Genomic DNA, 132,387 nt, shown 5'->3' with positions numbered 1-132,387 from the left:
CATAATAGCCAAAAAGTGGAAACAAACCAAATGTCCAACAACCCATGAATGGTTAAATAAAATGTGGCATATCCATACAATGCAATATTATTTGGCAAGAAAAAAAGGAATGAAGTACTGATACATGTTCCACCATAAGTGGACCTTGAAAACATTACATTCAGTGAAAAGAAGCCAATCACTAAAGACCACATATTGCATAAGTTCTTTATAGGAAATGTCCAGAAGAGGCAACTGTATGGAAACAAAGTAGATTAGTGATTGTCTGGGGCTAGGAAGCTGGAAGGCTGACTGGGAGGGGGTGACAGACAGCTAAAAATCATGGAGGATTTTTTTCTAAGGTAATGAAAATATTTCAAATTGATTGTGTGATAGATGCACAATTTTGTACTACAAGTTACTGAGTTATATACTTTACAAGGGTGAGTTGCAAGGTATGTGCACTAGGTCTCAATAAAACTGCTTATAAATAATTAATAATGAACAGGGTGGGGGGAAGGGCTGAGCCCCAGAAACTGGCTTGATTTGGATTCGGGAGGTCTGCCTGGATGTGCTGGTGACCTTGGGTAAAGCTCTTCCCTTCTCTGGGCCTTAGTTAGCCCAGCTGTCACAGGGGAGAGATGAGGGTAGCAGCAGGGAAGTCCTGAGACACCAATGACGTGGCCATGATGCTCACGACCACGTCGGTTCCTTGCCCAGCCTGTGGGATCCGGGGGTCACCTGGGGGCAAGTAAACTCGTAATAGTTCATCAAGATCTTTGCCCTCCTTTTCAAATGGCAGAAGAGGGAGTCCCCAGAGGTCCAGTGATTAAGACTCTGAGCTTCCATTGCATGAGGCACAGGTTTGACCTCTGGTGGGGGAACTAGGATCCTGCGTGTCACACAGCAGAGCCAAAAAAAAATAGGAAGAAAAATGGCAGAAGGGACATTTTTTCCAAACCTTGCTCTTGGCCACTGCTCCAGGACACCAGAGGTACAGGTAGACATCCCAGTTTCTCTTCAAGTGCTTCATGACTTCCCAACTCCACGTCTGTACTGTGCTTAGTCAACCAGTTGTGTCTGACTCTTTATAACCCCATGAACTGTAGCCCGCCAGTCTCCACGGTCCAGGGGATTCTCCAGGCAAGGATACTGGAGTGGGTTGCCATGCCCTCCTCCAGGAGCTCTTCCCAACCCAGGGATCCAACCCAGGTCTCCCAAATTGCAGGAGGTTTTTCTTTACCGTCTGAGCCACCAGGGAAACCCGACTCCATGTCAGCTCAATTCCAAACTCATCTGGAGTAGACAGACAGACAGACAGACAGACAGGAGAAATGCCAACCAGACCAGGTGAGACCGGGATCTGCCTTCACTTGGTGAGTGAGACCCAGAAACAGGCGTGGCTGGGCAGTGGCAGGTCAACGGTCTCAGAGCCAAGGCTGCACCCGGGGACTTTCCTCTTTCCGCTTGTCATGAAAAGACCTAAGTGCCGACTATGTGCTCAGCCTGAGGTACTCTCCGGAAAGGATGAGAGAGGCCCTGAGAAGGGTGGGCAGCCCCTCCCCGGGAGTCCCAGGCCTGTGTCCCATCTCCCCTCTCTCTCGCTGTGGGACTTTGAGGAAACCACTTTCCCTCTCCAGGGCTTTGTCACATTGAAACTCCCAGTTACTGCCCTGTTACCCCAGCAGGGATGTGATGATGATGGGAAGAGGCCTTATAAACTGTAAAGTGTTGTATCTATGGAAGCCAATAGGAACTCCGGTCACATCTGAGAAAGGCAAGATCAAGGTGCAATTTCTCTAACTAGTACCAGGGTCAGCAGGAAGGAATGGGGGTGGCCTGAACCAGGGTGTGGCTGTCTTGGAGTCATCTGGACAGATCTGAGATACACAGAGGAGACTCATTCATTCAATATCCTCTTTTTTGCCGCCACTGTGGGCCAGGTACTGAGTTAGGCACTGGGGACACAGTGGAGGTCCTGTCCTACAGAGCACTCATGCAGATTACCGGAGTGAAATGAGATGTGTCAGAAAAAAAGACTAGGGCTCAGGATAATGGGGCCACTGGCACAAGCATAAGAGCAAGGGTGCCAAGCACTCTTTTAAAGGCATTATACGGGGCTTTCCTGGTGGCTTAGTGGTAAAGAATCTGTCTGCCATTGCGGGAGACCCAAGTTCGATCCCTGATCCTGGAAGATTCCACTTGCTGCAGAGCAACCAAGCCCATGCGCAGCAACTGTTGAGCCTGTGCTCTGGAGCCTAGGGGGCCGCAACTACTGAGCCCATGAGCTGCAACTACTGAAGCCCGAGTGCCTGAGGCCATGCCCTGCAACAAGAGAAGTCACCGCAGTGAGAAGCCCATGTACTGCAACTAGAGAGTAACCCCCACTCTCTGCAACTAGAGAAAAGCCTGTGCAGCAATGAAGACCCAGCACAGCCAAAATAAATAAATACGTATTTTAAAAAGTAAATGCATCACATGCATTAACTTCCTGGGTCCTCTCAACACCCTGCCAGGATGGAGCTAGCCTTACCGTCCCCATTTTACCAGCAAGGAAACTGAGGCCCAGAGAGGTTATGTGACATATCCAAGGTCACACAGCTAGAAAACAAGGAAGCCAGGGTGCCCACCAGGCAGGCTGGGTCCACAGCAACTGCTCCTAACTTCCTACTGTGTTATCATCTGTCTTATGATGTGGACCTACAAAATGAGAGGGTCTTCTTCAACCAGGAGGGCAGGGAAGACCTTCTGAGAAGCAGATGTGGAAGCTGAGACCCTGGAGAGGAGGAGCCAGCCCAGGGAAGGGTTGGGGGCAGGTGGGTGCAGAGGCCATTTTCCAGAAAGCTGATGCTCTAGGTTCTGGGACCCTCACTTGTGTGGGGCCCTGTTCACACAAGGACCACAGGCAGCCGTGGAGTGTTCCAGGCAGGGAGGGGAGCCAGGTTGCTATCAGAAAGGATTTCAATGTAAACATTTCTGGGAAAGAGCCTCATAAAATGCTCAGAAGGAGGGAATCAGAAACTTGTGAGTCTCCAGCAATTTGTGATGATGTCTTTTCACATTCTTCATAAATTATCACTTCCGTACTCAATTTTATATTTGTAATTTTATCTTCTATGCTTTTTGTTAAAGATGATTCTCCCTCCGAATTAAAACTCAATGTACAATGTGATAGCACAACCTTCTCACCAGAATGGCTAAAATGCAAAGCAAAAGAGAAAAAATTGGAATTGTCAGTGGAGGGATGAACAAAAAAGTACTTGCCTATGTGACCGTGAGAGGAGTGTAAATAGATATGACCACTTGGGATAACTATTTGCCGTATCTTCTAAATCTACAATCATTTATCTTTATGAGGCAGTAATTCCTCTCATGGATGTTTACCCAACAGAAAATGAGTCCATATATTCTCTGAGAGACACGTGCAAGAATGTTCCTAGCAAACTTTTTTCCCCCTATGATATCCCAAAGCTGAAAGCAGCCTAAAAGTCCAACACTAGCGGAATGATTATATAAACTGGTGCTGTGTTGTGCTCAGTTGATCAGTCATGTCTGACTCTTTGTGACCTCATGGACTGTAGCCTGCCAGGTTCCTCTGTCTGTGGAATTTTCCAGGCAGGAATACTGGAGTGGGTTGCCATTTCCCCCTCCAGGGGGTCTTCCCAACCCGAGGCTTGAACCTGAAACTCTTGCATCTCTTGCATTGGCAGGCAATTCTTTACCACTCTGCCAAAAGGGAAGCCCCATATAAACTGGTATAGTCATTCAAAGTAATATTACAGGAATGAATGAGAAAAAATAAGCCACACCTATGTGCAACAATTTAGTTGAATCTCACAGGCACATTAAGGAAAGATGCCAGACACATGGTACACATGGAATGATTTTATTTGTGTGAAGTTCAACCCCAGGCAAAACTCGGCTATGATGTGAGAATGTGAGAAGTCAGATAAGGACTGCCAATAGGGAATGGTTGTAGCTGGAAGACTTCCCCGGTGGCTCAGTGATAAATAATCTGCCAGTCAAAGCAGGAGAAGGTGCATCAGGGAGGCATCTGGAGTGCTCGGGCTGGGTGATTCTTGAGCAGGGGGCCAGTTTACATAGGTTTGTTCAGTTCAGGGGAATGGACAGCAAGGAGATCAAGCCAGTCAATCCTGAAGAACATCAATCCTGAATATTCATTGGGAGGACTGGTGCTGAAGCTGAAGTCCCAATACTTTGGCCACCTGATGCGAAGAGCTGACTCACTGGAAAAGACCCTGATGCTGACAAGACTGAGGACAAGAGGAGAAAGCAGGCAACAGAGGATGAGATAGTTGAATGACATCACTGACTCAGTAGACATGAGTTTGAGCAAGCTCCAGGAGATGGTGAAGGACAGGGAAGCCTGGCATGCTGCAGTTCATGGGGTCACAAAGAGTCGGACATGACTTAGCAACTGAACAACAACCATCCAGCCATACACTTATGATGTAGGTCTTTTATGCATGTTGTGCTTTAACGAACAAACCCCTCCAAAGGTATAGCTTCAAGCCCCTCGAAACCTTCACTTGACTTTGAGACCAGAGAAGGATTTGGAATTTATTAAATATATTACCATGCAGTGGTTCCCACTGGAGGGTGGTGAGTAGCAGGTGATATGGTCTCCTTGATGCTTTAGGAAGCTCCCTCCAGCCACCCCAGGGAGAAAGTGGGGAGGCTTGAGGGAGGGCAGAGAAGTCTTCCTGGGCAGCAACTCAAGGGCAAGACAGGCTTGGAAGGTGGGGGGAGGGGTGGGTGGGAAGGATTGTTTGGGTTAGGACAGGGGCAGCCAGGGTGTGGGTCTGAAGAGGAGAGGAGGGCTGGCCTCCGACCAGTGAACTTCCCTGGCCCCTGCCCGGCCAGGCTCGAGCTGCAGCCCTGCCCAAGCCTGGCACCCCAGCCCCACCTGGAAGCCAGCTCTCTGTCAGCCAGCTCCTCCTTCACTCCTTCCCAGGCCTGGCCAGTTCTGCTCATGGAAACTCTGAGGGGCCCACAGCCAGCTCTTGGCAGCCACCCAGACACTCACAGAGCTGAAAATTTGTCTCTCCTCAGTCATGACTGTTTTTGTTTTTTTTTTAATCTTCCCTGTTTTACTGACCCAAACTCTTGTGAGACCTTTCTTGGGAAGGGGAGAAAACACTTTTCTTGGGAATAGTCTTTCATTTTCATTTCATGAGTAACTTAAAAAAAGAAAGAAAGAAAGAAAATCATGAGGAGGGCTTTCTTGGGAAGGGAAGAAAACCCTTAGGAATAGTGTTTCATTTTCATTTCATGAGTAACTAAAAAAAGAAAAAGCACGATGGAGCGAAAGATCCTAGTTGGTCTAAAATTGCCTCATTTTAAACTGCTTGATAAACCACAGGTCTCTGGCTTAAATGCACAGAGAAATGAGGTTCAGGGACCTTTGCCTTAACAGCAGAGGCAGACTTGAAGCTTGATGATGTACCTTGTCTCCTTGAGAAATCTTGTGGCCCTGGTGAAAGGGGTGGTACCAACCCATTTTATAGGCTTCCCGGGTGCCTCACTCGTAAAGAATCCACCTGCCAACGCAGGAGACATAAGAGACTTGGGTTCGATCCCTGGGTTGGGAGGATCCTGTAGAGTAGAAAATGGCAACCCATAGAAAAGTACTTATTTTTCCCTATCTTCACCAACAATTCAAATTATTTTCTCTTGCTTTGTGTTTTAGCCATGCTGGTGGCTGGAGGGAGCTTCCTAAAGCGTTAAGGAGATCATCAAGGAATATTCTTGGCTGAGAATTCCACGGACAGAAGAGCCTGGCGGGCCACAGTCCATGGGGTTGCAGAGAGTCAGGTATGACTGAGCAACTGGGCATATACACGGTGCTACCCATTTTACAGATGAGGAAAGTGAGGCCTGATGAGGTGAAGTAACTTGGGGCCAAGACCATTCACTCCATCAGAGGCAGAGACTGATTTTTAACAACAATTAACAGCTGCTGCATATTAGCATTAAGGGGTGCCAGATACTGTGTATGCATTCATCTATTCAGTCCCCGCAATGACCCAGAGGAGGCAACTGCACTTATTATCACCCCCCTTAAAAAAAAAACCTGTTTATTGAAGCCTTGTGTACATGTGCAGAAAAGTCCACAAATCATAAACTGAACCCACCCATGAAACCAGCACCCAGGTTAAAAAAAGGGAACAATTGATGCAACGCCAAAAGCATAAGTGGTGAAAGAGAAGATTGGTGTTTTGGACTTCAAAAACATTTAAAACTTCTGTGTTTCAAAGGATACCATGCAGAAGTGAAAAGACAACACACAGGATGGGGAATATATTTGAAATCATCTATCTGATAAGAGACTAGTATCCAGAATATATAAATAACTCTTACAACTCAATAATGAAAAGGAAAATAATCTAATTTTAAAAAAGGCAAAGGACTTGGAAAGACATTTCTCCAAAATAGATATACAGATGCTAATAAGAAAATGAAAAGATGTTCAACATCATTAGACATTAAGAAATGAAAATTAGAACCACAAAGATTCACCACTTCATAGTAACCAGATGACTATGCTCAGTAAACAGAAAATAACAAGTATGGGTAGGATGTGGAGAAGTTGGAACCCTCCTACATTGCTGCTGGAAACATAAAACGGTGCAGCTGTTTTGAAAGAACAGTTTGACAGTTCCTCAAAAGGTTAAACATAGAGTTACCATTTGATTCATTAATTTTACTCCTACAGGAGTTAGGAAAAAAAGTAAAAAAAACATATGTCCACACAAAAAGTTGAACATGAAAACTCATAGCAGCATTATTCATAGTAGCTTAAGAGTATAAACAACTGCCCACCCCACAACAAGTAGAAAAAACCTAAATGTCCGCCAACGCATGAGTGGGTAAATAAAATGTGGTACATCCATACAATGGAATATTATCCAGCAATAAAAAGGAATAAAGTACTGATACATCCCACAGCATGAATGAAATCTGGAAACACTATCCTAAATGAAAAGACCACATATACTATGTTTCTATTTTACATGACCTGTCCAGAACAGACAAACAGAAAATAGAATAGTAGTTGCCTAGGGTCAGGGATCAGAGAAGACAATGACACCGCACTCCAGTACTCTTGCCTGGAAAATCCCATGGGTGGAGGAGCCTGGTAAGTTGCAGTCCATGGGGTCGCGAAGAGTTGGGCATGACTGAGCAACTTCACTTTCACTTTTCACTTTCATGCATTGGAGAAGGAAATGGCAACCCACTCCAGTGTTCTTGCCTGGAGAATCCCAGGGACGGTGGAGCCTGGTGGGCTGCTGTCTATGGGGTCGCACAGAGTCGGACACGACTTAAGCGACGCAGCAGCAGCAGCAGCAGGGTCAGGGATGGGAGGGTGGAGGTGGGGTTGAGAGCATAGGGAATGACTGCAAACGAGTGTTTTCTCTGGGGGATGATGGACATTGTTCTAAAGTTATATTATGATGGCTGCCTAGCTCTTCAATACATGTAAAACCATTGATTTGTACACTATAGAGAGATAAACCTTATGGTATGTAAACTATATCTCAATAAAGCTGTTTAAAAATAAAAGCATACTCCATTCCTTTTTTCATACTCTTCCCTTACCTAGATTGTCCCTACCTTCTGCTAGTTCTCTGAATGCCCCCAAAACAGCCAGTTCTAAGGCCCAACTCAAATGCCATTGCAAAGGTCTCCTTGATCTATTTCCATTAGAAGTAATTTCTTTCTCCTCTGAACCCCCACGTTGATTCCCATCGTTCACTCAGGGATGATTTATAAGGCATCTATCATGTATCTGGCACTTATTACATTTCACAGGATTATTTAAGACCTGATTTCCTCTCTGTTAGTCTGCTGTGAGATTTTGGAGGGAGGAGATCACATCTTGTTCCCTTTTGTGTACTCAGAACCCAGCTATGTGACAGGCGCCCAAAAGGTATTCAAGGAAGGTATGTAGAATTCATTCTACATTTCCTTTTTCTTTCTTTAAACAAATATTTTACTTATTGGGCTTCCTTGGTGGCTCAGTGGTAAAGAATTTGCCTGCCAATGCAGGAGACAAGGGTTGGACCCCTGATCTGGGAGGATCCCAGATGCCCTGGAGCAACTAAGTCACAACTACTGAGCCTGTCCTCTAGAGCCTGAGAGCCACAGCTACTGAGCCCACCTGTCTAGAGCCTGTGCTCTGCAACAAGAGAAGCCACTGAAATGAGAAGCTGGTGTATCGCAACCAGAGAGCGGCCCCTGCTCCCTGCAGCTAGAGAAAAGCCAGTGCAGCGAGGAAGGCTCGGCACAGCCAAAAATAAATAAATTATATAGTATATTATTTTAAGTATATTTTTAAAATATATTATTTATTTATTAATATTAATAATATTTTATGTATTTTTTTTGGCTGTGCTGGGTCTTTGTTGCTATGTGCGGGCTTTCCCTGGTTGCAGTGAGCGGGGGCTAGTCTTGCTGGCAGTGTTTGGCCTTCTCAACTGCGCAGCTTCTGTGGTTGCAGAGCACAGGCTCTAGAGCATGGGCTCAGTAGTGCGGCACACAGGCTTAGTGGCCCCACAGCATGTGGGATCTTCCTGAACCAGGGATCGAACCCATGTCCCCTGCATTGGCAGGTGGATTCCTAACCACTGGACCACTAGGGAAGCCCTACATTTCATTTTTCTCACATCAGCCTTCTCCCAGCAGCTCAACAGCAGATTGAGGCATGGCTGTATCTTCCATAGGAACAGCCTAGCACTTAGTAGCTTTTTTTGTTGAGTAAACAGAAAATGATTAAATTATGAAGATGGCTTTAGTTTCCATCATAACTATCCAGTGAAAGGTTTTGAAAGGAAATGAGACTTGTCTCCAGGTGTGGAGGATGAAGAGGGATAGGTGAGGATTTGCAATCCAGATGGGGAACAAAAGAAGGAAGCAGTGGGATCCTGCAAATATCTGCATGGTACAGGAAACCATAGAAGGTACCCCAAAATCCCACGGATGCTTCTAAGGAAAAAGTGTGGAGGTAGCATATGCACGCTTGCTCAGTTGATCAATTGTGTCTGACTCTTTGAGACCGCGTAGACTGTAGCCCACTGGCTCTTAAATCCCTTAGCCCAGAAGTTCACATATCACTTGCATTCACATCTTTTGCTAGAACTGGTCACATGTTCTCTCCCATCTCTAAGGGTACTGGGAAGTGTAGTTTGCCTATGTTTCCAGAAAAGAGAGGAAAATCAGGTAGGAAAGAGCATTTATACTCTCTACTCAGAGAATTTAAACAAAACAATGAACAAACTTGACCTAATAGACACATATAATTCTGCATCCAATGCCTTATTTTCAAACACAAAAGACAATTTACAAAATTTGACTATAACTTGGGCTACAAAGCCAGTGTCACTAAATTTCAAATAACTAAAATAGAGCATATTATTTAACTAGTTATTTCTTATAACTAGGGTATAAATCAATAATAAGAGAGCAGTAGAAATTTCCATATTCTGAGAAATTAAAATACACTTCTAGGGACTTTGCTGGTGGTCCAGTGGTTAAGACTCCAAGCTTCCAATGCAGGGGGCATGGGGTCGATCCCTGGTCAGGGAACTAAGATCCCCCATGCTGTGTGGTGCAGCCAGTAAATTCATGGGGGAAAAACTTTTTTTAAATACACTTCTAAATAATGCATGAGTTGAAGAAGAACTGATAAAGAAAGCTAGAAAATATTTTAAATTATTTGATAATAAAGAAAATTCAAATCAAAATTCTTACAGTGTAGGTAAATTGTACATACAAGGGAAATTTATAGTCTTAGACACCTATGTCAGAAAAGACAAGAAGCTGAAAACTGATAAAAATAAACATTCACCCCAAGAAGTTATAAAAAGAATGTCAAGACAAATCCAATAAAAGTAGGAAGAATTAAATAATAAAGGCAAGAACAGAAAATAAAATAAGAAAGCAAAGATTAACCCAGAGCTAAAAGATGGTTCTTTGGAAATACAGCAAAATTGAAAAACCCCTGAATGAAGTTAGTCTAGAGAAAAACAGAACTGGCACCAAAAAAATAATATTAGGATAAAAAGTGGGACATCACTACAGATATTGCCAACATTAAAGGAAAAAATAGGGTACTCTGAACAACTCTGATCAATACATTTGAAAATTTAAATGAAATGGACTTAGAAAGGTACCTTATACCAACTTCAGCACAAGACAAAATAGAAACCCTAGAGAATTCTCTAACAATTAAGAGCCCTGAGAATCTCTTTCATTAAGAAAACTTCAAGTCATCACTGGCATATTCTATCCAACATTCAAGGAAGAAACAATTTTAGTTTTCTGGAGACAAGAAAAAGAGTAATATAATCCCTAATTCATTTTATGAGATTAACATAACCTACAGACCAAAACAGCACAAAGATAAAGCAAGAAAAGAAAGTTACAGGCCAATTTTATTTATAAATATAAATGAAAATATCCTTAATAAAGTTTTAGCCACAAAAATCACTATATAAAAGGATACTACAAAAGCAGGCTAATCCCAGAAACACAAAGTTGATTTAAAATAGAAAATCTATTCATACAAGTCAGCACATAAACTGATTAAAGGACAAAAACTACATTCAGAAAACTATTTGATAAAAAAATTAATATTTATTCATTATTTTAAAACTAAGAAGATGATAATCTACAACATTATGAACAAAAGGAAATTTCCATACTTTGATAAAGATTATGTCTGTGGCTACCATAATTAATGGTAAAATATTGCAAGCTTTTCCTCTTGAGATCAGGAAGTCAAGGATGCCTACTGCATCCATTTTATTCAACATTTCACTGGCAGTCTTATCCAGTGCAGTGAGATGGGAAAAAGAAATGAAAGATGTAAGATTTAGAAAAGAAATAAAAATCATCTCTCAAAGGTGCTACAGTTAATATGTATAGAGGAAGGCAAAATGTTCTACAACTATGTTATCTAAATTAACAAGAAAATGTAGCATTTTTATTGGACTCAAAATAAATATATTGCAAATATGTTTCCATATAACCCCCCACTGAATTATTGAAGAAAGCTACCACAGGGAAGATTTGCACTTGGAGGACAAGATCTTCTGAACATTCAGAGATAAACCTGTGGGAACGGTTTACTCCATGTGTGAGTGAGCTTCCTGTCAGTGAGGCTTCAAGCAGGCACAGGATGAGCTGCGTCCAAGGGGGCTGAAGGCTGGTTGGACCTCAGCTCTTCTCACACTTGGCCCCGGGAGGCAGCCTCTCTCCTCTCTTTTGGCTCCTGTCAAAATTAACTTAATGCTTCTGGCAACGTAGGTAAAATGAGCCAGGATTTACGGCTCCAGAATGCAATCGCTAATCTTATCGCTGTCCACTCCTCTTGCCTAGGCTCCCCTTTCAGAGAAAACCCACAACGGTATTTCTCTTGCCCTGCCTCCTACCTTCCATCCCCACCCCACCAGACTTATCTACCAAGTCCAAGTTCTCTGGCAAACAAAACAGCTTCTCCGAGGGGGATGGGTGTTGGTCTGGGGGTTTTCAACAAGCGAAAACTGGAGAAGGTTCACCCTGTTCAAAGCCTTCAAAGCCTCCCTGCTGCCTAAAGTCAGGGCTTTCTCCCCAGCAACTCGGACCCCTAGAGAAAGGCAAATCCTTCCTTGCAAACAGCACTCTATTTGGATTTACCGTGTCCAGCACTGCGCTTGGGCTTGACTTCACTGAATCCCCCCTGAGACCCCATGAGGTAGGATCTATTATTAGCTCCAGGTCACACAGTGAGAGCTGGGGACTGCGTTGGTCTCACTTCAGGCCACACAGTCTGAAACACCATGTTCATCTGGTTTGTTTTTGTTTGTTTTTGTTTTTGCCCCCAGATTATTGTCTTCCTTCCTTCCTTTTTTTTCTTTCTTTCTTGGAGTATGATTGCTTTACAACGTTGTGCTGGTTTCTGCTGTTCAACAAAGTGAACCAGCCGTAAATATACATATATTCCCTCCCTCCTGAACCGCCCTCCCACCCCGCATTCCACCTCTCTAGGTCATCACAGAGCCCTGAGCTGAGCTCCCTGGGCTACACGGCAGCCTCCCACAAGCTATCTATTTTATAACTGAGAGTTTATATGAGTCAGTGCTACTCTCCCAGTTTGTTCCACCCTCCCTTTCTACATCCACATGTCTGTTCAGCATCTCTATTCCTGCCCTGCAAATAGGTTCATCCGTACCATTTTTCCAGATCCCGTATACATGTGTTAATGTGCGATATTTGTTTTTCTTGGTTTGGTTCTGCAACTGTTTTCCATGTGAAGCTTGACATAGTGCTTTAAAGGCACAGCTGGGAACAGTAGAGCTGCCCTCATGCCTGGACTCCTGGACTCTCTCACCTTATTCCTCGGAGCAGCTCCCTCAACTGGTACTCAGCCACCAAACCCACCATCCTCACAGGAGGGGCCCAGGGGGCAGAGCACATATGGCTGCAGACTTTGGAGTCAGACCCGAGCTCTCTAGTTACCTGAGCTTAAGCCTTGGTCTTCTCCCCTGCAAAATGGGGCTAAGGCCTTCCTGCTTTTGTAGGGTTACAGTGAGGATTAAATGTGATAGCTCATGTAAGGGCTCATCACCCAGGAGGTGCTGCATACATACCGCCTGCAGTTATTGGCAGTCTCTGGGGTTTGGGGTAGCCTCTCAGCACCCCCTTCTGGCCTCCCTGGCGGCTCAGATGGTAAAGAATCAGCCATGTGGGAGATCTGGGTTCAGTCCCTGAGTTGGGACAATCCCCTGGAGAAGGGAATGGCAGCCCACTCCAGTATTCTTGCCTGGAGAATTTCATGGACAGAGGGGCCTGGGGGGCTACAGTCCACAGGGTTGCAAAGAGTCAGACAATATTGAGCAACTTTTACTTTCACCTTCTGGTCTTTCAACACCGTAAATCAAGGGCCATGATCTCTAGAAAACGCTGTGACCCAGGAGCTGAGGCAGCCCTGACCCCTGCCGGGGACTTGGCCACAGAGCCTCACTAGCTTTCCCTGCAGCTGTAGCATCCGGGCTGATGTAGGGAAGCACGGCTGTGATTAACTGTCAGTTTCCTGGATGCCCCCCATCTTCCCCATCCCTATCGGGGACCCCTGCCTCATAGGGGGGCTGAAGCCCAGCTGACAGCAGAACCACATGTTGGTTGAGCCCCTAGATAACTCTGTAATGAACTGTCCCTCAGGCTGGAGGCATTAACCTTGCTGCCTGGACCCTGGGGTTAACCCTTTCCCTTCCCAGCCCCAGGGAAGCTAAGAGCAGAGCATGTGTGAGAGAGGACTATATTGATTATCACTTGCTGCTGAACAAGTTACCCCCACATTTAGCAGCTGGAAATAAATAACTATTAACGTTCAGCTTCTGTGGTTCAGGAATCTGAATGTGGCATCACTGGGTGGTTCCAGGTCAAGAGATTTCACGAAGCCCGAATCAAGATGGCAGACAGGTCGAGGCTCGACTCTGGGAGGATTGGATTCCACCCTCACTCGTGTAGCTGTTGGCCAGCTTCCGAAGAGCTATGACTAAGTTCACTCACACGTGCCTGTCCACGGAACTGCCTCGTGTCAAGGCAGCTGGCGTCCTCCCATGCTGCCCCCTCCTCCTCTGTGTTAGAGGTGAAGAGGGAGAAAGAAAAGCATCCAAGATGGAAGGCACAGACCTTTAATAACCCAACCTCCTCACCCACCACTTGTGATGCTGTTACAGGAAGGGGGATCCCTTGCTGGGCTGAGAGTGGACTCTTGTCTAACACTCGGAAATGAATTGTCTGAGGAGACACAGGTGTTGACAGAGCAAGAGACTTTATTGGGAAGCGTTGCCTGGGTGGAGGGCAGGAGGGTAAGGAAACCCAGAAGGACTGCTCTGCCACGTGGCTTGCAGTGCTGGGTTTTATGGTGTTGGAATTACTTTCTGGGTTGTCTCTGGCCAATCACTCCGACTCAGGGTCCTTCTTGGTGGTGCACACATTGCCCAGCCAAGGTGAATTCCAGTGAGGATTCTGGGAGGTGGCGGGACACGTGGTGTCTCCTTTGGACCTTTCCTGAACGCTTCCGGTTGGTGGTGGCCTGTTAGTTCCATGTTCCTTACCAGTACCTCCTGTTGTAAAATGTAAAATAACTCACGCAAATAGTTACTGTGGTGCCTGGCCAGGGTGGGCAGTTTCAGTCAATGTGTTTCCCCTACCAGTGTTTCTTATTTCTTAGCTGTAAGTCAGTAAGTCCAGCCCACACTCAGGAGGGGAATTATATGAGGGTGGGAAAAGCAGGAAGCCGGGGATCACTGGGGACCATCTCACAGTGTGCCCCCCTCAGGGTGGCTGCGGCTGAGACACACAGGTAGACCTAAGGCTGACTCACCTTCAGATGAACCTGTGCAGAGCTGGGAGTTGGCCTCAACCCCTCATTCCTTCTCTCGCCAAATCCTGTTAATTCACAATCCTAAATCGTTTCCCAGTGTGACCACTCTGGACTGTCATGGCTCCGGCCAGGCCCCCATCATATCTCACCAGGATGTCATCACCCCATCACCATCTCCTCACTGGTCCCCCTGTATCTATTCTGCTCCCCTCTGCCCCCACCATCCTTCCCGCCATCACCTGTCCCTTCCGAATAGTAGTCAGGGGAGTCAAAATGCAGACTTGATGCTGTCTCCCTTTGCTGAGAATTCTTCAGAGGCTCTCCGTGACTTTCAGCATGAGTCTTCTCCACAGACAACAAGATTCTGCTGGGTCTGACTCGCCCTGAACCTCGACAGCCTCACCTCACAGCACTGCTGGCTTCCCTCGGTGCCTCCAACATGCCCTGTGCCCTCTTGATCCAGGTTTCCCACATGTTGTTTCTCTTACAGGAACACTTTTTTGTACCCTTCACCTAGTCAGACCCTCATTACCCTGGGGATATTGGCCCAAGAGTCACTTCCTTGAAGAAGCTGGCCCTGTCCAGCCCTGACTGAGTTCAAGTCCTCTGCTGAAAACTCATCCTCTAGTCATAGCATGTTGCCAGGCCCGCTGTGCCTTTATCTGATTGGTCGCTGTCTGTCCTTCCCCAAGACTCTAAGTGCCATGATGGCAGGGACTGAATCTGGTTTTGCTAGCTGCAACCATTGTGCCTGTCACCAGTGGGTGCTTAAGAAACATCTATTTAAGGGACTTCCCCGGCAGTTCAGTGGTTAAGAATCTGCACGTCCTTTGTAGGGGGGCGTGGGTTTGATCCCTTGGGGATCGAAGATTGGGGTTGGGGAACTAAGATCTCACATGCCACTTGGTGCAGCCAAAACATAAAAAAAGAAACAGAATTTAAAAAAAATTAAAGTCCTTGGGAAGATAAAACTACAATTTAAAAACAGAATTCATTAGAATCATAGAATTTTGGGGCTCAAAGGGGGCTCAGAAACCAGCCAGAGGAAATTAAGGCCCAGAGATGGGGAAGGGCTTTCTGGGCTGCAGAATGGGTGGAGACGAAGACAAGAAGACAGACCTCCGGATGACCCCCTCGCCTGCCACTTTCCATCTGCCATGAGCCCCACTAACTTCCTATCACCACCGAAACTTCACCAATGGGCCCTGACAAACACTAACAGATCACCTCCATCAGTCCTAAGACCTCGGCACAAGAACTCCAGAAGCTGCTGACAAAGCTTCCCTTCAGTTAAACTTTTCTTAGCTCTGCAACTACCAGTTCCAAAGATGCACAGCCAGTCTGAAAACAGCCATTTCCCCCCACATCAAGAACAAGCCCTGCCTTTGAAAACTCTCCCTTTGGGGCATTCTCCATTCCTCGCAAGTAGAGCCTTTGACCTTTTGATTTGGCCAGGACCTAAGAGGTTCTGGGCCAATTCCAAAAGGGAAACTGAGGCCAGAGAAGGGCAGAGACTTTCGCAAGGTCACTGAGGGAATCAGTGACAGGCTGGGGACCAGAACCCGGGCCTCTCCACTCTCTGGCCAGCGGACCCTGTGTCTCTACAGTAGGCTGCAAGGAGTTGGACTGGATTAACTTGAAGGTACTTACAGGCTCTGATCTGAGGCTAACAGATTCTTCTTTGAACAGAGATTCTTCCTCAGACCGTGCTCAGCTATGCAAATTTCCATCTCAGGTCTTCAGCCGAGAGTAACTTTCTAAGTTCTGAAATGAAAATGTGGCATTCCAAAACAAATCAGCCTTCCGAGAACAAACCAAACAACGTTCCAAAAAAAAAAAAGAAAAGAAAAAATTCCAAGCTGGTATTCAAATTAGTTGCCAACATTTAAAAACGAAAATATTTTTATATGCAAATCCAAGTTTCCACATTCTCATAGAAAAATCAGCCAATCTGATATCATACTGAACATCCCCTCCAGTGTGTGACACTTGGCTAAACTACCCAGCGGCTGTCACACACTCCGCCTGTCCACAGCTGGCCACATTGCCTGCTTCCTGTTGCCTTTCCAGGTCCTGAAGGCATTTGAGTTTGCAGCCCCTGTTCTTTTGGGGTTTGCAAATCCCCTCTGTAACAATTCCTCAGGTAAGGAGTCACATAGGCACTGTTTGATGCCAACAGGGACAAGGGGTGTGCTTCCAGTCTGTTCTGTGGCTGGCCAAGTAGATGGTGGTGGGGAGGGAGAGCTTGATTTAAACCGTGGCTTATCTGAATCCATTTGTAACAGGTCATGCTGTAATGTACTTCCAAATTCTAATGAGCTTTAATTACCTCTGAATCAGGACGGTCCATGCTTGTTTTGGTTGAGACAGATAAGAAATGACTCTTGGAAATGACTTCATAGACTTTTAGGCCACCAAAATGAAATCCACATGCCATCACATTCTGGCTAAGCTAGAGACCAGGTCGGGATGGCCTTTTTGAAGTTTTGAAGGAAATCCGTGCTGATATCAAAAGAGGGCTTGGAGGTCTGTCTTCGGGTTCTTGAGCAATGACAGTGCTCAGATAAATTGCCTTTCTATGACCCTGCCAGGAGCTGTCACCACCGCCTGCCCTGTGTTTCATAATCCATGGGTGTGGGGGGAGTGGGGGGTAGGGGTGAGGGAGGGTGCTTAGAACATTAGGCAGGAGGTGACCCAGAGAATCTGGGCAGATACGCTTACAGAGTTCTTGGCAAGCTTCAAACTTTGGAACTTTAAAAGCAATGGCTTTGTTCTTAGCACATTTATCAGTAGTCAAATCTCAAAACCAGCGGAAACATTAGAGTCCAGGACTATATCTCAAAGCCAACAGAAATATTAGAGTCCAGGACTATTCAATATGGGTGTGCCCTTGTATGTTTCAACTCATCTAACACTCTACCTTAATTGAGTAGCTTCCAACAGCACCCCACACAAGAAGGCTCAGCCAACCTTGGTGGGACATCTTCCTGATAATGAGTCAGAAGCTCTCCCTGTTGAAACCTCCAGCTCCTGTCCCCAGTTTTATCCTCAAAGTTAGAACCATGTTTATGCCCTTCTTCATCTATGTATATTGAGCATCACCATATTTACTCTCTCATCACCAGGCTACACTGTTCCAGGTCATCCTTCCTGGGAGACCTTGATAGAGAGACCTAGCTGCTCCCCTACACTTGGCCCATGTCCCTCTCCAGCATCTTTTCACAACAGCTATGACTTTAAGAGGACACAGCTCTTGCTCTATGATTTCTAGAGAAGAACAGCTGAGTCCAGCTGTACCACATTTTAGGTTGACATGCCCAGAATTTGCACAAAGTATTCCATATCGGTTAACAGTTTTTATTTACTTAACGAATACTCTTGTAGTTCAGCTTACTTTAGTAATATTCATTAAATCCCCATCACCCTAGGTGGTTCTAGTAGTAAAGAACCTGCCTGCCAATGCAAAGACCTAAGAGACGCGGGTCCAGTCCCTGGGTGGAGAAGATCCCCTGGAGAAGGAAATGGCAACTCACTCCAGTATTCTGTCTGGACAATACCACGGACAGAGGAGCGTGGTGGGCTACAGACCATGGAGTTGCAAAGAGTCGAGCATGACTGAAGTGACTTACAGCATAGCCATTATCATCCCCAGTGTACAGATGATGAAGCCGAGACACAGAAAAGTTAAGTCACTCAGCCCAGATGTCAGTTAAGTGGGGAGATTGGGATTCAAACTCAGATCCTTGGAGTTTGGAGCTGAAGCGCCTTAACCTCCCTGTGCTGCTTCTCCATGAAGTTTGTTCATGTTAAGCTCGGGAAGAAAGATCTCCAGGGAGGTCTGGAAATCTACATCGTCCTGATAAGGTCAGCCTCACCCTGAGATGTGAAGTGACTTGTCTAAAGTCACTCCATTCTGCAGTGATGGAGTTGGGACCTCAACTGGTTTCAAGTCCAGGGCTCAAACTGTGGAAAATTCTTCAAGAGATGGGAATATCAGATCACCTGACCTGCCTCCTGAGAAATCTGTATGCAGGTCAAGAAGCAGCAGTTGGAACTGGATATGGAACAACAGACTGGTTCCAAATTGGGAAAGGAGTACGTCAAGGCTGTATATTGTCACCCTGCTTATTTAACTTATATGCAGGGTACATCATGAGAAATGCTGGGCTGGATGAAGCCCAAGCTGGGATCAAGATTGCCAGGAGAAATATCAATAACCTCAGATGTGCAGATGACACCACCCTTATGGCAGAAAATGAAGAAGAACTAAAGGGCCTCTTGATGAAAGTGAAAGAGGAGAGTGAAAAAGTTGGTTTAAAACTCAACATTGAAAAAACGAAGATCATGGCATCTGGCCCCATCACTCCATGGCAAATAGATGGAGAAATGGTGGAAACAGTGGCTGACTTTATTTCCTTGGGCTTCAAAATCACTGCAGATGGTGACTGCAGCCATGAAATTAAAAGACGCTTGCTCCTTGAAAGAAAAGTTATGACCAACCTAGACAGCATATTAAAAAGCAGAGACATTACCAACAAAGGTCCACCTAGACAAAGCTATGGTTTTTCCAATAGTCATGTACGGATATGAGAGTTGGACTATAAGTTGAGCACCAAAGAATTGATACTTTTGAACTGTGGTGTTGGAGAAGACTCTTGAGAGTCCCTTGGACTGCAGGGAGATCCAACCAGTCCATCCTAAAGGAAATCAGTCCTGAATATTTGTTGGAAGGTCTGATGCTGAAGCTGAAGCTCAAATACTTTGGCCACCTGATATGAAGAGCTGACTCACTGGAAAAGACCCTGATGCTGGGAAAGATTGAAGGCAGGAGGAGAAGTGGACGACAGAGGATGAGATGGTTGGATGTCATCACCGCCTCAATGGACGTGAGTTTGAGTAAGCTCTGGGATTTGATGATGGACAGGGAAGACTGGCATGCTGCAGTCCATGGGGTCGCAAAGAGTCAGACACGGCTGAGCGACTGAACTGAACTGAACTGAGAGCAGGCTGAGTGGACTCATCAGATTTAATCTTACCTAGGAAAGTGAAATGCGTTCTAAACTGGCTTTGAGCCCACATGCATATATAACACACCACAATTAACCCAGTGGGTTCCTGGCCCAGGGAGAGGAGAACTACCCAGCCTAGGCTCCTGATAGTTTGAAAGTGCCCATGTTAGGACATACATGGAGACCTCATTCATCCATAGCCTGTTAATTCAGAAGTCATCATGGTCTCTGTTGGGTTGAAATGCACATTACATTAATCCAAAGATGGGCAAACTTTGGTAAAGGGTCAGATAGTAAGTATGTTGGGAAAGGCAGTCATCCAGAGCCTGGTGATTGTTTTGTTGTTGTTGTTGTTAAGGTGTACCAATCCTTTTTAAAAAATAATTAATTTTTGGCTGCACTGGGTCTTTGGTACTTTGCACAGGCTTTCTCTAGTTTCAGCAAGCAGGGGCTACTCCTTGTTGCGGTGCTTGGGGTTCTCATGACAGTGGCTTCTCATGGATACAGGCTCTAGGGTGCATGGGCTTCGGTCACATACAGGCTTTGATAATTGTGGCAAACTGGTTTAGCTGATCTGCGGCATGTGGACTCTTCCTGGATTGGGGATTGAAGCCATGTCTCCTGCACTGGCAGGCAGATTCTTATCCGCTGTGCCACCAGAAAGTCTCAGGCTGGTGATTCTTGCACAGTTGCACAAAAGTGTTCCTGGGACCTGAAACATTTCCTTACAGGAAGGTAAGGAGCTCTCACAGCCAGTGTTGGGCAAAGTACTTGTTTGCAAATATCTTTTCCCTGCGAACAGGCTTGATGTGTATGTCTTTGTTCTGCTTGAGTGGCCCCTGGCCAACCCCACCGCTTCTATCTTTTCCTGGGGAGAGGAAATGGGGTCCTCCCCCTGCAGCACGAGAGGGGAGCAGGCAGGCCGTCTTTCTGTGTCAGCTGCAGGACAGGACCTGCTGACCATGGGAACCAGTGTTCACTCTTAAAGCAGACCTTGCTCTCTTCTCTGTGAGTCAAGCATCATTCCATCTGGTGCCTGTGTGCGTCGTGTCTTGGTGACTCCAACCTGAAACCATACACTTTAAATTTCTTATTATTGGGAATTCCCTGGCAGTCCAGTGGTTAGGGCTGTCACTGCGAGGGCCTAGGTTCTATGCCTGATGGTACTGTGCTGTGCTTAGTCACTCAGTCATGTCTGACTCTTTATGACCCCATGGACTGCAGCCCGCCAGGCTCCTCTGTCCATGGGGATTCTCTGGGCAAGAATACTGGAGTGAGTTACCATGCCCTCCTCCAGGGGATCTTCCCAACAGAGGGATTGAATCTAAGTCTCCCACATTGCAGGCAGATTCTTTACTGACTGAGCCACATCCCTGGTTGGGGAACTAAAATCCCACAAGCCGTGAGGTGTGGTCAATAAAAAAAGAAGCAAATTTCTTAGTATCTGACTTTTAACTGAGGTATTTAGATGTTTAATGTGATTACTGATATGATCAGATTTTAGCATCAGTTCAGTTCAGTTCAGTTCAGTTGCTCAGTTGTGTCCGACTCTTTGTGATCCCATGAATCGCAGCATACCAGGCCTCCCTGTCCATCACCAACTCCCGGAGTTTACTCAAACTCATGTCCATCGAGTTGGTGATGCCATCCAGCCATCTCATCCTCTGTCGTCCCCTTCTCATCCTGCCCCCAATCCCTCCCAGCATCAGGGTCTTTTCCAACAAGTCAACTCTTCACATGAGGTGGCCAAAGTATTGGAGTTTCAGCTTCAGCGTCAGTCCTTCCAATGAACACCCAGGACTGATCTCCTTTAGGATGGACTGGTTGGATCTCCTTGCAGTCCAAGGGACTCTCAAGAGTCTTCTCCAACACCACAGTTCAAAAGCATCAATTTTTTGGCGCTCAGCTTTCTTCACAGTCCAACTCTCACATCCATACATGACCACTGGAAAAACCATAGCCTTGACCAGACGGACCTTTGTTGGCAAAGTAATGTCTCTGCTTTTTAATATGCTATCTAGGTTGGTCACAATTTTCCTTCCAAGGAGTAAACGTCTTTTAATTTCATGGCTGCACATGTCATCTTGCTATTTGTTTTCTACATGTCTCCTCTATTCTTTGCTCTATTTTTTCCTTTTTCTGCCTCCTTTTGGAATAATTGAATAATTTTTATGATTTCATTGCATCTCCTTTGCTTATTAGCTACATACAGTTCTTCATTATTTTCATGGTTGTTTTAGACTTTTTAGTGTATATGTTTATCTTATCACTTTTTACCCTCAAGTGTCATTATGTCACAAATACTGTGATCCTTTTAATTTCATTTCTCCTCCTTCTGACTTCATGCTATTGTTGTCATACATTTTGCTTTCTTGTATGTCATAAAATTCTAAGTAGATTATTATTTTTGTTTAAACAGCCAATTGTCTTTTAAGGACATTTAAATTATAAGAAAAATTATATACTCCCCCATGGAGTTATTTTCAGTGTTCTCCATTCCTTTGTGTAGATCCAGATTTGTATCTTGGTATCATTTTTCTTCAGTCTGAAAAACCTCCGTTAACAGTTCTTATTGTTCAGGTCTACTGGTGATGGATTATTTCGGCTTTTGTTGCTTTGAAAACATTTTCCTTTCGTCTTCATTTTTCTCTCTTTTTAAAAACAAAGTAAAATTGACTTACAATATTAAATCAGTTTCAGGGGTACAATATCGTGATTCAGTATTTTTATAACTACAAAGTGGTCATCATGAGAAGTCTAGTTACCACCAGTCACCATCAAAGTTTTTCCAAAATTATTGACTATATTCCCTGTGCTGTACATTACATGACTTACATTTATTTTGTAACTGGAAGTTTGTACCTCCTAATCTCCCTCACCTGTTTTATACACCACTCCTTCTGGCAAACACCAGTTTGACCTCTGTGTCTCTGAGTCTGTTTCTGCTTTGTGATGTTTGTTTTTTAGATAGCACATATAAGGAAAGTAATATGATATTTGTCTTTTCTGACTTATTTGACTTAGTATAATACCCTCTAGGTTCACCCATGTTGTCACAAATGGTAAGATTTCTTTTTTTTTTTAATAGCTTAGTAATATTTCATTATGTGTATATACCTCATCTTTATCCATTCATCTGTTGATGGCCACGTAAGTTGCTTCCATATCTTGGCTGTTGCAAATAATGCTACAGTGAACACAGAGGCACATAAATATTTTCGAATTAATGTTTTTATTTTCTTCAGAAAAATACCCAGAAGTGGAACTGCTGGATCATATGACAACTCTATTTTTACTTTTTTTGAGGATTCTCCATCCTGCTTTCCATAGTGGCTGTACTAATTTACACCCCTACCAGCACTGCTTGAGTGTCCCCACTTCTCCAGCTCCTCACCAACCCTTGTTATTTCTTGTATTTTTGGCAATAGCCATTCTGACAGGTATGATACTGTATCTCATTATTGCTTGATTTGCATTTTCCTGATGATTAGTGGCGTTGAGCATATTTTCATGTGTCTGTTGGTCATTTGTATGTCTTCTTTGGAAAAAAAAGGTATATTCAGGTATGTATGCCCATTAAAAAAAAAAGGGTTGTTCGTTCTATAAAACTCTTGGAGGAAAACATAGGCAGAATACTCAATGATATGAATCAAAGCAAGATCCTCTATGATCCACCTCCTAAAGTAATGAAAACAAAAACAAAAGTAAACAAGTGGAACCTAATTAAACTTAAAAGCTTTTACACAGCAAAGGAAACTATAAGCAAGGTGAATAGACAACCCTCAGAATGGGAGAAAATAATAGCAAATGAAACAACGGACAATGGATTAATTTCCAAAATATACAAGCAGCTCATACAACTCAATACCAGAAAAACAAACCCAATCAAAAAGTGGGAAAAGGCCTAAACAGACCTTTCTCCGAAGCAGACGGCTAACAAACACATGAAAAGATGCTCAACGTAGCTCATTATTAGAGAAACGCAAATCAAAGCTACAATGAGATATCACCTCACACTGGTCAGAATGGCCTCCATCAAAGTCTACAAACAATAAATGCTGGAGAGGGTGTGGAGAAAAGGGAACACTCTTGCACTGTTGGTGGGAATGTAAATTGATACAGCCACTATGGAAGACAGTATGGAGATTGCTTTAAAAACTAGGAATAAAAAAAAAAAAACAAAAAACTAGGAATAAAACCACCATATTACCCAGCAATCCCACTCCTAGGCATATACCCTGAGGAAACCAAAATTGAAAAAGACACATATATCCCATTGTTCATTGCAGCACTAATTTACAATAGCTAGAACATGGAAGCAACCTAGATGTCCATCAACAGATGAATGGATAAAGGAGTTGCGGTACATATACACAATGGAATATCACTCAGCCATAAAAAGAAATGCAGTCCGTTCTAATGAGCTGGATGAACCTAGAGCCTATTATACAGAGTGAACTAAGTCAGAAAGAGAAAGATATATATCGTATTCTAATGCATAGATATGGAATCTAGAAAAATGGTACTGAAGAATTTATTTGCAGAACAGCAATGGAGAAACAGACATAGAGAATAGACTTATGGACATGAGGAGAGCGGAGGAGAGAGTGAGATGTATGGGAAGAGTAACAGAGAAACTTACATTACCATGTGTAGAATAGATAGCCAATGGGAATTTGCTATATGTCTCAGGAAACTCAAACAGGGGCTCTGTGTCAACCCAGAGGGGTGGGTGGGGAGGGAGATGGGAGGGAAGTTCAAAAGGGAAGGGATATATGTATACCTGTGGCTGATTCATGTTGGTGTTTGACAGGAAACAACAAAATTCTGTAAAGCAATTATCCTTAGATAATTTCCTCATTGATTTCTTCAGCAAGCCATCATTTGCTTGCTTGTTTACATATTTAGGCTGCACCACACGGCATGCGGAACTTCCCCAACCAGGGATCAAACTAGTGCCCCCTACAGTGGGTAACCTACCTGAGGGTGTGGGTCCTGGCTACACTGCATCTTCACCCCTCCTACCATCTTGTTGTAGTTCTCTATGTCTTTAGTTGTAGAGGATCTGTTCTGCTAGCCTTCAAGTTGTTCTCATCGAGAGTTACTCTCTAAATAGTTGTAATTTTGGTATGTCTGTGGCGGGGAGCTGAATTCAGGGTCCACCTCTTCCACCATCTTGGCCACACTACCCATTTTTGAGGGACGTTTTTGCTAAATACAGATTTATGGACTTTCCCCCCGCTTCCAACACATTAAAGATGTCATGCCATTCCTTTCTGGCTTGCATAGCTTATGACAAGAGGTCTGCTGCTATTCTGATATTTGTTCCTCGGTGTATGTTTCTTTTGATTCATTCTCAGTGGTTTATCAATTTGACTATGATGTGTCTTAGGATGTAAGTTTTTTTTATATGTATCCTTTTTGAGGACTACTGAGTTTCTTGGGTCTGTGCCTTTTTTGTTTTCATCGTCTTTGGAGAATGGTCATTATTTTTGCAAGTATGTTTTCTTTTTCTCTCATTTCCTTCTGGTATGTATTTTTGATATTCGGTATTGTTTCACAGCCTATTCTGTTCATTCCTTTAAAAGTATTTTCTCTTTGTGCTTCATTTTGAATATCTATTTCTGGGCCTTCAATTTCACTGATATTTTCCTCTGTGTGATCCCTTGTGTCTGACTCTTTGTGACCCCCATGGACTGTAGCCCACCAGGCTCCATTATCCATGGAATTTTTGAGGCAAGAATACTGAAACAGGGTATCATTTCCTACTCCAGGGTATCTTTCCAACCCAGGAATCAAACCTGCATCTCCTGCGTTCCCTGCATTGGCAGGCGGATTCTTTACCACTAAGCCACCTGGGAAGCCCCCTTTCTTCTGTGAGGGTCTAATTTCTTCTGCTGTCAATTCAATCCTATTCAGCTTATTTTAAGATATTTCAGATGATATTTCATGTATCATCTCCAAAATATGACTTGGATTTTTAAAAAGTATATGCCCTATGCCTTTCCTCATTATGTTCATGCTTTCCTTTATATATCCTTATGTATTTATAATATCATCTGCTGAGTTCTTTGTCAGCTAATCCTATCATCTGTGTCATTCTGGATCTGTGGAATTATTTTTCTCCTGACTCTGATCATATGTTTCTACTGCTTTGCCTGGTGAATTTGTTTTGCACCAAACATAATAAATTTTACGTTGTTGAGTGTTGGGTTTTGTTGTATTTCTTTAAACATGCTGGACTTTGTTCTGCCAAGCAGTTAAGTTGCTTGCAGATCAGTCTGAGGATTAATATTGAGCTTGCTTTATGGCAGGCCAAAAGCAACCTTTGCCCTGGGATTACTTGAGCCCCACTTGAAAGGCATGACATTTTCAGGATTCTATCTAACACAGTGTGTTAGAATGTCTCTTCTCTGGCTGGCAGAAACTTCAACTATTCCCAGAACTATGGGAACCCTGGGAATTATTTGGCATGCAACTTTCTTTTTTCTTTCCCTGGTCGCATGGAGTTTTATCCCATGTCCTGATCAGAACTCACCTAGGGGTCCAGGAAACTGGGATTTTCTGAGCTCTATCTCTGTGCAGCTACCTTCTTTGTTACGTTGTTCAGTTTTTCAGTCACTCAGCTGTGTCTGACTCTTTGTGACCCCATGGACTACAGCACGCCAGGCTTTCCTGTCCTTCACCATCTCCCGGAGCTTGCTCAAATTCATGTCCATCGATTGAGTCGGTGATGCCATCCAGTCAGCTCATCCTCTGTCGTCCACTTCTCCTCCTGCCTTCAATCTTTCCCGACATCAGGGCCTTTTTCAATGAGTTGACTCTTTGCATCAGGTGGCCAAAGTATTGGAGCCTCAGCTTTAGCATCGTCCTTCCAATGAATTTCAGGGGTGATTTCTTTTAGGATGGACTGGTTGGATCTCCTTGCAGTCCAAGGGACTCTCAAGAGTCTTCTCCAACACCACAGTTTGAAAGCATCATTTCTTCAGCACTCAGCCTTCTTTATAGTCCAACTCACACATCCATATATGATTACTGGAAAAACCATAGCTTTGACTATACAGACCTTTGTCAGCAAAGTGATGTTTCTGCTTTTTACTATGCTGTCTAGGTTTGTCATAGCTTTTCTTCCAAGGAGCAAGGGTCTTTTAATTTTATGGTGACAGTCACCATCTATAGTGATTTTGGAGCCCAAGAAAATATCTCTGTTGTATGTCCATGTAAATTTTAGCTGCCTCGGCCTTCCTGTACCCCTACCTTTGTCTCTTCAATTCAGTGATACAATGGGTGTCAGTTTCCCCATTTCTGTGCTGAAGGTTGGAGGCATCCTACATGAGTAAGATTGGTGATCACCTCTTCCTGTGCATTTCCCGTCTCTCAGGGAATCACAGCCTGTGCTTCCTGATGTCCAATGTCTAAAAACATTTGTTTTATGTATTTCATCTGCTTTTCTAGTTGTTTATGGTGGAAGGCAAATCCCACAGCACTTAATCCTTCATGGGTGGAACTGAAAATCTCTATCCTAGTTGTTTTCACCATTGGTTTATACTTTAAAATATCACTTATCTAATAGATGGTGACTTCATTAAAAGTTGTTAGAGACAGTTTAAGAAAATAATATTGGGAGTTAGTTCATGAAAATTTTTTGAGTTTTACAATTCTATCAGGAAGTCAGGCTCTGTGAAGATTTTGTGAAAAGTTGAACTAGGCAAAGATCTTCAAGGTTAACTCAAATTGATCAAGACACAACACATTACTTAACTTTTACATTTGTTTTCTTAAAGTGTTCAAGATCTTGACAAGGATGCCAAAACCATTCAAGGGAAAAAAAATAATCTCTTTGGCAGATGGTACTGGGTGAGATAAATGGATATCCACATGCAGGAATGAAGCTGAATTCTCACCTCACACCATACACAAAAATTAACTAAAAAATGCAGCAATGACCTAAATATAAGAGCTGAAAGTATAAAATTCTAGAAGAAAACATCTGTCTCAATATCCTGATGATTTTGTTTCTGGAAAACCCTAATACAGCAGTTCTCATCCACTGCTGATGGAAATGTACATGGTGCCACCACTGTGGAAAATCATTTGGTGGTTCTTCAATTAGTTAAACAGAGTTGTCATATGACCTAGGATTTCCATTCCAAAGTATATATCTAAAAGAATTGAAAATAGGTGTTCAAACAAAAATTTGTAAAAGAATATTCATGGCAACACTACTGACAATAGCCAAAAGGTAAAAATCAACTCAGATGTTTGTTGACTGATAAATACTGGTGAATATGTGGCATATCTATACAATATATTATTCAACCATTAAAAAAAATAAAATTCTGATAAATGCTATAACATGAACGTTGAAAACACTACGCTGAATGGACGAAACCAGACACAAAGATCACACATTATATAATTCTATTTATAGTAAACGTCCAGAATAGGCAATGTCATAAAGACAAAAAAGCAAACTAGTGGTTGCCAGGGGCTTGGCACAGGGGCTTCCCTTGTGGCTCAGCTGGTAAAGAATCTGCCTGCAATGTTGGAGACCTGGGTTCAATCCCCGGGTTGGGAAGATCCCCTGGAGAAGGGAAAGGCTACCCACTCCAGTATTCTGGCCTGGAGAATTCCATGGATTGTATAGTCCATGGGGTCACAAAGAGTCTGACATGACTGAGTGACTTTCACTCACAGGGGCTTGGAATTAGCAGTGACTATTTAATGACTATCGGGTTTCCTTTTGAGGGGTGAAGATATTCTAAAGCTAAGCTGTGATGGTTACATAACATCATGAGTGTATTAAATACCAGTGAATCATACACCTTTAAAATGGCTAAAATGGTTAATTTATATCATGTGCATTTTATAATTAAAAAATGTGTTCAAGTACACAGAGAAGGGTAATTCTTGAAATTACTAATTAAGAAACAAATTAAAGATACGGAAGTGAACTTTTTAAGTTAAAAAAAAAAACGAAACAGTGAATGAAGAATTAGAGGTCGTAAAATAAATCATGTATGTAACCATAAGGAAATGGCAACCCACTCCAGTATTCTTGCCTGGAGAATCCCATGGACAGAGGAGCCTGGCGCGGGCCACATGTAGTCCGTGGGTCACAAAGAGTCAGACATGACTGAGTGACTAAACAACAACCGTTACAATCAACAGGTAGGCTTGTACAATCACAAAGCAACTTTACTTTTGTCTCCTACTCTCCCTTAAAGCCCAACTTGAGACTAGTGTATCCCTTAATTCTAGAAGAAAACTCAGGCCTCTGCAACTTCTCTTCAGTCACGTCCAACTCTTTGTGACCCCGTGGACTGCAGCATGCCAGGCTTTCCTGTCTTTCACTATTTCCTGGAGTTTGCGCCACTTCCTTAGCGCATCTTAATATCATCCTGTAGTCACATTTGGGGCTTTCCAGGTGACACAGTGGTAAAGAACCTGCCTGCCAATGCAGGAGACACAAGAGATATGGGTTTGATTTCCGGGTCGGGAAGATCCCCTGGAGAAGGAAATGACAACCCACTCCAGTATTCTTGCCTGGAAAATTCCATGGACAGAGGAGCCTGGTGGGCTACAGTTCATGGGGTTGTAAAGAGTCAGACACGACTGAGCATGCACACACACACACAGTCACACTTAAGGTGTATAACAGTCTCAGTTCAGAAATTTAAGTGTCCTATTCCGTTATAATCAAAACGGCTTATCACTTGAAGTTGAGGCTTCTCTGGGCCAGCTGCAGACTGGAAGCCAGCATTAGGGAAGCGAGGTCTTGTGTATTAAGGTTTCTGACCCTTCCAGGGACAGGGCTGAGGAAATGAAGGCAAAGCAAGAAATCCTGAGTTGAGGTGTTGTAGTAACTGGATACTGACCTGGCAGGAGTTTTAACTGTGTCTTTCTCCCGTGACTCTTCCAGCGCCCCTCAGGGCGGCTTCTCCCTCCCAGTCATGCCATCTTCAGGCCCAGAGATCCCTCAGCAGTGATGCCCACCCTGTGGCTCTGCTTGCTGCTCCTTTGTCCGCACTGTGAGCCAGAAGTTCACCTCCTGGAGGGAACCCTTGCCTCTGTTCAGGCTGAGATGACTGAGTGTCAGTTTCCTCGCACACAGCCCACATCCTGGCCTAGGGAGGCGTGCTCGCACCCCCTCTCCCCCCCAGCCCCATCCAGGCTCCAGCAGTGGAGGCCGTACTCACCTCTGTCATTTGCTCCATCATCGAAGCAGCCACACTGGTAGCTCATCCTTTAGATTTTTCCAGGCTGGGGTCTGTGTAGTCCACTGGATTGTCACCCTACAGGGGACGCACGTTAAGTTTCCACCCAGGCCCCCTTTCCTTGGCCTTGAGGTGAGGGGCAGCTGGCACCCACTACTCTCCCTGAGGAGACTCAAAACACACAAATAGCTCTCTCAAAGAAATCCCCACCAAGAACTCTCCTTCTTCACCGTGTCTAACTCTTCTTTTACACCTTCAGTGTGGGTGAGGGAGTTTAAGAGGGCTTCAGGTCTTTGACCATCTCCATTATAAATTCAGTGTATGGTATAGGTATGTGGTGTCTTCCAAAAGACATGTATTTTAACATCTTGTTACATGCACATTTAAATAACTACAACCATTATTGAATACAGTTAGCAGCTACTGTTGAGCCCCTAATTTGTCCCAGACATGGTACTAGGCCCTATTTTACAAACATCTCATTTAAAGTTGGAAGAACTGATGCTGAAGCTGAAGCTCCAATATTTTGGCCACCTGATGCAAAGAGCCAACTCATTAGAAAAGACCCTGATGCTGGGAAAGACTGAGGCAAAAGAAGGGGGCAGTGGAGGAGGAGACGGTTAGATAGCATTCCCAACTCAATGGACGTGAGTCTATTCAAGCTCCAGCAGAGAGTGAAGGATAGGGAAGCCTGGTGTGCTGCAATTCATGGGGTGTAAAAGATTCAGACACGACTCAGTGACTGAACATTTAAAGTTATTAAAAGTTTAAAGTCACTTAAGGTTATTAATAGTTATAATTACCTTGATTTATCAATTTCATGAGTTCCCAGAGATAACTGGCATTTAAAAATCTACAGAGTGAGGTATTATTAATAAGATTCTCAGTAGGAAGAAATATTTTGAAACCCTAGTTGCAGAACTGTAGATCTGGAAATGATGGCAAAGGTTATTCAACCTTACTCATTGCCCTTAAGAAGCAGCTGAGGTCCTGAGAGGCTGAGGGACATGCCCAAGGTCATCACAGTGACAGATCGGAAGGTGAGGACTGTCATTTGCTGCAGCTCTTGTTTGTGAAAAGTACTAGATACATTCTGATGCATACTGCTAATTTTAATATTTATCAAACCAGTGGTAGAAATGACTTCTTAATGCAAAATAACTATTCAGAGTCTTAAAAAATTGAACAACCTGGGCTTTCAACACGAGATAAAGCTGTGAAAATCCTAATCTACTGTACAGGAGAATAATGGATTCTTAATTGAATCTGTGCCTCAGAGTGGAAGAATGATTTTTAAATGGAAAATCTCAGAGGTGGTGATGAGAAATGAGTTTAGCTAGATGAATGATCTTAAGAGAAAGTAAGACAGCAAAGCCAGGCTGGAGAGTCGCTTTTTCTTAAAGATTTCAAATAAACCAAATACAGGCAGTTTGTGCCCAGACAGTGAACTACTGTGCTTACTCTCATCTTTCTAGTCTTCGTACTGTCTCATGGTCTCACCTTTATTGGCTACAGTACCCCAGGGTTTCATAGATATTTCTTAAAAAATACGTATATACGGCATAATGATGATATTATTACTCTATTTATCAAATACTGTTGGCAACCCAGGACATGCCATTCAGCATTCTCAGACTCTAGTCCTGCGTTCATTTCCTGGAACACAACAAATCATATGCTTCAGGGCTGGCAGGGTCTCTAGAAATAATTTCATCCAATACACTTCAAAGATGGGAAAACTGAGGCCCCAGAGAGGAAAGGACCTTGCCAGGAAGGTCACACAGTTAATGGCTCTCATCACAAAAGTAAAGCAGTTTGACAGATTCATGAACTCTTGGGTAGTTCCACCCCCAGCTCTGAGGACCTCGGAGTCACATTTTGTAGCCTGAAGTGCTAATTAAACCTGAGGAATTATGGACTTACTATTTATAGGTAGGAGTGAAGACATTAACTAGGCCATGAAACCTGGGGACACAGAAGGAGATTGTCTCCTGAGATTCACATATTACATTCAGCCTTTATATTTTAAGGAAGAACTTGGTTAATGCCATAGTCTCAACTTTCCAACTCTGATCTTCATCTTGAGTTGCTACATATGTAGCCTTGAAGGACCATGACTGCAGCAGTTTTTTGCACAGTGAAATAAACAGATACTTCTGATAAATGCTGCTCTCTCCCATAACAAAGGTTAAAACCATCCTTCTAAACGTATCAGTTGCTTCAAAGGACTGTATTTCAAAACATTTTTCAATATTTTGAATTTTAACCAGTAATAGTCAATATGCTCTCATTAATCTAAAAGTGAAAAGGACCCCACAAGAAAAACTTTTTTTATCTCCCATGTTTCTTTTTACTGTTCAGAGTGGCTTTCACTGTACTGTCAACATCAAATCTCTCTTAGGAGGCCTGGTGATGTGAACAAAAGCACTGAAATCAAACAACTTCCAAGTTTTAATCTGTCAGAGACTGTGTGGTACTAGGGAAAAAGTCATGTGACCTCTCTCCATCAGTCCCATTTCTGTATAATGAGGATAAAACTCTGGAGGTACCTCTCCTGGATACTGTGTGGATTGGCTAATTAAAGCTAACTGACCCCTTGGAAAGAACCAAAAAATTCTATGTAAGAGCTGAGTATTCATGGGCCACCAACAGTCACAAAAACTCCTAAGAGGCAGGATTCTGTGCAGACAGCACAATCTCTATTGGTGATCACTAATTACCCACTGATTACAAAGAAAGCTTTGGTGGTTCCTTAAGAGGGAAGGGAAAATAAACACTGTACAATGTCATTCAACAACACCATCTTTATTCAAAAATATATATCTATGAGACATTTCAGAATATACTGCTACCGCCAATGGCAGCCTATACTTCTAAATAAAGTCCTAAATTAATATACAAATTTAAGTTTTAAAAATATTCTTTAAGGAAAAAAAAACAAAGGAAGATTGAAGACTTTCTGAGGAACATGACCTAAAGGAAAGGTCTTGGAGGCCGATGGATGTCCTAAGTGTAGGAAAACACAAAACAACTCCCCACCCCCACCCCACCTGGTCACCTCATATGCACAAGGAGAAAGGGTCATTTAAATTAAACAAATGAAGTAAAAAGTACACTTGGGGAGGATGTGGGAGAATTGAGAGTTAAAAAACAAAAGCATTTCATTGGGAAAAAAAAAAACACAGGACTAACCTCCTCATAGGAAGTCCACTAGTAACAGGTGTTAAGAGGCCAACACATTCATTTACATAATTGCTACAGTTTCATTTCTTGCTCTTGCTGTAATAATTACACACCAATCTCTAGTCAAAGACTCAATCAGATAAAACACAGCAGTGGGCAAAATCCATTATGTTATACAACATTTTCATCTAGCTGATGAAAGCAAATACCTTCTACACCTTTTTGGTTGGTTTGTGGCTGGTAAGACTCTGCTTCCTTGGTGGAAGAAAGCAGAGTGCGTCCATGACGGATCTGTTTAGAAGCAAGCTCGCCTGCAAACCACAGCAGCACACCACAAGGGGAGGGGGCTTATATGCAGATACAGCGAAGGCTGGAATTTATTTTGCAATTGTGATAAAGTCATTTACTGCCCTAGGGCCTCTGGGAGAACACTTTACAGACAGACCCATTAATTTAATAATGACAGGACGACAGGCAGTGTCGATATGCAACCAACACACAGTCCGTATTCAATCTGAAAAACAGCTTAAATGCTACGAGGTTCTACACAGAGTTAAACTGCATACCTGCTGTGACTTTTCCTTGTTTTCACTTCATGGCAGGCAGGAGAGCTTCTTGAAGGGAAGCCTGTTACACTTCTAAAAACAGACATCATCATGCTCTAACACATTGAACACAAAGAATCACATGTAATTGGCTTTTTTGGTAATCCTGAAAAGAGCAACTCAAAATGATGGAGATTCTGAAGCCCCCTCCAAGGAATTCCTTTTATAGCTTTTGGATTTCAGCCTCTGGGCTCTAATCCCTATTACACTATTAGGGCAAATTGTTTTCTGCCCTTTCCAATGTCAAAAATCAGCCTGCCAAGTGAGAATGATTTACAGACAGCAGGCCTAGCCTTTACTAAAAGTAAGATAAAAATCCTAACTACATCATACAGTCATAATGTCAGCTGGCATGATAATGGAATTAAGACCCCCCAATTACTATCCCTCACTTTCCCCCTTCCCGAGGTGGGTTATTCAGTGACACCTGACACAAAGCACTCCTCCTAGGGGCACAAGGACATGTGCAGTGGTGTGAACCGAAGGACAGACAAGCATGCAGAGTGTCGGGTCTGCAGGGGAGAGTTTCAAGTTTAGTCACCATGCTGTGGACACGTGCCCACGCAGTGAATTAATTGGTAGTGTGTGCCCTATTCCCCCAAAGAAGGGGGGCAAAGCGACAGCAGAACCCGGACTCCCAGAAATTTCTGCCTTCAGTTTCAGGGGCCCACTGTGCCATTTCTAATAACTGCCTTCAAGCCTTCACAATGTGGGGCAAGGATCATGTTTCTAGAAACGTGCTCCTGAACAGAGGGTGGGGCCCTTGACCAGAGCAGCCTGGGAAGGTTGACAGGAACCTTGAGCAAATACCTTATTTCTGACTCAGGCTTGTGATCCCCGTGAGTCTGTCCTGGAACTGTGGCTTGATGTCCCAGATCAGCTTTGAATCTTTACTGCTAGATTCTCTAGTCTGCTCACAGAACACACGCACCTAACCTCTGACAACACATTGCCAGAAGTCACAACAAGGAAGAATCTGAGATTTGGCAAACTCTTTATGGCGAAGACGCTCAAAACAGTTGTGCCTCCAACCTCTGGGGTGGATGGCAGCCAGGGAAGCCAACGATTCCAGACCTGAGTCCCTTGGCAGAAGCCTGCCCTGAACTTGAACAAGCCCAGCTCGAAAAGGAGCAACTGCTTTCATGACACAGTGCTGTCATGAGGGACAAGATTCTTCTACACATGATTTTCATAACTTCTTAGGTGTACAGAGAGGGCTAAAAAGGGAATACCAACAGGGGCATGGAGACACGAACTGAGTTTGCATTCTTTCCAAGTATACATTGAAACTGGATTCCATTTGCCACTGTTCTCAATTGTGCTCGACAGAGGAGAGGCCGGAGAGGGAGGAGAATCAGAGTCTGTGGTTCTTTCTTGAGGATGGGGGCCGACTGAACGAGGGACAGAACCAGGGGCTTCCAGGTTATTTCCAACCATGACGTGCCCGCTTCTTTCTGCTGGTACAGATGGGAATCTGGGGCATGCCACCTGCCCTAGTCAGTTGAAAACAGGTCACCAGCAGAGGGCAGGGGGGCCAAGCCCCCTGTGACGTTGGGCAGCAGCGAGAGGTCTGGCAAGCTCTGAATATGGGACTTGAGTTCCTTGCGGACCTGGGTTACCCGAGCAAGCTTCTGTTTATATTCCTGAGGAGACAAAGAGTTACGTTAAGGACAAAGAGAAAACAAGCTTCTGTTTATATTCCTGAGGAGAATACAGTTACGTTAAGGAGATGATATAGATACTCTCAGCCTCCTGGTCTACGTGCTCCTGATCAGACAGCCCCTCACACATTCAGCTAAACTACCAGGCTCAGGTTTTCAAATGCTCAACAGCAAGACTTTACACAAAAAACGAAAGCTCTAAAGTTCGATACTGGCAATAGTGAATTAAATGGTACTTAACTGAGTGCTTGAGATCTGGAACTAAAAAGTGATGTTTGGTATTTGTAGTGTCTTTGGTGCTTATCTATTTCAAAATACTTTGTAAGATAAAATAATGCTTGAGCTTTACAATTATTTTGAGGGCTCCACCTAGACATGACTAGGAAAACCACTCTAGAGCTAACTGTATTTTCTGTGTTAAACTTAGATTAACCCAGAGTTAGCATCTTCATAGACAAGGACTAAGAAGCTCAAAATTCCCACCGCTACCACCTGGGTCAGGACTTCCTTGTTCCACACGTAGGCACTGCAGCAAGGCCCTGCTGAGGCCTTCTAGCAGTCACCCCTAAACATGCCCCTGGACTTATCTTTCAGAAGCCCAGCTTTCATCAAGTCCCTCCTCTGATAAAGGGAAGCAGGGTACCACACTATCTCCATGACTGATCTGAGTGCAAGGTCTTCTAAAATTAGCTCCTGCCCACATGCTGCACAGGCCAGAGCCTGCACTGGCCGTTTGTTCAGGACCCCCTAAGCCTGAAGGGCTCTCCTTCTTCTCCTGGGCTTGGCAAGGTCCTGACTCCACTCCTTCGCCAACTGCTGAGTCCCGCCTCTCTAGGAAAATCTTTCCTCCTCATCCAATGCACTGGCCCCCATCTCCACCGGCCTTCCTGGGCACTGCACCCCTAACGGACTGCTCTTAGGTGCTCTCTCCACATGTCAGAGTTCTACGTTCCTCTAAAATACGACTCCCTTGATGATAGGAACTGAATATACTATTTTCTTTCCTCAGCTCCCAGCTAAAAGGTCTTGGCTAACAACTCTAGGCCAGAGGACATCTGTGGTTTATGGCTTCTTTGGGGCTTGACTTTTTTCTTTTTTCACCCTCTTCGGTGTTTCTGCAAAGACAAGGAGGTTCCCGAGACTGGCTCTTGCTGCCTAAAGCCTCTCCTACAGGAACATAACAGAGCACTGGGCTGAGACACAAAGCCCTGGGCTTAGTTCTGGCTCCGACTCCCAAGTTCCGGTGTGACTGTGGTGTTCCCACCTTTCCTCCATCCTTCTTCATCTGAAAATGAAGGAAGTGGAGCATCCATAAGGTTTTTCTTCATGTTCTAGATTCCTTCATGCCAGACACTTTCCACATACTTAGAGAGGCAAAAGGTTTGAACAAGAGTGATAAGATAGGAAATAGGTTAAAAGAAGAACACTTAGCTGAAGTTGTAAAGACAAATTCCAAGCAAGGAGTGGGAGAGGGAAATAGGGAAATGAGCAGGGAGGCTCTGCCCCCATGCGACTGCTGGCTGTCGGCCTTCCCCCTGAAGTGAGAGCTGCTCATACTAGCCCTCAAACAGAGACAAGGGACCAGTAAAGAAAGGAAGCTCTGCTGACATCCCCTTCCTTTCCTCTGTAGACTTAACACAACTAAAATAATGACTTCTGTAAATTATTCCTAGTGACTCCAACAAACCAGTAAGCATCAGAAGGCAAGGACCAGACCCAACTGCCTCCTCAGCATCCACCATGCCCAGCACTGCCCTGCCAACAGGAAGTGTCTGCACAGCTGCCCAGTGAATTAACAATATATAAAAGGTGGGTTATGAACCAGTAATTACCTTTCATTCTTGAAGCAAACAATTGATTTCAAATCTGAGGCTCTATTAATAAAACGTCAAAGTTCTCTGTTCTTCCTTCTACAAACAGCTTTCTCCTTTGTTTTTACAGATGTCACAGAAAGCTAACAGAGGAGACCTATTCTCTATTACTGGACATGGATTCACTTATTGAACTATTCCTGAATTCTAGGTACAAAAAGGGTAATAGTTACCCCTTGCTCCCTGTGACCATCCTCTGACCAAAGCTGACACATGAAAGCCACCTCAACTCAGAGCCATCCAGAGCAGTCAGAGAGCACTTCAGTTGAAGGAGGAATTCCTCAAGGACAGTTTGAAAATCACCGCATCTCTGGAGAGCTGACCTAGGATCAGAATCCAAGGATCCATACTCTTGGATGATCCCCAGCCTAATTTAGCAAGTCCACCTGAGGTCAAAAAGTGATTGATTGGATTAACACTCCCACACCATCTTTAACTCAAACAACTCTCATCTTAAAAAAAATCCCATTTGTTCCTCTTTAGGAGCACAAGAGGTGGGAGGGTATCTCATCATGTTTAGGTTGCTATTATATTCTAGATATCATTAGAGAAACTTTATTTTAATGAAAGGAAGTATGTTCCACATTCAAGTCCTTTTTTCATACCACTCTGAAAGTGGACGGGTCAGGCCCACACCTCCTTGTGGCCCACGGAGGTCTTCTTGTTCTCTACCCACAGACATTTCTATTTTAAGAGCAGGTTCATGAGTCTAGGAGGAGGGCATCACTAGACAAAGGATGAGAGCAGGAGCCACTGAACAGGATTAAAAAAAAGAGGTGCAAGATACAACATTAATATATAAAAGTCAATTGCGTTCCTATATATTGGCAATGAACTAGTGGAATTGAAATTAAAACGCAATACCATTTACATTAGCCTTAAAATAATGAAATACTTAAGTATAAAGCTAACAAAATAATTATGACATCTACAGGAGGAAAACTACAAAATTCTGATGATCGAACCCAGAAGAGGTAAATAAATAGATATTCCATGTTCATGGATAGGAAGATGCAATTCTCTTACAATGTCAGTTCTTCTCAACTTGATCTGCAGATCCAAGGCAATCTCAGTCAAAACCACAGCAAGTTATTTTGAAGATATAAACTAATTCTAAAGTTTATATGGTGAGGCAAAAGATTCTGAAGAGTCAACACAATATTAAAAGAACAAAGCTAGACACTACTTAACTCTAAGACTTACTTTAAGCTGTTGTAATCAAGAAGGCATTGCCGGCAAAAGAACAGACAAACAGATGAATGCAACAAAATAGAGAGCCCAGAATATATAAACAGTCAACTGATCTTTGACAAAGGAGCAAAGGCAATACAAAGGAGAGCAGACAGTATTTTACATACAACATCAACAACGTGATCCATGAAAGAAATGACAAACTGGATTTCATTAAAATGAAAAATTTCGACTCTAGAAAATACTGCCAAGAGAATGAAAAGATAAGCCAGAGACTGGGAGAAAATGTTTGTGAAAGACATCATATGTCATCAGGGAAATGCAAATTAAAACAATACTGAGGGCTTCCCTGATGGTCCAGTAGTTAAGAGTCCACCTTGCAATGCAGGGGATACAAGTTTGATACCTGTTCCGGGAAGATCCCACATGCCTCAGGGCATCTGAAACCATCTGTCACAACTACTGAGCCCGCGCTCTGGAGCCTGTGCTACTGAAGCTCACACACCCTAGAGTCTGTGCTCTGCAACAAGAGAAGCCACTGAAATGAGAAGCCCCCATACCGCAATTGAAGAGTAGCCCCCACTCGCTACAACTAGAGAAAGCCTGCACACAGCAACAAAGACCCAGCACAGCAAAAAATAAAATAAACATTAAAAACAACAACAACATTGAGATACCACCCCATACCTGCTAGAACAGTCAGAGTGCAGAAGAGACATCACCACGTGTTGGCGAGGATGCGGAGCAAGAGGAACGCTCGTATACACCACTGGTGGGAATGCAGTGTGGTACAGCCACTTTGGAAGACAATCTGGTAGCTTCTTGCAAAACCAAACATACTCCTACCATATGACTGTGCTTACTGGCCTTTACCCAAAGGAGCTAAATACCTGTGCCCACACAAATACCATCACACCACCGTTTACAGCAGCCTTATCATAATTACCCAAAGCTGGAATCAACCAAGATGTCAAGTAGGGGAGTGGATAAACTCTGGTACATTCAAACAACAGAATATTATTCAGCACTAAAAAGAAATGAGTACGTCAAGGATGTATACTGTGACCCTGCTTATTTAACTTCAATTAAATAAGCAGAGTACATCATGCAAAATGCTGGGCTAGATGAAGCACAAGCAGTAATCAAGATTGCTGGGAGAAGTATCAATAACTTCAGATATGAGGATGACACCACCCTTAGGGCAGAAAGCAAATAGGAACTAAAGAGCCCCTTGATGACAGAGGAGGTGAAAAAGCTGGCTTAAAATGCAACATTCAAAAAACTACAATCATGGCATCCGGTCCCATCACTTCATGGCAAATAGATGGTGAAACAATGGAAACAGTGGCAGACTTTGCTTTCCTGGGCTCCAAAATCACTGCAGATGGTGACTGTAGCTGTGAAATTAAAAGGTGATTGCTCCTTGAAAGAAAAGCTATGACAAACCTAGATAGCATATTAAAAACAGAGACATTACTTTGCTGACAAAGGCCCATCTAGTCAAAGCTATGGTTTTTCCAGTTGTCATGTATGGATGTGAGAGTTGGACCATAAAGAAAGCTGAGTGCTGAAGAATTGATGCTTTTGAACTGTGGTATTGGAGAAGACTCTTGAGAGTCCCTTAGACTGCAAAGATATCAAACGAGTCAATGCTAAAGGAAATCAACCCTGAATATTCACTGGAAGGACTGATGATGAAGCTTCAATACTATCAGCCACCTGATGTGAAGAGCTGACTCACTGGAAAAGACCCTGATGCTGGGAAAGATTGAAGGCAGGAGGACAAAGGGATGACAGAGGATGAGATGGTCAGATGGTATCACCAACTCAATGGACGTGAGTTTGAGCAAGCTCTGGGAGATGGTGAAGGACAGGAAAGCCTTGTGAGCTGTCCACTGGTGTTGCAAAGAGTCCGGACATGACTGAGCGACTGAACAACAACAAAAATAAATCACCTATCAAACCATGAAAAGACAGGGAAAAACTTTAAATGCATATTATTTAGTGAAAGAAGCTAATCTGGAAAGGTTAACTCCTGTATGACTTCAACTATATGACATTCTAAAAAAGGCAAAACCATGGATACAAAGGTTGGAGGGAGGAGGTAGGGATGAATAGGTAAAGCAGATGATTTTTAGGGTAGTGGAAATACTATAGTGATGAACTGCACATCTGTCCAAACCCACAGAATGTCCAACATCAATGTGAAAGCTAATATAAACTACTGACTTTAGGTAATTATTAATATAGTGTCAGCATAGGTTCATCAGGGCTTCCTTGGTGGCTCAGATGATAAGGAATCCACTTGCAATGCAGGAGACCTGGGTTCAATCCCTGGGTTGGGAAGATCCCCTGGAAAAGGGAACAGCTACCCACTCCAGTATTCTAGCCTGGAGAATTCCGTGGACAGAGGAGCCTGGCAGGCTACAGTTCATGGGGTTGCAAAGAGAATGAAGGACTTTCACTACTCACTCTACACGTTCATCAAGAGCAAAAATGTACCCCATCTGGAGGACGCTGAGGAGTGGGGGAGACAATACAGGTCTGGGGATAAGGGAGTATACAGGAAATCTCTGTACCTTCCTCTTAACTTTGCTGTGAACCTAAAACTGTTCTGAAAAATGGTGACTCGGCCAACTGGTTAAAATGGATCAGCAAGAGCCACTAGGTATATACTCTGAATATCTAAATACAAGTAAAGACTGCCTTTAACACTATTAAAACATCCCTGGACAGGGGGAGAATTAAGATCCCACAAGTCATATGGCACAGCCAAAAAAACAAACATAAATAAACAAACAAAACTGTTAAAATATGTAGCTGCTTAACTGGGACAGCTGAATGACCCCACTAAATGCCTTGAGGAAAGACAAACAGGTTAGAATTCACCGCAAGCTCTGATTAGGTCAAACTGAGGCTATAGTAATTTTATAGTCCCCTAAATAGATTTAGTAGTAACTGACTGTGTGATATCCTAACCCTTCTCTTTAAAATTAGACTCAGCCTTCCCAAGTGTATATGTGTACAGCTTGGGTCAGACTCTGTGCGACCCCAGGGACTGTAGCCCACCAGGCTCCTCTGTCCATGGGATTATCCATGCAAGAATACTGGAGTGGGTTACCATTTCCTCCCCCAGGGGATCTTCCCAATTGAGGGACCGAACCTGCACTGGCAGGTAGATTCTTTAACACTGAGCCACCTGGGAAGCCCTTAATGCTGCCACTGACCAACAGAAAATTAAGCATGAATCCAAATAAAACTACTCCCCCAGACACAAATCCAGCCTTTACCTGTTTCCACTTCTTCCCTCTGTTAGGGCAGGGCACACCCTTGATAGCTGCCTTCCTCTTATTTTCTTAGGTTCTAAACAGGCAAAGGAGACAGACCTCAGGAGAATCCAAGCATCTTTTTTCTCAACGTACTAGTCTTGTTTTCTGATAACTAAGACTCACAAGCTCTGCTCCTGCAAGGTTCCACACGGAGCCCTCAGGAACTCCTGTCCTCAGCAGAATCAGGATTCTTTTCAAGATACCATGAAAACCAACTTCCAAGTGATGAGACCCAAATTCTTTTGACTCACTGAAATGTGCTGCATCCCACAATCTCTTCAGCACACCAAGTACCACATAGACAAACGATGCAACAAGGTGGTCACATGCTCCTTGGTTAAAATACCTTACACTTGTGTATAACAGAGGACTCAGCCTTTAAGGCTCCACTACCCTGCCTGGTCCAGGAACTCGAGAGATGGAGCCCTGCACCGTTTACACCAGCAGATGCCACCCCTGCCCTGCTCCTGTTTCTGTCTTCTCTCCCCACCAGCTGATTCACCTCACCCACACTTCACATGGCTTTTCCGCACTCATATCTTCAGACACGCCTTTTCCTCCGCTACCAGGTAAGCAAGAAAAGACAAGACAAAAGCAGTCAGCGTTGTTGCTTTTCCTTCCCTGCTCACACATGATTTACACTGGGGTGGTGGCAGAGGCGAAGGGTTGAGCTGAATCCGCCGTTCGCTACAGGTACTCACTGCAGCAAAACACCCCCACCGACCCCCACCACGGGGAGCCACGAAACGGGCAGGTGTTCTACCAGACTTGCGGCTACTGCTGCCCTGGTGTGGGGTCCTGGAGGGGAGGTTGTGGAGGGGGAAGCAGGCGTGCGTGATGAACTGCCTGGGTTTCTGTGATCGCCAAGGAACGCTGAAAACAGAGAAGGTAAAGGATGGAGGTGTGGCTCTAAGACTGAGCCTAGGATTTATGTTCCTGGCAAAATTCTGGAATCTTGCCTCACAGATTCTTCGAACTAGAAGTAGAAAATGCGTCCAACATCCCCCCGCTTCCTATGGATCCAGCTGGCACTGTGGGAACACAGCCCAGCACAGCGCACGGAGACAACTGGCCGAGGGAAGCAAGGCTGACACATTCTTTGCCTTTTTTGGTTAGAGCGGTAAGCCAGACCTGACACGCTGCAGATGAGCTGGGGGATAAGATGGTTAGAAATGACAGGGGCTGACATCGCAATGACCTTTCAAGGGGAATTTCATTTTCAAAACAAACAAAAATTGCAAGCATTTCCTCTAGCAAATCATGTAAGAAATACTGATCAAAATGTAAAGTGTCAAACCTACTTTTTTTCTTGCTAAGAAGTATTTACACAACAAAAATTATGTTAGAAATAACACCAAAGGCAGGGGCTTGATTTGATAAGATTTCCAGTAACATGATGCCTGTTTTCCTTTATCTTGCCCTGTTGTGCTATAGGACATATGGTATATAAAAATCACCCACTGCTCAGCTATTTCCAATTAAGAATTATAAACGGTTATTATGCATGAAGAAGTTTATGAAGGGCCCTGTTTGAAACGTGACCTGCCCTGCTGAATTAAAGTCAAAGAATGGCTTCATCACAGGAATGGCAAGAACGCCAGGCAGAAAGGGAAAGCTGAACCTTGCCCCAAGGTTACTTAACATGCCTCCTCAGCCCTCTTGTCTTTCCAGGAGGCTTCACTCTATAGTTGCTGAAGCTATAGACTTAGAAATCTACACTTAGAAAGCATACCTTCAACTTAAACTACAAGTAATTAACTCATCCTTCATTTTTTATGGAAAAATACAATATATAAATCTTTGGGCTGAAAATAAGAATGCTGCTTTTAATTTTTCTTCAAGGATCTACATGGGAACGTTAAAAACCCATCGCTGACTCGCACCTCTCTCCCAGCCAGCTCCACTGCTCCATGTGACTTAGTGGCAGCTGTGACGTTTCAAAATGATCCCTTCTGAGGTGTCACAGCAGGGCTGGAGCTGCTGAGTTAAGATGCTATGGAAGATACAAGGAAAAGAGAAAGCCATGGCTCTGATTCTGGTCTTCAGTGGCTCTCAGCTCTGTTACCAAAACCAATAATAAAGGGACTACTACTGTTGGGGCTCCGAGTGGGCTACCCCAAAATGGCGATACCATGGCATATTAATTATCTGAAGTTGCATGAAAAGCGCTGATATAAGAAACTAAAAAACAAGAAAAACTCTGATCCTCTTCTGTCTCCCTGAAAAGCAGGAAATAAATCTCTTGAGTGAAAGGTTCGCTTTCTGCATCTGGAGGTGGAAGGACAGACACCCTTATTGTCAGAGACAGGAATTCAGAGCTGAGGAGGCTGTATAAACAAACTCTGTTACTTCTCTAATTTACCAACCCACACTCAAATTCTGTTTAGATTATTTTATAATTAAGCACCCAAAGCCTAAGTTTCTTTGTACTGTCCATTCCTCACAAATTTACTGTGTAAAAAGTATAAAAGCTGCCTGCTTTGGTTACTTCTTAGGTCTCATTTTTAGAAGACCTCTGTGTACACGAAAAAAAAAAAAAAATTTCTTTTTCTCCTCTTAATCTGCCTTCTGTCCTTTTTTTTGTTTTTTGTTTTAGTGGTACAGTCACAAGAGCTCAAGAGGAGCAGAGGGGGAAATCCCCCCTATCCAAAAGTACACACACAGTGTTTCCCAGGAGGGAAAGTGACAAAAGGACTACAACTCGAAGTATTCTCAGAGCAGTACATTACTTTACCAACAAAGGTCCGTTTGGTCAAAGCGATCGTCTTTCCAGTAGTTGTGTATGGATGTGAGAGTTGGACCATAAAGAAAGCTGAGCGCTGAAGAATTGATGCTTTAAAAAAAAAAGAATTGATGCTTCTGAACTGTGGTGTTGAAAATTCTTTAGAGTCCCTTGGACAGCAAGGAGATCAAACCAGTCAATCCTCAAAGAATTCAGTTCTGAATATTCACTGGAAGGACTGATGCTAAAGCTGAAGCTCCAATACTTTGGCCACCTGACGCGAAGAACTGACTCACTGGAAAAAACCCTAATGCTGGGAAAGATTGAAGGTAGGAGGAGAAGGGGATGACAGACGATGAAATGGTTGGATGGCATCACCGACTCAAAGGACATGAGTTGGAGCAAGCTCCAGGAGTAGGTGATGGACAGGGAAGCCTGGCATGCTGCAGTTCACGGGGTCGCAGAGAGTCAGACACAAATGAGCAATTGAACTGATCGGCGGAATCAAATGGAACTGGCTTCTTAAGCTGGAAAGCATACCACAAAGTGTTTTGGAGTATTTCTTTCTCCCCAGAAGACCCTCTAACAAAAGGTTTAAGGAAGCTTCTACCATTACAACAAAAATCCCCTTCTGAGAGGGATTTGCAAAAGCAAGGGAAGAAGAATGAAAAGTTACTGTGTATCATGTCTGACTCTTCTGCGACTATAGCCCACCAGGTTCCTCTGTCCATGGGATTCTCCAGGCAAGAATCCTGGAGTGGATTGCCATTCCCTCTTCCAGGGAATCTCCCCAACCCAGGGATCAAACCTGAGTTTCCTACATTGCAGGCAGATTCTTTACCATCTGAGCCACCAGGGAAGCCCAACACACATAATTAAACTAATAAAAATGAAACTAACAAAAATAAAATCCATTTTGTGTACATGTGTGTGAAAGTCACTTCAGTTGTGCCTGACTCTTTATGACCCTTGGGACTGGAGTCCACCAGGCTCCTCTGTCCATGGGATTCTCCAGGCAAGAATACTGGAGTGGGTTGCCATGCTCTCCTCCAGGGGATCTTCCCAACCCAGGGACTGAACCCACATCTCTTATGTGTCCTGTATTGGCAGATGGGTTCTTTACCACAAGTGCCACCCAGGAAGCCCAAACTCCATTTTGGGACTGGGCAAATTTTCAAATCTTAATGCAATCATAAAGCTAAAATTTACAATTTAACAGATGCCTGTGAGAGTGCTTTAAAAAGAGACTAATTTAAAAATGCACCTGGGTCCCTCAAAAATGGTCCCTTACACCATTTATACAATGGGTCCCTCATACAAAACCAGGTAAAACCAAACCACTAACATACAGGAAGTATATTTATAATTAATTCATTTTTTAAAAAGTTAACCTTCAAAAAACACAAGCTTTATGCAAATAAAGCCCCCACAAACTGATTCCCTTTATAACCATTTTAATAAAAAACCAAGTTATTGATGTTGTGCAAACATGAAAGGTGCAGGCAGACCTTTCAACCGTTTCTCTTGTTGAGCCTAATACTGGTGGAGTCAAGTATTCCTGCAGGGCAGATGAGAAGCAAAGGATAGAAAGGAAAAGGACATTTTTCACACAAAATTACTTTAAGCAATGTTTGTTATAATTTAAAGTGCTAAAAGGTCTGCCTGGAGCAAGGTGGCCTATTGGTTACTGCTCTGCATTTGATACAGCTCTCTCTACAAGCAATAAAAAGTTTTCATTTCCTCCCATTAGCAAAAAAAACGAAGTAAAATGCACTTCCCAGCTCTCCCAAAAGACTGAGGGTACATCACACTCCCATGGGAGGAAGGTCTCTATAGTAGAACAGAAAAAACCTGGAGTCAGAAACTCCAGATTCAGGGACTTTCCTGGTGGTCCAGTGGCTAAGACTCCACTCTGTGCTCCCAACGCAGGGGGCCTAGGTTCAATTCCTGGTCGGGGATCTAGATCCTACATGCCGTAGCTAAGACCCAGCTCAGTCAAATAAATAAATAAGAAAGAAAGAAAAAAGAAAACCAATGTTCAGATCCTACTCTACTCTGTGCCTGTGGTGTGACCTCGCTAGGCTCAGTGTCCCCCTACCTCAGATGGGAATGGAAATGACGCCTGTACCCTGGAGTGTCAGTGAGGTCAAGCACGTGTTAAACTGCTCAATGTCAATGAGCAGATCAGAGGGAGGAAACGAATAATGACCCCCTCCCATGTTTATTATTTTGTAAGTAATAGTTTACCTTCCTGATTTACATATTAAGAAAAGGTGTACAGAAGTGAAAAGAATTATTAATGGCATACAAAATCCTTCCTCCCACAAACTACCTGAGTATGACCTGAAAATCTGGCACATTTACTAGAAGCTGACTTGAAAAAAGTCACAGAATTTTATAATCAGGTAGCACCAGAGTCCAACCCTATCAATCTAAAGGCTGAGAGAGGGCAAAGAATTTCTCAGGAGGAAAGCCTAGATCTCATGGGAATGCCCTCAACTGGAAGGAGTTTCCATTGAAGATGGCCTCTGACCCCACCTGGAGATGAACCTAGCTGCAACTGTATGTGCCGCATGAGGTCAGACGCTGGGCCAAGCATCAGGATACGGCTGGGGATGAAAGAATGAAGACAAAGACCAGATTTTATGATCTGGTCAGAGAATCACCAAATAATCCCTAAACACACTGACAGACCACGTGGTGCTGAAGAAGATGATAAGAACGCTAGACAGTGTGTGTGGGAATGCCACAGGGGAAGAGACCCGGCTTTAGGGGGTGGGGTTCTGGAAATAGTGTTTGACTTGGGATATAAACGATGAATGAGGATCAACCAAGGAAGACAAGTAAACGAGGGAGAGTGTTCTAGGCAAAGAGAACAGGACATGCAAAGCCAGAGACAGAAGCTGGCATGGACAAAAGGGAACGGAACACAAGAGATATGGCTGATGAGATGAGCAGGGGCCAAGTCCTGGGTGTGATGGGGGTATGGTGACATACAAGGGTTTGGGCTTATATTCTAGGAGCAATGGAAGCCATTTAAATGTTGGAGCAGAGAACGACATGCCCAGAGCTGTATTTTTAAAACATTACAGGTTGCCACGTGAAGAGTGGGTCACAGGGGATAAGAACAATTGTAGATGGGGCAGTAACAAGGCTGCCAATGCAGGAGACATGAGAGATGTGGGTCTGATCCTGGATCCGGAAGACCACGTGGAGAAAAGAACAGCAACCCACTCTATCGTTCTTGCCTGGAGAATCCCACGGGCAGAGGAGCCTGGCGAGCTATAGTTCATGGGGTCGCAAAGAGTTGGACACGACTGAGTGAGCATTCACACACTCAGGTGAGCAATGATGACAGTTTGGACTACAGTGGTAAGTAGAGACAGAGATGAAGAGAAGGAGGACAAATTCAAGGAAAACTGAGGAGATAAAAATCACAATGGCTTGGCGATGACTCCAATGTGGAAGACAGGTGATGGGAGGCTGTCTTGCAGCGCTGCAGCAGTGGAGCTGAGGAAGCGACTGGGACATCAGGCGAGTGAAGCGACTCATGTGGGAGGTGGGAAAAACATGAAGAGAAACACTGGATGAGGCCCAGTGTCTGGTTTTGATGAATGGCAGCTGGAAGGGAGAAGATGGTGTATGTGACTATATTAAGTATGAGGTGTCTGTGGAAATAAGATACATGGGTCTTAAGTACAAGGAAGGATCTAGGTATAGACCTAGATAGAAGCCATCAGCACAGAGGTGGTAGCGGAAGCCACTTCAGAGAATGAGAATGAGAAAAAAGCTAAAGGAATATCCATTTATTGGGCAAGAATGGAGAAAAGCATATTAAAGGACAAAAAGCCTAGAACCAGCAGAAGGTGGGATCCAGAAACGAAGAGAAGGAAAACACATGAAAAGTAATAAACAGTATTAAATGCTACAGTTTCTGGCCTTTAGCCCTTGCTGGTCTGGTGGCTAGGACTCCTGGTTTTCGTGCAGATGACTATTAGTCACTAAGTTGTGTCCAACTCTCTGTGACCACATGGACTATAGCCTGCCAGGCTTCTCTGTCCATGGAATTCTCCAGGCAAGAGTACTGGAGTGGGTTGCCATTCCACTCTTTCTCCAGGAGATCTTTCTGACCTAGAAATTGAACCTGGGTCTCCTGCATTGTAGGCAGATTCTTTGCCAACTGAGCCACCAGGGAAGCCCCCATTAAATGCTATGCTGCTGCTGCCACTAAGTTGCTTCAGTTGTGTCCGACCCTGTGCGACCCCATAGACGGCAACCCACCAGGCTCCCCTGTCCCTGGGATTCTCCAGGCAAGAACACTGGAGTGGGCTGCCATTTCCTTCTCCAATGCATGAAAGTGAAAAGGGAAAGTGAAGTCGCTCAGTCATGTCCGACTCCTAGTGACCCCATGGACTGCAGCCTACCAGGCTCCTCCGTCCATGGGATTTTCCACGCAAGAGTACTGGAGTGGGTTGCCATTGCCTTCTCCAATTAAATGCTATAGAGAGGGCCAAAAAGAGAAAAGAAAAAGAAAGCCAGAGACTGAGAAGTATCTTTAGGCTTTTGAGGTTAGACTACGGGTGTGTGTGGGTGCTCAGCCATGCCCAGCTCTTTGTGACTGCATGGACAGTAGCCCTCCAGGCTTCTCTGTCCACAGGATTCTCCAGATGAGAATACTGGAGTAGGTTGTCATTTCCTCCTCCAGGGGATCTACCCGACTCAGGGATCAAACCTGAGTCTCCTGCAGCTCCTGCACTAGAAGACTGATTATTTTACTGCTGAGCCATCTGGGAAGCCCTAGGCTACTGGTGGGGGATTCTAAAGAGAGTAATGGAGATGTACCTGCCAAGCTGCAGTGGGGTAAGCAGAGGCAAAATGGGGAGCCACGACACAGTGAGGTAGTAAAAAGGGAGAGTGGTAGAGATTCGGGGTATGCTCGTGTGAACGTGATGTAAAAACAGTATCAGAGAGTCAAAGCATGGTACACTTGCTGAGAAGAAGCCCTTCGGCCAGCCTGCTGGATACTTCTTACACAGAAAGGAAAATAACTTGGTCATAAAGGTCCCGTGCTCTAAGGAAAGGCAAACACTAACAACTGAGGTTGGACAAGGGCTGGAACCTGTTTGTTACAGGTGAAGGTAAAATTGTTATTTTATAAATGAAAAACCATGCCAAAGATAGGAGGCTACCAAAACCACTGACTGGCCTCAGCAGAGAAATTCACAAAGAGCCTGGAATGGGCACTGTGGATCTTCATCACTAAACCTGACTGGGGTTAAATGGTATATTTCTGGGAATAACTCCTTGTGAGTCTTACCTTCCATGGAGCAGAAACAATGGTGGGCAAAATAAAAGCACCAAGCAGAGCCTACCAGACACCATGAAGGAAGAGTGGGATGAGTCTATTTATAACCACTATCAAAACCTCAAGAATGCTTAGAAGGCCACCAGCAAATTTTTGCTGAGTTGAAATTTGCAAAGTTACTCTGCTTAAAATTCTCAAAGAACCTCATGATTGGAGTAAGAGAGATATCCATACTTTTTCCTAAAGATGTTGAAAGAATCTGAATAAGGAGGAGAACAAATAAGGAGGCTTGCAGAGTCATAAAGAAAGCTGACTAGTACCATCACTTCTTCACGTGAAGCATGCTATACCTTTGGGAGCTCAGGGACTTTGTAAAGGTTTCATGTTGACTCCTTATTATAAGCAAGCAAATTTTGCTCTAAACATGGAAAAAGACTCTTTATGACCTTACTTTAAGTCATTCATTTTATGAGGAAAAACAAAGTCAGAGACGCAATTTACAAAATTGCAGAGCATGCCATAATCTAGTTTTACTTTCTTCAAAATCCACAACTTACAGTGGGAGTAGAAGGTCCACCTTAACAGGAGCAGGAACATTCATAAAAACTAAAATAGATCTTTGCTCAAAGTAACATGTACCCCTTGGGCCAAATAGACACTTAGACACAAGAGCTCAAATTTCTGTAATCTGAACTCTGCTCTCAAAGCTATGCTCACTCAAGTCGATGTTATAATAACGAGTTGCTATTTTCCCACAGCTGTTTCAAATGTAAACAGTCAATCTAAAACCCAGAAGAGAGCCCCGTTTGTCTACTGTGTCTACTTCCATGTCCAGTTCTTCATAAAGCAAAGATTCATCCTCATCTCATGGGTATATACACACGTTACACACATACCTGTGTATCTTCTACCTGTCTGTCTGTCTGTCTGTAAAGCTCAGTGAAGTTCTAGTCTACTTAAGATGCTTTGAAAAAGATCAAGAACCCGTAAGTCAGAAATGCCTACTGAGGACAAAGACCTTGAGATACATATGACCTGGAGTACACTTAAAGACAAGTCGACATCTGCACACATACAGAATCCATTTTTTAAAATTTACAGGAATTAAAAAATCCAGATGCTAAAAGTCAGCCCAAAGTTAAAAAAAAAAACCTTCAATAAAAGTAATCGAATATCAAACCATATTCAAGAAACCATTTAAAATGTTTACAAAGTTTTTTACTAATAAGGGAAAATAACCACATAAAGTTTTTAAAGGCACATATGATCATTTTAATTTTAAAACAGGAGGAAAAAAGAAATATACCAAAATTAAAAGTGGTTATCTCTGAATAGTGAGATAATGATTTTTTTCCTTTATATTCATTTTTTCTAAGTTTCCTGTGAGTGCTTCTTTTGTAATTAAAAAATTAATAAATAATGAACTGAATATTAGTTGAGTAAGAATGAATGTTTTGGGACTTCTCTGGTGGTGGGGTGGCTAAGACTCCAAGCTCCCAATGCAGGGGGCCTGGTTTCAATTCCTGGTCAGGGAACTAGACTCCACATGCTGCAACTAAGACCCGGTGCAGTTAGGCAGCTAGCCAAGTTAAGTAGGTTAGTTTAAAAAAAAAAAAAAAAAAAAGGAATATTTTGGCAGACAAAGCAGTGATGCGGGGCTGAATACTGTTTTGACTCAATGTACATATGCACTTTATATATAAATATGAAAATTTAGTGCTACACACACTTGCTAAAACTCAGTGGAGCTGTTCCAGGAAGGAGGAGGAACCATCAAAAGTTGATAAATAGGAAAACAATCCTGTGACTAAATATAAAGGTATGGATTTACAGCGGGGAGAGCTTTGAATTCACATCACCATTTTCAAAGTAAAGTCTCACGTGTCAGTGAACCATGCCCTTAGGTCACCAAGTAAGTGAAGTACATTATATGGGGCCTTTTCTCCCCTGGAGTAATGAGAGATTAATAGAGAAAAACACATACACACACCCCTCTAAGCGCACACACCGATGGATAAGAGCTCCGGCTACAAATCTGGCCTGAGCTAGAAGGGTCAGCAGTACCTAAAATGAATGGAAGGAATCCAAGGATTAAACACAGTCTCCAAACTCCAAATCACTTACAGAACCACTCAACTCAAAAAGTCCCCAACTACTGGAGGGAAACTTTATTAAAAAAGAAAAAAAAGGGGGATCCACATCAAAGCAGGGGTGAAAAAGCAGTGAGCGAGCCAAGGCCTGCTGTGTGGGGAAGGACACAAGGACACCCCACCAGCCCACCGCCGATCAAGTGATCAGTGGGAGCAGACTGACCTGCTTCAGCCCATGGTGCTGACAGCACTGCTAGTCTAGGGAGGGGAGAACAACACGCTAAGGAAGGGAGTGATACAGAAGACCCATACATAGGGCCTCTCAGTTCCCAGGGAGCACGGGAGATGATCACTGGGGTCAGGATTCTGCAGACTGGGGTTCTGGTCCTCACTGACTTCCTTCTGTGACCCTGAACTGCTCATAGGAATGCTGAGCTCTGCCTTCTCATCTAAAAGGGGGATTAGATTGCCTGCTCCCATCTGCCCTGACTGTAATGGACAATGAGATACTGGCTTCCCTCACCATGGAGAAAGGGGAGGATTTGTCCAAAGCTGACCAAAAACGGAGCTCTCTATCTCCATCTACTGCCCGTCCCATTACTGGAATGAACACCTCTCACCATCTGCACCCTGCGGGGAGGTGGGGGATGCCACCAGAAATAAGACGCCCATCCATTTGGTTAGTGCCCCCTCAGCTAGAGCCCAAGAATCTCTCAAGTTTGTTGGAACCAAATTACAAACAGATATAAGAAGTCACAAGTCAGTGCTGGATTCTGGGCCATTTCCCCCTTCCTAGCTGTGCTGTCTTAAGTAGAAGGCTGTGAAAGTGTGAAAGTGTGAGTCACTCAGTAGTGTCCAACTCTGTGACCCCATTGACTATATAGCCTGTCAGGCTCCTCTGTTCACGAAATTCTTCAGGCAAGAATACTGGAGTGGGTAGACATTCCCTTCTCCAGGGGATCTTCCTGACCCAGGGATCGAACCCGCGTCTCCTGCACTGCAGGCGGATTCTTTACCATCTGAGCCACCAGTCTCAAAGGAAAAGTCGCATGTACTCTTGAGCATTCATTACAGTGGGGGGCGACCTACCAAGTCTGGGAGACACAGCAGCAGGCCCAAGTCCAATGACCAATTTCTCCCTTCCTCTCAGAGCAAGAGCATGCAGAGTTATGGCAGGAGGGTACTTAGGAGCTTGGTGGCAAAGTGGGCTCTCTCAAACTCAGAAAGGTTTTCTCAGGGGCCATTCCAGAATGCTTTCCTGCAACCATTTTAATGCCCCTATGTAAGACATCATGTCTCTAAAACAAGATTCTTGGGACTGCTGAAATGATCAACTCTGGCTACTCTTCTGTGTAGAGTGTCTTTCTGCTGTGACCTGACCTTATGAAATAAATAAATAAATAATTAAAACCACAATAAACAAACCAAAACACAAACTTGATAAAATGACAAGATGTCTGCTTTAAATTATATTCCTGGTCTGGGCTAACCCTGGGTCTGAAGAGAAGACTATACAATTCAGAAGCTGGACTATACACCTTGTGAGGTCCTATCTGGCTCTGTAATCCTGTTAGAGGCCTTAGCTAGATATTCAGGCCTCTCCTCTGCAGAAGGAAGCTGGCAGTCTTGCCTGTGCCCTGGTGACTTTGTTAAACACACATGCGTACATATGCAGGCCTTCCAGAGGTGGGTAAACACTGCCTACTGTAAGGAGAGACGCACAGTCGTCTACTGTGGCTCTGGACGCTGAGGGACCTAAACAGGGCCTCTGTAAAACTAAACGCACTGGGAAACGATGCTCTAGCACGTCTTTGAAAATTCTGCAGCAGAAATTAAAGAATTATCTAACTAAATGGGAAGACATTTCATGTTCAGGGATTGGAAGGCTTAAGATTGTTAAGATGGCAATAGTGCCTAAAGCAATCTCCAGATTCAATACAACTCCTATGAAAATTCCAACAAACTCTTTTGGAAATGGAAAAGCTGATCCTCAAATTCCCACAGAACTGAAAGAGGCCCTGAACAGCCAAATGACACTAAAAAAGAAGAACGAAGTCTGAGGACTCACATTTTCCGATCTTAAAACTTACTATGAAGCTACACTGATCAAACTAGTTGAGTGTGATACTGGCATAGGACAGACACACAGATCAGTGGAACAGAACAGAAAGTCAAGAAATAAACCCATACATCTATGGCCAATCGATTTTTAATAAAAGCATTAAGTATTCAGTGCGGAACAACAAACAGTGCTAGGGCAACTAGGTATCTATGTGTAAATAAAAAAGGTGCACTCAAACTCCCCTGCCCCACCTCACATCATATACAAAATTAACTCAGCAACCTAAATGTAAAAGCTAAAACTATAAAACTCCTAGAAGAAAACACAGGAATAACTCTTCCTATGATCTGGATTTCTCAATGGCTTCTTAAATATGACACCAAAACAGAAGCAACACAAGAAAATCACATTAGAACTTATCAAAACTTACTGCTTCGAACAGTATACTGAAGAAAGTGAAAAAAAAAAAACAACTTACAGAATGGAACAAAATATTTGCAAGGCATTGAACTGGTAGAAGTCTGATATCCAGAACATACCAAGAACTCTTACAATTCAAGAACAAACAACTCTATTCAAAAATGGGCACAGGACTTGAACAAACACGCTCTTAAAAAAGATACACAAATGGCTAACAAGCACAAGCTAAGATGCTCATCCCTGTCAGTCACTAAGGAAACGCAAATCAAAACCACACATCACTTCACATCCGCCAGGATGGCTAGAACTTAAAAAGGACAGACAACGCCAAGTGTTGACAAGGATGTGGAGAAATGAAGCCTCATACACTGCTAGTGGGAATGGAAAATGGCACAGCTGCTATGGGAACCAGTTCTGGCGTCTCCTCAAAAAGTTAAACATAGACTTCACCTTACGACTCAGTAATTCTATTCCTAGGTATACAAATACCCAAGAGAAATAAAACTTATGTCCATACAAAAACTTGTACACAACTGTTTATGGCAACACTATTCATAAGGGCCAAAAGGCAGAAACAACCCAACCGTGCATCAGCAAATTAACGGGTAGACATTTTTGCATATCTAAAAAATGGACAATTCAGCCATAAGAAGAAATGAAGTACTAATACATGCTACAATGTGGATAAATCCCAAAACATGCTAAGTGAAAGAAATCAGGCCCAATTATATGAAATATCCAGCGCTGGCAAATCCATGGGCAGAGAAAGCCGATTGGTGGTTGAGACAGGCTGGGAGGAAGGGCACACAGGGAGGGAGTGGTTAATGGGGGACAGGGTTTTCTTTTGGTCTGACATAAAGTGAACTGTTTTAGAACTGGATACAGGTGGTGGGTACTCAATACCATGAATGTACTATGTGTCACTGAAATGCATATACTTTGAAAGGGTTATTATTTTCATGTTTCACCTCGTATTTTTAAAACATCTGCAGACAGGAACACAGTTCCCCAGTCTGTGTGTGTACCACTGGTATGGACATCACACACAGATCTGTCTCCTTTCAGTTCTAGAGCACTGCTAGAATGTCAAGTCAAACACCATGATGTTAAAAAAAAAGGACTGATGTGTCAAGGTGGTAAAATTATGAGTACCTTCCCCGTTTTGATTTTTTTCTTCAATGCATGTACAAATAGACTTCCCTCCCTCTCTCTCTTTCCCTTTTGCATACGCCCAGACGGAACATACCATATCAGGCTTTCTTCAAACTGACAAGACTGGAATTCTGTCCACCCTACCCTATGGCTTGTGAGCTTCTAGCAGTCACTTGGGCTTAATGGTCACCTCCGTCCCCCAGAAACAAATCCTCCCTTTGCTCTAAGAACTGAAGTTTTAGAGGCTTTTCTGGTTCCTTTTCCTTTTCTGAATTTACTTTCTTCTCTCTCCTCCACACTCCTGATCCTCCCTTTCAGGCTGCTATTTGTACTTCCTGCTACATGTCCTCTTTTCCCATTTCTATGTTTTCTCATGTTCATGACAAAAGCATGACAAATATTAAGCAGTTTTCCTTCTAACTTGCCTGGAGTTTAAGGCCAATGTCTATTATACCATCTAAAAGCAATAACATGGGGAAGAAAGAAAAAAAAAGGTAAACAAAAATGAATCATGATTCTACTTAAAGGAAAAAAAAAAAACAAAAGAGGAAACCCACAGTTTCCATCAAATACTCACCTTTCTTTACTAATATAGTCTTTACAACCAAGAATTAGTTTTTAAATGCAACCTAAAAAACCCTCCTCATTGAGTAAGGCTGTATCAGGTGATGAATTTCACTCCCAGAACAAATATTTGCCGAAAAAAATTACGTTCCTGATACTATAAGAGCTGCCAAAGAACACCCATTCTAGTGGACTCCGGAGGGCCTGCTGAAGGCATTGCTGCTGAGTTGCTAGGCTGCATCTGACTCTTTGCAACCCCATGGGCTGTAGCCTGCCAGGCTCCTCTGTCCAAGGGATTTCCCAGGCAGGAATACTGGGGTGGGTGGCCATTTCCTTCTCAGGGGATCTTCCCCACCCAGAGATCGAACCCATGTCTCCTGCACTGGCAAGTGGATTCTTTACCACTGAGCCACCAGGGAAGCCCACTGAAAGCACAGCATTGTTCAAAAACTGTGCATTTTATAATTCGCTTCGATTTTAAATGAATGTGTGATCAAAACAGTATATTAAACAAATAACATTTTCAACTTTCCTCAGTTGATTTTAGCTTAGACATAGTGAGTTAAGATATGCCCCTTATTGAGAACATTTCTCACATTCTACTTTAACTTCATTCTTGCTTCTACTAGAGTGGAAGCTCACTGAGGGAGAGCACATATCCTGCTCATCTCCATTATCTCCTGCCTGGCAGGGGCTCTGCTAACTTCACCGCTGAATGAGCAGCTGCTCAAAGAGTTTTGTTGTTGCTGAAAGAGTATGACGCCTAATTCCCATGGGAGGGCTCTGGGACCCCGCTTCCCATACCTTCTGTCTTTTGTCTTCCTTCACTCATCTGTCTGCACCAGTTTGGTTGTTCTCCATTTACAAATGTATTTCCCTTCTTCAGCTGCTACTTCCTCTTATGAAAAGGCTTTACTGCCTGCCAGGAAGTTTAGACTTAACCTTAAACCACAATTATAACTGCAACCACAATCATAATTGCCAACTGTCTCCTTGATCTATATTACGTACGATCCCTTGGTTTGGTTTTATGTTCAACCATCCTGTTTATGTAAAAATATTATTTCCTTGAGGGCAGAAACACAATCTCTCTGGGAGCCATAACTCTTGTCTTCTACGTCTCAGGGTCTGAATCATCCTAGACTCTGAAATCATTATACTTCCTATCCCAAAGTTCAGGAGACACTGAGAAACTAAGATAAAATTCTCAAGTGAAAGAATAAAGAAGTACACTCATAGAAGATATAAATCTGTAGAAAAAAATGTTATGTGTTATCAAATTAGAACTCTGGGAAGAAAAGAGACTCTCAAGCAAATAACTACATTTCCAGAGTTCTAAGAATTCCATGTTCATACACTGATGGCAATGAAAAGATTAAAAAATAAAAGCAGATTTCATTACTCTTCTGATGTGGCAGTTTTAAAACAAGGACTGTTTTTTTTTAAAAAAAAAAAAGTGTTAAAAAAACACATATACTTTATGTACTGTCCCTATCAATAAGACACTTTTGGAAGATTTAGAAGAAATCATAGTAATAATGTGTCTTTCAAGTGGCACATACTTATTAAGTTTTATCATCACCATAAAGATATAATGGAATTAAGATCAGTCTATTATGGGATATGAGAAAAAAATCTCAGATTCTAGGGAGCAGACTGTTCACAGTTTTAGCAAACACAGATAAAGAATGAAAACCATCTCTCAACATCTTATATCTAGCAGTTTGCTTTTTTTAAATGTAGCAAATTTAGCTCCATTTTTACAATGAACAGTTTTCACTCATGTGGCTGACAGACATGGTTTGGGATAAGAACTGGGAGTTCAGAATCTATACTTTTGGGTGATGGGACATACCTGTTCTGATTCTTAAAGCAATGGAATTCCAATGCCCAAGTGAGTAAAAAAATTGGGGCTGGAAAGCAACGAAACGGATCCAAATCTCTGATCCATTTCTGCCTTAATGACCTCCTGTGGCATCTAGCGAACCATTGGTTCTACTGAAACCAGGAAGATTCCCCCAGAAGAAACATAGGGAGGAAAGTGCAACCATGAGGAAAGGAGACAAAGAGTTAATTCACTGTACCAACCCAATCTCCTTCTCAAAGACTCTGTCCTCTATGGTAGCCTGCCACGTTCCACCCAACAGCAGCTGCTCATGATAATCAATGTCTGACAGATCAGAGAAAGCCCTTAATGTGTCGCCAAGGGGCAGTTCAACAGATGGTATGGTGACTTACAACCAGAATCATTAATTACACTCTCTTATTAGTCCCGGGGCACAGGTCTAAAAACGCTTCCTCAGTGAAAGATGAGCATTTCAGATAAATGACCGTCTGGTACTGCCCATGAAACTCCCCTTAGGATTTCTGGTCAGTGTTGATTTCTAAATCTAAGCCATACTATTTTTATATCTCTTTCCCATCTTCCACTCTCAAGCTGGCTAGGAATATGAAGTTCCCACTAGCACTACCCATCACAGCTCCCGTAGTCATTGCAGGTAACGACATGGGAAGAAGCGCCATCTTTCATTTCTCTGCACAAGTCAAATGACTGTGTTGAAAGGCAAACATAATCCTGGCAGCCTCAGGGCTAGCTCACTTTTCTGTCCCTCTGGGCCTGAGAAAGTCTTTTTTGAGTGCAGGGTTGGCAGATGGGGACAAACCCCCGACTTCCTTGATCTACTCTGTTTCCTGTAAGAAATGACTTGATTCTTCAACTCAAAACTGTCTCCCCTTCCCAAGCCACTGGTTGCAACTCTTCTCTACGTCTCTTTGAAAAAAAGAAAGGCAGAAACTCCTAAAAAGGAAGCCTAGCTGCAGGATGCAAGCAAAAGTTCCCAGATATCCGTACTGCTGGTTCAGTTATCAAAGGACTGAGATAAACTGCCAGGTATTTAATTAAGCCAGACAAATGCATGGAGAGAAATTAGTTCTGGAGCCGCTCTCCAAGGGCATTCAGGCAATGTCAACTCAGGGTAAAAATCAGCTCCTTCTCAACAGTTTGAGAACTGGGCTCCACAAACATTATTAGGTTTATGTGGAATTCTAGAACAGACTGCAGACAGAGCTTGGAGGCACACTACTTACTAGCCTTAGCAAGGATACAGGGTGGAAATAAATCTCAATATAATCCAAAAGAAAGTTTTAAGCATTTCCCAAATGCAATCATTCCTTGGCTGTGCTGAATGACTACTCTTCTCAAACCTCAATCTACAATTGTTTTTCTTGAAATATGAGTTCAAACTAAAGCAATGAGACCCTAAATGCTGTGATTTAAGACTTCATTGCTTGCTTTCTGCATTCCACTTTGTTCTTTCCTGGACATATAAAAACACGACTTCGATTTTCAACTTGGTTTAAATCATTAGAGTATCTGATGGATGTTCTCATCTCATGAAAGAAAAAACTGTGCTCATTAAGGCATAATAAAACCCTCCTAATGTGGGCTCCAGGAAGGTAAACCTGGGGAGTTTGGGTCTGCCTTGCAGTGTACTCACTTCCAGTTTTTTCTCCTTTTCTGACAAAACGTCTTTCTGGTTCTGGGTGTACTCCACCAACATCCGAGCCAGCTGGCGTCGGTCTTCCAGCTCCGCCGCCAGGCGCCCGTTATATTCGGCTAGTAACAGACATGCTTCATCTACTGTTTTTGAAAGACGTTCAGCTGCCTCTTTGTCTAAATACAAATCAAACCAAAAAGAGAGAGACAATAAATAATGACACAGGCATAATTGCAAACACTTCTAGGGAACGTTAGCAGTTTCTCCCCTAACACTCAAGTCCAAGAATAGGCTGGAACCTGTAGACAATGGACTGGCTGGCAGAAAAATCAAAGGTACTCACTCCTGTCAATAAGATGGGACCTTTCCGAACTACCTGAAGTGAGGCAATTGTACAAAGAGGTGAATCTGACAAAGGACTTCAAAATGCCTATTCCTATAAAAGCTCTACAAACAAACAGATTTAAGGTTATAGGTGAAATAATATTTCCCCATCTCTGAAAATTTCAAAACTGCTTTCTTCATATTACATCATTAAACATTCTTTGCACATCCATCTGAAATACAAAACTAAGCACCCATTTCTTGAGTCTGAAAACTAAAACAATGAAAGCTACACAACAGATTCAGTATCGTTGGCTTTGCTGGGAAGCTGCGGACTCAAAACCATACCTCTAAAATGGACCTATAGGGACTTCCCTGGTGGTCCAGTGGTTAAGACTTCCCCTTTCAATGCAGGGGGTGGGGGTTCAATCCCTGGTTGGACAGCCAAGATTCCACATGCCTCAGGGCCAAAAAACCAAAACATAAAACAGAAGCAACATTATAACAAATTCAATAGACTTAAAAAAAAAAAAAAGCTTGATTAAAAATAAATAAAATGGACCTGTAAGATTCTATTTCTTAATGTGTGTAAGCATTAAACCTTTTTTGTTAAGCAAAATATAGAATCTGATAAAATAGAAGCTTTTAAATGCTTTTGAATGTGACTCATGCTAAGAAATACACTTTATATAAATATATATTAAAAAAGAAACCAAAGTTTCATTAGACAATACTTCCTTCAGTGTGAGCAGAGCATTCTATCTGCCATCTCATTAAAAAAAAGAAAAAGGATGGTTATTATCTACCAGACTGACTTCAGGCCCAATTAATGGGTTTCAGCTCATTGTCTGAGGAAGAAACTGCAAAAGAATCGAAGCATAAGAAAGGGTATCCTTGGGAAAAAGTGGTGAACCACACTCAACCTCAGGAAGTAAGAAAAGACAAAGGATGATTTGTATTTCAAAAAACTGGTATGATTAAACACGTGTGGGGATGGTGAGATAACACTTAAGCATGTATGTTGTTGCTGCTGTTGTTCAGCTGCTCAGTCGTGTCCAACTCTTTGCGACCCCACGGACCGCAGCACCCTAGGCTTCCCTGTCCTTCACTATCTCCCTGATTTTGCTCAAACTCATGTCCATTGAGTCGGTGATGCCATCCAACCATCTTATTCTCTGTCGCCCTCTTCTCCTCTTGCCTTCAATCTTTCCCAGCATCAGGATCTTTTTTAATAAGTCAGCTCTTCACATCAGGTGGCCGATAGTACTGAAGCTTCAGCATCAGTACTTCCAGTGAATATTTGGGGTTGACCGGTTTGATCTCCTTGCTGTAAAATGGACTCTCAAGAGTCTTCTTCAACACAACTGAAAAGCATCAATTCTTTGGCACTTAGCCTTCTTTATGGCCCAACTCTCACATTAGTACATGACAACTAGAAAAATCATAGCTTTGACTATACGGACTTGGCAAAGTGATGTCTCTGCTTTTTAATATGCTGTCTAGGTTTGTCATAGCTAAAAAGGCTTTAAAGGATCAAGAGAGTTCGGTGCTTTGAAACAAAGCACTAGAGACGCCAGTAGTTCCATGGGATAAACTGAAAGTGAGTGTCAGTGATATAGATCTGTTGCTTCTTCTGAATACAGGTGGGCAAGGTGAGAGAGTTCAGCACAATCACAGGTAACCCGGATTTAAGAATTCCCCACAGAGTTTCTCTGGCAAACAGTGCCTGACTATTAGATGCTGCCTCAATATGAATACTGGAAGGTGAACTGTTGAGGGATTCCAAATTAGGCCTGATGCCAAAAATCAGGTACTTCTAGGCTCCTCAGGGACAAGGAAACAACAGGATGTTCTTGGTGGAGGAGGAGTGAGCCAAAGAGAAAACAGAGAGAGACGATTTCAGTCACTGAGGGTAAAGAGGACAGCGAAACTTATTCTTCTAGACTGGTGGCACAGTCTAGGAACAAGTTGCTGGGGTCGTTAGGTTGGTTACCTTCGTTACTGCTGAACTATTTTTGTAATGGTTAATGTCATTAAAATGTTTCAGGGCCTGTGGCAGGAAATGACAAGTAAAACACTACTTTTTGAGATTAAAAAGAAAAACAATTGTCACACTCCATGAAGTTGTACAAGGGAAATAATTCATTCAAATAATTACAACCCAGAAAAAGAACCCGTGACAGTTTTATGAGCCAAAGAAAAAAATGCAGTCGAAATGTAGCAGCGAGATGCTCACTTGGATGAACTTACCTGTGGCTACCCTCAAATGCTCTGCCCTCCCAAGTCCACAGACAAGGGCTGTGTGCCTCTTTCAGCCACCCCTTCACTTACGCATGGGCATCCCATCTGCCTCTTCCAAGACTCCACTGTCTGGGACTGCCACCTGCCTTTCCCCAGCTCCATCACGACTCTTTCCCGAGAAGCATCCCCACTGGCACGCACACACACTGCTCCGTCTTCTGACCACGTGTCCCTCCCCAGTTCCTGGGCCGCAAGCCTGCTCCTCTTACGGCAGCGCTACTCAGTAGAGCCGTCTCTCCTCCCGGTACCCACCTTCTCTCCCAGCAGGTCACTAAACTCACTCCCATCAGAAGTTTATACCCCAAACCCTCCAATTAGCCTGACATATAAGCGGACTCCTATTGTGTGTCCAGCGATGTTCTAGGCTCTGAACCAACAGGTAACACAAAAGACAAAAACGTTCTGCCTTTAAGTTTACATTCTCAGGGAGGAAGAGAAATAAATAATACACTATATTTTACTTATTTACCAGCTGAATATAAGAACTCTAGAGAACAATAAGGCAAAGCATTTGGAAGGAGGTGGTGAGAGAACAAGTCATGTGACCATCTGGGGAAGATCACTCCAGGCAGAGGAAACAGTCAAGTACAAGGGCCCTTGGAGAGTGCTTGGCAAGGAGCCACATGGCCAGAGTGTTCGAGCAGAGTGGGGCATGATCCAACTTCTATTTCAGTGGATCACTCCAGTTACTATGCTGAAGGCAGACTGATGGCTGGGTAACAGAGCCAGCAGGGAGAGCAGACAGGAGGCTACTGGGATAATTCAAGTGGAGATGGTGGAGACTCCCAGCAGGGGGCAGCAGCAGAGGTGGTAACAGGTGTCAGGTTCAAGCTGTAGTTCAGATCAACAGGAATGAGGACAGGGTCATCTACTGAGATGGGGAAGACCATGAGACAAAACTGGAGGGAAGAGGAGAAGTTTGGTTTGGGATAGGTCAAGTCTGAAATGTCTTTCAGGATATCCAACTAAGTAACACTCAGAGCAGGAGGCTGGATGTATGGGTCTCAAGTTCAAGGGAGAGGTCAACCCTACAGATGTAAATTAGGGGATCATTAGCACAAAAATTGTTATTTAAAGTCAGCAAACAGGATGAAAGGAACTGTCAGTGAAACTAACTAGGGAAGAGAGCTAATTACTCAAAATTAAGAGAAGGAGAAGGGAAGAAATCAACAAAGGGCCTGAAAAGAGAAGAGACTAGAGAGGAATGCTAGGAAACACGGGGTTCCCAGCTTCCTCCTGCTGCCAGCAAGACAGCATCAGAAACTTGGTGACTTAAAACAGCACAAACGTATTATCTTGACATTTATTATCACAGCCCTTTCCTCTATCTTCAAAATGCATCTCTCCAACTTCTGCTTCCCCAGTCACATCTCTTACTCCTGCTCTCCTTTCTCTTCTAAGGACCCGGCCCACTTGACTAACCCAGAAGAATAACCTCCCCACCGCAAGATCCTTCACTCAACCACATCCACAAAGTCCCTTTTCCTATGTAAGACAGGCTCTAAGGATTAGGACATGGACAGTTGGGGAGAATCATTATTCTGCTTACCACACCAAGTGAGAAACTATTTTTAGGAAGAAGAAATGATCAACTGGGCCAAATTAAGAATGGGCAAAAATATATAAGGCCTTGATAAGACTAGTGGGGACGGGGCATACTCTGTCCCCCTTCTGATGTTTATGTCAGAAGCTTTCTCTGTCCCTTTTTATACTTTAATAAAACTCTGCTACACACACACACACACACACAAAAGAATAGGCAGAAAAAGTTCACCACTGAATTCAGCAACATGGAAGTCATCAGCCAACACTGATAAGAGCAGTCAGTAAAGTGAAAGCAAAAGGGGCGGGGCGAAGAACAGAGACAGGTGAGTGTGCGCCATCTATCTAGAATGTTTAGCTACACAACAGAGAAAGGAGACAATAGCTGGAGGAAGGTATCAGGCCAAGAAAAAAAAATTTTCCCACATGGGAAAAAAATATGTATTTTTATGCTATGGAGAATGACCCAGTAGAGGGGGGGAAAAAACAAAACAAAACAAAACTGGAGATGCAGGAGAAACGGGAAGAATTGTCAGAGCAGTGCCCTTGGCGGGTAAGAAGAAACGGGCTTACTAGGCAAGGGGCTGCTTTAGAAAGCAGCATGCTCATCCACAGAAATAGGAAGAAAAGTTAGCCAATGTTTATCATTTGTTTTGCCCAGCCACATACAATTGTGAGCAGCGGCCACCAGGAGCTGCGGGGTGGGTGGGGACAGTGAATTGTTACTTTAATGATAAAGAGCTTCAGTTCTCCAAGATGGAACGAGTTCTGGAAATTGGTTGCACAACATGAATGTACTCAGCACTTCTGAATGGTACACTTCAGAATGGTGAAGATGGCAAGTTTAGTGAGGTGTATTTCACCATAATTAAAAACCAAAATAAATAAATAATTTTAAAAAGCCATGTAAGTCCTTTAAGTCAGCGAAGACAGACAAATGCAATTACACACGCTGCTAACTTTATATTGACTTGTTTTCAATTTTGCAGATTGCGATTCAAAAAGTTGGGTTTTTTCCAGGAGACTACAGGGTGAACGGGAAAAAGAGCGAAAGACACTGAGGGTGTGTGTGAAGGGTGATTACAAAGACCCGAGGCTGAGTTACAGAGAGCACGAAGCCAGGAGGGGGCTAAAGCCTGGGAAAAGGGGGAAAGATCAACAGCCTGTGGGCTCAACAGGTCGTTCGATCCAGTGGGTTTGATGGCTGGGGTGGGGGCAGTACAGCGAGGGAGCCGAGAGGCTGTGCTGTGTTCTCTAGCTAACCCACTCCAGCCTGAAGGTCTCCCCGCCCGCTCTGTCTGGGTAGCACTGCCTTCCCTCACATCTCCTCACAGAATAAAGCAGGAAGAATGTCAACTGCCCCTCCCTGTTTAATTGGGGGTGATCATCACAAGGGCAAGATGATATGATTAACAATACAAACCCAGGGTTCTCAGCTGAAGAACCTCGAGGGGGTGTGGCAGGGTACAGTGTAAAAATCATGACACTGAGTCATACATTTTTTTTTGTTAAGAGGGTCATGAGTTTAATGCTTCCCCCTCCTTCCCTCCTACACACACACTTTGTACCCTGGTTTCAAAAGACCTTACCTGAACTGAGTACCACAGGCTGTGGCACGCTAGCATTTCTGCAATAATTCCTAGAATCACTATTCAAGATCAGACTATTCCAGCAGCTCCTTTGTTCAGTCTGTGAGCTATGTTTGCAAATCTTAAGACAATAGAGAACCCAGCTCTAGGTGGAAGGTCTGTATCTGCAGATGTTGGCATGTCCCGGGGTCTGATGCACTGGAGTTATGTTCCCCCTCCCTCATCCTTCACCCACCCTCTAACTTCTCACCTGTTATTTTTTCCAAAAGAGAAACGTCTTGCACTTCCTGGGGTAAAGAAGCAATTTTCTGTCGGACAGTAGCATCCCCCGATGCAGCATTTTCTAGGTCCTGCAAAGCTTTGATCAGCTCCTCAGTCTGTACAAGGAAAACACAGAAAACACTATCCATGAAGACGTGTGGGGATGTGGGGTTTAGAGAAACTTAGCTGGAGTTCAACAAGGTGAAGGCGAATTCTAAAAATGATCATCCTTGACATTTAGAAAAGAACCACTGTCCTTACTCCAGAGTGTATACTGAATCAGTGATACGAATTCCAAGAATGCACATAGTATTTCTAAATATGAGGCAGAACACAAATGAAATTCTACATAACTGTGAAAAAGAATTTTTTCTTGAAGAGTGTGTTTTTGGCAACTTAAGAAAATGGAGTCTGGTTTATATTGCTTAGTTTCAAAGGATGCATGATCTCTAGTATAGAACGGTTTCCAGTTTAGAGTAAAGGAACACGTACCAAATGCTCTAGCAACCTGTGTGTTGACTGATTAAATGAAAAGACACTAGCTACTTCAATTCTTTCCTGGATTTGCTCTACAAAATGAATGCCACAAAGATGATGTTTTTGATTTCAGCAGCCACTACCAAAATTAAATGTGTCAAGCTCATTAATTATAAACAAAGAGGGAAGAAAACCAAAAAAACCCCAAACAAACCAAGAATGCATATTCTGTGTATACCAAAAAGGGTTTTTAATTGTCAGGGAAACATACAACACTGACAGGTGAGCTAGTTCACAGTGACCCCCCCAGAGTACCATGGCGATGGCAGTCAGGTTATCCTGAAAGTTGGTCATTTGGGCTGTTCTCTTGAAAATTTTTAAATGCAAAGATACATGGCCTAATACTGTTTTCATTTAACTCCAAGGCTAATCTGACATCTTAACATAACACAAATCAGACATGCTTTCTATTTACACAGGCCTTAAGCACACTCATGTGTAATAAAATAAAGCTGCATTAGGCAGAATAAGAGGCAATGAAACTCAGTGAAATGTGTATGGGCTTTGAAGTCAGCCAGGCCCAGATTCAATTAAAACACCGAGTAAGTTACTTAATCTGTCTCCTTGAGACTCACTTTCTTTGACTGTAAATGAATACATAAATAAACAGACAGCTAAAACGAACCAACCATAGAGTTCATGAACTAACTTACACAAGGGGGTCAAACAATGCAAATAAGTGGCCAAAAACTCAGTCAATGCTAGCACCTGGTCTAATATTTAAATAGGCTACAGTGTGGCAAATTTGCTGTTTCTACACAGACTATCCTTAGATACTAACATGTTGTTTACTTATAAGACAAGCCATGGTAGAGGACTTCTGAGTGTCTTTGTAACATCTACCAGTTTACAAAAACTGCTTTTAAAGAATATTTTAAATTTCCAGGAGTGAAAAAACACCAAATCCAATTACTCTGTAAAACACAAATCCATCCCAGAGTCTGAGGCATGCAAAGACAAAATCAAGCCTGCTTCACGACGTGGATCCTGCACCCAGTGCCAACGGCGGCCCTCCAGTGATTCCATACCATTGATCACTAGCTCCACCTTGTGGTCAGAATCTTCAACTAGGGGGCCCTTCAAGCCATTTGGCCCTATGCTCTGGGGGGTCAGGACATACCAAGAGGGGTCCTGCAGAAGGATCTTGGGGGGAGTAGCTTCCAGGATAGTCGTCATCCTCCTCCTCTTGTATTTGCTGAAAAGTTCGCTTCAGAGATTTCTTCTCCTCTGTTGCTAGAGGAAAGAAAAAAGTGATACATGTGGGTCACTGCAGCCTGAAGAAGTAGGTCAAACGCTAAGCACAATGGGTCACAAGTAAAAAAGGGTAAAAGAGTGTACCTTTCCAGAGATGGCTTAACATTAACCCTAATGCCACTTATTTTCAAGTGATGGTCATTCCATACATTATTGAGAAGAGTCAAAATGGCCTCAGTTAGTCATCTCAGATTGATTCACTGGAAAAACACCACCAGAGAAAAGCATCTAAAAGTGAAACTTACCAAACGAACACATTTCACTAAAAACCTCATTATCTTTAAAAGAAAACAGAAAGTTAACAGGAAAAGTAAAAAGGTAACAAACCTCAACAGAAAATATAATGAAGAAGCAAGCCAACGAGTGCCAAGGTCTATAGAGACTATACCGTGTGTAAAATGAGAGACTTCGCACTTTTTGGGATCATTTCAGAAAATAAGCAGTAGAGAGAGACCCATCGATAAGGCTGTATCAAAAGCTCTAAAAACAAATACCCTTTAAATCATCCCTTTAAGAACAAAATAAACCTAGTTTTACACTAAAATTTAAAATAACCATTGCTGAGCATGATGATACTACTTAGAGAAATGACCTAAGTCAACATTTTAAAATTAACCACTTTTGAGGCTAACGGGTTACATTTTTTCATTATCTGTATCATGTGCTCTTAAATTTTTATGATGGATGTATTAATTCCAAAGTCATCCCTTTTGCATTAAATTGGACAATACAAAATAAATGCCAAACTACTGAGGGACATAAAGCTAAACAAGAAATTCAAGTTTGTAAAGTAAAGAAACTATTGGACGCCTAACATATGCCGGGAATTCCAACAGTTTCTTTACATTTGATCCTTTCAACAATTCTAAGGGGCTGTGTGTCTCCATTTTATAGGTGAGAAAATGAAGACCCAGAGAGGCTAAATAACTCATGTAATGGTATGATTTCAACATCTGTGTTCTTTCCACTGAACTCAACTAAAACTTACTTAGTGCCACACAACTATCCTCTCATCTTGTTAAGTGAAAGGCACCACGCACCTGCCTCAGAACTCTGTGAGTTATAAATAGGACACGGATACTTTCTGCTTAATTCAACATTCTCTTCTGGAACCCAGGATGGATCTCCTGTTCTCTACCTTACATATTAACTGAGCAAACTATGTTTGACGTGAAAGCCAAGTCAATATCATGGGTTTCATTTTTTTTTTTTTCTTAATGTTTTGTTTGCTCTACTAAAGAAGAGAAACAGCAGCATTTGTACGATGGGCAGTCCTGTCTTTGCACTATTCTATTATGCACAGACTTATTACCATGGTTTGGTTAAATAACACCATTCCCCCAACAACACACTTTAAAATTTCCGTTGTCATGGTGTATTTACTCAGAGTAACTGCATCAACAACAAACCTTGCTGCTAACTTTGGTCCACAAATCACTATGTAAAAAACAGAAGGGCATCATGATTAGTGACCACATCACTTCTTTCAAGGTCAGTAACTGGTCACTGTTATTCAGTTCACACATAGGCAACAAAGTGTTCAGTCGTGTTGTTAGTCTCCCAGTGTCAAAATCCACATGACATTTTATAAAAATAATCAAAACAGGGAACTGACTGACAAAGATGAAAGAGCAACAAAGAAACTAAAATTAATGCTGGAAATGAAATTCACATGAAACATAAATGGGGCTGTACAAGAGACAGCTGGCTGTAGGGATGCGGACCCTTGTCATGTTCTTCAAGAGACTCTGGATTCATAGCCAGAGGGAACTTAGTGAAGGCTAACTTATCAACATAAATGAAGAAAGTGGTTGTGATGAAAAGAATGACAATGTCCTAGAGGAAGTGATGCTGACAAAATTCACTTTAGATGAACGCTTAAGAGATATTTCACAACACTGAAAGCACAAAGGAAAAAATGCTGGAAACTGATCCAAAGTCAGGAAGGAAAATGACAAAGATGGAAAAGATGCAACAAGCTTTGTTCAAACACTCTTGATAAGTCTGTTACAGAGAAATAAACATTGTAACTCATGTTTCTAATTTATGTTAAAACATGCTAAATAAGCCTTTATTTTACTTTCTTGTTTTTCTTATACAATTGTGATCAACAGTGAGTTTTTCTTTCTTTGACAAAAAAATTTTAAGTTACAGAACAACTGTAACTTTCCCCACTGATTATTAAGATCACTCTGGATGGTTTTCAGCTTGACCAGTCATTTTTACAGTCCTACACTATGCAAAGCAAGGATGGCTGTATTTTTCAAACAGAAAACCTGTAAGGCTACAATTTGCATATGAAATATCTAGCAGTACTTTGCATACAGTGGCTGCCTCAGTAGTGTGTAGAGTGTGGTATGACCCCGTCAGCATTCAGTCACTACAGCATCAAAATGGCTATGTTTGTTTAGTAGCCATAAGAATGTAAGCACAGGAGCAGAAAAGAATTTATAGTATTGTTCTGTTCACTTTCAAACACCTAGAAGAGAATGCTCCATAAATAACTGTTAAATACACTAAAGAAGGTAGAAAGAATTATAAAACTTGAGTTTCCAACTCTCATACAGAAATTATTACATATAAAAACCACATATCACTGAACATCTCAAGACACTCAGAATCACTGAATTCAGACAGTGGAAGCCCTTACTCATACCTATGTCTTTGCTTTCCCCAGTGCTCCCCCACTCATTTTTCATGAGAATGTCAAGGCCCACCAGCTGAGATTTCTCTAAAGCCAGAGAACTTGTTTAGTAAGTCTGGGTCCTACAGCTAAAGCTTTCTGTCTCCTAAGCAGGAGTTCTTGCTGTCACTCACTCACTCACAGCAATGCAAAACTGAAATCAAACTGATGACAATTTTAGGGCTATTTCCATCCTTCACATCCTGATGGAAGAGGGTGTAATAGGAAGTAACCATCATCATCCTACGTTTCCAGTTCTCTCCTGTCTCCACTTAGAGGACCTACTGGAAATAAATTATCATTTCCCCCACAGGGCTCCACCTTTCCTGAGCTATCTAGTTCCATTATGAACACGTTCATTGGCTCCATCTTCCAAGTACCATGCCTTGGAGAACAGCAGAATCTCTCCCCAAGTCCCAACTTGTAACAGATTTCACACCTGTGAGGAATTCTCCCATATGTCCTCTTTCTGCTTCTTCTCAAAGCCTCTTATCAGCCACCTGTCCTTTCTCATGCCTCATCCAGACCGCTGTCCCAACTGCATCCTGCCTCTTCCAACCACTCCTTCTCCAACATGGACTATTCTCTCTTCCTAAAGCTGAGCTCTGGCCCCATCAGGCCTCTGTTCAAAACCCTGGAAAGGCCACCGAGGTTCGGTCTACTTGGTAATGAATGATAACGCAGCATCACTCTCAGCCCTCCCTTTCAACCGTCACCGTCTCCCTCTAACCCCATGGGCTTCTCTTTGAAAGCAGCTGGCCCTGCTACTTTGCATGGCCGTTGGCAGGCACAGGCCTTCCCTCTCTGATAGAAACCGTCAGTACCTTATTCCTTTACAGCCCTACGATGCTCAGCAAAGTGCCAACCCACCTGAGCCTGAAGCCTCCTGAGGGCAGAGGGAGCACAGTGCTTGGAAAGCCCCAGTGCTGTGCCACAAATGACCATCCCTGCCGTCCTTTACAGGAACCGGACTCTCCTCTGCTCAAGTGCAGAGTTGGCAGTGAGGATGCCCAGAATCCTCAGTCGAGTCACACAACCATTAAAACGACCCAGGCATCTGCCAGGCCTGTCCCTGTGTGGATGTCAGATCAGGCACCTTCCGCTATCCATTCGGCTCTGACCACAGCAGTTCCACTCATCCCCTTTTCACGTCCTCACTCACTCTATTCATAGGCAGGGCAAACACCTCGGGGGCAAAGTTCCTTCTGTCCTCATCCTGCACACCTTCTGTTCTATCCTCCAACTCATTCCTGTGTCTCCAGGGGGCCTTGCACTCAGCTAACTGTCAAATGCTCTGGTGACAGAAGGGTTTGTGTTATGCTTCTTAAAGACCTGACTATGATAGAATTTCCGACACTAAAACTAATTCTAAGGCAAGAAATTAGCCCGAAGGAACCCCAATCACATTACAAAATGCAGTCATCTACCCAAAAAGCTGGACCTTCTAAAGATCTACTAAAAATTTCTAAAATTAAAAAAAAAGAAAAAAAAATCCCACAGATTTTATATTACCTTTATAATGAAAAAGAATCAGGAAATACTATTTCTAACAGCTGCCTCATTCTTTGTCCCCTCCCTGCAAAATAAGAGAGTTTTCTTTTAAAAAGCATATTAACTTCTACTTGTGGGGAGAAAAAAATGTGCAGCACACCAAGGGCTGACACTCGAGGCACAGTTCTGGAAGCACCCGATCCATCTCATCTCACTGGACTGAACCGCCAGGTCCAGACCTGAACCCGGGAAGCTAAGCCTAGAGTGTGTGCTCTGAACCACCATGCTTTCCAGCCTTGTGCAAAATCTCAGGGACTGAAAATACTAACAAGACTCTTCCTACTTTTGCTATTGGCTTGTATTTAGAAACTCAGAATATTAGATATTAGAACTGGGGCGGGGGGGACGGGGTGCCAAAAAGAAGTCATGTGATCACATTAATAACTTCATACCTACATGATCTCAAGTAATCCTCACACAAGCCTATGAGGTCTTACTATTAATAGCCATACTGTACAGTGAGGAACCTGGGGCTCAGAGAGGTCAAATGCCATGCCCCAGGTCACACAACTTGCAAGTGACAGAGCTAGGATTCATACTCTGGAAGTTTGCTTTCAAACCCTTGCCCTGAATAGCTAAACTAACTATACTAAAGGTCCAGGGAAGTTGAGTGACCTACTCATGAATTCATATCCTAATTCAAGTCTACTGAATCCATGTGCTCGCAAGGAAAAGTTATGGTGTGAAGAAAATACGCTTTTAAGTTATATAGACCTGGGTTTATATAGACTTACTTATCAATTGTATCTACTTGGACAAAATTAGTCTATCCTTTTAAGTCTTAATACTGTCATCTGAAATACAATACCAAATACATATAGTTCTCAAGGACCTAAAATAAATTAACAGGAAAAGAAGCCAGCAGAGAGACTGGAGCCGAATAAATCCTGCTTCCTCTGTGTCTCCCTTTCCCTCCCAAAGCCTACAACTACAGGACACTGCAGGATTCATGTGGGACTCAAGTGAATGATGAGGTGCCACCCAGACAAGCAACGGCTTGAGTATTCCTAAGAACAGAGAGACAACTCTAGAATCCCTGGGTCCTGTACCTGGGAGACAGGTGAGAGAGTCAATTCCTAGGCAGGTTGATAAGAAGTCTGGGGGTCCCCGAGGAGAGAGGAGTCTGGGGTTCTCAAGGAGGAGACAGGGGTCTGGAACTCTCAAGGAGGAGGAAAGGACAAGCTTTTTTTTTTTCCTCTACATTCGTTAGTCTTAGTCACATAAAACGTTTTTTTCTTTAAGCCCGGAACTGAGGATTACACAACAAACAGCTCAGTTTAAACTCTACTAAGGATTATATAACAACAATGTATCCTGCTTGAGGGCAGTTTCTCCTTCCTGAAAACCTTCTGGCTAATCCTATTACCTTAAAATGTAAATTGTGGGAGTGGGTCTGATAAATTTTCACAAACTTGAGGCATTGTTTTGATTTATTGTAATAATTAAAAAGTATGTAACTCCCTTGCTAACACTAGCAAGGGGGGCATTCTCCACCCTCCTTCTGATGTCTATGTCAGAAGCTTTCTCTGTCCCTTGTCTTACTTTAATAAAACTCAGCTACACAAAAGCTCTTGAGTGATCAAGCCTGGTCCCTGGTCCAGCAGCTAAATCTTCTTCGGAGATCACGAATCGTTCACCATAAACTATCACAGGTATATAAACTCAAGAAAAGTCCAGTTCTAAAAATTCCTAAACTCACACATTCTAAAAGATTAGAACTGCCAAAGTTCCACAGGAAAATTTTTATTCCAAGGGTAAACTCTATAAAGCTGTCTGCAGACAAAGAATTACTCATGAATTAACACTGCAATATAAACGGACTATTTAAATTTGGAAATAAGTTTCTGGAAAAACTCATCAACATTCTGAAAGGATCATGTAAAATATTCTGGTAATTGAAGTCTGAAAAAGACAGAGAGAAGACAGTGAGTTAGCTGAGACGAATACACACATTGGAACCTTTTGATACGTGTTTTCATCTTTACAAACTAGAGAAAGAGAAATTATCTTTGGATCAGCATCATCCTCCACAGTAAAGGAATATTGCCTCTATTGTTAATGTCTAGACACTCAAAAAAAAAAAAAAACCCAGAAACCTAATGGAGCTATTTTCAAATCTACTGCTACCACAAATCCCCCAATTAGTCTGACTGCTCCCTGAGTGCAGAACTATTTCTCACTCCTCTCTGCTCCTTCCTATACCGTCTAGCGGAGCTGTTTACTCATAGCATATGTCTGGCAAATGTTTGCTGAATTGAAATTCAACACTTGGCTTCAAACATCATCTTTCAGAGCTCTCCTACTTGCCCAAAGGTGTTTTTAAGAAATCAGCACTGTTTACCAATGAACTTGAAGTTAGAGGAGAGAAAAGAATGCTGGATAATTCCCCGACGCTGTGCAGAAACCTCCAAAGGACACAACACAAACACTGCCAGAATCCAAAGCAGGAAATATCCTGCTTTTCAGAGTGACCCCAAAATTGTCTTCTGTCAACTCCAAGTAAAACAACAATGATCTGCAGTGTGAAAACACTTATGCCATTCTTAGCAAGCCTCTAACCTCTAGTTTCACAGAAAAGTTACTCTACCTTAAAACACATATAAACTCAGATCTGGAAGGGATCATGATAGGTATACAATAAAGAGTTGCTAAATGAATGATATCATTATGTATGCTAATCACTGTTAAATTCTATTGCAGACATGTGTACAAAGTACCAGAGGAACAAGGACGGAATTGGCTACATGTGCCCAGACAAGCTGGCAAAGATGTCAGAATGAGAGTAGCATTCTTGAAGAGTAGGTTCACCACGTACAAGGGGCAGAAAGACATTTTAGGCAGAGGGACAGCAGATGCAAAGTAAGGGGAACCACATAGCATCCAGAGGGGAAGTTGTTACGAGTGGCCAAAGAATATGGTACATGTGAGGAAATGGGACAAAAATCTGGAAAAGTAGACTAGCTCACATTATAAAGAGTACACCACGACAGGACTCAGACTTGATCCTCCAGGCAATGGGTATATATGCAGTCACATGAGAACTGTGCCAACCAGAATTCAATCACAACTAACCAGAAGCCAAAGAACCAAATAATGTTTCATCTTACTCCTCTTCAAAGGAAAAAACAACATAGCTTTTAAGAAGGACCTGGCAAAATTTACATACATGCATGTACACATTACCTGAGGATATTCTTGGTTCAGTAAAGACCAAAACTAATTTTTGATGACAGCTGACACCCATCAAAAGTACGTCCTCAAACCACATGAATATTTAATGAAACTGAGTTCCAAAAGGGCTAAAGGACTTATTCAAGAGCCTATAGTAGTTAACAGCAAAGCTAGGACAAAATCTTACCCAGGGTACTTCCTAGTTCCCTAGAACCCTAAACAAGTTTGTTGCTCCTTCCCTTGTGCGAGGAAAGTCTCAGAAAGGCAGGAGTGAACCAAGGAGAAAGTGAAAGTGAAGTCGCTCAGTCGTGTCCGACTCTTCGCAACCCCATGGACTGCAGCCTACCTGGCTCCTCCGTCCATGGGATTTTCCAGGCAAGAGTACTGGAGTGGGGTGCCATACAGAGCAAAAGGTAGGGGACGAGATGATGAATAGCATGAATACTAGAACCAGGCTTACACGCTGCAAGCACTACATAAATTCTCACCATCATTTATGATCATCTCTCTCTGAAGAATCATACAATCGCTGGTGGTTCACAGCAACCCCCACTGCAGCTTTTCATATTTGATTCGAAAGTAGGCAAAGACCAAGAGCTGTAAGCATGTGGTGATGTCTCTACCTTTGGGGGGAGGGCTCTTGGAGTCCTCCATAGACAGCTTCAGCTGCTGGATGAACTCGCCGCCATACACACTTCTTTCTTGCCAGATGTTCAGCAATCTTTCTAAAGGTTTTTTACAGCCTTCATCTGCCTCTCTGCCCAGAAAAGATGAAAAGATATATATATAAGCTTAAGATTTTTTATTTTTAATTAGGACAGATTTACTTTAAAAAAAACAAAAACAAAAACAGAAAACACCAACAACTGACTACATGATTTACATATTTAAAAAAAGAAGGAAGACTAAGGTACATGCTGTAATTAATGGATACTCAAAACTTCACCAGAAACTATATTCTCCCTGTGGCGTGTAGTGAAGAGAGAGGGATTATGTTACAAAAGTAATCTGTGTCTTTTATCCTCTTTGAAAGGCAAACAGGGCAAAAGCCAAAGGCTCATTTTCACTGACAGAAAATTATCAAAAACCAATCATATCAATTGTGACAGCATGTTTTTTAGAATGAATTAACTTAAATCTAGTGCCAGACATACTGCTGAAAAATCAAGGCAGGCCAAAACTTTTTAGGATGAGAAAAAAAAATGATTAAAATCAAATGTTTAAAATGGGGAATACATTTGTAACAACTCATCAATGCTAACACACCAACACCTCTAACATGCACAAATACAGTTGTACACATATATATGTCAAGACTAATCTCAACTTTATACTCACTACTTCATAATTATTTTCATTTCTTGCTAGGTCTACCTTCCAGGTTCACACAAAGGTGTTGAGCAGATAATCTTAGAACACACCGAGCATAATACAGTTCTTTGTAATTTATATCTGAATGAAAGCAGCTAGATAGTTTTATTCTTGACATGTTACTCTTCTTAAAACAGACCATTTTTTAGGGCAATGACCATAGCTCACACTCAGCGTAAGACAGTTGTTTACCATAAAGTGTCAGACAGCAAGTGGAAGCGTGGAGGAAAGACTTTTCGAAAGGAAAACAAATCTGAATTGTTCTGTTCTGTGAAGCACTGAGGGATTTTACACAAGAGATACCCTGACATCTTAGCATCTAAGTCAACAGCTTTAACAGGAAACTCAAGAAGTAGTGAGTGAAAGTCGCTCAGTCCTGTCCCACTCTTTGCGACGCCATGGAAGGTAGCCCCCCAGGCTCCTCTGTCCAGGGGGATTCTCCAGGCAAGGATACTGGAGTGGGTCGCCATGCCCTCCTCCAGGGGATCTTCCCAACTCAGGGAAGTTGGAAAGTCCTGCATTGCAGGCAGATTCTTTACTAACTCAGCCACCAGGGAAGCCCTCCATACCAAGTTCAACTTAGATGGGAATTTCACCCACCACCAGCCCTGACAACACTTTTAAAACTCATGTGGTCAGAGTATTATAATTACTTACGAATTATTAGTGGCAAATTTCGCTAAATTGGGGGGGGGGGTCAAAGTACTAATTAAATCAGGATACATGCAAAATTAATTATTCTTTTGTTCAGCCTTTTTTTAATAAGTCAGAGGTCACGATGAGGAAGGGGGGGGAAACTTTCCACTGATAACTTATAAAAAGTAAAGATATCACCTTGATATTTATAAGAAAAACATCTCTACTCCATCTTCAAAATACATCTAGAAGCAAATTACTTCTCTTTCTCTGCTATCAGACTGGTCCAAGTCACCATCATTTCTTGTCTAATGACGACAGCAGCCTCATCACTAGTCTCCCTGCTTCCACCCTGTCCTCCAACCATCTATTCCTAAGTTTTAAAACTCCAATCCTAACTGTATTGTGAAGGCAGTTCACGTCACTTTTTCTCCATACTTCCAACAGTTCTTCACACTTTCCCTCAGAATAAAAGTGAAAGGCCTGATAAAGCCGACAAACCCTTCTCAGGCCAGCCCGTCGTTTCCCTGAGCTCACCTTCTGTCCTCACTCTCCCTTCCCTCCACAACAGCTCCCTGGCCCTTCTGCCTCAGGGCCTTTGCACCTCGCCTGGAACCACATTACCCAACACAGCTCAGGCCCGGCAAGGCCCCTCTGCTCTCCTCCTTCAGGTGTGTCTGTTCACACAACACCTTTCCAGTGAATCCTTTCCTAACCTTCCTATTTAAGAGTACACTCCTTACTCCTGCTTAATTTTTCTCCATAACATTTACTAGTTGGATGTGCTGTATGTACAGTTTCCCTGTTGTTTATACTCTTTCCGTTTGAATGTAGTTTTCACAAGGGCAGGGATGTGTCTTCCCCACACTGCTATATGCCCAAGAATAAGCACAATAAATGCTGAACTGCAATATTTTGAATAAAATTTTAGATAGGTTTCAGTAGGCCAGACAATTAGTTAGCTGTCAAAGACCATTTTACTACATGGAGGTCATTCACGTCAGATGTCAATTCAATTAAATATTCATCAGCTCATTCACTGGGGTTTGTGAAATACCGTGCTTGGAATACACTGAACAAGGTCTAGGTCCTCACCTCTAGGGCTTGATCTAGCAGCACCCCACCTCTCCATCCATACCTTCACATTCTAGAACACTCAACCGTATTTTCTACTCAGCATTTTGCTGCCACTGGTGAATGTCACTGTGTTCATGCTATCTCTGCTCCCTTGAACGGAACCCCCAAAATGGAACAAGGTAAACAGCAGGAAGCTGTGAGTAATTCCGGTAGTTGAAGTCTACAGGGAGTGTGTGGAAACAGAAGAAACTGGAGGGATACAGACAGAGTGGCCTGAGACTATACAGGACTTTATTTTGTTGTTAAGTCATTATGGCCTTTATCCTGGAGGCAACAAAGTCCCTAATGTGATCAAATATAGGCTTTAGGAAAATGAAGTCATTATAACTATTGTAACAAAATCACAACTAACCAGAGTTTAACTGGTTGGTATTTTAACATAAAATCTGTTCTCTTGGGGCTTCCCCAGTGGTCCAGTGGTTAAGTCTGCCTTACAATGCAGGGAATGTGGGTTCGATCCCTGGTAGGGGAACTAAGATCCCACATGCCAAGGGGCAACCAAGCCCACGTGCTGCAACTAGAGACTGTGTGCCACAAGGAAAGAGCCTGCTGACACAATGAAGACAGCTCACAGCCAAATAAATAAAGATATGTATTTTAAAAATTAAACAAATAAGATCTGTTGTCTGCAAATTTTCTTAAAAGAGAAACCAATCACGACAACAAATTCCTGTCAAGGATTTAGTTGAAAGGATTGTGAGGGACACCTACCCAAACACCACCCACCATTCCTGCAGCTGGTGGTTTGGTGCTCCATGAAGGCTGACAGCACAGCTGCCGTCTCACTACTGGACGGTGGATACTGATGCTCAAATCTGTTATCACCAAAAGATTTTCAAAAGGCTTTCACCATTAAAGGCTAAAGCCAAAAGGGCGCTCTAGTTTAATGAGTGAATTAACCATGATAGGCTGATTCCTTAAGCACTATAGTAAAACAAAGACAGAGACACAACAGTGAAAAAATCTTTTTACAGATGGGGCTTTGCTGTATATAAGTAGCTCCAATGAAGTGGAAGTCACTTTAGCACCTGAACTGGATACAACCAAAGCAATAAAATCATTTTATGACAGGAGGAGCTGTCTTTTCAAGTTGTACTAATTCCATTCTAAATAGAGATATTTAAGTGAAAGAGCACCAAAAAACCCCTTGCCACCTATCAATGAATAAACAGAGATAAGTATATATATAACTTATTTTGTGGAACACAACTTAGTATGTATCTTAATTCTAATTAATTAAAAATTTAACCACTGAAAATCTGCTCTAAAAAGTGAAAAGTATGTATTACACCCATGTGGGACTGCTGACTGAAGTGTCAGCTGGACACCCGAGGGCCCGCCAAGCCAGGTTACGGGTCTTCCTTTGCAGTTCTAAGGGCACTGCCTTCCTCGGTACACCCACTGCAGCTCGTGTTTCTCTCTTATCCCGTGCCCAGCAGGCCAATGGCGGGCCTACTCAGGACAGAAATTCTAAGTACACTCAGCACTTCCAAAAGCACCTCATGTAAGGGCAGAGCAAAAACAGTCCTTTGCAATTGTGTAGAAAAGGTGATGGATAGGGAAGCCTGGCGTCCATGCAGTTGCAGAGTCTGACATGACTGAGCAACTGAACTGAACTGAGAAAACACTTAACCCGGCAGGCCTGAGACTGCTGCCCTGAGAAAGGCCTGCTCACAGGGCTGGCCCTTGATTGGCATCTGGGAACTTGTATTTCAGACATGGTCCCATCACATCCTAACAGATGAGGGTGGTTTACTGTGCTTAAACCGTTTGTACAAACAGTATGGTTTTAGGCTGAACACCTGCTTTTCTTCTGGGAGTCTAGAATTTTGGCCAAGAGTGCCTGTGACCAACCCCAACAAAACCTCTAGGTACTAAATCTCTAATGGGCCCCCCAAGTAGACAACACTTGGCATGTGCTGTCCCAACTCAAAGTGGGAGGAACTGAGTATGTCGCATGGGATTCCACCATGAATGCACTCCTGGGAGTTTATGCCTGGTCTCCTCTGGACTGCACCCCTTGCACCTTTTCCCTCTGCTAATTTTGCTTTATATCCTTTCACTGTAATAAATCACAGCCATGAACACAACTACACACTGAGTCCGGTGAGTCCTCCTAGCAAGTCACCAAACCTGGAAGTGGTCTTGGGGACCCATGACTGTTATAACAGGAAATAAATATGTATAGAGGGATAATTCCACATTCATGTCTCCAGAAATTAATTTCCTACTGAGCTTCCAACTATTTCATCCATCCGCCTACCTGGCAACACCCCTTGGAATATCTATTAGCCATCTCGAACTTAATATAGCCAAAACAAAATTCCTGATTTCCTCTACCAATTCTTTACCCCAATCTTCATCATAGTAAGCAGGGCCATCCAGTCATCCATACTCATGTCAAGAACCTAGAAATAGGCACTCTTTGACTTCTCTTTTCCCTCACTACCAGCTCCCACTTAATTCCCACAAATCTTATCAATTTTACATGGGATTGGGCCACAGAAATCTATTCATACACATTTAATAAAGCTGTAATCTTCTCACCACTTCTGAGTCCTAGCCAATGTCATCTCTTGCCCATGCAAGTGCAACACCCTCCATGCCCATGTCCCTGCCCTTTATAATTCACTCTCCACCCCAAAGTGGAGGGATCCTAGAACAAAAGTAATTGGAATATATCATTCCCCTGTTTAAAATCCCTCACTGACATCCCATCAGGACAAAATCCTAACACTTTCCCAAGGCTCACAGGGCATATGTGACTGTCACCTGGCTACCTCTCTGGTTACTTAAACTGCTATTCAAATTATATCTACTCACAGGAGCTTGGGTTCCGCCCTGTAGCTTAGATGGTAAAGAATCTGCCTGCAATGCAGGACACCCAGGTTCAATCCCTGGGTGGGGAAGATCCAGAGAATGGCAACCCACTCCAGCACTCTTGCCTGGAGAAGTCCATGGACAGAGGAGCCTGGGGGACTACAGTCCAAGGGATCAAGGAGAGTGGGACACAACTGATCGACTAACACTTATTTACTTATAAGCTTGACAAGCTTTCCCTGACTTGAGAGGTTTTCCTCCACCCCACCCCACCCCAGGTGGCAGGGGGTTTGAAGGAGAAAGTAGGAAATTATCATAAAGAGATTCCTAATCAATTTTAGTCAATATTAATGGGTCTATCTTTGTTCATTAATTGGCCACAAAAAAAAAATACAGAGAGCATTTCTCATTGTTGATAAGGTGCCTCAGGATCAAAGTGGACTGGCTGAACTTTCTATCCTAATAATGGGGGTGGGAGTAGGGAGGGAACTTAGAAACATGGGGATCTTGGAAATAATATCCAAACAGAACCTTAAAAAAACTAGAAGAATGCAAAGAGGAAAGGTAACAGTCCTATTTTTTTTTTTTAGGATCAGGTCTATTTTCCCCACAATGCCATGGAATTTGCCAAGACGTGTTTACAATGTCTCCTCGATAGGTTTTAAGATGAAACCAAGTAGAAAAGGAATTTTAATCTTGGTATTGCTCATCCCTCTTCTCCCACCCCTTTCTACTTATCCTTTTCTGATTTGGGGGCAGCTAATGATTACTGTTCAATGTTTAAGGGAAAATGTATGTTATCCCTATAGGAATTATTTTAGTCAATTTCCTATGCTCTAAATTAGTTAACTTATTCAGTGACTATTTACTGTGGCCCAGTGACTATTTACTGTATCTGTGCCAAGGCTGTGCAACAATGTTGCTCAGCTCTTGGGACACCACTGCCATCAAGACTAAATGGTGTTACCTAAGCTACATAAGCCAGTAGCTCTATGCCAGACACTGCACTAGATGCCTGGAACACAGCAAAGAACAAAAAAGAAACAGTCCTTCTCTTCACAGAGTTTATAATTTAGTATACTCCCATGAATGAGCAAAGACTGTTGTTTAACTTTAACCTCACAACAACTCTAAAGAGATAGGTGGTAACATCCCCTTTTAACCAATTACGAAACTCGGGTTCAAAAAGCTAAGTAACACAACCAAGGCCACTCAGACAGTGTTGGAGGTAGAGCTATAAGCCCACATCTAAGAAACCGTGAACTAAATCTCCTCAAAAAAATTGCCTCTCTAGTAGTAGAAGGCTACTCTAGTAGTCTGCTCTAAGTTTATTCACTGTTATGAGGATTCCATATGTTTTCAAGTTCCTAACACATTCTGCTTTTTCAGTAGCCATGTTCACAAAAAAAGTCACTTGGCAAACAAATATTTTGTTTCCATCTCTATAAAGCTAGATGTCATTTCTTAAAAATGTTCTGAATTTTTCATTTCATTCTTTCAAACTTTCCAAATCTTTCATGGAATGCCAGAGTTATTTCCACACTTAAGGTCTTTCACTTACACTAGACCCTAGAACAGTTTTTGTTTAACCCACTAGTCTCCTCACTGCCAGTTTCCTTTGGCAAAGATGTCTACTTTCATGTTTACTTAGTAACATTCTAGTGAAAAGCAGTTTTTCTTTGCTGCTTCTGGGCAGCTCAGTGTCAAAAGCAGTTTGCTTTTAAATGAATAAAAATTATTTGTAAAACTTTTAATGAAATGTATAATTTCCATGATCTCAGCTATATGCATACCCTACACTTCCATCCTCTGTCACAAAACACAACAGTGGCAGAGACTTAATATGATAGAGCCAGAGAAACTTCACACTAATAATTACTATCTTTGCAGTTACAATAATGACTACTACTTTTAGTAAGTTAGACATCCAGACACCCAGAAGGAAGTTAATAAAAACAAAGGCACAAGCAACTAATTTCTTGCTAAATAGCACAGTTTTGTTACTGGAAAGTTCCCTTATACAATTTAGCTTTTTTTTTTTGACCATAAGCTAATGAGATAACTCAGCCAAACCAAGGAAAATAACATATTCTAGAAATAAATTCAACAGTGAGTACATCTAGGAGAAAAGATGTGCTTCAAATGCTAGACTGAATCCCTTCAATACAACAAAATATCTACATGTCTGACATAGTTCTCAAGGGCCCAGGCAAAACAGAAAACTGCAATTTGGCCTCTCCAACACTTTCTATAAAGCACATCTCTTTAAAGTATGAAGTTGGCGAGTTACAAAGGTTATCACAAAAAAGGAACAAAAAGGAAAAAGTAATGCATTTAAAAATAAAACATACCTGGCAACATGAGAAAAAGCATCCACAAGGACAGATTCAAATTCCCTTGTGAATTCAGGTCCTTTCCTTTTACTGTTTTGAATGACATCGTTGGCTAAGTATAGAAAAGTAAGCTTTCTATTTGATTTGGCTGGAAAAAAAGAAAAGACAATTTAGCTTACACCAAGGAAATTCTCAATCCACAATTCTTTTGCCTTATGCTACTCCTAAAGAATACTAAGACAAACATTATCCACTTGAGGTCTAGACTGCTATGTTTGAAAACAAACAAACAAAAAAACACAATTTAAGGAACTCCTGGAGGTATGTCTAGTAAAATAGAACTGAGAATACAATTTTGAAAAAACAGGAAACAAGAAAAGCCATCTTAATTTCTGTGTTAATCAGTGTAATTAATTGGCAATAAAAATGAAGATAATCCAGAGAAGATTCCTAAAGGATAAGCAGTCAATATTCTCCAGAAGACATGTTAAAAGCAAGATTTTCATTTACTCTGTTGCAAAGATGAACATTTCTAAGTGAAATTGCTCAGTCGTGTCCGACTCTTTGCGACCTCATGGACTGTAACCTACCAGGTTCCTCCATCCATGGGATTTTCCAGGCAAGACTACTGGAGTGGGTTGCCATTTCCTTCTCCAGGAGATCTTCCCAACCCAGGGACTGAACCTGGGTCTCCCGCATTGTAGGCGGACACTTTACCATCTAAGCCGCCAGGGAAGTCGAACATTTCTAACTCACTGTTAATTATCAAATACCACAGAATGAAAGACTGAGTTAGGTTTCAATTTTAAAATAGATTCTTGTAATTTATGCTCCTGGACCAAGAATTTCTTTTTCAACAGTTCAATAACCATAAATGGTCAATGATGCCAACTCTACAATCCAGAGGAGTTTCTAGATGTACTCGTGGATATTCATCTTAAATAAAAATACATGTTAATCTACATAATCAGCAAAAATTTACACGTCTGAAATCTGGATATGCAAATTCATGGCTCCCACAAAAGTCCTTCTCTCTTATACCTACTAAATGCAGTATTCTCTATTACTCTACATGGCATCATATATTAAACCATAAAAATCTCATGCACTATATCTGAGTTACAGTTGCTTAGGGGAACATACTGAATTTCCTGGCTTCTCTGCACATAACTTTTCAACCATGGAGTTACATCAATATCATTTTTGGTCCCAGTTTTCCTTTGTAAGAAATAAATAGTAACACAATCAGTTCAAAACATAAAGTATTCTTCAACATCAAAGTGCCCGAAAAACTCAAGCAAGCCCTATGTCAAACTTTACACACTGAATTACTAGTTCTTATTCCTTGCTCTGAGAAACCATTTCTGTTTCTTCTGAAATGCACACAGCATGCATAAACTCTGACACAGCAGGCATAAGGTCTGACATTTTAAAATGTAGTACAGGAGAATAACTCAGGTAAAAACACGATTTTTAAGGCATGTTACAGTTTAAACTGATGACTTAAAAGTGCTCATAAAATTAAACATGGATACACTGAACTGTATTAACCTTCTGGTAATAACCTAGTTTAGACGGACAACTGATGAGAATATTGAAACCTGGAGCTATCTTTAACTGTTCTAATGATTATTCAAAAGCAGAATGTAAGCATCAATAGTTTCAATATGCCACTGCTGCTACAAAGGTATGATTACAGCAAAAAGTGTTTGTTTTTTTTTAAGTAAACCTTGTTCTAGGATATTGCTGCAAATTAAAGCTATCACGTTAACAACACCATGAAAGTTGAAGATTCAGAAGTAAAAGAGAACTTCTACAGAGAAAATCGGACTAAGTGAACGTTTACAAATTTGATATAATTTATGTTAAAAAAAAAAAAAAGCGCAAAATCCATGTTGTAAAATGTCTACTAGGCCATTCAAGAGCTGATACACTGTGCACTATTACAAATATGATAGCTAAGAAGATACAGAGTCAAGGTTTTCACCATCTATGATGCCCATTAATTCTCATCACCCTCAAACTTAGCAATGGGAATTTGTTTAGGATAAAACTTCATCCCTCCACATTCAACGTCCTGAATAGTCAACATTAGCACCATGTGTGCAAAGGCAATATAACAAGCCTTAGACAGAATTCCCTGGTGGTCCAGTGGTTAGGATTCTGAGCGCTCACTGCCTAGGGCCTGGTTCTACCCCCGGTGAGAGAACTAAGATCCCACAAGCCACAGCCGAAACAAACAAAAACAAAAAACCCCACAAAACCCTAGAATACTTGAAAATACACAGTCACAATACACAGAACACACACACACCCCCCATCTACTCCAGCCCTTGTTCAGGTGTCTTTCCAATATGTCAGTACAGACTCTTTCACTCCCTACAGAGGCCCATTCCAAATTGGTTGAAACAGTTATTGAGCAAGGTTTAAGTAACTGGCTGTCCAAAATTTTTCACTTGTTTGGCTGGTTTTGACATCTAGGGAAACTAACTTTTTTTAAAAAGGTCTATTTACCTGCATTCAGGATAAAGTACAAAACACTACTGAAAAATGTTCACCTAAGAGCATTTTCCCTGGAGAAGGAAATGGCAAACCACTCCAGTATTCCTGCCTGGGAAATCCCATGGATAGAGGAGCCTGGCAGGCTACAGTCCATGGGGTTGCAAAAGAGTCTGACAGGACTTTGCAACTAAATAACAACACAACAGAGTATCTTATACCAAACTGTTTCAAAAATAAAGGGAGTCTACCTAGAACAGAGTCCAAAGGGATAAATTAAGAATTATTCCTAGGAAATGGAAAGAAAATAAAACAGCAGGAATAGAAACAGTATCCAAGCAGGAGAAGGAAAAAGTTTAAAGTCTCATAAATAGTTGGAGGCAAAAAGATGATGATCTGTGAGTGTCTTAAAGAAATGACTACAGACAGAAATGCCCACTTTTAAAGACTCAGGGTGGGCTAGGACCTAAAGGGCTAGTCAATTTGAACATTAGGGCACAAAATCCTTTTCCATTTTAGTGTGGAGGCATTTTCGATTCACGAAGGAAGCTTGGGTAATAGAAAACTGTATCCTAAAAAGAAAAAAGAAAACTGTATCCTGAGGCTTGGAAGACCAGCCTTTAGTTCTATATTGTCCAATATGGTAGCCACTAGCCACATGCGGCTATGAATATTTGCTTTGTACCTAACAAAACTCAGGAACTGAATTTTCCATTGTATTTATTTGAAACTTCCTTAGTCACACATTTTGAGTGCTCATGACCAAGAGGCTACCTTATTGGACAGCAAATGTAAAACATTTCTCTCATCACAGAAAGCTCATGTCCCAACTGGATAACCCTTAACAAAGCATTTCATCTCTTCGTATCTTTATCTTTTCATCTATAAAACAGGGATAATAATACTGACCTACTTACAACATAAAGTTCCATTATACGAGATTAGGGTTTAAGGAGCTTCATAAACAAAAGAACTCTAAATTGTTACTCTCAATAACTCAAATATGGTGAGGTGGGGAATCAAGATGGTGTCACAAGAAGTGACATTCGAGATGGATTTTGACATGCCTCTGAGATCCTACTAGAAAGGATCCTATAGAGGCAATTCAAATTTTCTCCCCACATCTCCGATGATGGAAATAATATCTGAGTGGCACAGTAGGGTACACGAATGAGGTTCTGGGAGCCCCAGGCTCTATTCTCCAACTACCTAGAAGGATGAAGGGGACCACCCCCCCACATCTCGGTACAGCACATGGTATTTGTGGGGGGTGAGGGTCTCTGCCAGAGGACTAGAACTGGGTCTCCCAAAAGAATCCCGGATTTTGGTGTCTGCCAATCTGATGTTATCCGAGGCTCACAGGTTCTCTCATCTGCAAAACAGGGTGACATCCTGAGCTCATGGAGCAGAGGACACATGCAGTTACTTCCCATGCTAGAAAAGGTCTACCACACACAGGCTGTCCAAAACAGCACTGAGCTTCATTTCCTCGGCTTTTTGCTCTGAAACTCACCAGGGCATGAGACAGCTATGCAGTTGCCCATCTTTCCCCACCGGAAAGCAACTGTGGCAAAGACCATGTCGCACATGGAGTCCCCAATATCTATCCAATGCCTACACTGTGCCTGACACCATGCTAGACGTTGATGTGGATTAGGCTGATCACTCTTCACCACACGCTGTCTGAGCCTTCTTTTTTCTCACCTGACAAGTTTCTACTTCACAGAACTCTGAGAACTTAAACAAAAGACATGTGTGTAAAGAAATCAGTACTGCACTTGGCACAGAACAGATGCACCATAAGTATCACTTATCATCTTCATTTTACAGATCAGGAAACTGAGGAACAGAGACGTTAAGCCGCTGGGGCTCAGTAAATGACAAAGTCGGGCTTAGATTCCAGGCAGTTGGCCTCTGGGGCCAACAGGCTTTCAAGCACCCAACCCAGTGCCTGGCACATGACAGGCTGAGCTCAATCAATGGCGGCCAGATCGTGAGCAGGATCTAGAACTAAGGAGAGCCGCATGAGAAGAGGAGCCTGAGAGGCGAGGTCTAGGTGGAGTGGCCTCTCAACTTCTCTGTAATGGCAGTGACTATATCCACTCCCCAGAACAGTGCTGAGCATTGGGTGCAAGGATGTACGAAAGGTCCTAGCACACTGACTGGCACAGAATAAAGTCTCTGTAAGGGCCAACTATCCTCATTTCCGTTTGACAGATGAGAAAACAGAGGCTTAGAAGAAACTTGCCCGATATCACTCAGCTAGTAAAAGTGGCTGAGCCAGGGTTCGATCTGGGCAATCTTACTTCAAATCCCTAGCCAGCGCCTGGCACACAACAGGCCAGGCCCTGTACCCTCCACCTGGCGCTCAACGGGGCCGACAGAATAATAGTCAGAAGTGTCAGAAGAAGCCGGAGGGGGAAAACGGCTGGATGAACTGAGAGTCCTGAGCCCTGGTCGGTGGAACTTCAACAAGCACCTTAAACCTTCCGAGGCCTCGGTTTCCTTCTCCGAGAAATGAGGATAACACTGTCTTCAACCTCAGCAACCGCAATCCATCAGAGGCCCGGGCCTGGAAAGCCAAGGCTCAGCTAAGAAGCTAGAGGGGCCGCGGGAGTGGGTGCGGACGAGGGCAACCAGGGGGAGGTCCGGAGGGGGACGGAGAGAATGTTTACCTTTGCGGAGCTCGCGGTGCCACACCGAGACGATGGGCCCCGCGTGCTTGCGGTGATGGATGAGCCACAGGGAGAGGGTCTGCACGCTCTGCTGAGAGTTGCTCAGCTCCGAGAGCTTCTTCTCCAGCGCCGACTCGGAGAAGGACGACATGGTGGCGGCGGTGAGGCCCGGCAGGGAGCGGCCTAGGCCGCCCAGTGCGGCGGGAAGAGTGACGGCACGAGGCCGGGGCCTCACTCCACCCGCCTGCGGGACTCTTCACGGACTGACAGACGGCCCGGGGGCCCGGCGGGGGAGGGGATGGGTCTCCGCAGTAACAGGCACCCGCACCGCCGCCACAAGATGGCCACCGACCTCTCACCCCGCCGCGAGAGCAGGGTCAAAGGGCAAGCGCAGAAGTGGTGGGGCACCGGGGTGGGGGGAGTCAGAGTGTACAAAACACCCCAGTGTTGGAGGCCTCTTTGAATCTCGCCCCTGCGTACTCCGAGAGCGGCAGACCGGGAAAAGAGCGCACTTCGACGGCCTCCGGAAGGCGCTTTCACCGCTCGCGCCCGCACGCCGGCGCAGTGAGTCTCATCGGAACACTTTCTCCCGCTCCCGCAGAACCTTTCTGGCGCTGGGCGGTGCGCGAATTACACGTCACTTCCGGCGCGGCGGAGGAGGCGGGAGAGTGAGGGAAAGGCTGGAAGACGAGGTAAGGGAAGAGTGGCGCGAGCAGGAGGGAGCCCAGCAACCACGAGCCCTTAGAGGGGAATCCCAGGGAGACAATGAGACAGAAATCGTAACCTGGGAGTGGAACGGGGCCTTTCTCCTTCACCTGGCAGGCCACAGCCACACTCTTCCTCCTGCTTTCTGACCTCCCACCACAAAAAGCTTTTTGTTGGTTCTGCCAAGCCACCCACGTGCACTTTTTCTGCCTCCACACCTTGGCTTTTGCTCTTCTTTCTCCGGAGGTGACGCCCCCGTCCCCACGTGGTGGGCTCCCACTCCACCTCCAGAACCACCCTTAGTGGCCAGTTCCGATGTTGTTTGTGAGAGCACCGCTGTAAAACACACCTTTGTGCTCTTGGTTGGTGTGCGTGCCTGCGTGCGTTCTCGCTAGTGTTTGACTCTTATGCAACCCCATGGACTGCCGCGTGCCAGGCTCCTCTATCCATGGGATTTTCCTAGCAAGAATACTGGAGTGGGTTTGCCGTTTCCTACTCCAGGGGATCTTCCTGCTCTTCGGAGAATTACAGGCTGCCCTCTGGGGTGGGGGTGGGGATGGGAGTCCATTTGACTGTTGCTCAAATTTAAGTACCATATGTTAATTTTGTGGGTGGATAAGGAAGTCAGTGGGTTCCTTAACCTCCTTTAAGAAACACTATTTGACACTGTTTTCGGAAACAGAAATACTCTGTACCCTGTTCCTATTTCAAAAAATTTATAGATTGCAGTTATCAAATCAGCAGAGAAATTTGTCCTTTTAACTGCTATGGGGTGGTGGTAGGGAGTTAGGTTATTGTAGACATAACAGAATTTTTAAATGTCCCGATCGTAGTGGAACCGACCAGTTGAAGCAGATTCCACTTCGGAGACGCTGTTCTATTATAGTCGATGCCTGTTTTTGCTCTTACTGCCCTGTTTTTTGCTTAGCTGCTTTTACTTCTCCTCCAGACTGGAATCGTGATCATCATAGCCAACATAATGAGCTGCTGCTGTGAGCTAGACGCAGTGTTTTCACACAGTGACTCATTTAATCGTCACAACAAAGCTATGAGATGGTATTATGTATTCCCATTTGGCAAATGAAGAAACTGAGGCTGAGAAAGCTTAGATGACCTACCTAAGATCACATATCTAAGATTACAGGGAAGGGACTCTACCTATCTTTTTTACCCTAACACCTTATTCATAGCTGATTGAGTGAATTAATATCAAAGAGGTGAAAAGCCTAAAATCACAGTCAAATAGTCATAATTATAACCTAGGGCCTTTGAGTCCAGTTGCTCAGTCGTGTCCAACTCTTTCCGATCCCATAGACTATACAGTCCATGGAATTCTCCAGGCCAGAATACTGGAGTGGGTAGCTGTTCCCTTCTCCAGGGGATCTTCCCAACCCAGGGGTCAAACTCAGGTCTCCCGCATTGCAGGCGGATTCTTTATCAGCTGAGCCACCAGGAAAGCCCAAGAATTCTGGAGTGGGTAGCCTGTCCCTTCTCCAGCAGATCTTCCCAACCCAGGAATCGAACCAGAATCTCCTGCATTGCGGGCGGATTCTTTACCAGCTGAGCTACCAGGGAAGCCCCAAATCTAGGCCATCTTTCTGTATTAAGTAACAGTGTCATATAGTGAGCACTTTTACACCAAGTTACTGTGTATTAAGCATCTTACATACATTCTTTTATTTAATTGTTAACAGTCCTATGGGATATGGGTATCACTATTTGATATATGAGAAAACATTAAACATGGATGAGTAATCTGTTCAGTGTCACTTGGACACAAGAAACAACAGAACTGGGAATCAAACTGAGGTTATCTTGTCACAGATTCTTCACTCTCAAGCCGGGGGGGGTTCATTTATTCTTTCAGCCAGTAATTTTTGAAAGCATATGTCTGAAGCACTATTCAGAATAGTGCAAACAGACTGAATCTTTGTCCTTGGAAGCCTATCTTCTACACAGGAAGATAAACATAGGCGTGTGTAAAACGAGCCCAAAAGTTGTAGGTGCCTTGAATAAAAATAAAGGAGGGTAAGAGGGATGAGGGGGGGTTTCCCTGGTAACTCAGTGGTAAAGAATCTGCCTGCCAAGTCAAAAGACTCGGGTTGGATCCTTTGGTCCAGAAGATGCCCTGGAGAAGCAAATGGCAACCCACTCCTGTATTCTTGCCTGGGAAATCCTATGGACAGAGGAGCCTGGTGGGCTATAGTCCATGGGGTCACAAAAGAGTGGGACACGACTTAGCGACTAAACAACAACAAAAGTATAGCACCTTATCCTATACAGAGTGTCCCATTTGTCTTCCACACCTGTACACCATAGCACAGAGGTCTTATATCGCCCATGCCTGTGACGAAGCAGAAAGAGATGGGGAGGAGGGGAAGAGGTTGCCAGGGAAATGGGTTCACTCAAATACTGATTGCAGTTCTGTTCCAACACCTCCCCAGGGACTGCTTTCCACAACCCAGTAGGGCTCCACTGAACTTGGAAAAGATTAGAGTCAAGAACTGGTTTATTCAGTCACTCTCTGCCACAGTTGAACTCTGGGTTGTCTTCTCTGCTCACCCAGAGAATCAGCTTGTTCTGAGTGCCTCATCCCAGTATCACTTTCTGGGCCAGAATGCCTCTTGCTGTAAGTTATATAAACATCAGACTTCGAAGTGCCACTTTAAATAATCAGGGTTGCATTTTATAGGAATAGAATCTAGGACACCTAAACTTCTAAATCTCTAAACAGTTTCTTCTGTAATTGACATATTGTCACACAGGTGTGATTTCATGGCCATCCCATAAAGGTGTTATATATGAGTACCTTTTATAGTCATGCCAAAGTAGCAATTTGTTATACTCTCTTCCTTACAGAAAGCTGGTTTTTGTATTTCTGAACCCATAACCCATTCTTTGAAGATCTCCAATAGTGGTAAATCTTCATCTGTGCAGTATCCCATTGGGAGAATATACTACTCTATCCATTCTACTATAGATGTGCAGTAGTTTTTAATGTGGAGGCAATTGTGGATAGTGTATTCCAGAACACATCTATTGTATGCATTTCTGTTGGGTATATTTATCAAAGAATGTAATTACTAGGTCATAGTGTGTATGTATATTTATCTTTAGAATAATAGATACTGCCTAAGTATTTTCCAAAGGAGTAGTACCAGGTATACTCTTATCAGAACTGAACGAGAGTTCTAGTTGCTTCATATCCTTGCCAACACCTAGTATTTTCTCCCCCCCCCCCCCCCCTTATTTCAGTTTAGCCCTTCTAGTTGTTGCGTAATGGTGTTTTGTTGTGGTTTTATATTGCATTTTCCATACTAATGATGTTAATATCTTTGCATATGTTTATTGGCCATCTAGATATCCTCTATTGTGGTATGCTTGTTCAAGTCCTTTTCCATGTTTCTGCTGCATTGTCTTTTCCTTAATGATTTACAGAAAATCTTTATTATAAATATGAATGTGTTGTCAGACATATCAGATATCTTTCCTCACTTTATGGGTTGTCTTCACCCTCTTAATGGTATCTTTTGATGAACAAAAGTTCTTAATTTTAACATAGTCCCATTTATCAATTTTTTTCTATGGTTAGCTCTTTTCTGTGTCCTGTTTAAGAAATCTTCGGCTACTCCAACATTACAAAGATTTTCTTTGTTTTCTTTAGAAAGATTTATTATTTGACATTTCACATTTAAATCTAGCATGAGATGTAATCAAGACCTATTCTTTGCCACTTTATGTCAGTGTCACCTTTGTCACATATGTGAGCCTACATGTGGAGTCTCTGTTAAGGGGGTTAAGTCTATGTGTGGGGATTATTTCTGGACTCTATTCTGTTCCGTTAATTTGTTTCTCTTTCTTTTTGCCAATAACACACTGCCTTTAATTATCGTATCTTTACAGTAAATCTTGAAATCAGGTAGTGTAATTTACCAATTTAATTCCTCTTCTTCAAGATTATCTTCGCTATTATAGGTGGTTTGTATTCCCATATCAATTTTAGGATAATCTTGTAACTTTCTGCAAAAATGCTACTGTGTTTTGGTTGGGATTATGTTGACTCTGTACCAGTGTTTCTCAGCCAGAGTGATTTTTACCCTCCACAGGACATTTGGCACTATCTGGAGATGTTTTGGTTGGTCCTCTTAGGGGAGTGCTCCTGGCACATTGGGGATGGGGCCAGAGATGCTGCTCAACATCTGACAATGCACAGACAGTCCTCTACCAATAAACTGTCCAGTTCAAAAGTGTCAATAGAACCACTGTAGAGAAATTCAGAATTAACGTAATCAGTGTTTCTTTGTGTTTCTGTCTACCATCTTATTAAGTATTTGTCTTCTGTTTGACTCACTGGTTTTGCTTCCTTTTTTTCTCATTTTTCACCTTCCTTTGGATTAATAAAAAATATTTATTATCCGTTTTCATGCTATTCATGGGGTTCTCAAGGTAAGAATGCTGAAGTGGTTTGCCATTCCCTTCTCCAGTGGACCACATTTTGTCAGAACTCTCCACCATGACCCATCTGTCTTGGATAGCCCTGCATGGCATGGTTCATAGTTTCATTGAGTTATACAAGGCTGTGATCCCTGTGATCATTTTGGTTAGTTTTCTGTGATTGTGATTTTCATTCTATCTGCCCTCTGATGGATAAGGATAAGAGGCTTGTGCAAGCTTCTGATGGAAGGGACTAGCTCTAGGGGAAGCTAGGTCTTGCTCTGGTGGGCAGGGCCTTGCTCAGTAAATCTTTAATCCAATTTTCTGATAATGGGTGAGGCTGTGCTCCCTCCCTGTAGAACCAGACATGGAACAAGGTTCTATGGATCAAGGCTATGGTCTTTCCAGTGGTTATGTATGTTTGTGAGAGTTGGACCATAAAGAAGGCTGAGCCCCTAGAATTGATGCTTTCAAACTGGTGCTAGAGAAGACTGTTGAGAGTCCCTTGGACATCAAGGAGATCAAACCAGTCAATCCTAAAGGAAGTCAACCCTGAATATTCATCAGAAGGACTGATGCTGAAGCTCCAATACTTTGGCCAACTGATGCGAAGAGCTGACTCATTGGAAAAGATGCTGATGCTAGGAAAGATTGAGGGCAGGAGGAGAAGGGGGTGACAGAGGATGAGATGGTTGGATGGCATCATCGACTCAATGGACATGAGTTTGAGCAAACTCCAGGAGATGGTGATGGACAGGGAAGTCTGGCATGCTGCAGTCCATGGGGTCGCAAAGAGTTGGACACAACTGAGTGACTGAACAACAATGAATTTATTTGTCCCATTTTTACTGCTCTCTGAACTTGTTAGGAACATATTCTTTTACAGTTCTTTTGGAATTTACCCTACAGATTTCAACATGTTAGCTAATACAGATTTCTTTTTTTAACCACTTCCTGGTACTACTAGTCTCTTAATATCCTTATCTCCTTTTACACTATCCATGCACCTTTTGTGCATTATTGTCTTGCATTTTACCTTCAATTTTGAAAGATATTTTTGTAGAGTGTAAAATTCAAGGTTAGCAGTTACTTTCTTTCATCACTTTAGAGATGTCATTCTGTTGTTTTGTGGATTTCATCATTTCTTTAGAGAAGCTATCTATCACTTCTACCGCTGTATTAGTTTTAAGATTTTTCTCTTTATTTCTGGCTTTTTGACTGTATGATGTGTCTCTGTGTTTCTCTTTGTATTGTCAGCTTGGAGTTTGCTGAGCTTCTCGAATCTGTGGGTTAATCTCTTTCATTTTGTTAGCCATTTCTCAGCCATTTGTCCCCCAGCAGCAGCCTCCTCTCAGAAGTCATGTATTTTGAGATTCCTGAAGACTGTGGTTTTGCGCATAGGACCCCAATCCTGTATGACCACATTAAAAGCATCATCGTTTCTTTTTCATCAGTGACAGCCCTCAGCCTGGGCCTCATCATAAGCGTGAGCCACATCCAGAATCAGCAAATAGACCAAAGGAAAACAAACAAACCAGCTGTTGATTGTTGACTCACCGTGACTTTCATCCTTCACTGGAGTATTAGTCCATCTGGTCTTTGTTGCTTCTACAACTATTTGATGCTTTAAGAAATGGTTTTTAAAATTTCGCTGGGTTTCTTTAGTTGTCACCAGGTATATTGGCCTGCTATCCTCTACTGGAGCTACTTGAAAGGAGAATCTGTACAGATGTTTTTGAGTGCTTTGTCATACGCCAGATGCTCTTGCGGCTTCTAGGTGTATGGTTGCCTAGTCTAAAGTAGGTAAAACAGGCACAAACAAAATAATTCAGCATGCTGAATACTGTAATAGCAGTGTATACGGTGCTAGGAGAAAGGTGAGTGTGACAGCACCACCTGTTTAGGGAATTGCAAGTTTTATCGCTTCACATGGTGCAGTTTCCATTTCAAGGGGCGAAGCAGTGAGAAATGAAGCTGATGAGATGGGCACGGGCCTGCTGGTGCAGAGCCCTGTACGCCGTGGGACAAAGGCATTTACACTTTAGGCAGGCTGCAAAGAGCAGGTGACGAATTTTAAGCATGGAAAAGAGTGATCCGGGTTTTTGTTTTAAAAAATTACTTACATGTCAGTGTGAAATGTGGATTCAAGAAGGACATACACGCAAGGCAAGAGTTGCCAAAGAAAAAACATTATGATCAGTCCAATATTAAGTAGATGGTTATAAGCATCAATAGATTTGAAAGATATTGAAGGGGAAGAACTGATGAAACTTAAGGGAAGAGTGGAATTGAGAGAGAGGTGAGGGGCTTCCTCAGTGACTCTGTGGTAAAGAATCCACCTGCCAAAGCAGGAGACACAGGTTCGGTCCCTGGTCCAGAAGAATCCCACATGCCACAGAGCAACTAAACCTCTGTGCCACAACTACTGAGCCTGTGCTCCAGAGCCTGGGAGCTGCAACTACTGAGCTCACCCACCACAACTACTGAAGCCTGCGAATTCTCGAACCTGTGAGCCGCAACCACCGAAGCGTGTGCGCCTAGAGCCTGTGCTCTACAACAAGAGAAGCCACTGCAGTGAGCAGCCCAGCCACCACAATGAGGAGTAGCCCCTGCTCGCCGCAACTGTAGAAAAGCTTGGGCAGCAATGAAGCCCCAGCACAGCCAAAAATAATTTTTTGTTTTTTTTTTTTAAAGGGAGGTGAAAGAATGCAGAGAGTCTAAGGTGTCTAGCCCAGGTGAGGACCATAACTCACGAAGGGAGTAACAGCAGAAAGAGCAGATGAGTTCAGTTTGGGACAGGCTGTAGTGTACTCACTTCGCTAGCTCTGTTACAGTTTTCGTCCTGTAATCTGAGAACGTAGTTCCTGGGACCCCCAGGTTATCTTCCTGAAACTCCTGAGATGAATAAGAGAGATGCAGAACCCCAGGCCATTGCCTTCCGCCCAGCTTTAATCAGACACTGATTTTATCCGTTTTACATGCTGGGCTTCCACTTAAACTGTTCTATTTGAAGAAAGTTTTCCATGCTAAAAGGAAAAAAAGTTACTAAGCAGTGTTTCCTTCTTCATTCATCTTCCCATTTTAAGTCTGTTTCGAGTCACTTATTTGAATGGAGTCCTTTGGTAGGATGTGCAGTGCTACCCTCTCTGAATCCTTGTCTGTGACTCTTTGACCCTGATGGCTGCATCTCTTTACTATAAGTAGGGTTTGGGGGGCCACAATCCTTTATTTCTAGTCAGTAGATGCTATTCCAGTGTCTTCTATTGCAAATGAGAAGTCCAAAGCTGGTCTTTTTGTAAGTTATTTGTTGTTTCTTCCTGAAGGCATATGTGATTTCCCCCCTTTTATGTTTTAGTGTACAGGAATTTTACCAGAATGTGACTAGATGTGTATCCTTCAGTCTTTCCAATCTCCAGGTAAATCCTTTTGCAGCTCAGGCAAGTGTTTCAGTTGTTTATTTGTTTTAGCTCCTCCATCTGTTCTTTTTTCTCCTTCTAGAATTCCCAGCTATTTATCTGTGGGTTCTCCCAGATCTGTCCTCCAAGCCTCACATTTTCTATCTCTTTGTATTTCTGCTCAGTTTTAAGATAGCTATACTTGATCTTCCCAGCCACTAATAGGATTGCAGTGAGTAACTGTCTTTTAAAAAAATTTTTTTAGTAAGTTGAGCTTTCTTGGTATGGAAAGACATGTTTTTAAAATTCTAGGAAATATCTTTTTGTCTTGTAATTGAATTTCCTTATTATTGTTTTTTCAGATTTTTATCTATCTCCTTTTGTTGTTTGGGTCACACTAAGCCCTGTCTGACTCTTTGCGACCCCATGGACTGTAACCCACCAGGCTCCTCTGTCCATGGGATTTCCTAGCCAAAAATACTGGAGTGGGTTGCCATTTTTCTTCTTCAGTGGGTCTTCCCAACCCAGAGATTGAACCTGTGTTTTCTGCATTAGCAAGCGGATTGCTTACTGCTGAGCCACCGGGGAAACCTTCTATCTCCTTTAGTTCTGTTTCTCCAAGGTTCACCACCTCAGGGGTGCTCTGCCTGCCTTTCCTACTCCTGACCTCTGTGTCCCAGTAAGTGGTTACTTCTTTCATTCTGTTGTTACAGTTCTAGTACCTCCGAATCATCGGTGTGTGAGCTGGTGCTGATGGAGTGTTGGTAGTCCTCGGCTTAGCTTCCTTAGCTTCTGGCATCCACACCTGGCATTTTGCTAGCCTGGATTAGGGAGGATTTGAGCTTCTTCCCTTCCCTGGCTTCTTGGAGGTCACAGAGACCAGGAACCTCACAGACCAGCAGTGCCCTTCCTCTCTTGGAACTCTGGGGACCAAACTTACGCCAGCCTAATCGTTGTCGCAGAGCCCCCTGCTGACCCCAGGGGAGAAATCCAGGACCAGCCGTCTCTCTGGGCTGAGCAGGTTTTGCCCACACCCACCAAGCACCACTTGCCTGGCAGCTGTATTGGGACAGGGAGAAGCAACAGACACTTTTATTTAAAAAAAAAATTTTTATTTGTTTGGCTGCCTTGGGTCTTAGTTATGGCATGCAGGATCTTTATTTGCAGCATGTGGAATCGAATTCCCTGACCGGGGACCGATCCCAGGTCCCCTGCATTAGGAGTGTGGAGTCTTAGCCACTGGACCACCAGGGAAGTGCCAGCAGACACTTTCTTGTCATCGTCTGTTCAGAAGCCCCCAGCAAAAAGAGAGACCACCAGGCTCGGTGATCTCTAAGCCTCCATGCCTGCCTTTTACAGCCACGCGTATTTATGGCCTCCAGCTTCAGCCCAGTCCTCAGTACCCTGGGACCACACTTTTATGTCTTCCCAGCATGCTTTGCTTTCCCCAGAGGGAATACTGGAGACTTTTATTTCTCTCCTCAAGCCCTCTGTTTCCCCTCCTTCTTGTTGACTGTCAGCCCATGACTTTGCATTTCCCCTCATAGAGAAAAAGAGCTTCTCTTGTGTAAAGTTGCTCAGCTCCTTCGACTACCTGTAAACCTGTCTCCTTTCCTGCCTGCCTGCTGCCCACCTCTCCATCCTGCCCCAACCTCTCTTCTCCCATGGTCTCTGTGCTCATGTGTGCTCCTGGTTTTCCCATTTCCCTGGCCGCTTCCTTTCATTTTGTTTTGCTTTCAGTCTCACCCAGTTCTGAGTCTTCTCCTGTATTACTGGCTGCCAGGGAGTCTTTTTCAGTGAATAAAGTTGATTCAATCACCCTCTGCTTAGAACCTGTCCATGATAAGAACAGGCATAACTAGTCCATGCTGGTAAAAGTCAGAGTAATGGTTACCTCTGGGTAAGTAACCAATGGGTAGGGGAAGTGGGAATTGATTGCAAAAGGGAATGAGGGAGCCTTTCAGTGTGCTGGAAATAATTCTGTATCTTATTTTGGGTAGTGTTTCATGGGCCTCTGCATATATTGAAATTCACTGAGGTTTCTGTTCACTCCTCCCTTGAGTCTTGCCTCAAGCGTTTTCCTCCTGTGAAACCCAGGCTGCCTGTCTGAGTGTTAAGACATGTAGGTCTTCCAGGCTCATGTAGGACGGTAAGCACAGGTCTCTCCTAGTTCTTCATAGACCATGTTATCACTGTATATCTGCTTCCCTCACTGGACTGGGCGCTCCCGAAGACCAGGAACCGGCTCTTTTCCATTCCGTTGCTCCCCCAGCACCTCGTGCAGTGACTGGCACGTAGGCCCCCACTGAATGTCTGTTGAGTGCGAGTTCACTTTGTATTTGCTCTGAGCTTGGCCTTCTGTACTGAAAAGTCTCCTTCCCTCCAGCCTGCAGGATGTTTCCTCAGTGAGAGGAAGGCTGTTGCACAATGGCGGTGTTTGATACCCCAGAGGAGGCCTTCGGCGTCTTGCGTCCAGTCTGCGTTCAGCTCACCAAGACGCAGACGGTGGAGAACGTGGAGCGTCTGCAGGCCCAGTTACAAGCCGTGAGTGACTCCGCCCTTCAGGAACTTCAGCAGTACATCCTCTTCCCTTTGCGATTTACCTTGAAGACCCCAGGCCCCAAAAGAGAGCGCTTGATCCAGAGCGTGGTGGAGTGCATCACCTTCGTCCTCTCTTCAACATGCATCAGGGAACAAGGCCTCCTCCAGGAGCTCTTCTCGGAGCTCTCTGCCTGCCTGTATTCTCCCGGCTCCCGGAAACCCGCGGCTGTGTCCGAGGAGCTGAAACTGGCTGTGATCCGGGGCCTCAGCACGTTGATGCACTCGGCTTATGGGGACATCCTTCTGACTTTTTACGAGCCCTCCATTCTGCCTCGCTTAGGATTTGCTGTATCTTTGCTGTTGGGTCTCGCAGAACAGGAGAAATCCAAGGAAATTAAAATGGCTGCCTTAGCATGTTTACGGGTTCTGCTCTTTCAGTGTGACTGCCAGGACCATCCCTGCGCCTTGGATGAGCTTCAGCAGAAGCAGCTGGGGGATCTGTTTGCTTCCTTTTTACCTGGACTCTCCACGACCCTGACCAGAGTCATTACAGGAGACTTCAAACAGGGGCACAGCATCGTTGTGTCTTCCCTCAAGGTCTTTTACGAGACAGTGAGTTTCATTATGGCCGATGACCAGCTCGGAAGGGTCTCAGAGGTCCCGGCGAAGCCTGCCGTGGAGCGCAGAGTAGCGGAGCTGATGGTTCACAGGGAAGCCAATTGGGTAAAAAATACTGGTGACAAGTTGACCATCCTTATTAAAAAGATAACGGAGTGCATTGCAGTCCACCCACACTGGAAGGTCAGGCTGGAGCTGATAGACTTTGTCGAGGCCCTCCTCTTGAAGTGCAGTCGGTCACTGATCGAGTCGGCTGGTCCCCTTCTGAAGGCCCTGGTGAGTCTGGTAAATGATGAGAGTCCTGAAGTCCAAGCCCAGTGCAATAAAGCCCTGAGGTGTTTCGCAGAAGAGAAGGTGGTGGTGGGCAGCAGAGCCTTCGCTGACGTCCTGTCAGAAAACCTGCACTCCCTGGCCACGTCCCTTCCCCGCCTGATGAGCTCCCAAGACGACCAGGGCCGGTTCTCTACTCTCTCCCTGTTACTCGGGTACCTGAAACTCTTGGGCCCCAAAGTGGACTTCGTCCTCAACTCTGTGGCCCACCTCCAGCGCCTTTCCAAAGCGCTTATCCAAGTTCTGGAGTTAGACGTGGCTGACGTCAAAATTGTTGAAGAGCGGCGCTGGAACTCGGAGCATCTGAGCGCTTCTCCAGAGACTCCAGCCGCGCGGCCCTGGGCTCCAATGCAGAGGAGATATTTCCGCTTCTTCACCGACGAGAGGGTTTTTCTGCTCTTGAGGCAGGTTTGTCAGCTGCTTGGTTTCTATGGGAACCTCTACTTGCTGGTGGATCACTTTATGGAACTGTACCACGAGTCCGTGGTGTACCGGAAGCAGGCCGCCATGGTCCTGAACGAACTGGTCGTGGGAGCTGCTGGGCTGGGGGTGGAGAACCTCCATGAAAAACACACTCCAGCCGACCCGGAGGAGCTGAGGGAGATTGTGACCTCCATACTTGAAGTATACACGAGCCAAGAAAACTGGTATTTGGTCACTTGCGTGGAAACTGAAGACGTGGGAGAGGAGCTGACGATGAAGTGGGCGGGCCTTCAGGCCCTCGCTTCTGGCGCACACCCCTGCCCGCCTACCTCTTCTCCCGCGTTCTCAAAGCCGAGTCCCACCATCTGCTCCATGAATAGCAACATCTGGCAGATATGCATCCAGTTGGAAGGGATCGGCCACTTCGCACACGCACTAGGGAAGGACTTCCGTTTGCTCTTGATGTCAGCCCTCTATCCAGTACTGGAGAAGGCTGGGGACCAAACCCTGCTCATCAGTCAGGCGGCCATCGGCACCATGACGGACATCTGCCAGGCTTGTGGCTATGACTCGCTGCAGCACCTGATCAATGAGAATTCCGACTATTTGGTGAACGGGATCTCTTTAAACCTGCGTCATCTCTCACTGCACCCCCACACCCCGAAGGTCCTGGAAGTCATGCTGCAGAACTCGGATGCGAGCCTGCTTCCTTTGGTTGCAGATGTGGTTCAAGATGTCTTGGCCACCCTGGACCAAATTTATGATAAGAGAGCTGCGACTTTTGTCAGTGTCCTGCATGCCCTGATGGCAGCATTAGGTAAATTGAGAGCCCTTTTTAATGCTGATGGGAGGGAAGGACTAGTATCCTTGTTTGCTGCATCTTGTTTTTTGTTTGTTTGTTTGTTTGTTTATTTGTGGTTATGCTATGGAGGACATTCTTTCATTATTTGTATAGTTGGTTATCTGATCCCACGTGTTATGCTAGGGTTCCATTGCTTATGCTCTTATGCTTGTAATAGTCTCTTCTATCCCAACAGGCTCAATGCTCCTGCTCTATCCCAGGGATATGAACCCTGCACACTAAATGTAAATGTTATTTTTATTTTACAGAGAAGGAAAACTAAAGTTCAGTGAACTCCTACTTAGCTGAGGTCACACAATTAATAAGGCAGAAAGTCAAGATTTATGATGATTTTGTTCTCTTCAGTATACCAGACTGCTTCTGACAGTATTTAGAGTTAGCAGTATCTTTGCTAATGTAGAACAGAACTAGCATGAATTATTCAGTCCACAGATAATCCAGAACAGTACTGTCCAATAGAGCTTTCTATGATGGTGGGGATGTTCTATATCTGTTCTGTCCAGTACAGTAACTACATGCAGCAAGTGTGACGGAGGGACCGAATTATTTTTATTTAAATAGCCACACATAGCTAGCGACTGCCATGTCAGAGCAGGCCTAGAAACTTCCTTTAACCTTTTAATTGTATGAGTTGGTTTGAATTTCTCTCCATCCCTTTGAACTTGTTGGGTATCTGTTGGAGGTATTAACCACCATTAAAATGGCAGAGTTTTTGGACTCTTAAGAAAAAGAATCCCTCCACTGGATAGTCCATCTTTGCATAAAAAAACAAAAACAAAAAACGAGCTATATACATGAGCTCCTTTTATCCAAAGGACATACATCCAGTGTTTATTTCAGTACTGCTAGTAGCCACCAAAGTAGGTGGAAAGGTCGCTGACCTCATTTTGTCAGCTGGCAAAGCCAAGACCACATAAGAAAAGTTTCTCAAGGAAGATGACTGAACAGGGGCAGTCCTCTGCCCTGTAGCTGATACCGCTTCCAGTGTTCATTCATGAACATGCAATGTAAATGTTCTTTAATTCTTTCATTATATAAAGGGTGGCTGTTAGATGTCAGACACTGTGCTAAATAATCAGGGTACAGCAGTGAACAAGACGGATAAACTCAAGGAGCTTTCCTGCTACTGTGAGAGGGTAACAGGAACAATAGCAGAGTGGTCATGGAGGGCTTCTCAGAAGAAGGGACGTTATTGCCATGACTCAGAGTTTGAGAAGGGCTCATCTTGGAGCTATCATGTCCTTTTCAGGGTTTTTAAGAATATTCAGCCAAGCGAATAGCAGGTGGAAGGCCTGGAGGGAAGAAAGGGCTTGGGGTCTTTGGAGAATGGGAGAGAGGTCACTGTGGAGAGAGTGACACCAGATGATATTGAAAGGGTGGGTAAATGTGAATCCCACAGGCCTTGTAGACCAAAGGAAGGAGTAGGGGTTGTATTTTGCAACCATGAAGAAGCCTGCATCCTGGGCTAGTCACTGGGAAAGCAGCGATGACCAAGGAGAACCTGGTCCCTGCCCTCGGGGAAGTGCAGCTAACACTGGCTGACTATTTATAGATTTTAGATTATGATCAGCTTCCATGGCCCAAATATTCCAGGGCCCAGACTCCTGCCCTTAGTGCTTTGGCGAACTCTACTATGTCTTAATTTGAGTTTTAAAAAATATATATTTAAAAAGTAAATAAATAAATAAAAATAAAAAATATATTAAGGCCTATTAAAAATATCCTCAGGGACGTCCCTGACAGTCTAGCAGTTAAGACTCCATGCATCCAGTGCTGGGGTCACAGGTTTGATCTCTGGTTGAAGAACTAAGATCTCAAATGCTGTGCAGCATACACACACTCATGATAGTTGTGCCTGCTCAATTGTGTTGGACTCTTGTGTGACCCTTTGGACTGTAGCCCGCCATGCTCCTCTGTCATGGGATTATTCAGGCAAGAATATTGGAGTGGGTCACCATTTCCTCCTCTAGAGGATCTTTTGGACCCAGGGATCGAACCTCCTTCTTCTTGTGTCTCCTGCATTGTTGATGGATTCTTTATCCGCTGAGTCATTGAGAAAAGCCACAGTGTGTTAGTCACTCAGTCATGTCTGAATCTTTGCAGCCTCACGGACTATAACCTGTCAAGCTCCTCTGTCTATGGAATTTTATATATATGCATCAGGGTCTTTTCCAATGAGTCAACTCTTCGCATGAGGTGGCCAAAGTACTGGAGTTTCAGCTTCAGCATCAGTCCTTCCAATGAACACCCAGGACTGATCTCCTTTAGGATGGACTGGTTGGATCTCCTTGCAGTCCAAGGGACTCTCAAGAGTCTTCTCCAACACCACAGTTCAAAAGCATCAATTTTTCAGCGCTCAGCTTTCTTCACAGTCCAACTCTCACATCCATACATGACCACTGGAAAAACCATAGCCTTGACCAGACGGACCTTTGTTGGCAAAGTAATGTCTCTGCTTTTCAACATGCTATCTAGGATGGACAGGGATGCCTGGTGTGCTGCGATTCATGGGGTCACAAAGAGTCAGACACGACTGAGTGACTGAACTGAACCAAACTGATATATATATATATATATATTCTCTCAGGAGATATCTCATTTTGGGCCTTGAAAATGGAATTGCCTTGGATTGCCAGTGTCTTTGATCATTTCTAAAGGAGGGATCCTGTATAGCACCCTTTCCTTAAATTGTAGAAAGGAAAATGAGGATGGCAAAAGCTTGACTTGAGAACATCCTAGGAAAAGCTGCGAAAGTGGGGATAGCTATTCCAGAAGTTTCAAAATAACCCAGACAACACTTGCATTTTGAATGGTAAGCAGTACTGTGGGGAACGGATCAGCCCCGCATGAAGCAAAGTAGCACTGTCTGCTGGCCTTTCTTCTTGTCATCAAATTGTCTAACGATGGTCACATTCTCTTAAGATGGGAGTGGAAGTGTGGTCTCAGGGAACTTCTGAAAGGTTTTAAAAGAACCCAGTATGCCTTTCAGGAAACCGAGTTACTATAAGCACAGCGTTTCACACTCATTGACTAAAAAGCCCTAAGGTTCCATAGTGAAGGCAAGAACTGTCAGTTAAATTACTGCTTAGCACCAGCTACTGGTTGGCTGATTATTTGTAACAGCAGCAACAACAAAAAATTGAGTCTCTTTGAAAAATGAGAAAGCATCCGTACCACACACCCTGGCCCCCAAAGAACATGCCACATCCACACACGGGGCTGCTATATCGTTTTGATGGCCGCATAGTGTTCTGTTCTGCGGCTGCACCATGATTTAAGCAGTTCTTTCTTGGTGGGCATTTTGTTTGTTCTGATCTTTTTCTCCCCACAAAAAATGCTTCAGTGAGTATCTTTGTAGATCATTTTGGACGTGTCTAAGTGTATCTGTAGTGTAAAGTCCTAAGGCAGTTGCTGGCTTAGAGAGTGTTACATTTAAGTCTCTGATAGAGAGATACAGTTTCAAATTGCTCTGTAAAGAGGTTACACCAATTTAAACTCCCATCAGCAGTATAAGAGAAGTGCCAATTTTGCCACCCCCCTCACCCACCCTGTATATTACCTGAGCTTTTTGATCTTTGCTAATCCAGTAGGAGAAAAATTGCACCTTATTATAGCTTAATTTGCATTAAGAGTGAGGTTGAGCTTCTTTTCGTATGTTTAAAACCCATTTGTGGGCAAAGACTTTTTAACGTCTGGCAGTAGCCTTAAATCTAGAAAATAATCTTCACAGCGTGTCTGCTTTCAGCACTGTAAATGCTGGGTACTGGCTTTAACCCATTGGGAATGCAGTCCTTCAGAGTACAGTAAGGACAGGTTTACATCTGGGCATGGAAGCATTGGCATAATCGATCCCTTCATGTAGGAACCTTCAAATACTGGACCAGGAGTTCTCATGTCCAGCATCTGCTCTCTGCCACTCCCAGTTACCTGCCCCTGGCATAGCCCATCTGCTATTGCTGTGACTCTTTGCAGATGCTCCTTGATGGAAAGGAGATTGTTGCCGTTGCTGTCTTAGTTGCTAAGTTGTGTCTGACTCTTTGTGACCACATGGACCACAACCCAGTAGGCTCCTCTGTCCATGGGATGTCCTAGGCAAGAATACTGGAGCGGGTTGTCATTTCTGTCTCCAGGGAATCTTCCTGATCCAGGGATCGAACCCACGTCTCCTCCTTTGGCAGGTGGATTCTTTCCTGCTGAGCCACCAGGGAAGCAGAAAGGAGATTAGCAGGTGCCAAAGGTCATCAGAGACTTTGCCCTGCTGTCTGCAAAAGGAGGACAAAAATTCAGGCTACCGGGCTTTCTTATTGTTTTGTTCTTTAAGTATGAAGTGCCATTTTTGAAATGAAGCCCTGGGGGACCCCAATATATAAAAAGAGTTTAAACTAGAGCAGTGCTGGCCACAGAAGGGATAGAAACCCTGTTCCCACACTTTAACCTGCTGTCTCTGGGTGCCCTTCCTCTTGTGACCCTGAGACATTTCTGCAGAGTCCTAAGGCTCCTCAAGGCACAGTTTGAAAACCCCTGATTCGGTACCATTTGAAGCTTATTCCGTGGTGACACATCAAAAGTATTGGAGGATCACTGACGAAGGAAAAGCTTTGGAGAGAAAATGCCAGCCTTCTGAAGCATTTTGTATCAAATACCTGTGTGAGACTTGTCAGTTCTCAAGGCTCTGCTGAACCTCTCTTCTGCTGATAAGCGATGTAGTCTGCACTCAGAATTTTGTCTCTTGTAGCTGTTCTTCAGTCTAGCATATATACTCACTCAGCATGTATTTTGAGCGTGCACTCCATGCTGGGCAGATTGGCTTTCCAGGGGTGATCACTGGACCACAGTGTCTTATGGGAGATTCAGACACTAAACAGTACATGTAAGGTAAATACAGTAACTGCAAATGGTGATGAGTTGAAATGAAAGAACGTGTCTAAGATAGCATATAAGAGACCGAAGTTGGGATGGTACAGGAGTCAAGGGATGGCTTTACTGGGCAAGTGTATTTGTATTAAGACATGAAAAGTGAGTTGGAATTAACCAGATGTGACACGGGGTGAAAGTATTCCAGACAATGAGAACAGCACTTACAGAAGTTCCCAGGCAGGAGGGCACCTGACAGATTGGAGGAACCAGAAGATGGTCAGTGAATAGGCAGCCAGGAGTGGTTGGAAGAGCAGGTTGGAGAGACAGGTAGAGACTGGATCCTGTGGGAAGCACATGGGCCATGGCAAAGAGCTTATTCTAGTTAGAAGGTACTAATGCCTATTGTCAATGACCAAGGTGATCATTATAACACTTTATTTACAGCTCAGTGGTTCCCAGATGCTGGTCATCTTGGGCAACTCCAGGAGCAAAGTATAGGGGAAGAGGGAAGTCCTTTGAGCCAGAGACCATCAAGTCTCGAGAAAGGCCTTGAGAACCCCACAACAGCCGAAGACATCGAACAGTTCGTGCTGAACTACCTCAAGGAAAAGGATGTGGCAGCTGGGAACGTCTCAGATCTTGATAATGAAGACGGTAACTATCATTTATTTTGGCTTCAACTGTTTTGTTTGTTTTTTTTTCCTTTCTTTTTGAAGCAGGTTATTGTAAAAACAATGAAACATTATAGAAAGTTTGGAAATAAGAAGCATCGTTCATAAGCCCACCATGCTAATGTAGGCATTCTCACTTTGGGTGTTGTCTTTTTCCATCCTTTTCTGTTGCAAGCCTGTTTTTATTTGATTGCAGCCACAGTTGAAATGTATGATACCCTTTTTGCATTTAGTTATATAAGAAGGAGCTCTTCACGTTGCTATGGAGTTTTCATAATTAATGTTTTAATAGCTGCTACTAAGCATCCATTCCCCTGTGGGAAGTTTAGGTTGCTTCTAGCTTTCCACTCTGATAAACAGTGCTGCAGTGTATGATTCTGTGCATATGACCTTTTCCTTCCTTTTGCATATTTCTTTATAAATCCCAGAAGTGGGATTTCTAGGTCAAGGATATGAACATTATTTTACGCCTGCCGAATTGCCTTCCAAAAAGGTTGTGTCAATTTATGCCTTCCCTTCAGCAGTCCAGGATTAATACTGGTTTCACCACAGCCTTGCCAACAACGGCTGTCACCAGTTTTACTTCTCACTAGTTCTGGTTATTTCACTTTGCATGTCTTTGATCACTAGAGAGGTCAAACATCTTTCTGCACGCATCTTTCCTAACAGTTTTTTCTTTCCTTACGCCCATTATCTTTTCATATACTTTGTCCATTTATTTTATTTATTGGTAGGAGGAGATTCCAGTGTTTTTCTTACCAACAGATATGATAAAGGAGAAGGGAGTTTAGGCTAGTTGAAACTCTGGCCTGTTGTTTTATTCACAAGCTCAATCTGGAGCTTCAGGTCACGGAAGGATTAATAAATTATTAGAATCTCCTCTGCAAACGTAAAATGCCAAGTCATAATGAGCTTGGTGGTCTCAGAACTATCCTAAATCGAACTGAGTCCCAAATTAGTTTGTTAGGTTGGAGTTGAGCAGATTTCTCTCTTTTTTTTTGGCAGTCTCTACTCTGAGGCTCTGGTGAACCGAAGCCAATATTTTTTTCAGGATAACAGGAAATAGTAGTTCAGTGCAGCTAACTACAACAAATTCCTTCTAAATAGCAGGGAAGCATCACAACCAAGTAAAAATTTATGCAGAGCTGAGTTGTTTTTCTCTCCAGAAACAGACTTTTCTGATCAGAAATCTATCCAGCTTTTTCGCCTCCATTTTGTTTCTGGAGCCAACCCAATCCTTGTAAACTGCACCCCTTGCACCATGAAAAAGAGGCATCTTGATCCCTGGTAATCCAGATTGGCCATTCCTATTTGAAATTCTAGCATCGTCCCTGAATCCATTCTTTCGTGATTAGGAACTTCTGGTTTTAGTTGATGTTCGCCAGGAGCAGAGTAAATGAATCAAATCTTTCTTACAATAGCAAGAATCCACAGCTCTCAAATAGCATTCCACAGTAGGTGAATTTCAAACAACCAGTCCTCCTCCAGAAGCAGAGTACAGCCTTGTGCTTATCATTATCACTCATCAAGTACACACCACACGCTTGGCATTATAAGGAATGTTTAGATTGATAGTGGTTTGACATGGGTTTTTTGTTTTAGCCATAAGTGCACCATGGGTATCTGAGGCCCCTTTTGCCAGGAAATCCAAGCATCCTATAAACACATTTTCCTTTATCTTTTCAGCATTGTTAGAGACAGATGTGGACTCTTAAGATTCTGTTTTTCCAGCAGAGGAAACTGAAATGGAAGAAAGTTAGGGGAGCAATACTGAGCTCCATGGAAATGAGCACAGCTGATATTGAGGATTGGGGGGAGGGGGTGGTAGGATAGAGGCTATAAGCAGAGGGAGGAAGAATTTCAGGGGAGGAATTTTGGCCTGGGTTTCACGCTACTCAAGTGTTTTTGTTTTAATTTACAAACTTACACTTATCTCATGCAATGTATCACTCCAGGCAGTGAAAATAAATAAATAACTGGTGACATTCATCTCATTTAATTCTCTCAACAAGCCAATGAGATATACATGCTTTATCCCCATTTTTTTCAGATGAGGTAACATGCGGTGAGAGGAGTTGCTAGTAGGATGTGGAGGCAAGACTAGTCCTCTGATCAAACCCCATCATTGTATATTGCACCAAGCTGCCCTGGTGTTATCTCTCATACCAGGATGTACAAGGCTTGATCTTGGCCCTCAAAAGAGCTTTCAGGCTGGTAAAGAAGACAGACATGTACCCCCTTAGTCAAAAGGAGAGGAAATAGAAAAAGGGCCAGAGGCCCACCAGGGAACTGCCCAGCCTCAGGGCTCCCAATTAGAACCTTGCCCTCTTATGTTTTTATTTTAAATATTTATGAATGGCAACTTAGAAAAGGCTAACAGTATAGGGAAAAAATAAGAATCATTATCTCGTGCCCCCATCTCTGTTAATATTTTGTACTTCCTCCTGTCTTTATATAAAACTTTATATAATAGCACTCACACTGTATATGCAATTTTGTTTCCTGCTTTTCTCTTTTTAACACAATGTTATTTCATAGCCCTTGATAAACACAAATTTTCAGGCCTTCATAACATGCCATTCATTCTATGGATCATACCATGGTTTATATAACCATCCCCCTACAGTGGACATGGATGGTTTCCCCCCAGTTTTTAGCTGTTAGAGGTAATGCTTTGGTGAATATCTTGACTCGAGCTTGACCCACCTTTTTTACATGGTTTCCTTGGGATCAGTTCCTTGACATTTTCCCTCTAAAGTCTTACTCCAGATCTGAGGTTAGGAGGTTAAGTTGAGCTGCAGCATCTCTCAGAAAACACTGCCCCCAGTTATGCTGTTTTTCCAGAGGAGCAGTCAGACCCTCCCGAAGTGGAGGCGGATGACACCGGTCCCCACGTGGAGCCACCACTGCCAGTGCAGATCCAAATAGCCACAGACGTGATGGAGCGCTGCATCCACCTGATGTCAGATAAAAGCCTGAAAATCCGCTTGAAGGTCAGTGTGCAGCCCTACCCCTGCGTTCCCAGAGCAGCGGGATGAGGTTTGGTCTGCGGGCAGTGACTGCAGGGTGAGCAGGAGCCGCCCTTATCTCCGGTGCATGTGCGGTGGCCAAGAGAAGGCCTCAGGAGGAATTTATCTGTGGGATACCATCTTAGTCTTTCTGTATCGACCCAGATGCCAAAAGGGAGCCGAGTCCCCTTGATGGAATTAAAAAGCACAAAGTTTCAGAGTCATCGCGTCTCCAAGGGAAAAAAAAAAGTCACATGCTTTAGGAAGGATATCATTTTCTGTGCTGACTTAATGCGGGACACAGGTTTTAATACTTTAAAGTGGTCATTCTTCTAAGCCTGTCTGTAGCCCTTATCTCTGTTTCCGCTTCCATTCTCATCCTAGGCCAAGCATCAACACTTTTCTTAATCTTACATCCTCGCTTGCAGGCAGTTTCTGAAGCAGCCTCCCCATCAGCAAGGACTTAAACTATACAGTAGTGATTCCAATAATAGGCCAGGGGGGTGGGGGCAGGGTGAGCATGGGGGGAGCTTTCAGATCATCTGGGGGCAGATCTGACACCCACAGGAAAGCACAGCCTGACCCACTCCTCCATACCCCCAAGCAGGAGTGAGAAACACAGCCGCCTCCATGAATTACTGATAGTGATGAGAGCACTTCACCCTGACTAGGGACAGTGGGCTGGGAAACTCTGGCCCACAGATTACTTCAAACTTCATCATCTGGGTTTTGTGGGACTTGTTTAGTCTTCCCAGAGATACTTACTTCTTAGTATTTTCTGTTCCATTCAAGAGTTACTTTTCAGGTGCCTTTTGTTAAGTGGTGTCTGGTTGATACATTAACAAAGTGTCTTCCCTCTTCTGGACACTTTGTAGCAGCCATGTATGAAAGTGAAAGTTGCTCAGTCATGTCAGACTCTTTGTGACCCCATGGCTTATATAGTCCATGGAATTCTCCAGGCCAGAATACTGGAGAGGGTAGCCTTTCCCTTCTCCAAGGGATCTTCCCAATCCAGGAAATGAACCCAGGTCTCCCGCATTGCAGGCGGATTCTCTACCAGCTGAGCCACAAGGGAAGCCCAGCAGTCATGTAACCACTGTAGCTATGGAGAGCGTCAGCACTGGAATCAGATCGACATACCCAAGTTCAAATCCTGGCTCTGTCCCTCACGTCACCTGGAGTAGATCAGTGTACCTTTTTGAGCATCTTCTGGTTCATCTGTAAAGTAGACATGATAGTACCTACCTCACTGAGTTATTTGCTATAAAGAAAAAACAGCATGAGGTGTGGCATTTATACTCATTCACTTATTCACTCAGCGCTTATTGAGGACTGCTACAGATCAGGCAGAGGGTATGTAGAAGGAAATGAAGCAGACACGATCCCTGTCTTCATGGAACTTTCTGTGTCTCGAGGGGAAAGAGGTGATGCACAAATACACACATGTACGTGGAGGAAATGCTGTGAAGATAGTAAGAGGTTCTGTGATAGAAAATTCACACCTGCAGTAAAGGTATTTGGGAACCTACTCTTCCCATGGCCTGTTGAATAAGAGGGAGCTTATGTTCCAATTTAGAGCAGTTTTTTGGGTGACGTTTAAGCTTATAGGATGAGAAGGAACCAGCCCTGCAGGGGCAAAAGGGAGAGGAAGAACATTCCAGGCAGAAGGGGGAAAACCTGCATCTTTGAGTCAATGACATATGATGTAACTTGCCCAGTTAGTGACAGAACACACATCCAAAGCCAGTCAGCGATCCCAAAGCCATTTCCCCCTGCGTACTACCCTGCTCTCCTGAGGTTTTTCTTCTTCCCCTAACTATTCGGCCCTCAAGGGCAGGGCCTGTTTTGTTCTCTGTTTCTGTTCCAATCCTCCTATGACCAGCACATCCTAGGCATCCAATCTGGGTTTCCTGCAGACCTCACTCTGTCTTCCTGACTCACATGTGTGCCCTCGTCTCCTCTCTGCTGGGGGGAAGCCTGCCCTGGTCATCACGGCGACCGCTGCCTGTGGCCCTGAGCAGGCCGTCTGTCTTCAGTGAACTTTGAGACCTGAGAGATCAGGAGACATATTTTCAGAAAAGGTAAAAAAACCAAATTGACATCTAGGCTATCCCAGACCTCTCTTGTGAGGTCGACCTGTGTCCCAGCTGCCTACTTGATCTCTGCTTAGAGGTAACAGAACCCGATCTCCCTCTTCCCTCCCAGCTTTTTCCTCCTCCCCTGTTCCTGTCTCATAAAGCTGCACCTGCATCTATTCAGTTGCTAAGCCTGAATCCAAGCAGCTCTTTTTAATACTTCTCTTCACTTCCCCAAAGAGCAAGTCCTTCAGCAATTTAAGCCATTTCATCTCCAAAACAGATCTCAAACGCTTCACATCCCTGCCTCTGTCTCCACCATGTGGCCGCGTGACTCCACCCCCACGCCACCCAAGTGGATGTATGTCTTAGCTTCCTCCAGTGCCTCCTCACTTCTCACTCCCACTTCAAGTCCCCTCTCCACTCAACAGCCAGAGTGACCTTTTTAAAACATGAATTGTATCATATCATGTTCCTGAACATTCCCCTGGCTCCCCACCGCATTTAGTACCAGATAAAAAAGTCTTAACATGATGCCTCCATGGTCCAGCCCCATCTTACCCCTCCTCTGTCACGCTCCATGCTGCCCTGCTCTAGTTTCTTTTTATTTATGCATTTATTTGGGTGTACTGGGTCTTAGTTGCTGCATGCGAGATCTTTGTTATATCATGTAAGATCTAGTTTCCTGACCAGGCATCAAACCCAAGCACCCTGCATTGGGAGTGCTGAGCCTTGGCCACTGGACCACCAGGGAAGTCCCAACTCTTCCGCTTTTTATGTGACTAGCTCCTGCTCATCCTTTATGCCTCCTTGTGGAAGTTACTACCTTGTTTCTGCCTTGCTCATCTCCTTACAGCAACCTTGCAAGGAAGATACTGACATCCCCTCTTTTGACAGAGGAGGAAGCCGGCCCAGCAGCCCTCCCAGCAGTTTGTATGATGTAGATCCCTCCCTTTAGTGTCTTTGCATTTCTCCCTTGACTTTGTCCTTCGTAGCACTCGTCACAATTGGCAATCATTCATCCCTTTATTTGTCTTAGCTAAGGTCTAAGACCTTGGATCTTAGCTAAGGTCTAAGACCTTGGATCTTTCCCCAGTTGACCATAAGCCCCCCATGAAGACAAGGAAACATGTATTTTGAACATACGTATTTTGTCCCTGTGTGCCTCCCACCCAGTGTACCTCACCAGTAAGCTTGGCATGTAGTCAGGAACTCATGAGTGTGTAAGCTTGATTCTTCTTAAGTGGCGACTTGATCTCAGGTATTTGGTTTCAAGCCTTTACGGTCTGCTGCAATCACGTCCTCTTCCCTTTCAGGTCCTGGATGTGCTGGATCTGTGTGTGGTTGTTCTGCAGTCCCACAAGAACCAGCTGCTTCCCTTGGCTCATCGGGCCTGGCCCTCGCTCGTGCACCGACTCACCAACGATGACCCCCTGGCGGTGCTCAGAGCCTTCAAGGTACCGCACCGGTGCCCCGCTGCCGTCAGTCACAGGGATTGGGGGATGGAAGCTGGAAGCTCAGCAGTGTTTTGGGGGGATTGGTTCTCCTTTTATCTGATGTGACCTACTATACCTTGAAGAAAGTACAGAAAAATAAGAAAAGCACAGAGAAAAAAAAAATGAAAGTTTCCTTTTGAATTTGAAGCAGAATGAGTGAGCTAGTAGATGAAAGGGCCACCAAGATCCAGTGAGCACCTCCTGTGCCCCAGGCAGCATGCTTGGCAATTCTCCACGTGTGAGCTCATCTTACAACACCCTTGCAAGGAAGAGACTAACATCCCCATCTTTGACAGAGCAGGAAACAAGCCCAGAGATGTTGAGGAACTTTCTCAAGATCACACAGCTGGGGACTTCCCTGGTGGTCCAGTGGTTAAGAATCTGCCTGCCAATGCAGGAGACACAGGTTCAATTCCTGGCCCCGGATGATCCCACATACCTCAGGGTAGCTAAGCCTGTGCGCCACAACTACTGAACCCACACTCTAGGGCCCACCGCTGCACAAGAGGAGCCGCCACAATGAGAAGCCCACACACCACAACTAGAGAGTAGCCCGCCGCTCACCACAACTAGAGAAAGCCCTCACACAGCAGTAAAGACCCAGCACAGTCAAAAATCAAAACAAAGATCACACAGATAGTAAGTGATAGAACCTGAATCTGTGAGTTCATGCCCACGTTCTGTGCATGGCACAAAGAGTCAAGGTGAAGAGGCCAAGGGTCTGCAGGCTAGCAGTGGGCACCCTCTATCCAGGTGGGCAACTCTGGACAAAGCTCATGGCCACCTAGCCCACCTTTCTCATAGTTGTTATTGTCGAGGATAAAATTAGACTATTTGGTGAAATGCTTTGAAAAGGTAAAAGCCCTCTGTGTATGCATGGTATTATTCTCCCTGACTTAGTTTGGCGTATGTTAGCACACATATTTTGGCTTATTTATTTATATTCTTCCTTGTTCTAAAAAGCACTTAAGGCAGCTTACAGAGATACATTTATCGTGGCAAGCTAACATAAATTAGAAGTGGGTGAGCAAGATAAGGCAAAGAAAAAAAGATGTGTAGGGATATAAAATGAAGCCAGGGATGCAACTGATATACTTGGCAAAAATATATTGTTTCTGTAAGATTCTTCAACATATACTGGACCAAAATGCAAGCTTACATTGACAACATACAAAATTGTTAACGTATTTTCAAAAGCAAAATGTGCAAAGTGACACACGTGTGTTGACGGTGGGGCGGGGTGGGGAGAGAAAGAGAGAGGGAAGAAGGGAAGTTAGGGGAAGGGAGGAGGAAGGAGGTCTTGCTCAAATCGTACTCATCTGTGCTGTTTCCTTTAAGAAAATTAATAGGTTATCTGAAATGACAGCAAGTGTGGAAAAACGAAAAAATATAAAGGTGTATGCACTGTAACTGAGCCCGCTTTCCCACTGGCGACCCTTGAGCTCCGTCAGGCCTTGTGCAGCCCAGCTGAGGGCCCTGAAATAAGTGCCTCATTCTCTACGAAGTCGGCAAGTGCTCTCGGTGCTGGATATGCCTTGCTTACCAATTTTTAAAGAAATTCTTATTATCCTGTACAGTCAGTCCTGTGCAGTGGGGCAAAACGTTTCAATATGTTCTGCTAGAGAAAGTTTAAAACGAGACATGCAAAGAGACTGCCTGTTGTGCAAGTTGGAATGAGGAGGATGTACATAAGAGATTGTGCCAGGGAACAGAAGGAACTCTGACTCAGCTCTGCCCACCGGGGTCCCTGCCCAGACCCAGCCAAGGACCTCAGCCAGTCACTGCCCTCCCGACGCCTGCACATGGCAGCAGCTGAGCTGGGCCTGGGCTCCGGGGCCTGTTTGTGTGTGTTCAGCCAGCTAGAGTTAAAAAGCCCAAGTCTTTCCTTCAAGGGCTGTTAGGAAGATTCAAGAAATGATCTATGTGAACTGCTTTAAGCTCTTGGGGTTTTTTTTTTTTAACAAAAAAGGGAGGAAAATCCAGGTATTAACCAAATTATTCATCCAACCCAAGATTCCTTTGAATTATTCTCCACGTAATCTGTATTTATGGATAGAAGCAGCCATGCCTCAGGAACAGAGACCTCCGAATTCATAACTGTCAGAATCACAAACCGTGGGCAAGGAATTAACAGCAATAATTCTATTTTTTTTTTTTCCAAGCAGAGACTGAGATGAAATTGAATTACCAAACATTCTCTTAAGCACTCTTGCTGCCTTCGCGATGTTCAGTCAGTGGGTTGGGGACTGTTTCCGCAGGTTTTGCGTACCCTGGGAGGCAAGTGTGGCGATTTTCTAAGGAGCCGGTTCTGCAAAGATGTCTTGCCAAAGCTGGCTGGCTCTTTAGTTAGCCAGGCTCCCGTCAGTGCCAGAGCTGGACCAGTTTACTCCCACACGCTGGCCTTCAAGTTGCAGCTGGCCGTCTTACAAGGCCTGGGCCCCCTCTGTGAGAGACTGGACCTCGGTAGGTACCAGCCAGTTTCGCCTGGACCCACACCCCATCCTCTCTGTCTCACCCCCTCTGTTGCCCTCTTTACTTGGCCCTGCTCCCCTCATCTCCCTTCCTGTGCACATCCTTTCATCTCACTTCAGCCTCATTTATCCATTTACCTTGCTGTGTTTTCTGACTTGGGGATGGAGTACAGAGCCCATGCATCTTGCCGAGCTGTTCCAGTTTCGTCCAACAGCAGTGGGTTACTGCTCATCCCCGGTGAAGTCTGAGGGCCAGCGCTTGTTTTGTTTTTCCTCTCTGCAGGTGAGGGTGACCTGAATACAGTGGCGGATGCCTGCTTGATTTACCTCAGTGCCAAGCAGCCCGTGAAATTACAAGAGGCGGCCAGGAGGTACGTCTGCTTGATCACCCGCATCTCTTTTACGTTTGTCCTAAATTATGGATGATTTGCTAATGGCGAGCAGAGTGGAGGCATCTCTGCTCCTTTCTCTTCTCTCTCTCCTCGCCAGGTTAAGATGGGTTCTTTAACTGTGCCAACATCCAGAGATGGCATTTTGACTAGACGCCTTTCTCTTTGAAAGTAACCTTTTCTGCTGCTGCAGCGTCAGCAACAGTTCCAAAGGGGCCAAAAGCATAAAGACAGTGTCCTGGAGGGGAGCAGGCAGAGGGTGACTGGCTTCCAGCCCTCCTCTTCTGGTGACCCTGGCACCTCTCTCTCAGCTTCCCCACTCGCCAAGCAAAAGCATTGGGTTATTGATCCAGCAAACCTTGGCTCCACAGAATGTCTTAATGGTCTTCAGGTGCCACGGACCCTCACAAATCGTCTGCAGCACTGTGTATGTGTGTGTGTGTGTGTGTGTGTGTGCAAGCAGACACGTACATGTCTTTTTCTAGACGGAGTCTACATCACTCATCTGATATGTAATAGGAGCCTGTGAACCAAGAATCATTCAAAACCCCTAGACTAATGATTTAAAGGGCCTTTTCAACTCTGAAATTATGTGATTCTCATTTCTTAGAGATTTGCTTATTGAAGAATAGCTCTACCACCTCTAACGGAAGAACCTGTGTCTGGTGCCTAGAGTCCTAAGGAATATTCGGCAAAAGCTATAACTGAGCACCGCAGCCTTCCCCTGACTTGAGACCCACAGTGCACCCTGACCCCCCTGTCCCGAGCCCTCCTTCTAGCCGGCAGCAGCCTGCGCCCTGGAACTGCCATCCTTGGTTGTCTGCAGTGGAGGCGAAAGCTGGCCGATCTGTCTGGCCCTGCCGCCTGCCCTGGGCCTTAGAGTTCCACCTCCCCAGGCAAAGAAACAGCCCCTCCCACTCCATCAGCTCCTTGGTGCGGTCAGCGTCATCTCTCTCCCTGAAGGGCTGGAAGGCTGCTCTCTGTGAGTGAGGAAAGCCCACTTGCTCCCTTATAAACCTTGCACTCTCTGGGAGTGATGGAAATATCTCTTCGAATTGATTTATTATCCTTTGCAGTTTTCTGCTCTTGATTTCCCCAGTTCCCTTTTTTCTTTCTGTCCCTTACCTGTCACATCCTCTAGGCCCAGAATCAGTCATGGTTTCTCGAGCACAGGGGTGCATCTCAACCAGCTACTTGTCCCCAGACATTCTCGTTCCTTAAAGATGAAAATCGTCCTCCCCCAGGCAGAGTCCCTGAAGCTAATTGTGCTCTGATTTAAAGTACAACTCACGAACATGACGAATCCATCTGGAAGCAGATTCTTCTGGGTGTCTATTACGATCGAGAGTCTGAAAGATATGGTTTTTCTCATCTCCCGTCTCATTCTACTTTTCCTCCACCCTCCCCATAGCTGTCCTTCAAATTCAGACCCATCAAACAGGCTAATATTCACAATTCATTATCTTTTCATTTCTAATTTTCTTTTTCTTTTCTTTTTTTTTTTTTTGCCATTGAAAACAATCAAACCCAAACTGGACCTTGCTGACTCTTGAGTTGGAATTCCAGGTGCCTCAGGAGGAGGCGGGTAGGGCAGGAGGAGGTTGCTGCCAGCCGGCCTGACTGCCTTGCCTTTTGTTTGCTCCACCGCATTCCACTCAGGGTTGAGTCAGATGACCTCCTTCTGCCGGGTGGGGAGGAAGTGCAAGGTTGATTGCTTCACGTAGCATCATCTGCAAACTTATTTTGAAGTCAGGGGAAAAAAATACCTGTTTTGTCCTTGATCTAGAGTTGATTTGGCATCTTGATTCAGAAATTAATAAGCTCTCTAAATGGGAGAAGAAGTCTGAGACCATAGGCAACCTGGTCCCTTTGTGAGTCTGATTGCAGAGCAAAGACAGGGAGAAGGGTGGGCCAATGAGTATGAAAGCAGTCAGACCTCCAGGGACTAATGAACGAGGTCCCTGAGTGAGACAGAGGCCCCAGCTCAGAAAATGGCCGCACATCCATCCAGTTGTTGGTCCTTAATTCTCCTCTTTCCTTCACACGCCGCATCCATTCCAGAAGTGAAGCCTGTCTATCTAACTCGCAATATCTCTCTTAACACTGTCTGCTTCTCCTTACCTTCAAGCTGCCGGGCCAGGCACCCTCATCTCTTTACCCGATCCCCTGCAGAAGCCTCTCCCCAGCCCCCTGCTTCCACGCCTGCCTCTCAGTGTTCCTCCCCACAACTGTCAGTGACACCCCTACCCACTCAGGGGAGAAGAAAAGGCTGTGTGTTCTTTGCCAGGGCCCACAGGGGAGTTCTGTAACCAGAGGGTTACAACAACTCAAGCCTCAGCTCCATAATCAAAAGAACTAGTACAAACCAGAGCCGTTCAGAGATGCCCCAACTCCCTCCGGGGTAGTGACTTTCTGGCATTGGGCAGGTGACAGGCTCGCTTTGACTGTAGCGGGGCTGGTGAGGAAACCTGGGAGGACAGGTGGCTGCTCTGAGGGTCCCCCCACCCCAATGCAGAAAGAAGGTGGAGGAGCAGCTGTGTCCGTAGGTCTGGCAGGTGGGGGTTCGGTGAGACCTCGGCAGGGCGGCCTCCCTCATATGGGGATGGAGACAGACTCAGCAGCTCCAGGCAAGTTCCCCTTTGCGTGTATTCACGGTTGGATTTTTCCTTCCTCCTGTTTGCTTCTCCTGGCTCCAAAGAATGACCAAGCCTGTGTTTGCTTTTTTAATTTGTCATATTAAATATAGCCTTTGTGGCAGGCTTTTACATCCCGGCTGTAAACTCTAGAAATGGAAATTGATCAGGGGGTGGTTGATATAACCGAGGCCATAAATGCTAAGAACGGAGATGCCATTCCAGTTTAATGCTTTTATCTAGCGAATGTGCCTTGTAAGGAGGAACATAAATCTTGCAGCTTGGTTGGGGGGAGGGGGCGGGATGGGGGGGCATGGGGGTGGGTGGTAGGAGTAGGGGTATAATCTTGCTGTTTGTTACCACCAGGTGTCACTGTTAACTGGCTGTGCAAGAAAAAATACCAACTCTCCCAGAGTTCACCTAGTTAAATGATTTCAGTGGATAACAAATGAGAAAACCATGTTTGGGGTGTGGGAGGAGGGGTCAGCATGTCACGAGCTATAAATAAGGCCCAGTCCCTGAGAATAAGCACTGGAGTACAAAATAACACGTTCTATCAGCCACACCCCCATCTCAGCCTTGGGGAACTTAACTGACATAAATTCCCCAGTGGCCCCAGAGGCCTTTAAGGTACCTCCCGGCATGTAGTGGACCTCCGCGGTTCTATGCCTTTCTGGCCATGGAGCTTTTCCTTCCCCTACATGAAAGGAATCTGAGATGAGCACACGTTCCCCCAAATTTCTGTGTTTTTCCTTCCAATCAGTACATGCTCTCAACCTGGTTCAACTCAGCTCCATTAAACCACACTGCTCAGGCCTCTCTCCAAGCAGCCTCTGAGGCTCCCTGTCTTTTGCATACATCATCTAGTCAGTCTCCTACCCTAGGGCTAACGAGAACAAAAACTGGGCAATATCTGTTTTTTTCAAACTTGGAAGTCCATGCCCAGCAAGGGAGGGACGATGCTTTCAGGCCGCACGGTTTCCACCCCCACAGTCCTAACTCCACCTGTCACCCTGAGGTGCCAGGTGGGGGTGCAGGGTGCCAGCAGGTAGTGACCAGCTGGTTCACCTCCTGGTTGGGCAGGTGCGGGATGCTATGGTTCTTGATGCGTGTGGTGGGAAAGGGAGAGAGCCTCCCCCATCTACCTCTCCTGGACATTGTGTAGACGGGCCCGGGGCTTCAGTCCTGGACGCAGGCAAACCCAGGTTCACATCTTACTGGCTCTGCGACCTTGAGCAGGTGACTTCGTTTCCTTGCGCCTTATCTCCTTTCTCCATAAACCAGGTTTGGTGATAACAACTTCCCCCAGACATGTCACGCCGATGCTTAGTGGTAGTATGTAAGAGTCCACTCAGCGGTCATTCATGCTGCTGATTGACTGAGTAGCTACTCTGTGCCTGGCACTGTTCTAGGCATGGAAACTAGAGGGGAGCAGGAGAGAGGAGGCCTGTGCCCTCATGGTGCTCCCATTCTGGAGTTATATTTATGTGTGTGTGCAAACCCGTGTGGAAAGCATTAGTCGTTCATTCGTGTCCGACTCTTCTGTGACCCCATAGACTGTAGCCCACCAGGCTCCTCTGTCAATGGAATTCTCCAGGCAAGAATACTGGAGTGGGTAGCCATTGCCTTCTCCAGGGAATCTTCCTGACCTAGAGTTCAAACCAAGGTCTCCTGCATTGTAGGCAGATTCTTTACCATCTGAGACACCAGGGAATCATCCACGTGGGGAGATACATAAATGTGCCAAATATATGATATGTTGGGTATATGTTAACACATACATGTATACCCTTGGGCATGGTATTTTTTGTTGGAAGCCTGCTTCATCTTGACTGAAATCTGAAACAGGGGTATTCACCTCAGAAGGATCTTTTTCTTAAAGTATTTTTAAATTTTATTTATTTATCTTGACTGCACCTCGAAGCATGCAGAATCTTAGTTCCTGAACCAGGGATTGAACCTGTGCCCACTGCAGTGGAAGTGCAGAATTTTAACCACTGGACCGCCAGGGAAGTCCCTGAAAGATCCTTTTCATGTTAGTTGTTCCACCTTCCCCTTACCCCTTTTGCGTGAGCAGCCAGGACCAAGATTGAATGTTCATTTACTGACTGACTTCCCTGCACTCTTTCTAGCAGTAGGATCTCAGCCCATCAAAGATGCAGCCACTGCCTCAAACCCTGGACGAACTCAGACTGGCAGAGGCTTGTTCATTTCATCCCCGTCAGAGCCCCAACTCCTCTCTTTACCCACATGTGGGCTTATTATATTTGAATGGATCAGCAGCCACAGAGGTGATCCGTTAGTTCAGCTGAGCTTGAAATTAGCAGCTCACCCCCTTAAATGGTGTGGGCAGTATGTTTGAGCTTGGGCTTCTGAGCTGTTTCCCCCTCAGACTACACCCAGCATGGAAATGAGGGCACTCCTAATATTTTCCCTTCTGACATTTGATTAATAGTGGACAAATCCAGACCCAGTAGTTAGCTTTCCTATTATCCATCTTTTGGCAGGCACCGCTGCTTTTCAAGTCTCATTGTTCTAAAAATGCACTCAGATCTGAAGCTGTTCACTGTGTGGATATAGGCATGATTTCCTGGTGTCAAAGATAAAAGACATCTGCCATGCAAATTACAAACAAAGTAGGTTGCTGGGTTTCAGATCGGAAGGCAGGGACCTCTGTGCTACCAATTAAATCAAATGCTACCAATCCTTCCCCTGCTTTCTCGGTGTTGTCACGTGACTGATAATCTGCCAGGGTCATCCATTCTACCACCCAGTGGTAAAGCCCAGTGTGGGGCCTGCATGCACACTTACATGTGCCGGACTGGGTTGGGAATCATGATGCTCATGATGGGAGATCGAGCCTGCACCAAGTGGATTTCAGATATCAAAAGCCTTGGCCAACTACAGAGTGGTCGTTTCATCCCTTTGCAGGGTCTGAGGTCTGTCTTGAACACCTAAGAGGCAGGAGTGAATGTTGACAATCTCAGTGCCAGGTGAAGTAGCCAGGGACATGGCCTCAATTGTCTTATTGTATATGTGTTTATTCAAAAGATGCTTTAGAGTCTCTTATTAGCCAGATACTGTGCTGAGAGTTCAAAGGTGAAGACCACGGTAGAGTTGGCCTCACATTACTGCTTAGTAGTGGTATCACCTTGGGCAAATTAATTTCCTTCTGAAAGTCTGTTTCCTCATCTACAAGACTAGAATAAGCATATCTTTTTTTTTCTGCATGATAAAATTATTACAAAGATTTAGCAAATTTACATGTATATTAGTCTATAGCACAAAATGTCAGCCCAGAGTAAAAAGTCAATCAGTAGTAGTCATTATCATTATTTAAACTTCCTCCTTATTCCAAAAAAGACCTTGAGCATCTTACAAACTAAAATGTATGCAACAAGATAAATAAGAAGTGAAGATATTTTTTAAAGGAAAAATAAGAAGAGGGAAAACAAAGTGAAGCCAGGTCCGAGGTTCATTTGTAAAACACAGACTTGGAACTCTTCACCTCTGCTAGAGATGAGCCTGCAGCGTGGCTCTGGGCTTCCTAACACAGGAGGCAGAGAGGGAGACACACCTGCTGTGCGATGTCCAGTCATTACTGAAGTCAGAACAGAAAGCTTTTAGAAGGCAGCCCTCTCTGGAATCCCCTTGGTACTGAACCCTGAGAAAGTGCCCCCCTGGGTCATCTTAGAAGAATACTAGGTACCTTTGTGACTGATGACTCCTAACATCCTTGCAGTAAATACAGAAGCACATTTCCTAGAGCTGTTTCTTACAGCTCCATCAGTGGAGGCTGCTGGCTTGGTGCCCAAGCGTGGGTTGCAGGAAAAGAGTTCGAGGGTGGCAGGAAAGGAGGTGCAAAACAGGTAGGCTACCAGGAAGATGCCTTTTTCTGCAAGGATATGAATCTTCCAGGGAGGGCCAGGAAACTTGGCATGCGGCCGGAGAGTACAGACGGCCAGGGCCACTTGAGATCCATGCCCAGCAGCATTGCCATCGTGGGATCTGGGCTGTCGGTGGGGCCTGGAGCGGGGAGAGCTGGCCAGATGGGAAGGACTGCTTTTAAATCCAGCCCCAGTGGGATTTAAACCCTTCTCGGCTCTGGCTTATTTTTGAATTGTCGGTAACAGATTGGGCCTCTCAGTGCCATATCTTTTTAAATATGCACAAAGCCATGGAGTCATTCCACTGCAACTATGATACTTTGTCTTGTGGTACTTTAGGGACTGAATTAGGATCGTAAGCTTCCACTAGTGTTTATGGTTTTAATTCCTGTCCCTGTTGCATTTTAAAATGTTTTTAATACCAGCCTCTGCATGAGTGTACGGGTTGGCGATCGATAGATGAATGACTGTGAACAGGTAAATATAGTTAAGTCGAACGAGTATGTATAGCTGCAAAGGCAATTGGTGGTATTTATTTGGAGAGTAAATCGTTGCTCCAAGTCATAATCCTCCATTTCCAACATTTAGAAACAAAAAAACGGCCTCCGTGCAGGGGAAGATAGCTAAATTGAATAGCAAGAAAGGACAGGCTTGAAATACTGGTTAACCAATGAAGCGAGACCCATTAGAGTAAATTACCGAGTATAGAAGCATCGCCCCACTGCTTTGCTGACTCGGACACATGGATACCCCTAGCATCCGTTTATTTAAAAGGAAACACACAGCCTCACTTGTAGCGTCAGCATGTACCGAGTCAGCAGGTACAGAATCATGGGAGAAGAGGTGGCCAGAGAAGAGAAGGGCGTGGAGGCTGTTCTGCCAGAAAGGGAATCACAGGGAAGCCAAAACCACTTTGCAGTGTATCTGCTTTCCAACAAGTGAGTTTATCCTCCAGTTGCATTTAGTTGCGCCCAAATAGAGACAGCCTGTGTCGTGTCCCTAAGGAGACGCCCTGAGTAACTTCTTTCAACGCCCCAAATAAATAAATAAATAAACCTCTCAGAGCCGCAAGTTCTTTACCACTGGCATTTATGCAGACAGCTCATGAGAGCATTTTATAAATCCAGAAGGAGGCAAGGAGCCGCAGATCCCTCAAGCGAGTAATTGACAGAGAAAGAATAGCCTGTCACCCAGGAGAACTGGGAGCACTGAATTTCAGTTACGGTTTATTTAGCTTTGCTGAGCCTCGATTGGCTGGCGGTTTTCTAGAATTCCCCTTGAAGCCAGCATGGTCTAGCACGAGATGGTGAGGACACGCTCCATAATATTCACGTCTTCAGCAGAAGGGTGTCTTTTTGGTTCTGCCCTACTTGGGATGGACAGGCCCAGGACCCAGCCCCCAGGTTTGAGAACTGCTGGGGCATGTTGGAGCTGGAAGGGGCTTAGAACCAATCCCACTGATGTCCAGGAAAGACTTGCCATGTCCCCGCCTCAGGAGTCCTTCCCCAGCTCCAGCCCAGCCGTGACCTGAGCCTGACCCTCTTCATGTTGCATTGTGGGTGTCTGTGGTCCATCTGTCCTCCCCCACCAGACAGGGCACCCTGAGGCCAGAGCCTTTGTCCCCCCATCTTTGTATCCCAGCACCTGACATAGTTCCCTGGGCTGGACCAGGTGCCAGTAAACATTTGGTGAACCACACAGAGACGGGACCAGACCCCCAGCCAACCAGATTCCAGCAGCACGTTTCCCAGCCCCCCAGGCGCCCTCACCCCCAGCTTTGTCACTCAGAGCACCTGATATTGATCAGAAAGGAATGAGTCGCTTCTGTTGGTTTGGTGTCTGGAGTTTATTAGGTACTTACTGATACCCGTCAACTGTAGATAGGGCTGAAGTGCAGGGAAATGGCTGCCTGCATGAAGTGAAATTCAATAAAACCGCATTTTAAGTGAAAAATCAGTATAAACACCAGGCTTCTTTGCCATGGAAACAGAGGTTGCTTAGAAACTGCCTAACGGCGAGTTCTAAATTTTTTAAAGTCAAGTTATCATTTAAGCTACACGGCCCTACAGGTTATTGAGAGATAATCACTCGCCTCAGGACACTCGGAGGCAGGAGGCCCAGCCGAGTGCCTCCCGGAACTCTGGGGACCAGATAATCTCTTGATAACTGTGCTCCCTGGAGCCACCGATTTGGGCCTGGGGGAAGGAGAAAGAAATTTTTGTGCAGGAGTTAAATGGTGTACATATATATATTTTTTAAAAGTGTTTCTCTTTGGGCTTGAAAAAAGATGGAGTTGGCCATTTGGCGTGTTCACCAGCCATCCCAGCCATGTCTCAAGATGTATTAGGAACATTTTCCAGGCAGTTACTCCAATCACTTAAAACAGAGGTCTCCTCTTTGTCTTTCATCTTTCGATTATGCAGAAGGATGCCTTCGAGGTCTTCAGCTTTCTGCCCTTCCCTGTCTGAGGGCCCTCTCTCCAAGAAGGACAGGAACCGAGCCCGGGACAGGGCGATCCTCGAGGTTGGAGCAAAGCTGGGCCTCTGAGTAGTCAGCCAGCACCTCCTGGGTCTCAGGCTCAGCTCCCCGGGCCTCAAAGTGAGCGAGGGTCTGGGTTCAGAATTTGTCAGTGTTTAGAGTTCAGCGGGTCGCATGTCTTTTGCCAAGCAAAGAGCATAGCTCTGCCTACCAGCCACCTGGCATAGTTGCGCAGCACAGTAATTGCTCCCGACCTCAGGCACGTGGAGGGCAAAGAACAATGCATTTATTTCTTCCTGAAAATAATGGGCAAAATTACAACCCCAGTGGCTGAGAATTGGGACCCCTACCAAGTCGATATGAAGGAAATTATGACTGAAGCAAAAGACAAATGATCTGCCCTTTTCAGAGCATCTGAGCATTTTCCATGGTGTGGCAGTCCTGCTGGGGTTGGTAGTGATAATTATTCCTCAGACACACACACTCTTTCTGGAAGGAACAGTTGTTTTCATCATACACTTCAAAGTGTTTTCCTGCACCTCATCTCCTTAGAGTCTCAGAACAAACCTGTGAGGAGGGTGGGGCCAGTGTGATTATTTTCCTTTGGAGAAAGAGGAAAACAGGTTCACAGAGGCAAAATAATTTGCTTCCAGCCACAGAGAGAAGAAACCAGCATAGCCAACCTGCCATTCTGGGGATTCTATCACTTTAGAAGCTCAGGAATGAGACCCAAAATAATTCTTCCAGGAGTTTGACCCTGCCTTCTAGAAGAAGATGAACTTTGCACGTGCTTTTTCGTTTGCTTCCCTGTTAGCGTCTTATTTAGGGATCTCGAAGGGCAGAGAGAGTGGCTTCCTTCCTTTTCCTTTCCTGCCAACGAATACAACACCCGCATTTAGCAAGTTAAAAAGGGATGCCGAAAATGAACTGCAGAACAGAGCGGTGACTGAACTGGGCTGCAGCACCACTTGGCTGGGTGTCGCCCAGATCAAAATACTCCTTGAAGTTGAGAGTGTGCACCCATGCTGTTGCTGGAGGAATTGTTCCAGTTCTTGAAGGGGGAGAAAAAAAAATCAAATGAAATCATTTGCATTCTAACAGCCTTTGGCACCAGGGAAAACTGTCAACTGTGTCACGTGTAAATAGAAATCTGCTTCCCAGTTTTGGTGCATTTTTTTCATCACTTCCCTCGCCACTCTAATTATCAAAGATATTTTTGTTTTTAAACAAAAATTGTCTCCTACGCAGGCCCCATCTCCTTTCTGCGGTGAAGTGGAAACAATGAATTAGAATATTCTAATCACTTCTCCAGCAGCCACTGCTGAGGTTATAAACTCAAGATTATCCTGAGTAAAGAAAACTTCAGGCACCAGACAGGTCAGAAAATCAGTGCCTCCTCCACCTGTCTCCCCGGCCACCTGAGCCCACATCTGTTAAACCCAAGGAAGGAAGCACAACTGGCTCCACTGAAGTAAAACCCGAATCCCGTCCCCCAAGGGCACAGATGAACAAAACTAAAAACCAGAATTTAGCGCTGGTTAGCAACTGTTTTGGACATGACCGAGCAGGCACGCCACAACTGTTTAAGTTCCTATCCAACGCCCAGTAGTAGGGGAGAGGCTCCTTGGAATGGTCATCAAGAATAAAACTTGATCCATCAGGTAGATTCTGTCTGCTGTTAGCTGGTAGACAGGGGTCACATGTGGGCAGCCCTGTGTAGGGCCAGATCTGTGTTTTCTCAATTAAACCCCAGCAGAACCCTGGGTGAAGTATATCTCCCGTTTTCAGAAATGAGGACGCTGAGATGAAGATAAATCACACAGCTAGTGACGTCTGTGGTGACGTGACTCCCGTTAGTGACATCCGTGGATCCTTCCTTGGTGGTGAGCCATTCACCTCTTCTTTAGGTCATTTTACAGAATATAGCTATTTCAGCTCCAATATTTTGGTCACCTGATGCAAACAGCCAGCTGATTGTAAAAGACCCCAATGCTGAGAAAGATTGAGGGCAGAAGAAGAGGGCATCAGAGGATGAGATAGCTGGATGACATCACCAGTGCAATGGACATGAACTTGGACAAACTCTGGGAGATGAGGGACAGGGAGGCCTGGCGTGCTGCCATCCATGGGGTTGCAAAGAGTCGAACACGGCTGGGTGACTGAGCAACAATATTTCAATGTTGAGAACAGGAGGAGAAGGGAACGACAGAGGATGAGGTGGTTGGATGGTGTCATCAACTCAATGGACATGAGTTTGAGCAAACTCCGGGAGATGGTGAGGGACAGGGAAGCCTGGCGTGCTGCAGTCCATGGGGTCGCAAAGATCAGACATGAGTTAGCAATTGAACGACAACTATTTCAGAGAGGGATGCCATCTGAAGTCATTAGTGAGCAGCGTGATAAGTCCCTTCCTTATTAAACATGACACCTGTTCAATCAAGTGTTGGTTGAGTGCTTACCATGTGCACGCCGAAAACCCAAGATACAGCAGTGAATCAAACAGACATCCCTGGCCTCGGGGGCTTGTGCTATAAGGAAGGGAGATGGTCAGTCAACAGGCCATTGACAAATGCTGGGAAGAGTGTCCTGAGAAGGAAAAGTCAGGGGCAACCACCTGGGTGAAGTAGTCGGGAAGGTCGCCTTCTCTGTGCAGGTGGTACGCTGAGATGGGCAGGATGGCTGCAAGAGAGCTGCCCAGCTAGGGAAGGGCCTCACCCTTCCTGAGACTGAAAAGCCAGACTCTGCATCGCTGAGTCAGCCGAGTGTAAGAAGTTTACACCTGGGTTGCCCAGTGCCATGGCCCTGGGCATCATTTAGAAATGAGATGTGAGCAGATAAGAGGCAAGGGATGTGACCCCACGATTCAGACCAAGAACCTCACCTGTGGTGGGTGTCTGGCGCTGGGTAGCCTGGGCCCTTCCACTGTGTTTGTGTTGTATGTTCATGACCAGTACTTGGCGTCTGCTAAAGGTCTCAGGGCAGGTCTCAGCCGATCCTGCCACAGGAGAACAACTGTTTCAAATCTCTTTGTGAGTGAATCCAGTCCACCGAAATTCCATGGCTCTCAGAGGCCTTACTACTGAGTTCAGCAGCTTGCTGGAGGGAAGAGGTAAGGACCTGAGGCCCATGAGTTGAGGGTTTTGCCCAGGCTCCCCAAGCAGGACAGGGAGTCCATGCCCGGGACTGGTCCTGTGAGCGGAGAGGACCCTGTAATGGAGGTGTGCCCTCTCCACTTCCTTCCTTCTAAAAACTGCTTTGTAGCCAAGAATTTAACCACTTTCTTTGCCAAGAGCTTGTTTGATATCAATATGGTTCTGCTCAGACTAATTACTTTGCTTCTCTCTCGGTCAACAGAAACAAAACTCTTTACCTCTCTTTGTGTTAGACTTTGGGACCATCATAATGGTCTTTGGAACTAAAGCGGGTTTTGTTCTGCTGTTCAAAGTGATGCAGTTATCAGTTTTTTTCACAAATAGCCCAGTACGCAGCCCCTGGTGGTGCGGGGAGCCCAGAAGCTCCCCCCCATGCCTCCAAACTCCTTTTCCATCTCTCCACAGCGTTTTCCTCCACCTGATGAAGGTCGACCCAGACTCCACCTGGTTCCTCCTGAACGAACTTTACTGCCCGGAGGAGTTCACGCCTCCTCACCCCAGCCTCCACCCTGTGCAGCTGCGGGGTGCCACCAGGCAGCAGAGCCTGTACTCGGCCAACGTGCTCCGCCTGCTCCCGGAGCTGCAGTGACCCCTCGCCTCCCCTTCCCGGGTGGGCAGATGGACGCCAGAGGAGGTCCCTTCCCTCCCCTGCCGAGGAGGATGAGGACGTGGGGCCGACCCCACCCTGGCGAGGGCAGTGGCAGCGGAGAAGACTGCCAAGGTGGATTAGACAGCAGATCGATTTATAAATTGATCGATCACACAACTGCTCAGAAATTGGATTGAAGGAAAGCAGCCAACTGTTATTTATGTTTCATACCTGGTGTTTTCAAATGACATTGTCTGGCAGCTCTAAGGGCTTAACTCCTTAGCTCACCATCTCTGCGGCCCCAGCTGCCTCACAGGTCACCCCATGCACATACCCACACCCGAGAGCTTGGGGACACGTGGGGCAGAGGCCTGTGCATCGTGTGTGTCCTCTGAGCACTCAAGGACCACGTGGAAGCGACACCCATCCACGAGTTCCGGTCCCTGGCCAGCAGCACCGACTCACACACCTCCCTCTCCTCAAATAAGGAGATGGAACCTCACCTGTTCTTTGGAAGAAGATGAAATAAAGGCACTTCTTGGATGAAAAGTATGATCAAGACCTCACTTTGAAGTTTGTTATTTAAATTGGGTGACTTTTTAAAAATGAGTTTATGTTTGTAAAGAGATAATACAGAGTCATGGTATAAAATCCAGGTGGTGCAAAACACTGAGAAGTCATCCTCCCCATCCTCTTTCCCCAGACATCTAGTTTCCCTCTCCAGAGGCAAACACTCCTGGTAGTTGTTTGGATGACTTTTAAGTATTTTTTAACTGTCTGTCATGGATAATGGTCTACTGAAGGCTACTGTGGCCGTGACCCAGTTGCACCAGTCAGGACTTGGCCAGCCCTGCTTCATCCTACCCCTTCCCAGTTACCTCCATGCCCCCACTCAGCCCCTGCATATTTTGAAGCAAATCCCAGATGTCATATCCAAACTGGTTTTTGGTTGTTGTTGTTTTTTTTAATGGACAACCAGAATAGATGGGGCTTCCCTGGTGGCTCAGATGGTAAAGAATCTGTCCACAATGCTGGAGAGAGACCTAGGTTTGATCCCTGGGTCGGGAAGATCCCCTGGAGGAGGGAATGGCTACCCACTCTAGTATTCTTGCCTGGAGAATCCCATGGACAGAGGAGCCTGAGGGGCAGCAGTCCATGGGATTGTAAAGACTCGGACACGACTGAGCGACTAACCCACAGAATAGCGTTAAAAAATTTAACAATGGTCCTTTAATATTATATTCAGTCAGTGTTCAGATTTTCCCAGTGTGTTTGAATCAGGATGCAAATAAGGTGTGTACATTGCCATTATCAATATGTCCCTTAATAAATCTTAATTTATAGATTCTCCACCTCTCTTTTCTTTTTCTGGGAAGTTTTTTGTTAAGGAAACAGGTCATTTATTCTACAGCACTTCCCACAGTCCGGATTTACTGATTACATCCCCTTGGGGGTCATTGCACAGGCTCCTCCTGTCACCTGTATTTCCTATAAATGAGACAAAACAAGAGATCAGGGTTTTTTTGTTTTTATTTTTTGGCAGCACTCCTCTGTGGGTGGTATCACTCACTTCCATCAGGAGGAGTATGGTGTCTGATCTCTTCTTCTGATGTTGGCAGCCACTGGTGGGTCGCGCCTGGACCCACTCATTCATTACTGACCGCAGAGCAGTGCTCTTCCCGCCCCACCACGCCAGCTGGCTTGTAGCTAGAGCCTTGCGTCCCTTCATCAACCATGCGGTAACCTTGAGGGAATTTGTGTGGAAAAGGCAGCATAAACACTTGATTTTCCTAGCTGGGAGACTTAAAACCCACAGATTATGTAAATTCAGGTATACAGCCTCGCACACACACATACACACAGGTGCTGAAGGGCACATGTGCAGGAATGATGAATGCTTTCTCAGCAGATGCATGGTGAAGCACTAGCTAGATAACTCCTCCAGTGACATAGATAATCTCTGAGCTCTAAAAAAAAAAAAAAAAAACCAGAAGATGGCTGGCATGGGGACCTTGTGGAGCAAGGGTCCCCCGCCCATTCCAGAGAGGCCCCACTCCTTGCCTTGCAGGGCCTCCATGCAAAGGCAGCAGGATGCCCAGCTGGCTTCTGGTCTGGCTCTGTCAGTGAGTCATCAGCCTCCACCCCCCCTCCGACAACTTTGGGCCTCAGTTCTCCCACCTGGAAAGTGGACGGAATGGGCCAGAGGGAGGACTCTTAAACTTGGATGATTCTAGACTCCGCTAGGAGTCACTCCCCGAAAACATTCGTCCTCCCGTCGCTCCCTGGAGGGTACAGTATCCTCCGAGACTGCAGTCTCGGCCCATCTCCACCTCCCGCTGGGTCTGCTCAGCTGACCTCGAAAAATTCTGTGTCCAATTTCAGAGACCTCACCTGTGACCCCACAGGGACTCCAAGTTAAGAAGCCCTGAAAACAGAGAGATAATCACTTAACTCTCTTCCAGTTTGAAAATTCTGGAGTGATTTCCTTTGGGGAAAGAGAGGAAATGCCCTCTAATTGAGGGGATTGTCAAAGGATTCACAGAGCATTGTTCCCGATTCCGCTGGGGACACAGAGTGATAGACTAATTCAATCTCTAGGTCCTGACAAATGAGAAAACAGGTCAGAGAAGTGGCGTGACTTGTCTAGCATGACTTGGCTCCCAGAGAGATTAAAGCAGCCCTGCCTTCCTTCAGCAGGTGCCAGGGTGTGGCAGGCCGAGATGGTGTGCCAAGGAGTCGGGATACATGCACACCCACCCTGTATCATGATATTAGAAATCTGGTGCTCTGGGGAAGCCCTCCAGGGGATAACCTGCACGGGAGAATTTCCGTGATGTTCCAAAAACCCACCACTTCCTCAAAGAGTTAAGATATCCCGAGTCGCTTTCAGATTCCTGCAGGCAGATTGTTGCACTTGATTAAAAAAAAAAAAAAAAAACTAATTAGAGTGCCTCTCCGGTTATTATTATATTCAGGCAACTTTAATTTTGAACCTGTCCTGCTGACTCAATCTAGTCCTTATTAACGTTGACTTCGCAAAGCGATCGTTTCCCCCTGTTAAAACTTGCTGGTGCAGCGAAGGTTTCTCCTCTCCTTCAGGGTGTACCTTGAGTACCCTGAGTGGCAGGGGTAGGGGAGGAATGAACAGGCAGATGCTGAAAGGCCCTACAGTTGGGGTTGAGATGTTTGAGCTCTGATCTGCAGGAAGTGGAGGATTCAGGGATGTGTAAAGCTGGACCCAGGGCATCCTGAGAAGAGTTAGATGTGACCCTCGGCAGGGTGGAGGTGGGGGGCACCATCCTCTGGAAAGAACATAGATGTGGAGTTCCATCAGAGCTGGGGTTGATTTCTGACTCTGACTCTTCATAACGGCATGACCTCACTGGGTCACTTTGCTTCATTTTCCCGTCTCTAAAATGGAGCCGCTGGGACTGCCCTGG

General features: G+C 44.2%; 2 protein-coding genes across 3 annotated transcripts; one reads left to right on the top strand and one right to left on the bottom strand.

The window, feature by feature from the left end:
• Positions 1-32,381: 32,381 nt before the first annotated feature.
• Positions 32,382-88,472, bottom strand: RPRD1B (regulation of nuclear pre-mRNA domain containing 1B). Of its 2 annotated transcripts, XM_043478749.1 has the most exons (7): positions 87,934-88,469; positions 82,778-82,907; positions 75,086-75,219; positions 66,924-67,036; positions 65,256-65,382; positions 59,250-59,425; positions 32,382-35,028 (listed from the first exon to the last, which is right to left on the bottom strand). In XM_043478749.1, the coding sequence occupies exons 1-7, from the start codon at positions 88,082-88,084 to the stop codon at positions 34,879-34,881; spliced, it is 981 nt and encodes a 326-aa protein (XP_043334684.1). In that variant the 5' UTR covers positions 88,085-88,469; the 3' UTR covers positions 32,382-34,878. The 2 variants fall into 2 exon arrangements, with proteins under 2 accessions (XP_043334684.1, XP_043334685.1); XM_043478750.1 differs by lacking the exons at positions 75,086-75,219; positions 82,778-82,907 and having other exon boundaries at positions 87,934-88,472.
• A 13-nt stretch (positions 88,473-88,485) lies between these two features.
• Positions 88,486-129,502, top strand: TTI1 (TELO2 interacting protein 1). Its single transcript, XM_043478748.1, has 8 exons — positions 88,486-88,625; positions 98,854-101,196; positions 106,543-106,752; positions 109,614-109,762; positions 113,169-113,309; positions 115,607-115,811; positions 116,103-116,190; positions 128,764-129,502. The coding sequence occupies exons 2-8, from the start codon at positions 98,895-98,897 to the stop codon at positions 128,945-128,947; spliced, it is 3,279 nt and encodes a 1,092-aa protein (XP_043334683.1). The 5' UTR covers positions 88,486-88,625; positions 98,854-98,894; the 3' UTR covers positions 128,948-129,502.
• The last annotated feature ends 2,885 nt before the right edge of the window (positions 129,503-132,387 follow it).

The sequence above is a fragment of the Cervus canadensis genome, chromosome 10 (genome assembly GCF_019320065.1).
Source record: "Cervus canadensis isolate Bull #8, Minnesota chromosome 10, ASM1932006v1, whole genome shotgun sequence".
NCBI lineage: Eukaryota > Metazoa > Chordata > Mammalia > Artiodactyla > Cervidae > Cervus > Cervus canadensis.
The sequence above is the reverse complement of the archived record's forward strand: the minus strand, read 5'-3'. Positions and strand labels throughout refer to the sequence as shown.

Coding starts and splice junctions, on each gene's coding strand:
- RPRD1B (XM_043478749.1), bottom strand. CDS start 88,084: ATGTCGTCCTTCTCCGAGTCGGCGCTGGAGAAGAAGCTCTCGGAGCTG. Junction 82,908..87,933: donor GCACCGCGAGCTCCGCAAAG/GTAAACATTCTC, acceptor CTTTTTTTCCAG/CCAAATCAAATAGAAAGCTT. Junction 35,029..59,249: donor AAAAGGAGAAAAAACTGGAA/GTGAGTACACTG, acceptor TTGTCTCCTCAG/GAATATAAACAGAAGCTTGC.
- TTI1 (XM_043478748.1), top strand. CDS start 98,895: ATGGCGGTGTTTGATACCCCAGAGGAGGCCTTCGGCGTCTTGCGTCCA. Junction 106,753..109,613: donor AGATCTTGATAATGAAGACG/GTAACTATCATT, acceptor CTGTTTTTCCAG/AGGAGCAGTCAGACCCTCCC. Junction 113,310..115,606: donor CGGTGCTCAGAGCCTTCAAG/GTACCGCACCGG, acceptor CTGTTTCCGCAG/GTTTTGCGTACCCTGGGAGG.